The sequence below is a fragment of the Bombus impatiens genome, unplaced genomic scaffold (assembly GCF_000188095.3).
Source record: "Bombus impatiens unplaced genomic scaffold, BIMP_2.2 scf_0019, whole genome shotgun sequence".
Taxonomy (NCBI): domain Eukaryota; kingdom Metazoa; phylum Arthropoda; class Insecta; order Hymenoptera; family Apidae; genus Bombus; species Bombus impatiens.
Genome location: NT_176438.1, coordinates 209,069 through 347,147, shown reverse-complemented (window position 1 = coordinate 347,147; position 138,079 = coordinate 209,069). Strand labels below are relative to the sequence as shown.

The window sequence follows — 138,079 nt, the reverse complement described above, 5'->3', positions numbered from 1 at the left end:
AAATTAATAAAGACATAACCTAAAAATACACTAGTCTAATAAATTTTGTGTAATTATTAATAAATACCTCAACTAAACGACCGATCCATGTTATTTCATAAACTTTAAAAAGGCGAGGACCAAAATTACATTTCCAAAGTGTGCGAATGAAAGACATTTCTCATTTGTTTCAAATATTTCAAACAAATCAACGTTCCAAATCGCCAATGTAAAATACGGGACACAGCAACTTAGCAAATCATGCACATAACATAAGAAAACAAACCGTTACGATTGGTAACGTATTTGTTGGATAGATGCGATCATATGGTCTAAAAAAAAAAAAACACTATTAAATTCGTTTATGATGAATATATTCTGCTCTCTCTCTTATATAACAATAATTTATAATGGTTTAAACATAATTGTATCATCGAATATTATAAAATTTCTACGAACACTTGTTGGTAAATTTCTAAATAAAATTGATTTGATAAAAATATATAGTTTTACCAAATTTTGTCTCTTTAATAATTTATTATTTTGTTACAATTTAAAGGAAATAATGAAAGTTCTATGTTTTACAGAATTAGTAATTACATTTTTATTGTAAATTATTATTAGATTATTGGATGTTTATCTAATTTCATATTTTAATAAAACTGACTATAAAGAAGTGGGGCTTAAATAGAGATTTGTTTCATCTATTAAATATTATAACGAACATTTTAGTTTTGATATTTTATAAATTTTACATACTAGGATTTTGTATAATATTGACTTTAAAAATTTCTCAAATATATAAAAATCCGTGGTCTAGTTTTTACATATTTTCCAATTTATTGTCAATTATCCATATGTATTATAAATGTATAATGATCCATAGTATAATTATTACATATTTTTGAATGTATTGTTAATTATCCGTACTTGTCATAAATGTGTAAATGTGATTCACTGTCTAATTTTTTTGTTACCTGTTGTAAAATTTATTCGACATTTTTGAAAAAACTTTACAAATGATCCCTATCAGATAAACACAAAAATCAATAAAACAAGAAACATTCGCAGAAACTGCTTATACATGAAATCGTTATAATTTTGAATAATATATTTATAGCTATTTAAACACCGCGGTCATTTGATTTATACGCATTTCGTAAATATAGAAAATCAATTGTATCTATGTATAATAGTGCATGATCTTGCATAACAAACGACCTATTGCAAAAATTAATAACTAGTAAATTTTCAGTAAAAATTTATAGTTAAACGAATAAAAAATAAAAATTGTATCATTCGAAGCGTGTGTTTGAAATAGTATGCGAGGAATTGGACAATTTGGTTGTGCATGGGTCGATTCTGGGTCCGTACGTTAAATCGTGCTTTTTGGAACGTATAGAGAAGTTACTGGAAGATTCAGAACAAGTATATACGATAGTGGATGTGGATAGTATTACGTGCGACATTGATAATACAATTTTTCATTTCTATCGGCATATTCAACTTTTTTCAATATGTCAGATTGGAATACCGCTCCTATTACATTACGGAAACGTCCACCAAAAGCTTCAGTACTTAAATCAGAACAGGTAACTTTTTACGGTAGATATTTTCCATCTATTTTGTCTAAGATGATCCCTAGACCAATATCTATTGTTGTGTAATTGTATTTATTTACAGGCAGTGAATGCTGCACGTCGTCAAGGATTTGTGATCGAAACACAAGCAAAATGTATGTAATTCTCAAGATTGTGTATTCTTAAGATTTGTATTATTAAATCTTAGGAATACATATGTATATGTATACATATAATTCTCTAAATTTCGTTTCATTTCAAAACATGTTTCATATGTTTGAATATTATGAGGCTAATATGATGCAATACAAGACATTGAGTTTCATTATATTATTTACATTTTTTTCTTGGCATATTATATATATTTTAATTTATTTGAAAGTTAATAGGTAAATTGTTTTTTCCTTTGAAATATATAAATAAATTGTTCTTTTTTGTTAGGGGGTGGAGGAACAAATAAACAACATGTAGCTACTAAAAACACAGCTAAGTTGGACAGAGAAACAGAAGAGTTAAAACACGACAAAATTCCACTTGATCTCGGTAAATTAATTCAACAGGGAAGACAAAGTAAAGGATTATCTCAGAAAGACCTAGCGACAGTATGTTATTATTTATGTAACTCTTATACATATTTATGTTGTTATGTAAGATATATTTATATATATTTGTTACTTTTTTGTATAGAAAGTAAATGAAAAAGCACAAGTCATCAATGATTATGAAGCAGGTCGTGGAATTCCAAATCAAATGGTGATTGGCAAAATAGAAAAAGTGTTGGGAATCAAATTGCGTGGTAAAGATCGTGGTAAACCATTATCACTTCCTGGGAATAAAAAGTGAATCTTGAGAGGAACAATCTGTATTTCTTACCTTTATATATTGTTCCCTACACAGAACTGCAAGAAATATTGTAGGATTGAGAATGACTCTCACACTCTTTACCTTTAGTTATTTTATTATATACTTTAAAATAAAATATTATTTTATTAAATATATTACTGTCTATTGTAAAGTAGGTTGTTATAGTATGCCTTTGTGTACAGAGTACAAGGAGTGCATTCTTATTTAATTTTTAAAAGTTATATATGTGTTCAATCTTCAAATATGCAAACATTAATTTATGAATTATAATTTGTCTACCGTTTTGTTATATTTTTAAAGTACATCCGACTACTATTATTGTGATATACATCTATGAATAATATTTTACAATTTGGTTAATGTAGGCTAAATAAAATAGTATTAATGCAAATAGAAGTAAAAGGTCTATATGTGTATGCATACAAATCATTGGTTTGATAGCATTTATACACACACATACACACTCATTTCAATGTATAATATGATACAAATCACAATAGTTGTATATAAAGATAAGAAATTATTAAATAAATATTAATTATACTTTTTTAGCGTTAACTTTATTCATATAGAAATTTGATAGTGTATAAATTTTATTTCACTCCATTAATCTTTTCTCAATTCAAAGGTTGAATCCTGTATGCCATCTTTTGTTATAATTTTGATACTTATAGAATCACCAGTGTAAATATCTCTTTCTGCAGCTGATATGAAAACATCTTTTATAATTGCAACAGCTTTTTCTTGAGTTAAAGGGATAGGTTCAACACCTTCTTGATTTTTATATCCAATCTAAAGAAATATATTACTTTGATAGGTAGTTAAAATCCAATTTAATATAATAATAGTACTGCTGTTCACTACCTGATTGTCCAGAAGAGGCTGCAGAAGAGCACCAGCAGAACCACCCGCTCTATATTTTGTTACTTCACAATGTCCTATGGGATCATAACTGTATACGCAACCTTTACCATCCTCATCTAATCCACCAAGAATGTTGCTCACATAATAAGGAAAGAAACGTTTATAATATAACATTGTTGATAGCATCTGTGCAACTGCTAATGTTGGCATTTCTTTTTGGTGTTCATGTTCATACATCTATCATACATAAAAAAGGTTATTAACAATTATTAAGATTATTAAGAAATATTTTAACATTAAATTGTAGTAATTAAAAATGAAACTTCATCAAACTTTACCTGCATTCTTGCAGACAAAAGTCTAGTTAAAGTGAGCGTATCGCACCAGCAGCCTGAACAACCCAAAATAGTTTTAGATGACAAAGGGAAGAGTTTTTGTTGTTCACGTGTATAAATGGAAAATCCTGTACTGAGACGTGTATCTGCTGCTATTACACAGAAATCATCTCCTGCAAGGGCTATGACACTCCTATAATTATAACAAAAGAAATTTCTATATAAAATGAATTTGTAATAGTTTGAATAATTATATTATTACATTATTTAAAATTCACAATTATATTATTTATGATAGAAAAATATAATAAAATATATAAATATATAAATATGATTCATTAATGTTAAGAAGATATAGGTTATGTACAACTTACCCTCCGTTATCAGCGTACGGACTGAAACTTTTCATTTTTGCTGCTTGTGTCTCGTAATCAGGTAACGATCTTCCCGAATTTTCACTTAAAAGAGCCATTTTCTTTAATGTTATTTTGTAAACTAAATCTTAATCACTCCTCAACCTGAATGACAATACACTTTGCAGTGAAAATGGCAAGCAAAACAGCACTTTTCTCACATATAAACATGTATGATTGTCATACTTATGATTGGCTAGTTCATGCTTATCTCTACACGAATACACCAATGGCAATAAAATTACTTTTAAATTTTGCAAGTGTACAACAAATTACAGGTACTTTCAAAAGAACTATAAAACACATATATACATACTTACGCCTTACATATTGTTTAACTTCTAATGCTTTTAGATCACATTATTAGCTTGTTAATTGGCCGCTTTTATCCCCACTATGTATGACAAATGTCTAGGCGCGTAATTCTAGCATTATACGTGTTGAGTTGTTCAAAAGATTCGTAGCTGTTATCATTTTCTATTAAATAATGAAACATTCAAATAAATACTGTTTTTAGTTGGATATTAAAAAGAATTAGGTAGGAACATTGAAAATTCGTTAATAAAATAGATTTTTCTCGCATATAGTATAGTCTCATTATTATTTATAGCATCTGCAAAGTAATATAGTTTAATTTGGAGTAAATGAGGGATATGTAATTGTTAAATCAAATAATACAATTTTATTAATTCTAAATTAAATATTATTCTTTTTCTTCTCTCCACTTGTATAAACTCAAAATTGCGAATAGTATTGAGTTTCTATTGGTTATCGTACCTATTCTATTAACCGTATTGCTGTAGATATCTGTAATGTGAGGTTTATAGCTAGCATTGGAATGTATTGCACATGAATGAACGCAACAAATTATCTTATCAGTATTGATAACGTTCGGACAAGTTGGCAAAATTGAACGATATTGCAGAAGAATAAGACAAGTTTTTAATAGTGCATCGAGATGGCAACTGACGGCAGAAGACGCGTCGCATTAATTACTGGTATTACCGGACAAGTAAGGTTGCCATTTCATACTTTGTTGATATATAGTGGCTCAAGACTGTATTTGGAACTTATCATAGAAAATATTTATGTATCTATTACACGTGTTTCGTAAAACATCTTGAAATTTCATTGTGATAGAACACTATCTTTCATAGATACGTGTTAATTTTTTGTATTCTGTTTGGGAATTATATTATCTCAATTTGTTATATTACTATGTTTTCTTTCTAGGATGGTTCCTATTTAGCTGAATTCTTATTGGAAAAAGGATACGATGTACATGGTATAATTAGGAGAGCTAGTTCTTTTAATACTGCCCGAATTCAACATCTTTATGCAGATCCAAAATGCCACCGCCAAGGCAGAATGAAGCTTCATTATGGTGATATGACAGATTCCAGTAGTTTAGTTAAAGTGATTAGTTCTGTGCAACCAACAGAGATTTATAATCTTGCTGCTCAAAGTCATGTCATGGTACACATCTATTTTTGAAACTGTATTTTATGATTATTTATAAGAGTTTATTTGGCAATGTATTATTATGTTTTCATAGGTAAGTTTTGAAGTAAGTGAATATACTGCTGAAGTAGATGCAGTAGGAACAGTTAGATTATTAGATGCAATACGTACTTGTGGCCTTGAAAAATCTGTAAAATTTTACCATGCGTCAACATCTGAACTTTATGGCAGAGTAACTCAAGTACCACAAAATGAAAAAACTCCATTTTACCCTCGTTCACCGTATGGTGATTACATATAAATATTATCTTATGTTTAATTTTATATATTTTAAAATAACATTAATTTGAATATTAAAAATTTCAGCTTGCGCAAAATTATATAGCTTCTGGATTGTGGTAAACTATAGAGAAGCATATAATATGTTTGCATGTAATGGTATATTATTTAATCATGAAAGTCCTCGTAGAGGAGAGAACTTTGTTACAAGAAAAGTAACTAGATCTATAGCGAAGATACAGTTAGGTTTACAAGATGTTCTTGAACTAGGAAATTTAGATGCTAAACGAGATTGGGGACATGCAAAAGATTATGTTGAAGTAAGAGAAACATATATTATTCTTTATAATACTGGAAATATTTAGAAAGTTTCTTAAAATCTGTATACTTTACAGGCAATGTGGTTGATGTTGCAACAGCCAATTCCGGATGATTATGTTATAGCAACAGGAGAAACGCATAGTGTTAGAGAATTTGTGGAGGCAGCATTTCTATATGTAGGTCGTACTATTAAGTGGGAAGGTGAAGGTATAAACGAAATAGGACAGGATGCACAAACAGGACAAGTATTGGTTAAAGTAAATCCTAAATATTTCCGTCCGACGGAAGTCGTAAGTATTAATTATATGTAACAATAACTACACAGTATTGTAACATTAATTATAAATATTTGCTTGTACAGGATGTACTTTTGGGTGATGCTAATAAAGCGAAGGAAAAAATTGGCTGGAAACCTACTGTTACGTTTGAGGTATTTAATTATTAAAAAACTTGATACTAATATTTATAATAAATATAAATATATCCATAAATATAGTAAATATTTATATTTATATATAATAATATATAGTAATATATAAATATAAATATAGTATTAAGAAGTATTATTTTAGGGTCTTGTAAAGGATATGATGGATTCTGATTTAGAACTAATGAGAAAAAATTCGAATGCCTGAAATCATTGTTTATTGATGATAAGAAGTTGATAAGGGAGAAGCTGAAATTATCAAGATAAAGATATGATAGAAGTTAATGCATTTTTAAAATACATTCTATGTCTCCATGAGACAATAATATTCAAAGTAGGTTTACTATATTATAAGAAATTCTAATATAATATATATTCTTGGGTCAGACATAGATGAGCTTTCTACTATTTAAGATACAAAAAAAAAAATAGCTCTTTTTAGTTTATTGATATGTACTATACACATGTGAATACTAAATATTATTTAATTTTACTAGGTATAATCTCCATATACCATATATTTTGTAAAAGAATCGTCATAGATTTGTTATTACTCGTTTGCTGTTATGCTTTAAAGACTACATTCTAGAAGTTAAAAAATTATTCAACTTAAAAAAACATTTAATTGCTGAAAGATAGCACAATTCTTGTATACAACAAGTCTTCCTTGTACACACACTATAATTTTGTATATAATGTACCATATTTTAGATTAATCGTTAAATAATACTTTTAATCTTTATACGCAACATGGGATATATAATTAGAAAAATAAGCACATTTTTGTAATAAACAGCATTTATTTTATATTGTATTCAAGAATTTTCGATAACCTTAATTCAGTATATCGAATAAGTATACAATAACAATATCAAATCAATTATTTATTTACTTTACAATTAATTATTTTTATATTAAAAATGCATAGTTCCTACACATTTAAATAGGAGATTCGTTTGTGGATTTTCGCAAGATATTCTCGATCGTAAACATCATCGACTTTACACAATGTCCTTGAGCTTGTTCAGCATTTTTCTCAATTGTTTCACATCTCTGTTCATCTTTTTCCTTGCGTGTCAAATTGGATATGATTTCCGGCGAAACCTAAAATAACAAGGTATAAATTTACAAAAAAAATATAATCATCTTCCACATCATCTAAAAATTATTCCAACACTTGGATCAAGTAGACCCAGTTTCTTTTTAAGAAGGCATTGTAAGAAGCTCTGAAACCAAATTCGAAAACTAAAAAAGAAGAAACAAAGAAAAATGGGGAAAAGGAGTGAAAAAGAAAAAAGAAATAGTAAAATAAAATTTTTTAAAGATACAACTCAATTTGATTTTGCATACCGAGACCACCGTGTGATGCTGTTCCTGTTTATCCTGCGTCAATCCTCGTTGCCTCCTCATCCTTCTTCTTCTATAATTACCATGCTCGAACATCTCACTTGCAGAAGGATCTAAAGTCCAGTAGCTTCCTTTACCAGCTTGATCTTCCCCATTATCGTTTCCAATCACTTTATCCCTTGGTATCTTCACAAAGCAATCGTTTAAACTCAGATTATGCCTTATACTGTTCTGCCATCCTTGACGATTTTCTCTGTAATAAGGAAACCTATCCATAATGAATCTGTAGATCCCTGAAAGGGTGAGTCTCTGTTTAGGCGAAGAATTGATTGCCATGGCTATTAAAGCGATGTATGAGTATGGTGGTTTCTCATAGCGTGGCTGTGGTTTGTATCTTAGTAGAGGAAGGTCCCACGAAAGAGGCACGCTCCTCGTGGTCAACACATCCGGGACTAAGTTATAGCAGCTTGGTAGAGGACACATAGTTGGAAATGTTTCTTCTGTGCTCCAAAATTCGTAATTTCTGCGTAGATCGCAGTTGTAGATCTTCGACAAGGAGCAGGGGTGGTTTTGGTAGCTGTTTGGCTCCATTAGAAGATGGAATGATCAAAACATTTGATGTTCGTGCACTTTCTTATATTGTTATCGATATTTCTTCAAGTTATAAGGGACCGAAATTAGAATTTTTATTATTATTTGGATTTTTAGGATTGAAACTGAATTCTTTATTATTTGGAGTATTGGATTTTTTTAGAAGCCTATTATAAAATTGAAAACTTTGTAGTTTCATACAATTTCACTATCTCCTTCCTCTCTTCATGTTCTTATGCGTTATCCTCGTCGATCTTCGTTCTCATCGTCATTACCAGTGCCATTGTCCAAATTTTCAAAAGTCGTTTCAAGACTGTGATTCACACAGATACAATTTCACAAGTAAATAGCCTAAATCGCAAGCACTTCGTTCTCTGTGTCCACTTCTTTTGTCTTCAAGGACCAACAAGATCCAAGAAAATCCTCGAGTACCTCTACAGTCGAACCATGCATTCTTTCAGATTGAACAATCACCTAGAGAGCACTTCACAATCATTCACAATTAGTTTTATGATCTAATATCGTAATTCAACACTAGAAATTATAATTCAATTGTTCAACGCCAAGAAGAAAATTTATGAATAATTGAATCGTCCAGGGAGGAAAGTAGTACAATAACAGTACAATGACAATATCTTCAAAAAATTAATGAAGTTAATTCCGTAACGCATTGTGGGTGGTATATAATCGCATGTATGTAATTTCGGTTTCCGCAGAATATCGGAAGGTAAACAAATTGGCCAAACTGAAGACATCCAACGCAAAGTAAACGAAAGAGGTCGATTTACGTCTTCCGTCCACAATATTAATAAACTTAAACTTACGTATGTAAAGAAATAATACTAAATTTTCTTATATCATCTACCTAATTAAAAGAGAGACACACTTGTGTCATTTTTCCACTGATATCCTCAATTGTACTTCTTAATAAAAATAATTACTTTTGCTGATTGCTTAACTTGCTTTGTTAAAATGACACGACTGGTTCTTCTAGGTGTTAAACGTTGTATAATGCTTTTAAGATTGGAAACACTGAACCGCCTCGAACTGGTCCGAGTTCGTATACGTCGATGACTGACTACGATTTGCGGCTGGTTAGACCAATTCTCTAACGAAGGGTGTTTAATTTGACTCGGAGATTCAGAGGATGGACCAGCTCCGCCCATCGTGGCTTCCTGGAGGTACGTCGTTCGCGCGTTTTCAATGCGAGGGAGGCGTCGCGTTACCTATCTGAGACCCGTGGGTACATGTTTTATTGCTATTTACACATATGCTGTCCCAACACCCACGCCGGCAGTAAACGAGCCGATATGTAAACAAAGTTGCGGTAATTATACCGAAACCGTGCCGCTTCTTGGAACCGCTCTTGTCTTCCTCTTCTGTGCTCGCCACCCTCTCTTCCACGTTAGCGGGCCACGGTGACTTTGACTAGGGGGAAAACCGTCAAGTCACCCCTTTTCCAACGAAGTTTCGCGATTCACTTTCTGCTGGATTAGAAAGTAACGTTATAATTAATATTGGAACTATCGTATGTCTGAACTACTAACTGCTAACTACTAATTATTATAAATTTGGAAAATTTGTAAGTGAGTTAGGTATAAATTTTGTATCAATGAAATCCAGATTATACGCATATAATCTTATTAAAATCTATCTTATTAAGAATTTATCTTAGTAAATTCTAGATCTATAAAAGTTGTATGTGAAAGTTAAAATTGTATCATGAATAATTTAGATCTACATGTTTCAGGTTTATCAAATTTTTGTTTAAGATAAAATTTTATTATAAATTTTATTATTTATAATCGTCCTATATAATTATATTACCTATAATCGGTCAAATTAAATATCCTTTAAACAGAAGCTATTTATGTTTTCCTATTCTACTTTTATAGATCTATTTTACAATTGAGACAAAGCGTTATCAATAAAGGTTAACTTTTATCAATGCAGCTGTTAAACGAAGATATGTTCTTCACTTATCTTTGACTTGCTTTTACTAGGTTTGTTTCCACATTCTTCTTAATGCTTTTATTATCTCATTCTTAGCGATCATTAGTTGTCAGTATGCTGTTGTTACTAAAACAAATCAATATCAAGATCTTCTATTATAAATACTCCTACTTTTATTATATTCAAATATTTCTCTAAATTTTATGAAACCTTGATTCCTGAAGATTATCTAAAAAACTATCATCACATGAAATAACATTCTGCCGGTAATTTTTAACGATCCAGTAACTTAAAAATATTTCTTTCAATCGTGTTTTTGAAGAGGCCAAGCTACAGCTACGGCCGTAACCGAAGATGAAGAGATTGAGGGAAGAAACGTCGTTATTTGTTTGTTCGCCGTTTCTGGTGCCGTCCTTCGAGCTTCGTTCCATCTTGAAATATTAAGAAACAAATCACCGTGGATCTGACGGCGGAAGGAACCGGCGGATTAGCGTATTCAAAGCTCCAAAGTACCTTGGTCTCGTATCCCGGGCATCCTCGGTATGTTCTTCGAAAACAACCAGAATTGTCTTCGTGGTGTTAATCCTGCGCCCCTGTTTTCCGTTCCTTAAATCATCCCGATGGTATAAGTAAAGAAAAACATTTACAGAAGCTGCGGCAGATGGTAAAAATAATTTTCGTCTGAAAGAAAGTACATTTCTATTTTTTATTCAATACTATTATACTTTTTTATATTTATATTTTCTAGTTTTATCGGAATATTTTTAATTTTTTTTTTTATTATTTTTAAATTGATACAGTAGTATATGAAATATACTACTATAATATATAAAATTCCTGTAAAAGATTTTTAATTAATTTCATTTAAAGTCAAGACTTATTATCTACTCATTCAAATTTTAGATCAAAATATTGAGTAGTTATTTTTCCAGTTATAGCAAATTTTTCTAAACCATATATAATTTAGGTAGGAGTATAGGAATTTCAACTGCCATTAGAAGAAACTTTTAAAGAATTTCTTTATATAATATTTTAAAGAAGAACGTAAAGATATATGAGCGTTTTTCGGTGATTGGGCTGGGAAGAAAGATTTTTTCCTATGTTTTATTTACAGGATCGGGCAACCGCAGAAGCCTTTCCTCTTTATCGGCGATACTGCCCCGCAAGCGCAGGCGGTCTTGTTTGCGGATCGTTTCGTTTTACTGCCCAGTATCCGCTCGAATCTAAACAATCGTTCCTTATTGACAAAATCGGCGGGCGTCTGCGGCTTAGCCAGTTTCGGATTGTTGCTTCTGCGACGTTTTACGAGTGTGGGAAAATTCACAGCGCGAGCCAGAACCACGTCGTTCCGGTAAACCATTTCGCCTCAGGGCCCCGGCTAAATCGCAAAAAATAAACGAACAGTCCCTCGTGGTGGTGAATTTTCTTGGAAATAACGAGCATCGCTATCTTGCTGCGGTTATATCAGACCTTGAAAACGGACAACGCGATCGAAGAATCTGGTAATCGAATTTTCTTTTTGGCCATTAGTAGTTAAGTGGTTTGTTTGTAATTAACATAGCGAATGTCGTGAATTTGAAGTTTAATAAGTATGATACGGTGCAAAACGAATTTCTGTAACTGTCTTAATTTATTTAGTTCGTCCTAATTTTCATTCATTCAATGTTGGGTTCCATTTCATGCAATCAGCCTTTTCAAATGATTTGCTTGTTATTTTGTAAAGTCCTTTAATATCCATGCCATTGCTGCTGGATTATCCTTTGGTACCTGCATGATGAAGTAATTTTTATATAACATCTTTATATGAAATAATTATATTTATATAGAATAATCAGTTATAAAGGATGTTTCATAACATGTGGGACTAACTTCAATGATAAACAGAGGGTACGAATGACAAGTTATAAAACAACCTGAATGGTTAGATTTCTTATTTACCATGTGTCCGGCTCTGTTGACCCAGTACATAGAGAAATTGCCATAAGACTTTACATAGCCTTCGATGATGTTCTCTACTACCAAGGGAGCTCTGTCGGACCTGTGCCAGGAATTAGCGTCTTTCCACTGCATCTTTTCAACCCAGCGTAGAGTGCCTGCATCGTTGTATCAATATTATACTTTACGTAGTTATCGCAAAAATTATAGTTCTTTGAAAATGATGCAAAACGATTGCGCAGAAATGTATATTACATTTTTTATAAATAGTTTTCACATGAAATGTTTTTCATAATTTTGCAGTATTCTTTCTTTTTTCATTATTCTACTATTAAATCAAGGAATTGAAGAGATGTTAAGGTGATTATTTTAGAAATGAAGATACCTGGAGTGTCAACGATGAGGTCCATATGACCACTGATTACCACAACCTTTAGTTTAGTTTCGTTCAACAAACTTTCCACTAGAAAAACAAATTCGATATTAATTGATTAAGATTCTTTATTATTTGTAGAGAATGGTGTTTGTTTGACAGTTGCACATAGCGGCGACATTGTTTTGCTCGGAGTTTATTTATTATTACATTATGTATGTCTTAACGATGTTGATACTCCGAGGCAAAACAACAACATGATTCGAATTGTCCTCTAGCTCATGTGCCGCTACATATTCTTAATGTTCCTATTATCTATTAGACAGTACCTATATGGATAACAGGCTTCATGAAATCTTCTCTTAATTTGCTGAACACCAGACTGGATTGGGTGCTATGATTAGAAGGTAGATTAAGGCTTTTTTTTACAGGGCCGTTCATCAGCTTGCTTAAGGATTCCTGGCTGAAGATGGAATATTCTAAAACGATCAAATAATTCTTCAAAATTATCGTCCTGTATAATCAATTAATATTAATATTATTATATATCGTTATGTATGGATCATTGACAATTATATTAAATAATAAATTATATTTTTACCTTGAGCAAATGTTGGTTCTGACACAAGCCTTTGCATAAGGGAGAGTTGATTGCTATCGGGTTCTATTTTCGTTAGAATGTTATAGAAATCGATATTATTAGTAACTTCACCAATCACTCCTTCGGTATAGCTCCACAGCTTGGTTGCGTTTGTCCATCTTTTGTTATCTACGGCCTCTTTTGTTCGTAGAGCTGCTTTGTTGATCTTCTCATAGCCGTCAGTGTCTACCATACCCTACAAAAATATTTTGCCAATTAATATGAAAAATGGATAGTGTATAGATGATGTAAAAACTGAAAATATAACTGATAACATTAAAGAAGGTTTGTCGTACTGTGGCGAGTAAAAAGGGCGCCCAAGTCATCACGGAATCAATGGGGGAGATCCAGGCGTCACCAAGGGCTACACCCTTCAAGTTACTCTTAATTTTTTCTTCTTGTTGTGCCTGTAATTTTAAAAAGAAAGATGAAGCAATGGCAAAAGGAACATACATGCAAAAGTCGGATATTAAATAAAATAATTTAATTAAAATATATTACCTTACCTTGTACCATGAAAGAGCAAATTCTGCACCCATTTTTCCTCCATAAGACTCAGTGGTGATATATGTGGGCACATTAGCGAATTCCGGTAGCTGTTTCAAGAAACCTTTTATACATTCCAAGAGATCGTGTGCGATCTCTGCATTCGTTGTCGTATATCCTCCTAGCGTAGTGGTATAACTGAAGCCCGTGCCGACTGGGTTGTCGATGAAGAGAACGTTGTAATCTTTCACCTGTGAATGTTTCAATATTTATTTATGATATTTATATCTACTTAATTACTCATAAAGCTTCAAGAAATTATTTCAGAGATATTTTTATCAACGACTTTTTTTAGCTAACTTTCCGTGTACGTAATGAAAATACTAAATGTAATATTAATAATAATCTTCGATAGACTTTTATAAAAAATTCTATGGTTTGTCGGAAATATTGATTTATAAAGAAAGTATATATATACTTATATAACATATCAATCTCTAGTTTTAATGTTACATTAAAACTGTTCATAAGAAGATTAATTTCTTTTTAATCACGACTAGATTATGAAACCGGACATGACTAGATTATGAAATCGGACATCTATTTGCTTTACCAATGATCTAATTTCATTTGACGAATTTCAAGTTAACACCGATATCGGGGCTTGCTTAGATGGAACACGATAAAACAAGAAAGAAAGATCGACCAAATCGATAAGTTTTAACTCATGTTAAAGTCATCTGTTGACTTTCTGTCCTACCCAAGTGAAATTCCTCGGCTTCAAGTTGACGTCCAGAGGTCCAAGTTCCTCAAAGTTACCATAGGATGTGGAGGATGCCCCGGGTCCACCTTGCAACCAGATGATCAACGGTTTCTCATAGTAGGATGACACATTCGCGGTGGTATAATAAAGCCACCAGAACATTTGCGAAGTCGGTCGTACTTTCACGTATCCCCATTCTTGTTCTCCAGGACCAAATCCTTTTTTGGCTGTCGAGTAAAAGCGTTGTTTGATTAGAAGCGTAATCTTTGGCGTATTTGCATAAGAGTTTTAAAGATTTCGTAATTTCTAGTCAAAGTAAACGAAGGATAGATGGTGTTAATATGTTGACGCTACTAAAATTACTAGAAGTGATCATAGTTGAGTTACTTCAAAAAGAAATGCCACATTACAGAATAGCGTGTGGAATATAACGTTAATTCTTTTCTTATTTATTTATTTTTCTTTCTTCTTTGTTGAAGAATATCTGACCTGAATTACAACGACTGAAGAATATGGTGCAAGGAAGTGTAAAGACGAGTAGCTTCAACTATGCAGATTTTAACTTGGATGTCTACGTATATTTGCTGAGCTTTAGAATATGACAGTACAAACAGGAATATTCTTCTGCAGAGTAAACGATTTGGTCACTTTCGCATAACTATTGACAGAACTTTTTCTTTTTTGTGGATAAACGAGTAAATGATATCTCGTAGAACATTAGTGTTTAGTTATTTGAAAAAATATTTGAAATAAAGTATCTCAATTAGACTGGAAAGATCTAGTTTGAAAATGATAATTTCATAAAACAGGAATTTAAAATAGAAAATGGTGTTGTTGTAGAAATCTAATAAATAGGATATACATATTTATACTTAAATATCATATTTTATTAGCACCATATCTTAATACATAACAACATCCTACTATATCTTGAAGCATATTTTCAGTATAGGTACTATTATATATTGCTATTATATGTACATGTTATACATTATTATATATAATATATATAATAATATATATAATAATGTATACATATAGTACTTAAATATAGTACCTATATTATACTTATCCAGATTATACTTACAAAGGACTTCGGAAGCGAAGCACAGTGTTACAAGCAGGAGTGTCAAGAACTTCATCATTGTTGCTTGAATAACAGACAATTAAAGACTGAACGTTTATACCACGAATCTCGACAGGATGGTCTTATCTACCATTAGCGAGCGATTGATTAGATATACAGGGACCGATTAATCCCGCTGTTTAAGGTTTCCACATTTTTCGGTGACCCAATCTGCTGCAATCGAACGGGGTGATTTCCTATTAATGATATCCCATTAATTCCTTCCACTCGAAGGATTTTGTAAATGATTACCATCCTCCTCAGGTGATCGCACTAAGCTCATCAGCAAGTCACAAGCGTATAAATACCTCGCCTTACATGTTGTTATTTTGTTTCCCGTTAGTCGATTCTGTCGAATTGTATGCGACTCTCCAACTGCTATTCGGGACATCGAGCTGGTTTCCAGAAATATTTAAAAATAATGATAATAAAAAAAAGAGGAAAATAGGGACGAGTACCGCTTTCACGAACGAAATGTAAATAACAGTTATTCCGTGTGTACCAGTTCTGTGCAACAGGTTTTACGGTTTTCTGACTTTTTAAGTAATTTTTTAACTCCTGTTTAACATCTATATATTTTTCCTTGACATTTTCTGGAACGTCGTCTTTTTCTATGTTAAACATTTTAATTTTAACTGATTAATTTCTTCATAAAAGAATCGATCAATCTTATTAGTTGAACGAATAATAATTTACTTTTTATTTCTTTTCGATATCTTTAATCAATCAAAACGATAAATTAGCGATTTTCTATTTTGTACGGGCGAGACAATTGATCATTATGATTGGTAGATCAACTATAGCTATATAAATAATTATTGTGAAATCAAGCCATCCCGTCGAAGGTCAAGTTTACGGAGAATTTAAGAAAGAAACCTGAAGAACTCGCTAGTTTCTTGATTTCGATATCATTGATGTAACTCGTAATACTTGTATCTATGTGCTAGAGATGTATGGAACAGGAATTGCGGCTGATTTCTGTGTCAACGCTCCAGAATGTGGACATAGATACGAAATCTCATAAAAACACGCATTTGTTGATTTAAGCTATCGGATGATTTATTACCTATCAGAAATTCTATTATTTATGAAATTTGTTTCTTCCTGGGAAAATGTTTCCGGCATAAATACGATGGAATTCTTAAAATTTCCTCAACTAGCATTTTGGATCCACTTTTATGCGCGTTTATCTACGATGAGCCTTGTTACCTTTATTATTGATTTAGTCATATGATTATTTTATTAAATACATTATGTTATTATTATATTATTATTCAGTCTACTATTCATATCAATATATATTATATTATCATACCACTATTAAGACTTTTCCTAAGAATTTCTTCAAACTCTATTATTGCGAAATGCATGTTTTCACTCTACAATAATCTCAACAATCTTTCTCGTGAGTCGAAATTTCTTAAGGCTACAAGCAAAAGTCACAGTCATCCACACAAACATTAGTTTGTTAACCAATTAACACATTCATCTCTGCCGCACAACGGTGAAATTTCATTTCCGTTTTCCCTCCTTCAAAACATTCTTTTCTTATTCTTTCCGTGCTCGGGTCGCAGGTTTTCATTCGCCTTTGTTGTCGAGACTGATCTCATTTGCATAACGTAGGAAAGATAATACAGAATCCGAAGAAGAATGGAGAAAGACGATGAAGTTGTTAGAAAATTTGAGAATGATGTTTAATTAGTGAATAGTACTTTCAAGTGTAAAACAATACGAGCTGCTCGGAAATGGAAGAATTCTGATCAGTGATGATATTTAGAAATGTCTGAAGATCTCTGGTTCAAATAGCACCAATACAATTTTTTTTCGTAGAAACCAATTTTTTTTCCTCTAATATTTAATTCTTCGGTATATGTGTATATAATCTCTACAATTTTTAATATGTGTATGTATAATATGTACGCTGTATTAAAGTATCTTCAATATCTGCAAAGGATTGAAGAGTGAATAAAAAGGAAAAAGATACTTTAGAGAATATGGACAAGCGGACATAAATCTGTACCTATACGTATCTATAGGTATCTATATGCGTAAGATAGTGAATAGTTTGTAGAATAAACAGAGATTAATGTACACAGTTTGGTTGAACGAACCTTATTTCTAAGAATAAAGAAACAAAATGATAAGATGGGAATAGCTACCGTAAAATATTAAACACACACGTGGTTACTATTTCCTATTGATGATTGTTGCCTTCGGTTATCCTTGATCCCTCTTAAAAAGAGAAATCGCGGTTGACCAGTCGATTCGTAGAAAGAGATCCACAATTGCAGGTTCTATGCAAAATTTCGCAAAATTTCCCGGATACCATTACCATTTTCTGTGTCCTCGATGCACGTGTAACATGGAACATTGTAGTCGAGGATATTGCAAATATACTTGTTTTTCTTATTCATTATAATTGAGATTTTCTTCTGCTTTTTCTTTTTCGTTTCTTGTTATTATTTGATTTATTGTTAGATATTTACTTAGCATCTTGTGGATTCTGTTGGAATGCAAAGGTATACATATATGTAGTTACTATTTTACGACACGGACGACACGTGTGTACGTGTTACGCAATTTGCTGTGTTACGAAGTTGAAGAAGTGAGGCACGTCGGATCGTTTCGTCGTTAGTCGTTATAGAAATTCTAGTCACGAATCGAACGTTGAACCGTTTCGGAATACAATCTTCTTTCGTATTTCGTTAATCGTAGCAGCTTAATCAGATGGGTGTTCATTCTGAAATTTTACGCATCGTCAGTCTTTCTTTGCTCCAATATTTTTGGTAGCTTTCCTTGATTTTTTTAAATTTTACGGTGTTGTAATTATAAATAAATGTTTCTAGATATATACCTAGTATATATAGGTATATGCCTAAAATAGATTTGCCTTATTTCTGACTCTTTGGTTTTCTTTGATAGATAATTACTGAATTTCTTCGTCATGAAGGGTCAATAAGTCTTCCAAGGTCGTTAAAGTATATTAAGAAGTCCAGTGGATAACTAAACATACAAAAAAGGTACATTTCCATTCATTGTGTTTCGTTCGACTATCCTTGAAGCTAGCATTGAGAAATATTTTTTTCTTAATCGCACCTCAACGACGAATGCTCGACTGATGACGTTGCCACTTTCCCCTCGTAACTATTTTTCACTTTCAAAGTGCGTACGCGATCGATAGGGAGCATTTCTCCGGCGTTTTAAACATCAATTTACTCGAATTTGTTCAGGGCAACAGCCAAGCGATCGATTATCGTTAATCTTGCTCGTTATGATCGCTTCTATTAAAGAGAAAATAATCAGCAACACTCTTTATCGCAGCACTCGAACTTCTTGACACTTCGATGGCATTTGATTGAATTGTCAACGAGATAATAATTAATCTCATGATAGTCACAATTGAATTGGATTTCGTAGAGTTCATTGATTTCAGATTTTTAAATACGGGTTGATTGATCGTTAACTTGAAATTTCTTATCACTAGCGTGTTTCTTTTAATTGGAAACATAAGACATATCTTCTAAGATCTAAAAAACTTATGTTTGTGAGAATTGTCTGGTATGGAAAAGATATCTTTATATTAAATTGTTGAGTTGAGTATCTTAAATGAAATAGTATATTGTATCGGTATATTATTAGTCAATAAAAGATTGACTTAATTTATTTAAATAAAATATTACGTTTTTATGAAATACTACTTTTGTGCTCAATCATTGTTGTGGTCGAATAGGAGCTCTCTCATGAATGCAAATGATTAGCTTGTACCTCATCAATACCACTCTATTCTTCAACTCACAGCTATGAGATGACAGGTATGATAAATTGCACTGACGCAGCGCATAGTCTTACTGAAAATATTTATAAATAAGTTCTATGAATTTTCATTTAATGTACATACTATTATCTGAAAATTCTTTGTAATAGTACAAAACAAGCATGGTCATTCTTTCCTCCTACTTTTAAAGCACCAACCTCATACTATTTAATTTTATTAAATCTTTACCCAATTTATCATCTAAAAATCAGAATAAAGAAATAAACTATCAATCAATAATAATACGTGATAAATAATGCACAAACAGTACCTCCAATAAAGAGAATGTACACGTATTATGCAAATTATGGTTGTGGCTTCGCTTCCAAATTGAAAATAATTATCCTTATATAAGTCTCTTCCGGATTCTCTTCAGGAAGAAGCAAACAATTTCGTCCGGGCTCTATGTCGACGTTGAACAAAAAATCGGCAGCTTGCGTAACCACTAGTATTACCCACTATATCGTGAAAGTTCTACCGAGAATTAAGAAAGGAATGAGAAGAAAGTGAAAAAAATGACGTGTTTAACGAAATTTTATTTATAAAAATTTGTCTTGCTTACGTTTTTTCAAGTTAAAGTCATAAAACTATTAAAATAATAATTACAATACCTTTGAAAAACGATACACAGAGAGAAATATTTCCCCCATATCTTGAAGAGGTGCTGGAAGTTTTCTTTCATTGAAGCGTTTGTTTGATCGTTTATAGGTGTTTGTATATTTTCAATTCTACAAAAAAGAGAATTTTTATTTGATTTTTACTTCTGAGTGGTAAAAAAGAATGTAGGAAATTAAGAGTCTAATTTTTATACATCTTGTAGTATCTGTTTTACAACCTTCTTGTTGGCCATTTTGAGTGTCCGATAATACGGAATCAATGATAAGATCAATTACATATCGACGCTGAGTATGCAATTAGAAAGATTAGTCAAACCGTGAATGTTCCGTTTGGATAAGTTCAAGTAATAAAGATAATGGGAATAATAGGCAGGATGTGACGATTGAGATAGCGAAGAAAAAGGCGATAATGAGGGACGAGTGTCGATTGACGAGAATTCTATGTTTTCCTGAACAACGGTCTCGTAGCGTAAATGTCGATTTTTTCAGAAGCGAATTAAGGGTGAGAACAAGGGTAGCTGATGATATTGTATGTATATGCAGAAGAAATATGCAGAAGAAATATTAATTGTATAGTCACACGGTATATGAAGATGTTTATAGTTATTCTATCGATTATAAGAGATCCAGTGCTTTGAATTATTCTCCATTTTCATGTTCAACACATCTTTGGTTCATCCATTTTGGATTCTGAAATTGCATTAAATATTATTTCAGTAATAATATTACAGAAATATATTACTTAATTTAAATATTTACATATACTTATTCTTTAGGCTTTATTTAATTATTAAAAAAAAAATATCTTTATGACTACTGAGGTATTAAAATTGAAAAAATGAAAAAGTTCGTGGTACATTAAGAGAGACATCAGATTTGAGGTCGTACTTCCTGGTCGAACTTTTACTCACGTTCGGAATGCAGTTCGTACATGGATTCTTCATTATACACTTTAAAGAGTATTTCACTTACATATTTGACATAATGGTCGGTAGAAAATCCGCCTTTTTCATTGTAGGCAACTAGATATGTCAAACATTTGTCTTCTCTTTGGTTTTTGAAATAAACCTGCAGAATTTATTTATCTACTTCATGATAAAAGTTTTTCGTAATATATCCTGTAAACATATATTCAGAAGTTACTTCCTTAAACAGAAAAATTCAAACTTGAGTCATTAATTTTAAATAGAAATGTCTAAATTCAAATTCAAATTTTTAAATTTAAATTCAAATTCAAATTTTTAAATTTAAATTTAAATTTAAACTTATATTCAAATTTAAATAAAAATTTTCAAGTCAAGGGTCTGGAAGTCTCGCGCGCGACACTTACTCTAATCACCAATAATAAAGATCGAAATTGAGGAAAACCAGAGTGAAAATGTTAACAGTTTAACGTAATCGTTTTGCAGCTCACGTGGCCGCTTGTGTATTCGAACAAATCTAAAATCACAGTACGTGCTACTTATACATATCGTATTTGTTGCATGCAAAACAGTATCATGAGTTTCTAACGCGTTTTCAGCCACTGAATTCTCAAGGATTTGCAACAATTATATAACATATTACAAACATAACTTTCTAACAATTCTAATAAAATACCTTTCAACATTGATGAAACACTATCGTTATTCTGAATATTAAAATCCAATTAAGATATTGTTACATTTTTATATTTAGACATTTGCGATTCACTGCTTTTGAAATGTAAATCACTTTAAATATTCATTAATAGGATACAGATATCAGCTGATCAAATACAAATATTTCATAATAGGTAAAGAAGACCAAATGAACCAAGAGTTTCTTAATGACTTTTAAACTAATTTTTAATCCTATATCCAGTGCTAAACATGGAATATTAGGAACAGGATTTGTAAACTTTGACAAACTTGTAAAGAGGCTATATCAACAGTTCGATCGAATTCTCGAAAACACGAAACAGCATCAGTCGTGTATTTTCGGCGAATTTTAATGATCTGTTAGTTTATCCTCGCAGACGAATGGCGTGGAACGGATTGGTATCGTATATTTCCACAGACACGCCTCCAAAGGAACAAAAGTTTTCGCTGTCTTCTTCTAATCGTATCGTTTTATGCATGTTAAAAAGTAACGAAAATATTTATGTCAATAGATAACGTAACATAAAATAAGTATAATACAAAAACAATTACCTTTGCAATATGTTACTATAAAAATTCATTGACATAATGATTTTCATAGCAATTACGTTTAAGACTATCATTAGCGGGAAAGAGTGTTATTAGCCTCGTTGAAAATGGTAAACCGGAAGAAGTGCCATCGTGAATATCTTTTCCTCGTTGATGACCACTTAAGAATCTACTTATTTAGCTAAAATAGCTGGTTTGACCACTGTGGCTCGCCTTATCAATATAGAAATCGTGAAATAAAGTCTGATGTGATGCAACTGCTTTGTCGGAAGCCAATTTAGTCTTCTACAAAAGTACTTACAAACTTATATTAGATGAGACATATCTAAATAGGTAGAGGAGAGTATTACTTTCATTCTCACAGACCGTCGTTCTTCACACGTTCTGCAAATTAATCTGTGATCACCGCCGACTCTCTCGTATTCAAGTTATTCATTCCTTCCCATTTTGATTTTGTCATTGTATCTATTAAAAACTAGAAATTTCTCTAACATCTTTCTAGCCTGATCAAGGTTAATTTCCATGTAAATCAACAAATCAATTTAAAGCACTACACTGACAATTGGTTGAAAACTTGTAATAATAGTAAATGCTAAACTTTAATTATTGCTAACCAAAGAAAATTTTGTCGTCGATAATAAATTGTTATGATTTCTGTACGAAGGAATTTTGATGAGGAATATAACCTCTTAAGTAAGTATCAGAATTCTTTTTATAAATGTAATTTAAAAGAATTGGTAGAAGCATAAAATCGTTGGATACAGACAGAAAACAGAGAAGTAAAGTAATCAACGGTGCCCGTACAATAGTTGACGCACAGTGTTACAAATATGACAAACCACTACATGTGAATGCAACTAGTTAGTTGATTGATTGCACAAGCCACCAGCAGAATCGCCCGCAGAAACTGTTAATACACAGGGAACCGAAACCGAGTAATCGTTTTAATTCTACCCGTTGAAGCTTCCTGGTTAGATCAAGAACTTCTTCACCGGAAAAGTAGTTGTTCCTGATGTATTGTTCTGATGCTGTAAATGACGTTTAAAACATTAATTTTCTGCATTATTATGATGGAGGCAGTGGAAGCGCATTTAAATTCAAGAGGTTTATTATTCTAACCTAATTTGCAAGGCGACGTCCTTGTGAATACTAATGAAATTAATCTTCCCTTTCTTCATCGCTTGGATCACATAATTGTTGCTACATAAATACGGAAGGAAAGTCTACAGGAAAGTGTGCTCTGTAGTGGTAACCATTAAGATTTTCCTGCACGATGGTAAATATTAATGCGATTTGTGCATGCGCAATAGATTCATATACGTTTTTTATATAATGTAACTCTGAAATGTTTAAAATTTAATGAATTTCGCAATAAATAAATTTACTTTTTTATAATGTAATCTTAGATGTTTCAAATTCAACGAATATAATAGTTTTAAAGATTCCATGAAATTTTAACAGTCCCACCTGTGGATCTTTCTTTTACAAGAACATCTAATTGTGGGAAGTACGAATTCCTCTCGATTAACTGAAGGGTGCTCGAGATAAAGATCTCCGATACTACATAAACATTCTTTTTTGACACTGAATGACGTTATACGTAGGCATTAAAAATAGGATTAGCTAAAGTTACTTTCTCCGACTCTTTATTTCTCATCTTCTAGCGATATTCGATACTGTCTAGAGGCCACACACAGATTTTGCATGATGCGCATCTGTGCATTATTACGTGCGCATCGAATATGGAGAGAACTTATGACGATTGATCCTTGTCCACAAACATTTTCAAAGATATGAACCACAAACAATATTAAATTTCAATTTTTTTGTTGTAATATACTAAACTCAACAATAATTCATAGTACAAAAGAAGCTTATACTTTAATTTTTTAAATATTTTTTAACATAAGGAGCTTAATTAAATATGAAGTGAAACATGAAGTTTAAAATTGGCGCGTACTCACGTTTCGTAACGTTTCGTTCAACCTTCGTAAAAGCAACAGATAAGGCAGGAAATTCATATTGATTAAACGAAGAAAAACGTAAAAACCTACTTACGTTTTATTGCTCAATTACTTTTTACGACTATATATTTTGGCATGGCTCGAATATTTCTCTTTTACTTATCATATCACCAATGAAAAATGAATTATATACGTGTATGTATTGAATGGTTAGATATTACTATGGCTTATAAAGTATTTGGACACTTTCATAGAAAATATTTATGTTTATATTGTATGTATTACAGTGGCTATAAAAGGTATTTATACACTATTGTATTTATTATAACATTTATATACTAACCAAAGCTCATAATACCATGAAGTTCAAAATATTTGTAAATTGAATAACGTAACGTTAATTAATTAATTCGCAATGAAAGTAGATTTTTAGAAATACTTGTTTTTTAAAAAGTGAAATTTGTTTTACGATAGTCTTCACATATTTAAAGTATGTTTTGATATGTAATCCTTTGAAAAGATTGAAAGGTAGGTATGACATCAATCTTTTTCCCTCCTTACCATATTGTAGGTTATTATACATTTCATAATTGTTATGTCAATTTAATTCGAGCTGCTTCTATAGTAATCATATACAAATCACATACATTTCGAAATAATCCCGAACGTAGAGAAATAAAATAAGACACGATGTAATGATCCCTTTACTTTTAAAACGAACTCTTAAGTAGCGAGGGACGATGATCATGCTTGTTTGTAGAATGATTCGGATCTCCGCTCCAGGCACAGTGAAAGTAACCAAGCACCATTATCCTTTGGAATATAAAGTGCGGAGAAGACAGCTGCAACCCTAAATCGAAAGAAAGTCAAAGTGACCTGATCATGAGCGTAATGACGACTTTCAGTGGCTGGAATCTTTCACACGTGTATCTGAAAATTTTCATCAGGAACTCTATATTTCAAATAGAACCACAAAAACTATACTGTTTGATTTTTAACATTATACATACGTTTCAATCAAATGTTCACGAGAAACGTAACAATAATTATTTAGAAGGAAAAAATATCGGAAATTCTTTGAAAATGGAATAATGAAAGTTGGCAATACATTATTACGTCAAATGGACAATATATTATTTAACACACAACTAGTATTTTTGGATTAGATATAATTACAGTAATTTGAGATGGATTACTTATTTTTGGAGTATTTAATATTATTTTGTACTCAACATTCTGTTTTATTACATTTTATTTATTATTTTATCCCATAGACTGAGAAAAATAAAATTAAATGTTCCAAAATTAAGGAATCAAATTTAAATTATTATATCAGAAATTATTACATAATTATTATATTAAATATGATTCAACAACATGTTCTTTAAATTTTATTTGTAGAGGCAAGAACGATTAGTCAATTCTATATTTTAAAATCTATAAAAACAAAGATTGAAAGAACAAGAAAGTAATAATTGGTCTAATTAGTATTTGTATTTAATTACAACGATATGCACACGAGCGTGATGCATCATACTGTTAGCTGCAATTTATTATTGATGCAGTGACGTGCACTTAAAAAAATTAATGATGCTGTGTTAATTGAAACGTCTAATTTTCCAAGGAAGAATGGCGATTTTCATTTCATGCAGAACGCTTGAACTTTCACTCGAAAATACGAAACACATATACTGGCGCGTGTATCTCACGGTCTACACTCGGTATGAAGATGATAGCAGGGTCAACGGTACTTTTATTGGAAGCGAGAAACTCGCGGTATTCTCTATGCTATTTTCTCTGCTGATGCATCGAGATCAAGAAAGCAATAGTTTACGTTCGGAGCAATTTTTGGTCGCGACCTAGTATTAGAGAACTTTCCTTCAGAAACATTATTTCTTGTAAGGTCAAGAGGATTTACTTTCATTTCCTTCAGAAATTGTACATATGCTTCAAAATTTTATAATTATTATTTGTATTTATTTACTTTAATACATAAATATTTTAAAATTTACTTTTAGTATATTATTCTATCAATATTATTTTTTGGGAAAAGATTTTTAAAATTAGAAAAAAGATTAAGTAGTAAGATAATTTTAGGATGCATTATTTTTTTCCATGATTGTTCTTCTGAAAAATATGAATGCTATTTAAATAACAATATTCACTTTTTTTTTAGAACAAGAGGATCTTCAAAATTAAAGACAATATTGAGAAGAAGTATAATTTGTAAATGCATTTCATCGAATAATAATCACATAATTTCACCAATATACACTTTCTATATAACAAGAAAATTTTCAGAACAAGAAAGAATTCTGAGAAATGGGGCAATTTCAAGAGGTACATTATAATACTTACATTCATTAATGCTCAAATATCGGAAGCTATTATTTTATTAATATTCTACATATGTATGTTCCTTAGTAAGTGTTTCCAGGGGTCACAAAGAGTCTTACTTCCGTGTCGTTCTAACGCTGTTACGGAAATAAAGGATGGTACCGGTGAAAGGTATTAAATCGAATAGCAGGCCACGAGGAGAATCTAAAGAAAGTCAAAGTGACTCTTTAAAAGGTACAATCGAGTTGATGTAGTTTCTTGGCGGTAAAACGTTTATTGTGTGCACTTCGTTTCAAACAAGTCGTTTGTGAGCTTCTTCTCACGTTGTGGCCTCCGATGCGTTTCTCCGATTTGTCGCGTCCTCACCCACATTCTAAGTCAGCTAAATGCACTTCCAGGTTGGAGGTTCCAATATACTTGCTTCCGAATGTACTGTGTGGTTTCTTTCTCTTTTTTACTTTAGAAAATTATAAGTATTTTTCCCCTCTTTCATTAAAAGAAAGTTTGTTAAAATTTTAGGTTGAATCATGTTTCTATTATTGTTAGTTATCGTTATTAAATGAGTAATAATTTATTAGATATAACAAGAGAGATAAGTCGACCATGTGCTAATAGAAGTATGAAATGAATTTATACGAAAGGAAAACAAGGAAATAAATGAAAAGAAAATGAAAGGAGAAACAGTTATAGCTGTTTTAAAGAGGTTTAAAAGGAGAGCTGAAAAATGAGCCAACATTATTAGAATACAAATAGGTTGGCTAGTTTCCATATTACGTTGAGGGAATAAATAAAACCGGATTTAGAATTATTGAGAGATATGAGAAATAGTAGGGCATATCTGTATGTCTAAAAGGAATGTGAGCATTTGCATAAGGAATTGTAAAACGTAGAAAAATTTATGTCATGTTATTATGCATTGTCTATTAAAAGATAATAGATGTTTAAACTCATTAAAAGAAAAGGATAAAAAAGAGTAGTTCTTTCTAGAAAGTTGAGTATTAATTGTCCTTTTAAAGATTCATTTTTGAAATTCCAAGAGGATGTTGTGGAATAATTATTCAAAGAGAAAGAACCATAAACTATTGGCGATGTATTAGTAGGAGCACGCTTGTAAATTAGTCGATTGTTCTCGTCAAATCCAGTCGGACATTCCGCAGATTTTTCAAATTTAAGCACTAATTAAACAACGAATGATACCAATTTCTTACAAACTGTTACTATAGATATGATTATGATATAGATATGATAGTCTGATTTCCATAAATTTCAGTAATTATCTTTTAATTAAATAGTTACTTGTAATTTAATGATTTGATCATAATTCCAGTATTTCAAGATTTATTAAAATATCAGTCTTAACGATGAAACTGTAAGAGGATCCAGAATTTTCGTAAGTCAAAGTTGAAATGCTGAAAGCTAAGAAATACTACAAAAGTTAAGGGGATGAAAAATATAGGTAAGATTAAAAATATTAAGAACACCATCCAAGGCAGAAAAGTTCAGAAGATTAAAGATAAAAAGAAAGGCAAAATCAACAAAGTTCAAAAGATTAGAAATAGTAGAAAGGGCTGAAAAGCTGGAAAAGTGAAATATGTGGGGAAAATGAACAAATTTTGAAGATTAAAAATAACATAAAGATGAAAAGTCGATTATGTCAATTTCTCTCCATATTCGACAAGAGCTCTGCATGCTTCCTCTTAATACCTGCGTCCTTTCTCTCGTTTTTAGACGTGTTCTTGTCTTCTTCACTCTCTTGAGTCAATCGAAACAAAAGTTTCGTTACGAGTCGATGATCAAAGCACGTTTCCATGACAAGTAAGTGAATTTCGCGTGCTCCCCGAGGGTCATTAATATTTTATACGGAGTACGACCGATGATGTTCCCATTCCTTGTTCACAACTCTCACATCGTATCTAATCTTTACCGACAGTTTGTGTAATCGAGACAGTGGTCCCTGCTGCGTGGTCGACGGTTGGGCAACGAAATCTCTAACAGAAGACAGGTGGATCCAAATTTCTCCCCGTTCTCGGAAGGAGAAAGAAAAATTAATCGACGATCACACATGTTACCAAACTACTTGATCCCTAAAATGAGATTGGAAATCGTCATTAATTCAATATTTGGAGATAAACGAATCTGTATGACGATAAGTAACCAATTAAGATTGGTAAAGTGAATGAAATTTGAGAAAACTTCTAGAAATTTAGAATTAAAGATTATTAGGAAATTGTATTTACCTAAGAAGAGAGCATGTTGGGATGAAAAATATTAGATGTTTCAAATGTCTGACTTAGTCAAATTAGATGTTCCTTATGGAAATGAGAGGAGTAATGGAAGAGGTGGTATCGTAATAATTCGTCAATTATCTATATTGGATTGTTCGTAAACTTTCTAACAAAATATTAAGAAAATTTTATAACAGACAATATGTTTTTATAAAATCAATATTTTGTTAAATGTAGATCTTTCTTATCGATGTATTTTAATGGCACAGTTTTATAATTGCTTTCTTGACTAATTTCTTGTCTTTTTTTTTACTAATTCTCCGAAATAATTTTTACAAGCTATTTTATTATTTGTCAAAGATTCATAATAAAAAGTTCTTTTTCGGATTGTTATTCCAGTCAAATATACAACACGACATAATATAAATTTCCAGAAGCTTTACGAACTTTCAAAACAACCCAACATTAAATAATTCATTCCATTGTAATCAATTATACTTAAAATTATATTACATGCATATTAAGTATGGTATATCTGACTTTCAAGGAGGCTACAATCGAATGATTAATAGAAATTATGACATTGGAAAATGCCAATTGGTTGCCGTTTTGTAACGTTCAGCGCTTTCCTGGGATTACATGCGAGTCGGAGATCCAGCGGGTATAGACGATTGCATAAAACGCTTTAACTGTTTTAGCAGTGAAAGCAAACAAATACTCAACCGTACAATGTTCTTTCTTGTATATACTCGGATACCAGGAATCAAGAGACTGGTTTATCTTTAATGAGTCAATTCTACAATGTTAATTGATCTTCTATGCGTAGAGTGTAGACAGATGTAGATTTTTCATGCTGCTGCATCATTTCCTTAATTTACATCTACAAGATGAGTTCTAATAAGAATGAATTCGAAGTTTGCCAAAATTTTTTTCTGGGAAGATATACCAAGGTTTTATTTTCTTATTTTTGAAAATGAGAACTTGGCAAAAAAAAGAAAGCTATATTATGTACAATGTACACTACAATTTTGTTGCAGTTTCAATTTCTTTTTAAAGTATGTATTTGCAAGGGATTCGAATTTCCTTGATCAAGATTTGATTAGACATGAAAATGTTACATAATCTTGAAGTACTTGAAAAGGTGTGAATCTACTTAAAAATAGGACTTATTATCTTCTCTCTGTATATGCTAATAAGATGTTCCAATCTTTATAGTTAAGTTTTTACTTAAAATCCTACTAACATGTTTTAAAATATCTGAAAAGAATTCTGCAAAAGAATCTTTAAACTGTAAGTATGCACAATAGATTCTATCTATCTTATTATATTTGATCCCACCATTATTAAGTATACTATATCTGAATCCAATGCTAGTTATGAAGATTCAATCTCTCCTGGACAATACACTTTACTTGCATCTTTTGAAAAAGGATTTGTTAATATTTTCATATAAAAAGACGAACTGTCTGCCTTCACTAAAAACAATCAGGCAATGGAAAGAGCTTTCAGCCAGCAACCTGACTCGAAAGTGTTCACCTGTTTAAACGAGTAGGACGAGTAGCACAACGTTCTGAAAAAAATCCACGTTTCGCGTCTGGTACGGTGATGGCACCCAAATGCCCCTTTTACCTTCGACGATGATCATAACGCGTTGTAGATCCCCTCCAGAGGTGAGTTGAGGATGTAAGCGCCACAGAGACCCCCGTATAGCGTTGCGGATGCACTCATGGATATACCCCTCCTCGAAATATCTCTATGCTTAGGGCGACTAGCCGTCTAGGCGGAGGAAACATTCGCTATAAAAGGCACCGTAGCCACGAGGAATTCGTCAGAGGAGTGACGAACCGTAACCAAAAAAAAAAAAAAATATAATAATAATAAAGGCGGCAGCCTTTGCCGTTTTTTCCTCGTCATCGCGCGGTGAACAACACCCCTCAAACTTGTGAAGATGCGGTCTAGCCTGGTCAGTGTCCAATTTTTGTCATCATCTTTGTCACTATTGTTTCGTGGCACGGATTCGTGTAGTACAAGTGTATCTGTGGAACAAAAGAAATGTGATATCTTTTAACGATACTCGCGGAGGAGTGATGAGAGAGTTATTGGAACCGAGCTTTGGTGAATTAACACGTTCACTGCGAACTATGCGAACCATTGGATCGTACGGATAGGATACCGAATTAAACGTGGAACGCAAGAAATCACAAAATTGTGGAAAAAGATAAATAATAATTGTTATAAAGAATAGTAATTCACGCAAAGTTTTGTAAAATACAGACAAGTGTTATATGGGAACTGTTCGAGTAGTTCAAGAAAAAAGTGGTACAAGTGACAAAATCTTTAATTCGAGAAATTGGTAAAGTTAATAATTTCTTTAGTAGAGAAATTTCTATGATTTTAAATATTAGGTTATCCGAAATGTTTCTTTCATTTTATAAGGAAATAATAGAAGCACAATGCTTTTTGTTTTATATTAGTTTATTGAATTATGCACGAACATAATAATAGAAATATAATGAAATTTATCATACCTAATTCAATAAAATAATATAAAACAGAAATTGTTGTTCATCTATTATCACCTTATGAAACGAAAGAAACTTTTCGGACAACCTAATATTAATATACTATTTCGTTATATGTATTCTATGCTTATATGTATGCTTCTTGTATTTGTCTTGTTGGAAGAAGAAACACTTGTATCATTTTTCACTGGTAGTATATAACATTGTAGTTAATGAAATTCAATCATTGCGATCCACAGTGGGCGTGTTAATAGAGTTTTGTTCCTCGAGATATCAAGTAGAATAGTAGGTTGGTTTTATAAGTCAGGGTGACAGTGAATCTTGATATCACGTGTCTCAATGTATCATAGTATTATAACGGTTGGTCTTCGTGGTTATATAGTGATTCTTGGTTCTTTGAAGATAAGGTTGAATTATCTTGTTAGGAATATTGAACTTGTCTATACTAAAACATGGAAATTTTGCGCATCAAAAATTTCTAAATTCCTTGATTTTTGAATCTGAAAAGTCCAGAAATCATGAATTGTAGATCAGTAGGTATCATTTTGATGTCACACTACTAGATCGAAGAACTTCTCGAAAAGTTCAAATTGCAATTCTGAATGAATATTTTATTAGCAGGTTCCATTTCCTTCTTCGTGTCATACTACTGACCTGAGGAATTTCTCGAAAGTCTCCCTCGTTTATCTTCTCTGCGAATAAGGTTACAGTTTGAAATGTTGATGAAAACCAAACTATGTAGTTTCGTTCACGAATAGTTGGTGAAGTTAACATTCCGTTCGAGTCACCGAATTCAGTACGTCGATGCTATTTTCTAGGAGCTATCCTAAGTAAGTATTCTCGTCGCTTCACGTTGTGCAGAATGGAAAGTCGACCGTTGTGCTCGTGCCTCGAATGATCATCTTTCGTAAAATTGTACCAAAGATATCAGAAACTCGTTTACCTTCCACATTTAACCCAGTTACGGGAATCTATTTCCGTAAAAAAATTCCAATTCCATTAAATTATTCATTTCTACAACATTTCTTTTCTCAAACGTCATTCCTTGAAATTTGTAAGCTCTTCACATCAATTCTTAGCGATTGTTCAGCGGTTTATCTTTAATGTATCTATATGTGAAAGAATATGCCGAGATGTCACACTTTTGCCTTTCTATCGTTAGGTTAATGTCATTTTCAACAACTTTCCCAATACTTTCATAAATTTGGATTATCGACATTATCATTTATTCAATCAATTAACAGACCATCAACCTTGATACAAGTTAATATGATTAAAATTTGTCTCTAAAATTGTTAGTTTATTCTGAAACTATTACCTATAATAGCATAGTGATAATCTTTTTTAAACACTCTTGACAATAGCTTATTTGCTAATCTCTGATTTTAAATTCTAGTGTCGTGGTAATGTTCTCAGAATATTTTCTTATTAAAAGATATCGTCTCTAATAGCATATTTTTTAATCTGAGACTTAAAAGCCTGTAACAATATCATAATTCTTTAAAAGACTTTTAATCTTAAGATGTCATTGACAACGGTGTATTTTTTAATCAAAGACTGAAAATTTCATTCCCTAAAAAAATTAAAAATTGAAAAATTGTATTAATCGAATAATCTTCGGGTTATTACTCTCTTGGATCGGTCCGGGTATTGATCTTGACAAAGCAACTGTGGCTTACGGTAATCAACGTAACAGGAAGGCCAGTGGTAAGCCGGTTCACCAAAATGGCTGCCGACCAAAATAAAAAGCAAACACGTTTCGGAGAGCGAGAAACGAAACTGAGAGGCCCACTTTCCCGTCGGTCTTCCTGGCGTTAATGAACAGCTACGAGTTTCACGATCAAGCTCCTGTTTCCACGTTGGTAAAGGGGAAAAAGAAGAGGAAAAAGGGGGCCACCGTTGACCCCATTCCTGGTCTTGTTTATGTCCGTTCGTTAGTTTGCACACGGTCACTTTCATTTTTGAGAGAGACGATTGTAAACCGTCCTACAAGATATATCATTCGTAACTTTTTAAGGACGTTTGCAGAAAAAGTGGTTATCGATCTTCTCCATGAACTGTTTTTCTTGTTGAAAATTACTCTTCTCTTTTGGTCTTTGAGTTTTGTTTTTTATCGTTATTTTTAATCTAAAAAGAAAAGAGAAGCATATTATTGGGATGAAGTTGCAAGTGTTGGAAAATTTTTGTTATTAAAGGTGAAGCTTTTGAATGTAACTTCTATTGATCTGGGAGAAATATGAAAGACAAATTATTTTGCAATTGCAATTAGCTTTGTCAGAGGTTGATACTATACAGACACAGTTCACATTAAAAAAAATTGTAACTTTGATAACTGTATGTGATACCGAACAATGAAAATTTTAAATTTTGTTCTTCTTTTTATGTTTAAATTTACGTCATATTTAATTCACATTTGTTGGAATCAATATCGATTTGACTAGAATTAATTACTACTTCATCAATTGTTAATTCTGAATGGATTCATAATCAAGAAACAGTTCAATTAATTTCACTAAGAACGAGCACTACATCTCTACAAAGATATCTCTATTAAAAAATTCTTCTCCTCTTTTCAAATTTCAATTTTAGCGTATGGAATAAAGTATAAGAGGTACTTGAACGCTCGCGTGATCGATGGTCAAGATGTAAAGAGAGATAGCGCGTGAAGGTCGAGCGGAATATAGATTGAAATCAGCCTGTAATTATAAGTATAATGCTCGTGTACGAGGTACTGTTTCAGTTAAAACACAGTAGATTGTATCTGCAGTTGCTTGAATATTTAGAGGTTGTTACTGTGTTACTAGGTATATACCTAGTATAATTATGTATTATACAGTCACTAGAGTCACCTAGATGACTAACGTACCATGATTGGTTCATTTGCATCTTTGTTTAGACGATGAGTGTATTTTCTTTCGATAGATGATACCGACTCGATTTCATTTACATTTCCGTAAATATTATATATTTTACTCCTTCTTTATTGTTTGTATACTTGCCTATCTCGTATGCCTGATAATAAATAAAGATGTGAAATAAAAGAATAAATTATAGATGTGAAAGGAAGTAATAATTCTTAAATAATTGGTAATTAAAAAATAATCTTTGCAGTTATTCCTGTGTTGCTTCCTTTTCGTCTCTGCTCTTGGGGACCCGATAAGGACCAAGAAAGAGTGAGTAGATGACTTTGTGATTAATTGGCGAAATAAATAGCTGTGAAATTTGTAACAATAGATGTATGAAGTAAAAAATCGTATTTAATTAATGGTGAATAGTTAGCGGATATTTATACATTTATGGGAAATTAAAATACGTAAAAATATATAAAAAACCAAAAGTATTCGTTATAATATTTAGAGGATAAAATAGATTTTTGCTTAGATCTTATTTTTTTAACTACGTTCATAAAAATATGAATTTGTATAAACACATGCGATTAAGTATTTTGTATTATATTGTATATAGTAATAATAATAATATTATACAAAATAAATATTTTAATATAGAAAAAAATAATTACAAATTTCAGAGCACCTCTAAGCCCACCTCCAAGCCAATATGGCCCACCTGCGACTTCTTATGGAGTTCCAAATGTAGGAAGCTCCTACAACGCACCATCTGATTCTTACGGTGCTCCACCACCACCATCTTCCTCCTATGGTGCACCTTCCTCTTCTTACGGTGCTCCATCAGGACCATCCTCTTCCTACAACGCACCATCATCCAGTTATGGTGCTCCATCAGGTCCATCCTCTTCTTACGGTGCACCATCGTCCAGTTATGGTGTTCCATCAGGTCCATCCTCTTCTTACGGTGCACCATCGTCCAGTTATGGCGTTCCAGCAGGCCCATCCTCTTCTTATGGTGCACCATCATCCAGTTATGGCGCTCCAGCAGGCCCATCCCCTTCCTATGGTGCTCCATCCGATCACGGTGTTGATCACGGTTCTTTTGGAGGCGATCAAGGATATAGCAGCGGTGGATCCTTTGGTGATGATCATGGAAATGGAGGTGGTCATGGATCTTTTGGAGGTGACCATGGATCCTTTGGAGGTGGTCATGGATCTTTTGGAGGCGACCATGGATCCTTCGGAGGCGGTCATGGATCCTTTGGAGGCGACCAAGGTTCATTTGGAGGAGATCACCATGGAGGAGGAGGAGGAGGAGGAGGAGGAGACCACCATGGAGGAGGAGGAGACCACCATGGAGGAGGAGGAGGAGACCACCATGGCGGTGGTGGTAGTGGGGGATTATCAACTTCCTATGGTGCTCCAGCACAATCTTATGGCCCACCAGCACAATCTTATGGACCACCAGCGCAATCTTATGGACCACCAGCGCCATCCTATGGACCACCAGCGCAATCCTATGGGCCACCAGCTCAACCTCAAGGAAAATGGGAGAAGAAATTAACGTGGAAAGCAGAATGGAAGCAGATCTGGAAAACAGAACAGAAATTAATCTGGAAACAAGAATGGAAAAAAGTTCAAGTACCTGTTTGGAAGGAAGTTCAGGTTCCAGCGTGGAAAGAAGTTAAGGTACCAGTTTGGAAGAAAGTCCAGAAACCTATTTGGAAGGAGATCCAAGTGCCAGCGTGGAAAGAGGTCCAAGTACCAGCCTGGAAAAAAGTTTGGAAGCCAGTTTGGAAAGAAGTACAGGTACCTATATGGAAAGAGGTTCAGGTACCTGACTGGAAGAAGGTCTGGGTTCCTGAGTGGATTAAAATAGGTATTCCTGGTGAGCAATATGTTGGTAAGGATCATCATGGTTGGCAGTATACCAGTCATGATCTTTGGAAGAAGAAACTGATTTGGAAACCTATATGGAAAAAGATCTGGAGGACAGAGAAGAAGCAAGTCTGGGTTAGTGAGAAGAAACTAGAGTGGAAAGCTGAATGGAAACAGATCTGGAAAACTGAAAAGAAACAGGTTTGGGTTAGCGACAAGAAATTGGTTTGGAAAGAGGAATCGGTTCAGGTCTGGGTACCTGAGAAGAAGCAAATTTGGGTAACACAGAAGAAACAGGTATGGAAGGATGAGTGGAAGAGCAAATGGGTGCCAGTGTGGAAGGACGTACAGGTACCAGCGTGGAAAAAGATATGGAAGCCCGTTTGGGAGAAAGTTTGGGTACAGACTGAACCTCACCACGACGAACACCATGGATACAAGTAAAACTTCTGCCATGAGATTCTTCGTTCGATCTTTACTCATCTGGACGATAAAATCGTTCATCGTTGTTCACATTTTTTGCTAGTATAGCTGTAGCCTGAGAGCGGGGGTCAAAGGTTCGCGAATCGCGAAAGTCGCCATCCTTGCGTTCTTTTTGTTCTCTTTCGCCTTTCGGAGAAAAAACGAGGACTCCGCTGTTGTTTGCGATTACGGTAACGGAGTCCAGATTTTCTTATTTTATGTCTGTAGGAAGCCATGTAAACCATGTAAAATCGCGTGAAAGTACCGTGGAAAATAGGAGACTTTATTCTTGGCAGCGAAAGAATGTCACGTTAATGAATAATTTTATAATAGAAAATTTTGAAGTTATTGATGTCTAATGATTTTAGAATAGAAGAACAACAATATCTTTCTCTTTTTTGGAGAAATATCGAGAAATTATTTTGCTGCGAGATTATTGCTCGTATTCTACCTTTTTTTCTAGGTGAAATGTTTAATTAATTATTTTTTTCTTTTGAATATTTGTTTCGGGAGATTATTATCAAGAGATCTTATCATTTGTATTCTGTTTGTTGTTCTGATTGAGATTTTCTGTTCAATTATGTTTCTGATTAAATCTTAAATTAGGGACATTAGTATTGGGAAATTAACATTAATATTCATGTACAACAGAACCTACTGTCGATTAGCAAAAATGTAAAGTCTTTAAAATAAATTCTGCCATGCATCTTAAAGGAACCGGTAGTCAAAATAGGAAATTTTATACGATTCCGCGTTACATAGTAGAGTAAGAATCGTCATACGTGCTTGAACAAGCCATGTACGACAAATCGAATATAATTATTTTCTTTGTTTACTTGTAAATAACGATTCCTCGCGGAAGTATATGTAGATATAGATATTTTTGTACAATGTTTGTGTATGTTACCGTAATAAAGTACATTTTTTTTAATTTACGAATTCTTTTAGTTTCACGTAAAATATAATATGTGAATATTCCAATTAGAATATTTATAAATTTTATGTTATATTTTAATATGAATAAATGGAGAAATATTCGAATCCTAAAGGAACTAGTAATTGAAAATATTAGAAATGTAGAATTAACTTGTAGTATCCAGTTTTATGAGTAAGGTGTATTTTATTAGTTTGTTTAATGGATTTTCGCCTTTAAACAAGCGTTTCTACGCAAAGGAATTATTTGTTTACGAGTAATTAATGACTCGAAGCTTCTCAATTCCTGGTAGAACAATGTGCGGCTCCCAACGAATGGACGTAACACGAAATAAATTTCTCTGTTTGACAAGAGAAGCTACAGAAAATTCATACTGGATGAAAGTGAGTTAAAACTGACTAAAATCGTAACTGCCACATCTATAGAAACATTTAACTCCAACTGCAATTGCAAACAACTACAAATTTCGATAGTCATATGAAGTTTATCGTAATCATTTCTATTTATCATTGTTAAACACAGATAATGTTTGTTTAAAAATACTTTTACAGTATATAGCTTTTACTCATGCGATAAATCGGAATACATAAATCTTTTTTATAAATTTAAGGCGATAATAGCAGCAGTCGGTGTATGATTTATCTAATCTACTACACTTGTCCACTTTTTATTTTAATTAATTATTTTATTCGTTTGAGATAATCTAAATTGTTATTCGATTAGATACACGTATAAGATATAATATACAAGATTTTCGTTTTAACGATATTTCAGATACTTGTAAAGTTATATGATTTCATTTAAAACACTCGAGATAAATTTGTTTGATTACAACTTCTCATAAACAGAAAAACTTTGCAAATAAACATGATTTAGCGTCTTCTACAAACAGAGATTATTAATGCAATATGAAAGCTCTTCTCCTCCTATTCTAACAAAACATTATTATTTTATCATCCAAGTTTGTAGAAATTTTATTAAAATAATTATTCTATTTAATAATTCTATTTAATAATTCTATTTAATAATCATTCTATTATTCGAGAAAATACTTCTTATTTCTTATTTATACTACGATTATGGAGATAGTAATTTTTATTGGCCCACCCTGTAAGTAAAAGTGCGAAGATCTTCTCGATTCCCAAGCGCAGGCATTAGGTCGCAAACACAGAAGAACCGTGTCCACACAGTTAGAGATTAATTCCCGGCAGATGAAAGCGCTTAGTTTCTACGAAACAAGAGGAAGATCCGACAAGAAGAGAGATGAAAGATGCTTTCTAAGGATAAGATGAGATTCAAGGGAACCGGCACATCTCAGGGTCCTCAGGGTCGCGATTCATCGCTCACGACCTTTACTTTCTCCAGTTCCCGTGCGCGTGACAACTCTTGTAGGATGAGAAGAGTGAAAAAGACGAGGAAGACAGCGGAGAAGATGAGAAGACGCCGGAAATGGTATGACTGGCCAATCATTCCCGAAACTTTAAGATGAAAATATAAAGGGAAACGACTTTCGAAACTGAAGAACAAGTTTTATCGGTCATGTTGTCACTAAGAAAACATATTAGAATGTTAAAACAGATTTAATACGATACGATCGCTCACGAAGCATTATTGTGAAGATTTCATTGGAACATCATCGTTGTAGACAATGACTATGCAGATATTTATGCAAGATCTGACACATCACGTTAGAATTTAAGATTCTTACATTATACTAGACATTGAAAAGTAGAATATACTTTTTATACCCAATTTAAGTATTATAAGATTATTCACTTTCTTGAGTTAATAGGGTTAATATAAGAGTTAGATAGTTCACCCCATATAAATGCCTATATGTTTATGATTGAAAGCATAGTATAAATCAGATCTTACCCATTGATGAAGAAAACGATTGATCGAGGAAGGCGAGACGTTCCACGACATTTGAGATATATCAACGCTTAATCGGTCAGTCGTGGGACATAGCGTAATGAGAAGAAAGTTTCAGCAAGAAAATGAACAAGGATTAATTGTAAGAGCTGCTCATTATGAAAAACGCTTTTTTCGATGGATCAGTTGACTCAATTTGATCTAATGATGATCAAAAAGTGGTGAGCAACAATTTACACAGTTCGTTTATCAATATTCACTTTCATATGATTTTTCTACATTTAATATGATTTTTTAATATAACATGATTAATAGCACTTTAATATGATCTTTTAATACCATTTTTTCTATATATCAAAGATAATCTATGATATATTCCCCCTCATCCTTAATTTCTTTTAATTATGAACTCTTATATACAAAACATCGTTTTCTTCTTCTTGTATTATGTATCCTTTATACCAGTAAAGAAAATATCTTCTTAGTACAATAGCAAATAAACAAAAGAAGATTTAAAAATAGATACAGCAGCAACATCATAAATAGGAATTGTATTATTGAAAGACTTATCTTTATATTTTCTCTTATGAGAAAGATAAAAGATATTTCAGGTTTTCCTTTGTAGATTTTACTTTCTTAAGATTACATTCCTGGTACTTTTGAAGCGCTATAAATACATAATAGCTTTCAACTTTTCATTTCGAATAATAATTACAAGCCAAATTAAGTCCAATTTGGTATGAAAACTTTCTCCATTTATATGTTCGTTACTGTATGTAGGATACATAACTTATAAATTACGTCATTCTATAGAGGGTTGAAAAATGCCGGAAATCAATCATGAAAAGCACAACCTTCTGTTTTCCTCATTACGTCTTGACCTTAATAGCGAACGTCGCTCCTTTACTTTCTTCATCGCAGTCTCACGGTAATTTTAATTCACGATACATACTTTTTCTCGCGCACGCTTGCAGGTCTCTTGTGTGAAGATATAGGAAACCGCTTTCAAACACTCTACAGGTGGAAGCATCCCAACGTGAGGCAGATGCGAGTAAACGCAATTATCATATAATGACCGCAAGACGAGTTGGAAGAAGAGCTTCGATCAATGTGTCGTTGGTTTCCACGAACGGTGAAAGTGCCGGATCCGGTAGTGGGTGCTGTGTATATATCCTGACAGCATACTCGAAAAGCTTCAGAAATCTCGCGTTTACGAAGAAGTCTGGATCGGGCATAAAATAGAAAGAATAAAATAGAAAGTTAGAGAATGATAAATAAAAAATGGGATTAATAGATGAGATAATAAGTGAGTTTGGAGAACATTTGGGAAGAAATGGATTTTGGAAAAATTTAAGAATAGGCAGATTTGGAGTAGGTTTAGGAGAAAATCAATTTTGAAAACTTTTCAGGAAAGCAGACTAAGGAAAATGTAAAAGAAATATAAGGCCTTGATCAATACAGGGAGATTATATAAATATATAATATCCCAGAAAATATGATGTGGATTTTTACTATATTTTAATTAGAATTTGATTTAGAACGTATAATTAAAATTTTATATACTTTACGATCAGTATAACAAATCTTATCTTTTTTTTACACTTGTTGTGTCAGATACATTATTATATGATTTACAAATAGCAAAGTAATTGCTAGCTTGCCTGTAAAATTAATATGAAGTTGTTTGCATACTTTACTTTCTATATTTCTAAAAAAAAAGCAAGTGTTAATAAATCCAAATTCTCTTAAATGTAATATTTCAATTATTTATACTGGAATATGTAGTTTTCTCAGTGAATCTGAGAAAGTGACGCTAGATAGAGTTACCTGCAGGTTTGTAGGAATTTCTCTCATGTTTTATGATGTCACTTTATCAGCATAATTGTTGTTTCCGCCGTAAAATCAGAGGAAACCGCTTTCTATAAAAACAAACCAAATTTAGAAAATAATATTATGCATCTTGTAAAATAATTTAAACGTTTTAAAACAATTTTTAAATTAAGAATGAAATATTATTATGTTCGATTTAGCTTACTCAAATTGATCGTATATTAATTATTAAATAAAATCAAACAATTTTCTCTTCGTTCATATGTATAAATGTATCCATGACCATTGCTGTAAATAAATAAATAAATATTAGTGACGTTGACCAAATAATCGAATTTTTAGAAATTAAAGCTTTTGATATTTTTGCATGATGAATCAATCAAGTGTCCTTGCGCTCATAATCTATTTGTAGCAAACCGAAACATCGAAAGTTGTTCATGCTTTATGTATGGCGCGGTACGAAGACATATACGATCACACGTATTACCCAATAGAAAGCGAATCGTTCATACGTTGGATTTGTGGCAATTGCGATCTATCAACATTTCTATCATAGGATTAATGACCGGTTTGAAAAAATGGCAAGCATCTTATCAATAACTTAACATATAAATCTTGCGATACTGGTTTCTTCGTCAAGTCTAAAAAGAATGTTATTATGAGATGAATATGATAATGTGATAAATAATACTGATAACCAATGAAAAATAACTACAATACCTAATTTATAAACTTTTTACCTTATCTTAATTTCATTTCATATTTTTCTTGCAATAAATTGTATTTCAATAAAGCTGACATAATTTCATTCACGTACCATTCAAAACTTTCTGTCATAATTATAACAATATAATTGCTTGTGTATGCATCGAATTACAATTACATGCGGTTCTTTTGAATCTTTTCTTCGATGAAAAGAGTTCAAGTGTTTCTTTCGAAAGCTGAGCATCGGTGCCTTTTAATCATTGATCAATTTTTCGTTCGCTACGCAGAATGCGAAAAGGCGAAAAGTACGGTGTCATGATCATCGTTTACTCGGCAAGGCCACTTTCACATGGTTTGCCGCGATGAGAACGAGCAGGTATATATCCTTCCTTTGTTCATCCTCGGATTTTTTATTCAGAGCTCTTTTTAAATTTGCTTATTCCTGTGGCGAAAGTAGGGTCTATAGATTATCGCGTTTAATACGTATCTATTGAAGATTTAAGTACAACTATAAATGTCTTCTTCTTGAATTTCTTCAATTACATAACATGAAAACTGAAAGACTATAAAACTTCGCTTGAAAAGTCAAGTATCATAGAACTTAAGTACTTCAATATTTAGGCCTTATAAATAGATATTCCAGAACTCAGCCACAGTTAATGATTGGAAAGTTCAGGTATCTCGTCATTCGGGTATCCTAGAACTTAGATATTTTATAATTTAAATATCTGAGGTGTCTTCATATGTAGATAGAGAATTTGAGTACCTGTGGATTTAATGATTCGAAGATTCATTATATATCTTGTCATATAAGTATCCCGGAAATCAGGCATTTCAATATTTTTAAATTCAAATATGAATTGCGACGAATTTTATTCTATAAAAATTTCGCAGTTGGTGTTTGAGACTTCAGGTACCTTGAAATACCTGGAAATTTTAAATTTTTAGTTGAGCTGTTGTAATAGTACACAAATATTTCATTTATAAAATGATTTGTACCCAAACGTTCAGTCCCACAGTAGAATAGACACGAAAGGACTATCGATAGGATAGTTACGTGAGCTGTACCGTAAGCGGATAACTAGTTTATTTGGTTTCGTATTGTATGTAACGTGGAATCATTTTGTAATGTGCATGAAACATACAGGTCAATGGTAATGATAGCTTACTTCGTTGCCCATTAGAAACGTAATTTCACCCAGATAACGCGCATCGCTGACCGCGAATGGAAGCAAATTTCACTTTCGAATTGGGATCAAACGCATTCTACCGCACAACCGTGTATCGTAATATAGTCGTCTTATTTACTATTTCAAGAATTATTCACTCTGGATTGTTACTTGAATAATTACATGTCCGTAAATACTAACTAAACAATAATTACGTCAATACTTGAGCTGTTGAACTACATACAATTTTTTAATAAATAGTGGCAATATGTTTAAATCGTATTGTCTGCAACCAAGATCAGTATATATATATGTATAGTCTACTATATAATTCAAACTTTATTTAAAATAGACTTTGGTTTGCTAAATTTATAAACTAAACATTATCCCACACATATTCTGCATTTATCTTTCCTACTTATGCATGCCCTATCTTCATTTACTATGTATAAACTACTTTACTAATATTGCATGTTTCCATTCGTATATCTTATTTTCCGTTTCTATTTCTATAACTATTTTTATTCTTTCTTCTAGTACTTTTCTAATCTCCTTTTTTTCTTCATCTGTTCTACCTTTCTCAATCACTTTACCAAGAGCAATATTTGTTCGAACGTTTCATTATTTAATAGAAAATAATGACAGCCCAACAGTATAATTTATTTTCTTATTCTAATGCTAATAAATCCTTTAAAAAGGTTTTTTTGTTTGTTTTTCTATTAACATAGTACATCAACGTAATGTAAATCACATATAATTTAATTTCGACGATCAAACAGAATTTCTAGATCAGAACCGTTCTGTGACATTCAACTGAACACCCAATTAAACATCCAGATTTCACCTGCTCAGGGCACATCATTGATTACAGGAGTTGAATTTAACTTTCGAACTGAAATCGTCTCGAACGCATCGAGACACTGTGGGTCTATACGATGCAACCGCAGCTCTCTACCCGTATACGTGAATATCCCGGAAGTTTGACTCTGACAACTCGAAACATGACTGAAGACAGACGTTATAAAAAAGTTACAAGAATATTCGTAGAAGTTCCGGAAGATATCCGGATAATATCTCCGTCGGGGTTATACATGATTATATAAGCAATCTGGTGGATTTACAATCTACGTAAATATGGGAAAAAGTTTACGTCTGCTTGCATACAAATCATGCGCTGTTATGCATTATTAATAAGTTCCTTTCAGAGAAAGCGATCTTCATTTCTTCCTCGAACACATTTTTTTAAACATTACTTATTATTCATGCAAGTTGTAAGTTGGTTCTAGTTTAAGAAGATTTTGTTCAATGCTATCGGAGCGATGAAATCCAATAACTATAAATAACAAAAAGAACCTGTATGAAACATATTGAATATTGCCTCAAACTTGAAAAGTTCTATTCTATTTTCTATTCTTTCCAGATTAAATGAAGGCTCAATTATTTAGTTCTACATCAATGTTTATATTATTTAATTTAATATATGAGATTGATTAAATACCTAATATATTTTTTTAGTGGCGAAAAAAGCCGCCAAAGCTAAACAATTATCAAAAAATAAATTGTTCTTATATGTGATTGAAATATCTAACAAATATTTCCCAATATTTTTTAATATTTTCCAAATATTTATGAGATATTTTCCAATACTTTCTATGGATAATTCGATCCATTTGTATTGTACGAAAGTGCCATTAATTTCTTAAGGTGCCGGATGCATCCATGCGTACACCAGATCGAAAGCTCATGACTCCAGGCGATTGTTAATTGGTTCGATCACATTGCCGCGTTGAGACGTAAGTTTCACTTTCAACCCAGCACAGCCTGCACCGTCTTCAGATGCATCTTCAGCTCTCTACTCATTCGTTATAGCGGAAGCATGCACTCACTCGTTTACAAGTCGAAAACCGAAGGCAGGCACGCGTTGCTTTTTTCCTTGCCTGTTTCATGCTAAAAGGATGTACCACCATTGTGACTTTCCCATCGTGGAAATTGCCTGTTCGGTTGGGAAGCAGGAAAGAAGAGGCCGAGTCACATGAGAAAGGGATAACTATCTGAACTTGGTGACCTGCAGGATACATGGAACACATTTCCTTCTTACTCAGCTGTTTCTATTTTCAGTGGCGTCGAATATTCGTAGAATTTTCTATTCTTATTCTGCAATAAGATAGAATATAATATTTGATGTTTCTTTCCTACATGTTTACTCATGTGTTCTTCTTTATTTCTGATATAGTAAGTCATGAAATATATACAATTCTCGTAATATATTATTTTCTACATAGTAAGGCGTGTATTGATTACAATCACTTACAGTCACATTTTGCTATCACGAAGTAAAATAATGGTAGATTGGAAAGCAGATATTATTCAAGAGTTTAATGACTGCGCCAATGCCTCTTATTCTTTCACATAGCTTTACTTCCACCGCATGAAATGTCAAGGAGCAACATAGAAATTCGCTAATCGTGAACGGGAAGATTTATATCTGTCACTGGTCAATGTCTCCTATAAAACTATCCTCCGGACAATTTCAGGTTCTTCGTGATTAACGATATTAACACGAAAAACTTAAAAGTACATGGAAGAAAAAAGAAAAAAGATGCAGTAAACTTTACCTTGAATCTCGAACCATGAAGTGAAATCCTTGTTACTTAATTTCGACGCGTTCAACATATAGCACATTATTTGGCATTTTTTTCATTTCACTTGCGCTCTTAATGTATGAAGATACATGAGCGATTTAGTCGAACGTTAAGTACAAAATATTTTAATACTACTCGTGAAGGTTAATGACAGGAGAAAATTCCATGGAATCAAAGCTTATTCAAGCGTGCTTGGGTAACCGGCCGTGATCTTAATAACTCTTCCTGCTCTCTGAGAACATTCCAACGTTCATATAGCTGTTACAATATGTGAAAGTTAATCTCGACGATTAGCGCATTCTGACACTCTCCACTGTCTGACAGTTCTGACAATTACGTTTTACACCTTCCAACGCTCCTTTGTTCATCCTCGTTTTCCGATGTCATTCAGGATCTCACCAGACAAGAGAAAAATCTTCAACGCTAGTTTCCTAAAATGTCGCTGGATTTCTGTAGAGAGTGGAACATCCGGTTTCTAATTTACGCTGCACGAGGATAAAGATATCTATCGAAGTGTACGCAACTGCGTGCCAGGAAATCGAAGAGGATGAATACGTAACCCGTGGCCCGAAGAAAATCCATGCAATTCACTTTCAAACAAGGATGTGACAATGCCTAACGCTTTCTAATGAGTAGAACAGATGCTTGTATTAGACGTTTATTGTCTACAAGTGCTAACTACACGATAGCAACTCAAGTACTTATTTCAGAATTCAACTAATCGAACATTCGGAAGAGAATACATACATGAGAACTTGTATATTGAAAATTCAGGCACGCTTAGATTTAGATGTATTTGAAAGCTCAAGTACCTACTTCAGCTACCTCTGACTTCAGACATTACAAAAATTATGTACTCGGGATTATCGATGTTGATTCAAGTATTCTTGGATTCAGATATACGTAAACTCAAGTATTTTTCGTACCAGATACATAAAAATTGATACGTCGGGAACTGAGATACTTTGGAAATTCAGATGTAGTACTAGCAACATTCATACCATATATTAATACACAAAAGTAGCGGAAAAATACATATCAAGCTTAAGAACCCTTTGTAATCAATCAATGAGAAGTTACGACGCTGTAAATTTTAAATAGTTCCTTTCATAATTTTCTTAAGTATGTATCTTAATTCCAGGATATGGACTACGAATGATGGAACACCTTTCACTGACTTACCCACTTATTAACAGGGGCGACCCATCGTATTTCTAGAAGGCATTACGATTCGTAATGGAATGACGAGATTGATAGAAGACCAGAGTAAGGCTGTTACATCAATTGCCCGGCGGTATTTGTTACTTTCACTAAACTTCCACACGCCGGAACTGGCAGATATTCAAAGGATCTAACATTAACCGAACTATATAACGAACGACAGCATATACCAAACGTCCTAATTGAACATCAAACACAGTTTTAGTTAAGTAACACTTGTTGAACGTTCGGTGAAAAAAGAATACTATGAAGTTCATCAACCGATAAAACCCTACAAAATGATTCTAAAGTTTTCCATGCAATGAGAAATAAATTTTCGCAAATAAGTAAATAATATTAGTTCTGATTGAAATAAAATCTTAACAGGGATACTCCACATTGAGTTGCTTTCTAACACATTCTGGTGTCTTCACGCACAATTTTTCTTTCAAATCACGTATGCCACCGATAGTGCACGCTACTATTATACTTATCTGACAAGCGTTGAAAATGTCAGAAACATGAATGGAAAGTTCAGTGTGTATTAAAGACAATACACGTGACACGAGACCTGTCAAAGATCATATTGAGCACTACATAAGATTTGGAACTTAAAACGTGATAGAACTTTTGAGTTAAACATAAATTTCTTTGTTTACTGCTAGCTCAAGATCGCAAAATATCGTTACAAATAGACTGCGGGTTTTTACGTAAATTCATATTTTAGAGAGTATAGTAATCACAAAAGTGCAAAGAAAAAATAGGAAAATGGAAAGTTGTTTTACCTATCGAATATTATAAAAGGCACTATATTTTATATATGTTCATATATTTATATATTTTATATATTTTTTCATATTATGTAATGTGCAATTATGTACTGTACAGTTTTGTATTTTCTAATTCCCTATATTATTCGCGTGGACACTTTAATTGGTGAAAATCATGGCGAAGCATTAATTGTTAATGGATGGCGGGTAACAAGGATTAGGTAACGCGATAATGTTTGTTTATATGGACATGCGAACGTGCGTAAACGAGCGTACGTGTATATGACCATGTAGTATGAAATCACCACGGACACCTTTCACTCCCGAGAAATTACATGGACAAAAAATCAAAGACAAATGAAAGATTTTCGAAGTAAAGAGACATAATTATATCTTGAAGACTGACGATACTGTAATCATTTAATTTTACCGACAGAAAAAAGTTAGAATGGTGTACGAAATATTAGAACGTGTTCTTAGACGACTACACGTGTTCTTGTAGGTAGAGTAACATTCTGATAGAGCAAGTTTTATATCTCTGCTCTTTAGAGACGAATTATTTCTTTAGAATTATTTCTTCACTTTCTTAAAAACTAAACATTTTTAAGAATTCTTTGAATAATTAGTAATGAAATTCACTATAATTTTTATTTTTTAAGAGAATTCATATGTCCTTTTCCACCACTAATAGAAGGCAAATACATTGTGGAATCAGAAGAGACTATAAGCTCGAAAGATATCGTGCATAAAATAGGAAGGATAAACATTTATCTTGTATATCTGCTTGCTCGTTTCCTCGATTATTGCCAACTATTTGATATAGAGATGCAGTAAATAACATGAAGAAATCATCAGCGAAGAAATTTGTGTAAAGATTTAAATTTATTACCTATTACTTCAACGAAAGTGGCGGGAACATCTTTTCGAGTAAACTGTTGTACAGACAAAGTAGGATAAAGTATCACGCAATGCAAAACGTATTCTGTTCTAAATGAAACGAATATCATAAATACTTACATTGCTCCTTATCATAAAGAGCAATTTTCTAACAATGTGAGTTTTAAAAGAAGAAGACGGGTATTTACATCTTTTTTCTTTCATAAAGTTTATATCACTTCTCCATACTGAAAATAAGTAACGTAAATATTAATATTATTCTTAATTGCAGATTAATCTGTTAATCATATGGTACCAATTCTTTTATCTTTCGTGAATAAAACTTTTCTTTCTAACTCTCAAAGAAGAAAATAAGAGGAAGACCTAGTTCTACTTCTGATAAGAACTAAACTAAGACACCGTTTCCGGGAACGTGAAGCAATCGTTTGTTTTTCGTAAACCTTTTTACCGGAGCACGTAACCCAAATATCGAAGAAGAGACATTTCGAGGAGCGAGACTACCTCGAGGGACGAGACGTTTAGAAAGCAAGCCGTAGGTATTTGCCCATAAGTCGACCATCTGGAGTGCAAATACAAATTTCTAAAATATTTCGATCCTCTATTTACCGTCGCGCCTTAGGAAACGTCTCAAACGTCCTTTTTTTACTTCCACCCACGCGCCAAATGATGGATGACAGATTTCATATCTTCTTCTCCGTTTCGCACTCCTATATATCCTTGCTATGATATATATGTGCATACATCAATATTTGCCATTGCTAACTCTCCTTCTAAAAAATAGGAAATTAATTAGCGAAACTTTACCAGATAACAGCCAATGAGTATTTATTCCGCGCCGGGCTCTTAAGTTGTGACACGCAATGATAAACATATGAAGAACTGAAAGTTAGAACTTAATAAGAAATTCTAAGAATGACGGCGTTTAGCTTTGAACGTTTCAGGTTGGGCCTTTTTCTCAGGGTCAAAAGAAAATGTTAGTATCAAGCGGAAACTAATATCGCAGACGCGGAGGAATGGTGAAACGTCGGTCTGGATTGTTCTCGCGTACAGGTTTGAAAATCTGGAGCAACCGCGCGACCAAATGATTTACGAACCGGAATAGTTGGAACATATCCTAGCAGTTTCGTTTGCTTTCAAGTGTTTGGCTTCGTAGAATAAAGAATTCACTTTCATCCTGCGAATACGTATACCTGTCGTTGCGTATTTCGCGCGAAATTAGACAGTTATCACTTCCAGCTTGGCTCGCAAACCCAGTGGTGTAGTACAACATATTAACACACGAAATAACTTTGGAATACGTTGGATGGAATCGATATCCACTTCAAGTCACTAATACCTAGGTTAAGTAAAATAAAGACTTCATTGTCTAATTAGAGATATCTACTTTATGACATTTCTTATTATTTATTATCATTTACTTATTCTTACCATATTTCAGATTTTGCATCAAAGTGATGATCAAAGTGCATCACCTGAAAATGGAACCAAAGTAAAAGAAATTATCATTAAAGTGAAAGAAATATTTTTATATCATTTTTATTGAGTATGCTTTCTCATAACTTATTTCGTTTCCTACCTTCATCGTCCACTATTGTTTCTCTGACAGCCTCATTTGTGCCATTATTCTTTTAAATTACATATATTCCATTAAATTTGGAATGTTGACATATATTTCGTGATTACTAATGGTTAAAATCTCAAAGAGGTAACAGGAGTCGTATCTTTTGCATTGTAATATTTTTTCCCACTTTAGCGTGAACTTTCACTGATGCAGGCGTCTGTGATTATGAGCTTTTCAAATAAAACGCAACGCCACCATAATCCGTGTCCGTTGTTTCGTTTCAGACAATTAAATCTTGCGAAAGTATGTAACATATAGGAATGTGAGTCCCTCTTCCAAGGAGCAAAATTGTGTTGTACATAAAATTGTATATCTTGGACATATTTCAATCAATGATCTTGAGACGAGATATTAGATTAAATAAGTAATTACTATATTTCTGTTTGTCTCGTGACTGTTGAATAACTGAACGGGTAGCAAAATTGCGTAAACGGAATCTCATTCGGAAGTTGATCTACCCAAACCGTCTGCGTAATTAATGAAACAGAACGCATTAGAAATCATTAATGAATAAGGACGCATCAGGAAATTTATTTTCACTCGATGTAAAGACGAAACCATGATTGTGCCTAGCAGCAACAATTAGTTCCGCGATTTTCTATACGACACTTTTATGAATACGTACTTTTCCTTATTAAAAGAAATTACGGATTAAGGAATATAACTGGAGATTCTATAATTTATGATACAAATTTCTATTTCTATATTTCTATTATTCGCAACACCTTTTTCTTCAGCTCTTAAACATCCAATTCCTTTTAGTCTTTTACAGATGGAGAAACTTTTTCTTACTTTAATATATGCTCCTCAATCAAGTGGCAAAATTTGATGTGACATCGATCGTACGCCTTCCGGCGCTTATCAACGATGACAGGATATGTGAAAGGAAAAACGATGCTGGTCCAGCCGTGGGGCCTTCCAGAAGAGAAACCAGCAGTGGATGTGAAACGGTTGGATGTCCCGAAATCGGTCCGATCATACAAAGGGAAAAAATTTACATGAAACACGAAGTGGCGCCGATCGATCTCTTTTTGCCACCACTTTTCCCTTCTCAGGTAATCTGGAACACCAGGTATAACCTTGCTACATAACCTTGCTTACCCGTGAACTTCGCCTTCGCTGGACAGAGCCGCGTAAATACCAAGAGAACGAAACCGTCAGGCTCGCCCGACCGGATCGCGTTCCCGATCACTTTCTCCGGAACGATAGCCCATCGTGGTATAGTATAAAGTAAGATCGCCAGTCTGCTCGTGGGAGGTGGACTCCGGCAAGGAAGAAGGAGAGCGAACGTAGCGATGGGATTAAGTCCCTTCTGAGCTCTACAAATTATTTTATGGATGTTTTTTGTTAGCGTTACTATGGAATATGGAATAGGATACTAATTATAGAATATACAATATCAATTATGAGGAGCAGAGGATAGGTAGAACAGATTTTGTAGTGAAATCAATTGTGGAGATTCCTTTTGAATTCTGTAAATAGTTATATGAGTAAAATACATATCATGTACAGTATAGTATCAATATTCTAGTAATATTATACTTAGGCTAAAAATGTTGTATAACATGTATAACGACATTTTCTGTCATATTAATTTTCCTAAATAATATAGCCAGTATCTTTATATTAAATGAAATATATTTAATTAAATTAAATTATATTAAATTATAAATACATAATATAATATATAAATTATATTATAGTTTTCTATTATACTGCCCTGATTATCTCCAAAAACGACTACTTAGTTTAAGAACTTTCCTTAAGAAAGGAAATAGCATTGAAATTTGAAATATTGTAAATATAGATCCACAAAAAAGGAAAACCTTACAAGAACATGATAGTACCTTCATGTAACAAACTGTGGTCAGCCAACAGAAAAGAATAAAATCGGTTCCATCGCTAGGTAGTCAAGTTACGGGCTTTCCGTAACGTCGTCCCCTCGGAGCCCACCACCATCGTGTCTCGATTTCCTCTGACTATGTGGACTGCCTCCTCCACCAGGACGATTTTACCACCACCTTCAGCACCTGGCCCAGGCGCACCACGTCCACAAGTCACCTTCCGACGATAGCACTGGGGGAGAATACGCGCCTATATAACAACGGCGTTCCGCTGATTGGACGAAGTAACTTACGTTTTCCTGCACTTAGGGAACAAGAGTACGCGGCCCGAGCCCGACGGGCGGCATTGCGAAAAATATGAGGATTCGCCCGGGATGCGTGGTTAGTTTTTCTTTTAAAACATTTGTTTCGATTAAGTTTCTCGACCTTATCCACAAATCGTGATTCTTTTAACTATCGCATCTGAGTAAGGTGGATGTTCTCGAACGATTTCATCGTAGCAAGGGTGCAAGCGAAATAATCGGTGATGTCTTTGAGATTCGTCATATCTGGAGTAAGTAGCGAGTGTCATGATTGAAGAATGGTGATCGACTTGACTATTAAGATCATCGTACTTGAAGTTTCTGGTAAAGTAATGTTGATTACCATTTAACGATTGGGCCAACGTTAGACGCTCCAGGTTATTTATCTGAAAAATAGAATCTATGGTTAATTTATATGGTACTATGTAGATCGTTTTTAATCATTTTGTTGTCCAGACATAATATAATAAAATATAGGTAAAATGTGAATACCTTTCATGAATAATCATAAATCTAGAAAATAATATCTGATAATATAATTTAAGTTTTAAAATATTTAATATTGCAGAAACATTGAACTAGATATTTCTCTTATTTATTATAATTTTAAACGATCCTGTTTTCTTCGATGCTCATAGTATTTCTCCTCAACCATGTATAACAATTCGAGAACAACGATGGACAGAACCGGAACTGTAGGGCGACAGTCACTATTTGTCTACAAACGTGTTACTTGATTATCGATTGGCAACGAGTTTCGAAAGTGATGTACCATAAACGAACAGCGGTTAAAAGTCATGACTAGAATATTACCATAAAAAAATCAAAATTTCTCCGTGTCTTGTATTGTATGTTTCAGTTTTCTCATCAAGATTTAAACGTAATTATATCTGGAACTCAAAAATAGTTAAGGCAGACGGCGTTAAATAGTGACATTTGCTAGCATGTTACTTATAGAGAAATTCTGTAATAGCTGCAATTACGTTGTTCACAGGCTGCACTAGTAGTGCTACTGCAAGCCGCACTTGTGGCGAGCAAGGCAGTGGATCAGAATCAACTGCAGGAACAGAGGTCTCAGCAACAAATTCCGTAAGTGTACATTTTATTATTTTTACTAAAAACATAAATAGAACTTTTAATGTAATTAAAATCATTCTTACTATATACTATTTCTATGATCTTTCAGGATTAAAATATTTTTCTTTTAAACAATTCAAATACTGTAGTAAATGTCATAGCAATACTATAGCAAGTTTACTAGTAAATTATTATAGTTTTTTAAATAACTTTCGAACATAGATATGGCACAGCGGCACAGAAGAGATGGGGTGATGATTTGGGAGGCCATGGTGGCGGTTTAGCTACCGGTTACGGTGGAGATCTAGGTGGTCACGGTGGAGATCTAAGTGGTCACGGTGGAGATCTAGGTGGTCACGGTGGAGACTTTAGCGCTCACGGTGGTGATACAGGAGGTGGTTTCGGCCATTCTGGAGGAGGTGGCTTTGGTCACTCTGGCGGTGGTGACATCGGCGGTGGTTTTGGTCATTCTGGAGGTGACATTGGCGGTACTTTTGGCCATTCCAGTGGAGGTGACATTGGTGGTGGTTTTGGTCATTCTGGAGGAGGTGGTGGCGATGGAGGCAATGGAGCGCTCGAAGAACACCATGACGATCATCACCATCATCACCACGATCATGGCTATTGGAAGAAGAAACTGATTTGGAAGCCAGGATGGAAGAAAATCTGGAAACCAGCAAAGAAACAAATTTGGAAGCCCGCGTGGAAGAAAATTTGGAAACCCGTGTGGGTACCAACACAGAAGGCAGTATGGAAAGACATTCAGGTGCCAGCTTGGAAAAAAATTTGGAAGCCCGTGTGGAAGGAGATACAGGTCCCAGTGTGGAAGGACATTCAGGTACCAGCCTGGAAAAAGATTTGGAAACCCGTTTGGAAACCTATAAAGGTGCCAGCCTGGAAGGAAATTCAGGTGCCCGCGTGGAAGAAGATCTGGAAACCGGTTTGGAAGGAAATTCAAGTACCAGCGTGGAAGGAGATTCAGGTACCAGCCTGGAAAAAAATCTGGATCCCTGAATGGGTGAAAATCGGCATTCCTGGTGAGCACTTCCACGGCACCGATAACCATGGATGGCAGTACACTAGTCACGATCTGTGGAAGAAGAAACTGATATGGAAACCACTATGGAAAAAGTATTGGAAACCAGCGAAAAAACAGATCTGGGTACCGGACAAGAAGCTGGAGTGGGTGGAAGCCTGGAAGCAAATCTGGAAGCCGGCCAAAAAGCAAATTTGGGTAGATGACAAGAAGCTTATCTGGAAGGAAGAATGGAAGCAGATTTGGAAACCATCTAAGAAACTTATTTGGGTGCCTGATAAGAAGCTCGAATGGAAAGAGGCTTGGAAACAGATTTGGAAGACTGACAAGAAACTTGAGTGGATACCTGATAAGAAATTAGCCTGGAAAGAAGCTTGGAAACAGATTTGGGTACCAGCTTGGAAGGAAATTTGGGTTCCAGCATGGAAGAAGATTTGGAAACCAGTTTGGATATCAGAATGGTTCCCCGCAGACGACCACCATCCCCATCACCATGGTTGGGAAGACCGAAAAGATACAGAAACTCAAAGTTCTCAGATAGTTCCGTACAGTTCTGATGCTGCTTCAAAGCAGAACGCTCAGGCTCAGCAACAGCAACATCGAATCGACGAGAACAAGGTTAGATGGGATAGATCTTCGAAGACTGAAACTCCATCGATCAGTCAGGACCTGGTGCCACCACCAGCATCGAAAAATCAAAGCGGTCAGACAGCCAACTTTGGGTTTACCAATCACTGATCGAGCAGTATAAAAATCTATAGCTTGTATAAAAACCTATTCAAGAGTATTGTAACATAAGCCGCTGTATATATTATCTTAGTCGTATAATAAGTTGTAGAGAGTTAAGTTTTCGAAGGATTAATCGACTGACACGGCCCTGACCCTAACGCGTTTTATCTTTATGTATGTATATTTTCTACTCCCCCTTTTTATACAATGTTGTTGTTACTTTTGTTAACCGATGCCGTTACAAATAAAGTTGATTAATATTTTGTTAAAACAATTTTGTTATTATTTCACCTGATTATCACACATATTTTTTAGAGGTATTACGAATGAAGATTATAGAAAATTACAGTAAATCTACATAGCAAAGAAAGAAAAGCCTAATAAAGAAAAACTTCCTATTATTACAAATTTTCACATGGCATTGCTCCACGTTAACTAAGTAATATATAAATTCCAGAACCTACTCAAGATTAGAACATTCCGCAAAAGCAAGAACTAAGTAAATATTTGCTACACGAATCATCGACAAACATAACTTCAATATTTTCTTATAGTATTTCTTCTCGCTTCTTTTTCATATATTCTACATCCAAATCGCAATCTACACTAATACGCCGGTATTACCGGTACAGTTTGTTAATACATATTTCATTAACACTATCGCATTTCGCTTCGTCATCCGAGGATCCACTCGACATGACGCAACATGGCCACGCGGTTGTAGCCGCCGCTGCTACTGAAAAACCGGAGAAAGTTCGAATCTGTATGGAAGGAAGTCGTGTCGGGTTGTATATGGGAGACCTCGACCGTAGAGAAAGTATCCGTGCACCCACACATATGAGAGTGGTGCGGCTCACATGCATTCAGCGACATAAATTAATTCTTGCCGCTATACTGTATTCTCTTTGAGTTATCCAACTGCTTTATAAAGCCGGGTCTGCACCTGACAAATGAACGCAAACCTTTACAGTAGCTCCACATTAATTGGCTGATTGGATTTTCCTTCTTTAACAAGACATCGCTATGCCCACCAGTTCTTCAAGCCAACTTTGAGAAGTAATCCAATATCGTTACAATAAACAAACATAGATCAGGTATTTGTATTTAATGCGGAAAAGCTACAGTCTCAAAAAGCTAAAAGTCTCATGAAAGTATTTGAACATCAATTATAAAAAACTTTTATGTAGGTATACATGTTATGCCAATTTAATATATTGTACCTATTAACCAATTTAAAATTTCATAGGCAATACGAGACCCGACTATTCTGATTATATTTGATAAAATATGAAATCAATCTAAAAATGCATATAAAAGTTACAAGTCCTTTATTGCAAACATATATTTAGTAAAAAGTTAGTACATACACATGAATAACCATCTTATACATGTAATAGGTGTTAAACATGCTGCCATTAGACATTGAAGATTATTAATATAATAGATAATTCATTGTTTAAACACTTTTATGATCTCTACGAAATATATAAGTGCCTGCAAGACAATGTCTTGCAACTTCTATGTATTAGTTTCAGATTTGTTTGAAATGTATCGGTATAATCATAATAGTCGCGTTTCATCACTTTCATCAATTTCAGAATCGTTTCGCATAACAAAAGAAGGTTTCTATAAATATTCAAATACTTTCGTAAGCAACTGTATACTCCAGGTTTTTTAGAACTTCCTTGTTAATTGATAAAGTTCAGAGCCTAACCTAACCTATGACTAGTGGAAGCTTCATTGCAATTTAAATCACACTTGGTGTGTCATCTACTAAGCAATCATGTTTGTTGATGCTTATCACGTTGATTCATTGATGTCGTTTATGTTTGTTCGTATCTGTTCATCAAGTATAAACTCGGCTTAATAGGTTGTATGTATGTGTACATTGCGCAGTGGAATCGGCCTCAATGCACGACGAGAGAAACTTTTGCTTTAATCCAACTATACCGCAGGGTCAGACTTTTCATCCAATGTGTTTCGCTCGGGGAAGAAAATAGAATTGGAGAAATGTCGTACACGTATATTTTCTAATCGATCTCTTCAGCCGGCCAATGATTTCCACTTTTCTCCGGACCTCTTTCTCTCGTTCGTTTCGTTACAAATTGTGACAACGTTTTATCTCCTTGACGTTCATAGGTTCGACGAACTAGGTGAGATTTCGTTAGGAAATAATATATATTTGATTAGAAACATTTACCGAAGAATTTCTGTGAACCTAAAATATTTCGTATTATTTACTTCAACTTTTTAATGCTGTTTGGTTTGGAATGATTAAGAGTTAGGAAAGATTTAACTAGAATTAGATTTTTCACCGTTTGTAGTTTCACGAGCTTTTCTTAAAAAACTGTTGGCCTTTTTAACAATGAATTCTTTTAAATAGCTTCTATAGGCTCTCATAGAGTATTTCATCTCTGGCTTATGTATTTGGAATAAGTTTTGTAAAGATTATGATAAATACATAATAATGGGACTATGTTATACTTGGTGAATGAGACAGATAGAGGTATGTATATATCTTGGTATGTATATATGAGATTTAATATTATTTTACTGAAAAAATGAACCTGTTTTATTAATGAATTTTTTTACGTTTCCCCTTAATTTTCTTTAGTATCCAACTAACAGCAATAATATTATTTGCTAGGAATTTATAATAAAAACGAAACGAACCTTTCGGAAGAAGCCAATACATACATATTTAGAATATCTTTCAGATGAAACGATTAAGTGTCCAAGGTTATTTCCTTAAGAATATATTCTTTTCTACGTTTCTGAAGGTGATTTTATGGTTAAATGGAAATCTTGCGAGTTCAATACCAACCAATTACCACAATAGTAAGCAATTTTACGAGTTTACGAGAGCAATGAGGAATTAGGACGTATTAAGTAAGTTTCACGCGCATAAACAATGATCCATTAGCGCCGCCTTCGAGTAATTTCTAACATAAATTACGATTGGTTAGGATTGGCGTGAATTTAATGGCGGCGAAACCAAAAGTGGCTGTATGTGATTTTTTCCTAGCAACTGTACAACATTTTACTCTATTAGAAAGTGGTAATAAGGAAAGTATTTCTATATATAAAGATTAAGTCTACATTCGTAAATACATAAAACTTATTATATTATTTTTTTTTCCAAAAAAAAGAAAGCGAATGAATGAAGATTGAAAACATTTATGGAAAAGTTAAAAAAAATGTTTATTGCTACTACTTCATCGACGTGTATCTGCAAACATTGCTCATAAAACATACGTGTCCAAGCGCACGACGTCGACTTATGTTTGTTTTAAAATACATACTCAAACACGTGTAGGTATATCAATGTGTAAACGATTGTCTAGAAAGAAAATTACGATATAACATCTTGCATGATCATAAAATCTAATTAAGCGCCATATTAAATAATCACATGTGAAGCAATGAATATATTCCTATAATATAATATATTTTTATGAGTAGTAATATATCAAATGATTAAATATAAGAGAAACATCATTGATCATTTTATATAACACTATTTTTGATTTCAATATTTATAATGATCGGATTTTGATCTTTGATTTAGAAAAAAGTTGTAGGTCAGAGTTACTTTCCAAAACTTTCCAACAGAATTATTCGAGATCGTGGGTGTATCGGAAAGTTTCGTGTTACTGCCACTTCATGTTACGGAAGGTCAACAACAACACGACATTACAAATGCAGCGGATATGATATAATTAGTAGGTAACCATAAATTGCAACTGACAGAAATGCAAAACCTGTTGGATCGGTTAACTTCAATTAGTTTATTTAACCAGGAAATAATTCAGCAGCAACTTCGAAAGTACAGTTTCTATGGCGCCTCTTTTTTTGTAAGCTATAATGAAAATAAACAGGTAGTCGGTTCTTGTTATTTCAGTATGTTTCATTGACCTTAGTGAGCTGAATATAAGCTAATGGAACAATTATTATTTTAATTATCCATCATTTTTTTCAGAAATCGTATTTGAAAAGTAAAAGGAGAAATAATATCTTTTTTATTTGTGGGTTAGGTTGGGGTTAGGTTGGGGTTAGGTTATTCTCTTCTCTTTAGGTTGGGGTTATTCTCTTTCATTTCAAGAAGAATTTAACCTCGTGTATTCAGTATTTCAAGCATTCTTCATAAGTAAACTGCTTATAAATAGACAAGTAGAAACCACAGACCATTAACAACCACCAAATTCACAGAATTTTTATTCTTCTTCAATCTTTTCAAAAATAGCGTTTCAAATTTGAAATCGTTGCTCCTCTTAAATAAACAATTCACAGTACTTTTCTTATGATCGAAAGCGTGGAGACTTTCGCCGAAGAATTTCTTCTACGATATTACATAAACGACAATGATTGTTAAGTTCAACTAAGCGATTTATCTCACGTTGAGTTTTTGTTGTATCATAGTCTTAAAAAAAGAAGAAAAGAAACAGATAACATTTTTTCAAACGGAGCACAGAGTGAGAAGAGCACCATGAAAAGGATGTGTCAGACAAAAAGATATTTTTGTCAGAGGCCATGGGTGTCACACCGATAATATCACAGAGTGCCACTAGAATCGTTTTTGTTACAATACGTATATATGCTTGGTATAGTAGCTGCATTTGAAGTCCCGAGCTGAAGTATCAGTGCATTTCAAGATGCTCTACGCGACCATCTCTCTTCTCCTTATACTCCTTTTTATGTTTGGCGTTTATGATTGCATCAAACCGCACAACTTTCCTCCTGGTCGGTGAACAATCAATGTGTAATTAATAGCAAATATATTAATTCCTAACTTTAACCTTTTTTATAAAATCTAAGACAAATTTTATGAGAGTAATAACAATTGCTTCAACTTATTTAGTTAGTCTAATAAATTAATATATTTCATCAGTTTCTTTAATATTCGCATTTTATTCAATATTCGAATAGGTCCAAAATGGTTGCCAGTGATCGGTTGCTTCTTCACGTTTCGACGATTGAAACTGAAACACAAATACACTTATTTGGCTCTTCAAGACCTGAGGAAAACCTACGGGCCGATTCTGGGCCTGAAATTAGGGAATCAGAAAGCCGTTGTGATTTCGACGTACGATCTGGTAAAAAAAGTTCTTCTTCAGGAAGAATTCAATGGAAGACCGGATGGATTCTTTTTCAGAGTCCGTGCGTTTGGAAAAAGGAAGGGTAGGTAATGTTAGTCTTTTTTTTAATTCACAATAAAATTACTTAAAACATATTCTTATTAATAAATTTTGATAGGAATTTTATTCACGGAAGGACCAATGTGGTCTCAGTGTCGTCGTTTCACGATGCGCCACCTTAGAACCTTTGGCCTAGGTCAAGCAATTATGGAGCAACAGCTGATTGTCGAAGCTGATAATCTTGTGAATTACCTTCTTCGTGCCAGTGTCAAAGGTCCAGTACCAATGCATACAGCTTTCGATATTGCAGTTTTGAATTCTCTTTGGTTTATGTTCGCTGGACACAGATTTGACTATGCAAACGAGAAATTAGTAGAAATTCTCGAGACCGTCCACGATGCCTTCAGGTAATTTGAAACAAATTTTTTTTTAATATCATCACATCGTAGTTAAGAGTGCATAAGGTGTATGTTATACAAATGTAAATATAAATTTGCATACTTACACGAGTATATTCTTCTCATAGATTGATGGACACAATGGGTGGCATTGTTTCGCAAATGCCATTTCTACGCTTCATGATACCAGAATTATCTGGTTACAATGATTTAATGAGAATACTTCAGAAGCTTTGGAATTTCTTAGACGAGGAGATTAATATCCACGAAAAACGACTCTCTGGAAATCAACCGCAGGATTTAATTGATGCTTTCCTTTTAGAGATTTCTTCAAAAAATACTGAGCAAGGTGATTCCATTTTTGATCGTGAGTATCTCCTTTTATTTATACGATTAAAATATGATAACCTATTTGTTACTAAAGAATAATTTAATTGTTTAAAAGGGGAAAATTTATTGGTCCTATGCCTGGACCTCTTTTTAGCCGGTTCAAAGACTACGACAGATACCTTAGCGACCACTTTCCTATTTTTATCTTTACACTCTGAATGGATTAAGATACTCCAGGAAGAACTAGATATCGTCGTAGGTAGATTAAGATCGCCTACTTTAGAAGATTATTCATCGCTACCTTTGATGGAATCGTTTCTTGCGGAAGTAATTGATAGTTGGAATTAATTATACTATAACCATAAGATTCCGCGCTTTTTATTATCGTAACTACTGATCCATTGCACTTTTTTCTTTTGAATTATATAAACAGATCATTATTACGATAGGTACAGAGATATTTGATCTTGGCTCCACTTGGAGTACCTCACAAGACCATGAAGGACGTAACTTTCAACGGATATAGTATACCCAAAGTAAGTATTACAAATATAAATGTCCCGAATAAAAACATCAGTCTATGTATTCTTTATTATGTTATTTTAGAATACTATAATTCTCCTGGATTTCCATAGTGTGCTAAATGATCCAACTTATTGGGACCATCCAGAAGAGTTTCGACCACAGCGATTTCTCGACGCAAATGGCCGATTCTGTCAAAATAATGCTAGCATACCATTCGGTTTAGGTCAGTCTCCATACACAAATCATTCTCACTATAAAATTTGTATAAAATATTCTGTAAGAACTGGAAATTCATCTTGACAAATTTAATTCGTTTCTTTTCACTTGAAACATTTTCGAATCTCATATATGTATACACACGCATATATACACACAGCTCATTAATCCGGAAATAATTCACCAGATAAAATCATATTTTTTAAGTTTATGTAGTTCTTATTGCCAAATAGACGTCATTTAAATAGAAATTCAATGGATAATGTTGTAGATGTAAATATTTGAAGTCTTTGCATATTCTGAGGTAAAATGTTCTAGAATTAATGATGTCGTTCTGCCTTTTAGGTAAAAGACGTTGTCCGGGTGAAATGCTAGCCCGGACATCCTTATTCTTATTCTTCGCCTACGTTATACATTACTTCGACATTGAAATTTCACCAGAACACGGCAAACCCGATCTAAATGGATACGATGGTTTCACTATATCACCGAAATCTTATTACCTCAAGCTTACGGCGAGATCTGACGTTATAAACTGCACTACAATGTAAATATTATAGATAATTAGACTAAAATATTAAGTGTAATATGTCCTATATGTTTTAATAATTTTATTGAATACAAATATGAAAGCTGGAAATTATATAACTGAAGATTGTGAGTAGTCTTCTAAGAATAAATTGCTATTCTGTACATAATAATTGGGATACCATATGCTTACACGATGGCGATTCAATATAATTCATTAAACACCAGAGTCGAGGAATGTGCTTTATATTATTTAATAGAGAAATGTTTTTATTCTATTTATTAAGTAATATCTCCGAGTGTATGATTTCCTAATTACTTCAAATATATAATAAAAAAATTTTGAGAAGAAAAAGAATCATCTTCAATATTTAAATACAAACTACATAATTTTTATTAGCTTTACAGAATCTATTTTCCAGTGACAAGGAAATATTTGACAGGCATGTTGAAACCTAATATAAAAGGACTGAATCGCCACGTGGCGTGCGAGCGAAGGTACATTTGGACTTCTGCGAAACGAACTGATTTCGTCGAACACGTAAAACGACCCGTAAAGCGACTTTCACGCGGTAGAAACAATAAACAATATTCAAGAGAAAAATTTGTTGAAGTCAAACAAACCGAGCTTCTATCCACGGGTGGAGCTACTTCAAAACAGAGAAACGTCACATTTAACGTGCATCGGCAACATCTTTATCATTGAAACAATAAATCGAACAAATAAAAATAGGTATATCCAGCCTGGATACTAAAACAAATGTACAGAACAATATATTTTACCTTGTCTTTATTGTTTTATTCTTCATACTGATCAATTAGCATTTTTTTTCATTTACCATAAACATTCTATTGAAATTTTCTGTAGGAATAACTTCCTGTTAATTACGTGATACATGGAAGTTATAAGTGTAAGAAATTTAGCAAGAAATTATACATATATCAAGAACGAGGATTGCAGGTATTAATATCGTGACGTCACGAGTGCCTCATAAGGCTTTGGGGACGATGTCAAGCCGTATATAATTTCTACAGAATTTGGTCCTTTGCCGGGAACTGGACGTAAATTATACTTCTGCATTATGCCTGTAAACAAAATGAATAGTGCGGACTTCGCCAGTACTTCGCCTGGACATCGTCTTCTTCCTGGAGACAAACACATAAAACTATAGAAAGTATCGATAAATAAAATCATCTTTTTAATGATCATAATGTACCCAGTATTTTGCGTCACTGTTTCGTTTAGCTCATAATGACTGCATTAATTAACTTCATGAAAGGTATTTCTAACTTTCATAGAGATATCCGGAAACATAAATGAACAGCGCTATTATCTTATTTACGTTGTTATGTACTTTGATAAAATGACATTGACGTGGACTGCATATTTTAAGAAATTTTTACAATTCTACAATGCTAGAAGATTTTTGGGTATTTGTAAAATACATTTTACAAGTTCTAATCTATTTTATACCTTTCCCAAATTGCAGAGAATATGTATCTGGCTCGAAGACGTCATTTTTAATAAATCTTTCAGGCATGAACTTGTGTGGCTCTGGATAGATACTAGGATCCTTATTGATGGAGTACATATTGACTAAAATGGTGGTATCTCTTGGTACCGCGTACTTGTCAAGAATCGTATTGTGAAGAACTCGTCGCGGCCCAATTATAGGGAATACTGGCCACATTCGTTGCACTTCGCTTATTACAGCCTCCACATATGGGAGCCTATAACAGTGAAAAATTTCATTTTTCTCGCATACTACATTATTCTAATCTCTTCATCGAACATACAATTTTTGCTCTTCTACACAGGAATTACAACAAAAATTGTACAAGAAACATAAGATAGAAGATTCAACGAAAAATTAAAGGAATTAGTAATTTCAGCTAAATCCACATTTTTACATAGATAAGTTCGAATATTTAACAGGAAATTTGATTACTTTGCTTTATCCTCCACTTCAGGAAGTCTGTCACGCGGTATCACCGAGTCGATTTCCTTTTGTACTTTATGCTGCACATCCTGATACACCGTCATAGTTAATAACAGAAAGTCCAAGGTTAAACTCGTGGTCGTAAAACCAGCAAGGAAAAGATCAATCAACAGTATCACCAATTGGTCATCTGAAAAATATGTTATGTAAGAAAACGAACTTATACGATTGGTAGGATTGTACGCGACAATTTCTAATGAGAATACTTTCTCTTTCGTGAATATTTCTATGAGTATATAACATCAGTATTCTTAGAACCAAAGGGAAATTAAAAATTATCTATTTTTCAGTTCTATGAAAAATACTAATATTTTTTTCAGTAGATAAAATTCTGATAGAATTAAAAGATATGAATGTGTTTACGAATATAAATAAAATAACTTATAAACTTGATCGCACCAGTGAAGATAGGGCTAGATTCCCCATGGTTTTTCATTTCATGAAGGAACATGTCAATTACATCTGCTTCACTTCCCGGCTTGTATTTCTTCTTATGCTCAATGATAGTTTCCTGTACAAAAAAGACGTTCATGTATAACAAGTTCATTGTTAAACAGCGTATTTAATAAATGTAAAGTCATAATTGATTTACATCATGGGCATACCATTAAGAAGTCCTTGAGTTCTTTGTTCAGCGTACACAAAAGATTGTATCCTGAGAACTCAGGTGCAATGTAACGAATCCAAGGGAAAGCAGAGATAAGTCCGCCCATCATGTCAAAGACTTGTGCTCGAGTTTCCATCAACTTGATAAAAGACTCTATTCTGCATTGGAAAGAACAATCAATCAGGATTGAATGTATTTCAAGAACGTGACCTACTTTATGTTTCGCTTCGAAATTCTTGTGGATCATTACTTTCGTTTCTATAATGATTTATTCCGTGATTTTTGTTCTTTCTTTCAAAAAAGAAATATAAAGGAATAATAATTCTTCTTAAATGAAGCGAATTTTACAAAGCAATAATAAAATAAAATCATTTCTTTCCTTTCTTCTGTTCTATTTCTGTTTTTCGAAATTCTTCAAAAGATTTTGTAACAATTCTAAATGAAGAAAGTAAAACATGTTTTCATGAATAATATAATTAACTTACATTACATAGAAAAAAAGGAATTTAAGCAAACGTGTAAACGATTCCAACAAGTCGTTTATACGCATGGGAGACCGAATACGTGAAAACGGTGATACACAAAGTAGAGAAATCCAATAGAACACGTGTATTTATGTACCTTTCGCCCCTGCTGAATGATTCTCCCGTCGTCAAAAACCAGAGGACGTTTATCACAGTCGGTGTAATCAACGGTCTTAGTTTGTGCGGACCCTCTGTATTCATCTCATTCAAAAGTAAGGTCAGTTCCTTTCTAATCATTTGCGCCATCTCGCGTTTTCCAAAACCGAAAACCCTCATGGTCCGCAACATCCAGCTCCGTAATTCCTTCCATTCTCCTCCGTCGTTCATTGTGATGCCTATCGATAATAACAGGAAACGATAATATCGCTAATATTCGAATCAAGTTGCATCTATTTCGCACATCTGCTATATTGCGAAATATTATAATACGTAGTTACAGCAGGACGTTGATTATCCAAATTAATAAAAATAAAGTTTCAACAACCCATTTTTCATATATGATAAGACAATTGGAAATAAAATAATTTTTAAAGATAAATGTTTATGGAAAATTAATTGTTGTTAGTATAATTGTTGTAGCTAAATTTCGCATTCCATTTGAAATAGATATTTGTATGAGTACATATCTATTTGATGATGCAAATGAATAAAAATCATCAAAATATGCTCTTTTTTTATTCGAATGATCTTTCAAAACATCTTGTACCAAACAATTACTGTTTACAATTTTTTCAATTCAACTGATCTATTAAAAATAGTCTTGAACTCTAGTACCTTGCTTTTTGCCCATATTTCGAAGTTTGATAAATTCGTTCCAAGGTCGTCCATCGAATTCCTCATTCTTCAGTACCGTTTCACACAGTTTGCTTCCAGAAATGACCAGTACCTTTTCATTACCCATAGTTACGCTTATCACATCGCTAGCATACCGTTTCGAAAGTTCCAGGAACGCTTCGTGCTGTCCCCCAAATTCACGAATCAAACGCTTCATTAAAAACTGGTTGCCGAAAATCGGCCACGAGAATGGCCCTAAAAAATAATAAAGCTTTAAAAAAAGGAGAAAAAAGAATACGTTTCATGGTCTTACATAATAAGCAATATATATACTATATGCTATTATATATACGATATACTATTATCTATAGTATTAAATTTATAAATTTCAAGAACGGAGATTAGAGCATTAAAAAATAATTATTTAAGTTTTAAGTAGAATAGGAAGGGATCAAAAAATTCAAAGAGCTTTATTTTATAAATATTATAGTAATTGAAAATAAATAATACTAATTTATTTATATAATAAAATATGTACTAAATAATAATAATAAATTATATTATAGATATCGATATTATGATAATAATATTTCGAAGATTTTATAATCAGTGTCGAAAACGTATTATAGATCATTCTATTACTCTAAATTCGAATATGTATGCGAATATTAGTACAACATGTATTACTCTTTATATTTTGTATAGAGAATAAAAATTTCTCGGACGAAAAAAAAAAAATTAATTCGGACGAAATAGATAAGCCTCAAGAAGAATTAGTTTCATTAGAGGAACAATAAAGACGCTAATTTAAACCAGCTCAGTGACCCAATCAACCCGAGTAGTGTATACATCCGCATGATTTACATTCACCGCTAACGGCTTCATTGGTAGATTAACTCCTTTAGTTCATTCATCTTGATGAAATATTAAATTAATGATTCTATACCTCAATAAAAAATTATAAAAACTTATCATGACTAATAATGATCTAATATTTTTAATCTTCGTAACATAACACATTATTATTGTCAATTTTATTTTACTGTAAAAACCAAAAATTATAAATATTAGCAAGATAAAACTCTTAACTATATTGTATATCCGAAATAAAGGTTACGTAGAAATTATTAAAAAAGAATACTGATTTGGTGTATAATGATCCATACACTAATTTTGTAAGATGTCGACTAACGTGACTCAATATTATTGATAAGAAATAACTTTGATTACCTGGTGGGGTTTTTCTCGTATGTTGTCCGACTACTAAATAAATAATTAATAATATCAGCGTTACTATTGCTAGCAACACGGTGGCAAACATCCTGCAACGTCCCACACGAACTTACGATTCTATACTCGAGCGATCAATGAAAGCGTTCGAACTAAAATTGGTTCTCCCGAAGAACGACTGGACGATAGATCGATAGGTTGAAATTTTTCGTCCACAACTAATATGTCAATTCTTACGTTTCAATTCCGGTTTCAGCTTTTTATACCGACCTACTGCCGATAACATGGATTACCCGATAAGCACGAATACTTCTAAACCGTAGTTAAGCTCTTGCTTATAAACATGTCAAAATTCGAAAAATGAAAAGATCCCAGTTGCCGATACTTCAATACTATATAATTAGACAAAACTTTGCACTTACGTGTATTGTTTTTAATGTATTCATGTGATCATGGTCACTTGATAATAAGAAGCTTTTTAATTATATGTATCCTTTGAGGAAGTTGTTAAGAGCGGATAAGTCCCTTATTACAATACATAAATAAACTGGATTTATGTATTGTAAAATTAAATAGGTTTTACTATGTCCAACAATATTCAAAGATTATTAAAACTGTAAACAGCCTTTCGAAATTTTTAATTCAAATCATTGATCGATGTGATCCGACATTTATAAAATAAATTACAGCAATTAAATTTTGAATATCTGTGTATAAGGGTAGTTATATGTATTGTAAAAAGATCTGATTTTAATTATATTGAGTTGAGTAGTAAATTCGCTCATCCTTCATCTTCACCAAGGTATGGATGTGAAAAAATTTTATAAAAATTATTTGAAGAATATAAAAATATGCCCCTCTGAATTTTTTTATAAAAGATATGATATTTATAGAAATTATATTTATAGAATATTTAGGAACAAAATAAGTTAGTTTTTCATGAAATAGATTTTATCACATCTATATAGCAAAATGAACTTATAACTCAACCTAATATTTTTTAATATAATATAAATTAATGTATTCTCTTATTATACAATAAACGTTCATTTAGTATTATTGAAAAATAATTAAAGACATACATACATATGTACATGTTTATGTATAAAATCTACATATTATCTATTTTTAAAAAGATATAGTATGACGTAAATTGCATATGTATATACATTAGATTTGCAATTATTCTAAAAATACCATCAACCTGACAAATAAATATTTTCTTGACAAAATGTTTTATGGTAACAATTATTTTTAAAATATTTATATGATATCCAAATCGACTTCTTTTCTTGCGCGTTTTTTCATTCTTTTCTTCCCTGTCACTCTGTCAGATCTCCTTTTTTTAGCTTCTTTTTTCTTCTGTTGTCTTGCAATTTTACGTTTGGCAGCTAATTCTGGATCCGTTACAAACTGTAATAAAAAAATTTTTAGTACTCTTAATCATTTTTTACCACTTATTTCACAGACAAGGTAAAAATGTAACAAATTTACCTGCTGCGTACGCATCATCTTTCTTTCTGCTTTTTTAATATCCAAATTCTGTTGTATTCGATTCAATAATCTAGTATATTCTTCGCTATCTAATCGTTTCTTAATCATCACACTCGCTTCTTTAGCTAATCGTCTTAAAATGGTATTTTTTTCTTCTGTAGTAGATATTTCACGCACAATTGGTGACATAATATTAAAAAGTACCACATTTAAATATTCCATGGGTATTGTAGCCACAACACCGCCAACCCACTTAAAGAAAGCAGTCCGCTGAAAAAAGAAATATCACTTATATTCTAATTATTTATTTAACATTATAAGGAAGTATACATAAGGATAATAATGGGTACTGTACCACTGTTATTGACTTAGGAGCTTGGGTTATTTCTATATTTACAGCCTTTCTCAGCCTTCGAACAAGCCAAGGAAGTGATAACTGGTTCTTATCTTTATCTTTCATTTCATTGACTTGATCTGTAGCAGTATTAATCTGTTTTACAGACTTTAATATTCTCGCGATAAAAATTAAATTTTTAACAGTCTGATCGGCTAATTCTTCTAACGTCATATCAGGCTGTAGTTGCGCAATTAGGTCTAAACTTAAACTTTTTATAACGGTAGTAGGATCGGAATACATGTAACTGGTTTCTGCTTCACATTTTTCAGGGTTTTCTAAAAGGTCTATAATTTTATCAACGTCATGAACAGCTAAAATAAATCCGATCAGTTGAGACGCTGCTAAACGCACCCATGTATGAGGATGTGCCAATAAGGACTGACTATATTCTGAAATACGCAAAATTCTGTTAATACTAAACACTCACGAATTAGGTAATATAGTAATACATTAAACATACCAGCAAACGAACGAATAGCATTTTTATATTCTTCACTTTTGAGAAATGCCGTACAATTTGCCGATATTTTTAGTAACAATTGCAACACTTGAAACATATGATGATCTTTCATTCTCTCTGGATCTTTGATATAATGCTCTTTCTTTAATTGCATTTCCTTTTCTGTATGTAACTTCACGAAACGACCAGGTTCATTGCTATCATTAAAATCTGCATGAAATTGTTTCAAAAGAAGCGGTAATATTTCATCTAAACGAGACTTAAAAGTGTCCTTTTCTACTGTTACAAATATACCGCATAACTGAGCACCCAACGTTCGATGCATTACCTAAAATAACACGTAATCAAGTAATTTTATAACGTTAAATGTGTACTCTTAAGATTTAATTTCAACTAATTTACCTTAAGATCTTTTAACCACGCTACAAGTATATCAAAAAGTTTGCTTCTGTTATTATAAGGTATACGTGTAATCATTTCCTTAATACATTTAGCGCACAACTTGCGACATATTGGATTATCATCATTTATCAATCTTACACCCACCATTATAAAAATGATATCCGACTTCAAGACCAAAGTTTTCTGAAATTATGATTGATATATAAGTTATGAGTTTGATTTTTTTCTTTTAATCAACAGAAAAAGAGGAAGAATGAAAAAACTAAATGTACTTACTACTGGAAATCCTGTAACAATACTGTAAATCATCTCTAAAGCACTAAGACGACCTGGTTGCATTTCATAGCTAACTTGCGTCAAATAAAATGCTATATGTTTCTGTAAATGTTTACCAAGAGGATATTCCATCAGATAAGAATAAAAAACGGAGCGAGATTGTACTCTAACGTGTTCTAGTTCAGAAGTAATGCTTAAAGCAGCAACTTTTTCCATAACGATATGCATTTCAGGAAGAATCATTTTTCGAGCAATTATCGCTTTGATTAAACCAAATGCTGTTGCTTGCTTATCAGTGTTGTGCATATCTTGTTCAGCATACATAATTAAGGCTTTCAACTGATCTATACTAATTACATACTGTTTCACATCACGAACAATTACAGACATACATTTAAAACCAGCCATCACTAAATCAAAATTATCTCCTTTACTTAGGCCAGCTGCAGCATATTTATGCAAGATAATAAAGATAGATGAACAAATATCAGAAATTGTTTCTTGTATTGAAAGCAAATCCATTTTAAGCAACCAGTTTAAACACTGTAAAGCTAACGTGCTTAGCTGAAAAAATATATCAACATATCAAACAATTGATCACGATTATTATTTACAATAAGAATATAATAAATTTACCTTCACATGTTGAGATTTTATGCATTCACTGATGTGTGGTACAAATGGATCTATCAGGGACTTAAATTCTGTATTAGATATTTTGTCTCTTTTTAACAGAATATGGAAAAGTTTTAAACCAAATTCTATGATAATGTGAACATTGGTGTTCTTTGAAGTTTTTGAAGTAGCCTTTATGCCCATTTTATTTTTTGGTTCTGGAGGTATAATAAAGCAATCTGGTTTCTGTCTACTGAGTATTTCTACTTCCTTTTCTGTTAATTCTTTATCATTCTTCTCAGACTTAAACTCAGGAATACTTTCAGAAATTACACCATAAAGGAATATTAACATTTGTTCCAATGGTATAAAGATATTATCAGCTAAACCTAGTACTATGTTTCTGAAACATTCCACAACCTTCTGCAAAGTTTTATGCGAATGACTTCTTATAAGCACTTCTTTTAATGGTAAGATTAAATCCACCAAACATGATTCAGTAATATATTGTGCTAATATATGAAATATGTCATAACTTTTTGTAGATTTTGCTTCTGATACGTTTTTCACAATTCCTATTACTTCTTTCTCTTCCGCTGTTAATCCAAATAGATCTACTTTACATACCTAGTTAAAATACAAGAATATATGAATATTAGATATATCACAAAATTTAGATTTTAATATGTATTTACAATATTACTTACAGATAAAATACTTTGAAGATTTTCATTGATATCAAATTTCTGAAAATATGGTTTCAGAGCTACTAATACTGATTGTACTGTAAACGCGAGAACATGAACTTGAAAACCTTTTGTTAATAAAGTATTCATTTCTCTTAAAAGATAATGAAGATACTTCGGGCCAAGAGTTATCATAATTTTTTGTAATATTTCTCGAGTAACACGTCGTACAGATTCTAAACGAGATTTCAAGAATGTACATAACTTCATAAAGATTCTGAAACAATTTATTATAATATTTTAATAATCTTTTAATTTTATATGGAGGTGTATATATTATATACTTACCCTGGTAAATTAGCATCTAAAATATGTCCAGGTAATTTCTGTAGTAATTTAACAAAAGCAAGAGCAATTGGAACTCGCATTAGTTCTTCTTCCTCGTTATCTATTGCAATTCTTTTCTTGTTAATCTTGTGACTACTTTCGCGACTCGTTCTCGCTATAATGGAACAATGGAGTTGAGGTAGCAATTCCTTGGATATACTAAATACGACTCGTCGTGCTCCATTCTGTGAAAGAATGATCTGTTTTTCCATTACAGGTACTTCTTTCTGTGTTTCATTTCGTACTTTTCCTACAGTTTCTTCCACAGTATCTATATTTTCAGAATTTAAAGATTCATCTAATTTCTCTTCTACTTGTTTTTCATTATTTTTATCATCACCTTTTGCAACACTTTCTCCTTCTTTCTTTTCATCAGAAATTATTTCTTTTTCATGATCCCTTTCAATTTCTTTGTTATATTTTAGTACTGAAGATTCTTCTACAAATTTATATTTTGACAAATCAAAATGGAAAGAATCTAAAATGCTAACAATGACTCTAACAAGTTGTTTCTGAAATTCAATAGAATGTCTTAGCTTTTCTAAGTAATGTTTCAGAATAATCTCATATTGATGCCATGGTAAAAGTTTGCATATAGTACCAACTGTTCCTATTGCAGCATCGATAAGACTATTTTTATGAATAAAAGCTTCATTGCATAGATATGAAGAAGCAAAAGGAAGGACAAACTGTGTTAATGTTCTCGGATTGAACGGCTTCTTCAACGTTTTTGCTATATTACAAAATTTAAGAAATGCTCGAGCTCTCCTGTGCAGTTGCAAATGTTGCATGTTTTCAAAGAAATCTACTTCGGGATCCGCCTTATCAGTTAATACAGATAAATCCCGTAAGACGGGATGGACGTCTGAACATTCCATAGCCAAATGTCCCAAAAAAGCTATTGATTGAAGCCTTACGATTTCAATTTTGCTAGTTATCCCTTTTCTTATAAGTGGTAAAATTGTATTGTCCATTAAATAACGTCTATCTGCTACATTTTCTTTATGTTTCTGTGCCAATTTACAACCAAGTAGCTTAAGATACTGTCCTGCATTATCTCTTAATGCTAGATCTGCTTCATTTTTAAGAATGTAATAACAATTATAAATAATAGCTATGCCAAACTCTAACGTAATCTCATCCTTTTCTATTGCATTATTAATTTCAGAAAATGCATCCAATCTTTTTTGAAAATCTGGTTGATCAAGCCACCTGCGATCCCATGCATTAAGTGCACTTACTAATTCATAATTTTTTATTAATATCCCATGACAATCGTTTGTAGACTTTTCCACAATTGTTTTATAGAGTTCCAACAGGAGTTTACGAGCAGGAATTGCAGATATTGCACCTAATAAAGGTAGAATTGCACGCATGTGCGTTGTTGGTTCCTTCACTTGCTTTACAAGGTTTATTGTGGTTGTAATCAATTCAATAATCGTTTCTTCTCCCTCTCCAGCTCCAGCTTTTTTAGTCAATATTGGTAAAGTAAGAGTAAGAAGTATATCACATGCATGTGCATCTTTCACGAATTCTGAAATACGTGATAAAATCACAAGTTCTGATTTATTTATTCCCTTGGTTGATTTTTCAAGTTTACTTTTAATATATTGTAAAATACTGAACACGTGTGGGAGAAGAATAGTAGATCCATAATTAACTCCATTAGATAATGCTTCTTCATTTATTTCAGATAAATTATTAAGTATAGGTGTTAAAGGAACAAAAGGTGTATCAACTTCCATATCATTTTCATTTGTCTTTCCGTAGTCTTGTAGTGTTACCATTTTCTCAATCATTTCAACAATAGCACTGATAACAGGTGTTTCAGTTTTTGAACCCACTAAAAGTTTCATTATGTAAGGAAGAGAACTAACAGATTTATTATCTTCGCGATATTTTATAAATAACGGATAAAAACGTGAGTTCTGGCTCCATGCCATAAACAACCTCAATAATGGAGTAGGACTGTGAATACCTTCTATAGGTAATTTCTCTAACCATGGAAATACAGCTACATTAAACAAGGCATCTATTTCATATTTATTCCATTCATAATCTTCAAAGTGACCAAAGAACCTTGCTAATATTGAGATGGAAGTGGATCTTACATTTTTAATAGATTGTAACAATCCAACATGAACTTGATCTGATTTCTGTAAAATTCCAGTTACTTCTGCCAGAATGCATATTACCAAACCAAGTAAGTAGGGTAACAATTTCTTTCCCATCTTACTACCAAATTGTTCTATTAAAATTGCAAGTAAATTCGTGGCACTCTGCAAACGTTTAGGTGGAATAATGTTACTCAAATCTACAGTATCAATAATAGTTTGTGTAAGTTGTTTCAAGTTAATTTGTTGATCATTCATCTTATCTAATTCAAGCATATATTTCTTGAAAGGCTTAAATGCCATGTTGGTAAATATGATCATTTCATTCTCTTGAATTCCAGATAGAAAACGTAAGATCATTTTTCGTTTTAAAGTACCTCCAGCTTTACCACCAGTTCTCATTCCTGTTTTTGCAATCATTTTAGCATAAATTATACGCATTAATATAGGTATAAATTCATTGCGATGTTCTTCCAGTATAATATTACTTTCTTTATCGACTTTAAAATGTGTCAATTCATTTTTCATGTTTTTTTCATTAATTATACTAAGCAAATTTTCCTTATAAGGTATTAAATATTTCTGTTTATAAGTGAGAAGACAATTTAAAGCACCCTTTTGAATGTCAGGAACTTTTGATGACAGCAAGTCTAAATAAATGTTCTGCATCTCTGATTCCCTATATAATGTTCTTGGATTTGTTATCTTTTCAAATACTTCAAGTTGAGCAAGTAAAAGCTTCACTTTATAATTCTTACTTATTACAATCTTATTTATCTGTCTAGACTCCATATCTATTTGTTTCATTTTTGTATCTGTAGAAATAGTAGCTTCCTTTTTTTCTTTTTCCTCTTTCTCATTTTCTTGATTTTCTGCAGATTCGTTATCACTTTCATTTTCTTCATCAATTTCCATGTTGTTATTAGAAACAATTGATTCTTGACCTTTTAAGATACTGCAACATCTTGCATCTTCAGAATTTGACTTAAAAAAGTTGTGATTTACAAAATCAATGAATAGTCCTGTTATATCTCTATTCTTCATCTCACAGAAATGTGAAAAATTTGTCATACATTTCCATAAAAGAATTTTATGATTTTCATAGTCTGGTTTGTCACTGCATTTTTGCACAGCATTTTCTATTGCAGAAATAACTGTACATTCAAATAATGGTTTATAGTCTACAGTTACTTCATGATTACATTTTAATTCAGTTAAAAATATAGGCCAAAACTGTTCATATTCCCTGATTGCAAAAGTAGCTATGATCTTACTTATAGGTTCCCAAAGTAAAGAAAAATTTATATACAGATTTCCTAGTAAATATCGTAATGGAAGTTCATAATACTTCAGATCTAAATTTATCATTGCTTCATTTTCATATGACAATGCTTGTAAATGCAGCAATTTACTTCGATAACTATGTACTGATATAGGTTCACATTCTGCTAAATACATATGTTCCATAACACCTGTTTCCTTCTTCTCATTCGTAATAGACAATTTTACTTCACTAATATTGGAGAATAAAAGATATAAATGAGTTACTATTAAGCGAATTTCACTAAAGGGTGAACTCAATTTTTCTGCAATACTACTGTTTAAGTTTTCAAACACAGTTCGATTTATATACATTTCTCGGTATTGTGATGTGCTAAAATATGTTACACATAAATCTACAGCATTTAAAATGAATTTATTATCAGGATATTTGATAATAAGATCTAATACTTTTATATCATTCTCTTCCATAAACTGATGCAAAGTTTCTGATTCCAATATGTGAATTGCGGATTCTAAAGATATTAAGAATGTCAAACATAATTTGATCATTTCAGTTTCTGTATTGGTATCGTTTAATATCCGTTTATATAAAGATAATATTCCCCTTTTTAAAATATCCTTAAATTCTGCTGGTATAGGCTTCAGATGTGGCAAAATAATTAACATTTTTAATGCATTTGTTGATATACTATTATCCAATAAAACTTCTAACTCCTTCTGGAAGTAGTTAATACTATCAGATTTTACACCTCTTATATCTAAGATGTATTTTGTCCATTTGTTTAAATTGATACCATTGAGACATAAAGGAACTTTTGCATTAACTATCTTTGTAAACAGTTGTAAAGTATCATCATTAAAACCAATGAAAATGCTATGTCGTATTATATGTGGCAATACCAAAGTTTCGAATGATGAATAATGGATTAAACTTTCAACAGCACCATATAATAGTTGAATATTTTTCACCGACATAACTTTAAGTAATATTTGGCTAGATGTTTCCTGCATCAATCTAACATTGGCTGCCAAAAGAATAGTAACTGATACATTTATAACTTCTCGTAACACATTGTCTTCATTTTCAAAAGTATCTAAAATATGTGACAATTTTTTAATCAGAGGTACAGGATCTATAACCATTTTTCCATTTCTATGATTAACAATTATATTTATCAATTGCATCAAAAGAATCAGACTTTTCTCTTTTCCAATTTTTGATTGAAACTGTTTAGTTTCTTCAATTGATTTGTCCATGACATTTAAAAGTACAGACCAAAGTACCTGGCATTTCTGTGAGTGTATACTTTGTAGCATACAGTTAATAATTTCCTTCAATAATTTAAACATTAAACTTTGATTGAGAGAATCATTATTCAATCCATTGAAGTATAATAAAAGCATTTGTTCTGCACATGAATGAAATTGTCCTGGTATACCAGATATTACTTCAAACAATAATTTACCACATCCTGGTATTATATTTGGATTACCTATCAATATATGCAATACTGTCTTTAAGAAAGAATCTTTATCTTTTATCTTACGTACCACAAATGCAAAACTTTCAGCTGCAAAGTTGTTTATATAAGTTGGCTGTGTATCTGCCAACAATGGTAGCAACAGATCAAGTACAGTTTTTACATTTTTAACCAGATATTTCCATAAAAATTTAAATAAATAAGCTAATGATGTGAATGTGTATTCTATTTGTTCTATGTCTTTTGTTTTTAATAACTCAATGATAACAGTTAAAAATCTAGGGAAATATTCATAAAAATCCTTTTGTAGGTCTTTAGACATAGCAACAACTAATCTGCAATGAAAAATTTATATGATAATGCTTGTTAAAAGCTATTTTAATCCATATTTTCCTTTAAGTTGATGATAGGTAGAACTTTTAATTTAATACTTACTCTAAGATCGGTTGTAGAAACAAAACATCTTTCTTTGCTAAATATTCTATCAATGTATCTACTACAAACTGCTTTTGATTAACCAATTGTGGAAGCGTTACGATATCACGAACTTTCTTTTTAAAGCTGCAGTAACCTTCAGTAAGGTTAAGATAATTCCATTTCTGAAGTGTTTGATGAAAATACGTTTCGATTTCTTCATCGTTCTCCTCGTTTCGATGTGCAACACGGTGAAATACATCGACGTCGATTTCATTTACTCTTTCGGTAAATGTTTTAAACTAAAATAGAAGAATAGAAGGATAAAAAATATTTGATGAAAAACAAGTGATTATTTACGCTACATACTTGAAATGTATTTGTTTCTTTATGACGAATTGGCTTATTCTTCATGTTGATAAAACATATGAAAACTTCTAAGTTTATATTTAGTTTCTCATATATAATGAATTCTTTAAAGTAATTTTAATTGACAACAATCTACTTTCACGTGTATTTCTCACGTGTAACTAAGTAGCACAAACAACCGAATAGCTACATCTTAGATAGGAAATTTTTCTGTTAGGAAAGAACTAGGACTTCTAAAAAAGAACTAGAATTCTTAAAAAGGAACTATAGAATATTTTCTAGTAACATTCGTATCTGATATCTTTATAACCTATGGAATACAAATGTTAAGTGCTTTTACAAACTGCCTAAAAGTCTATAAGATAAAAAGTGTCACTTTACAGTGTACGATAATCTGTTAATCTTTATCTTTTTCTGAATGCATTCATCATTAATTTACAAATTTACTATTATGATATAAATAGTTGTTTACATATGTAGTGTAAGACATAAATCATTAGTTTAAAATCATATTTAGAAAAAGTAATAAAATATGAAGTATATACATTTTTTATTTACGGATTTGTTTTAAAATAGATGACTAGTACAGAAGGAAAGAAAATAGAATTCAAAAAGAAATCAAGGAAACCGATAAGGAAACGACAGGTTTCATCAGATGAAGATGACAATGAAAATGAAGAAGCCTCTGTTAGGTAAATGACAAATCCAAACACATTAAATGTAGTAGATTATACACTTTAGTAATAAATATAATATCTATTTAGGGAAAAAGTTGAAGAGATGAAAACTATACAAAAACTTCGTGAAAGACCAAAAGGTATAAATGTTGTTGGATTAGCCCTTGGAGAAAATGTAACACCTGATGTAATGACGGTAAACAATAATGAAATTAATAAATAAAATATAATAACTTCTTTCCTTCTGAAAGATTCTTCTTTCTTCAGTCTGACCCTTTTAATGTAAAAACTGGAGGAATGGTAAATATGACTGTATTAAAGAATACAAAATTGAAACAAAATGATGCATATGAAACTGGAATTGGCACACAATTTAATGCAGAGACTAATAAACGCGATGAAGATGAAGAAATGTAAATATTGCATTTATGATGTTAATATAATTCAATAAATACATAATTAATGACTTCTAATTTTTTTAGGGTAAAATATATTGAAGAAGAATTATCAAAGAGAAAAAGCAAAACTGAAGGTACAACTGAAAATGGATCAAATAACGACAAAGGTTCTTATTGTTCACCAGAAGAAGCAGCTTTGCAAGCAGTACCTGAACATTTAAGACAAAGCTCTGCACACAGAAGTGAAGAAATGCTTTCAAATCAAATGTTATCTGGTATTCCAGAAGTGGATCTTGGAATAGAGTATATGATTTTATAATATACACTTGATTCTTTTTAACACATTCCACATAAAAGAATGTTTTTCTCATTTATAAATTATACACCTTTTCAGAGCAAAGATTCGTAATATCGAAGCTACGGAAGAAGCTAAGTTAAAACTGCTTTGGGATAGGCACAGAAAGAAAGATGGACCCTCGCAATTTGTCCCAACAAATATGGCTGTGAATTTTGTACAACACAACAGATGTACACTATCTACTTCATTTTTTATTTTATCTAATTTATAAGTCAACTTCTATAGCATATAATAACTTTTATTTCTTTCTTATTCTTTTTAGTTAACATAGAAGATACAGATTTCCAGAAATCAAAACAAGATTCTGATGAGAGAAAAAAAGTTGCAGCACCCAGAGATGATTACAAGAGTAAAAGGAAAGATAATGGAGAAAAAGCAACTGATGATTATCATTATGAAAGATTCAAAAAACAATTTAGACGATTTTGAAATTATTTGTAAATAGAAATAAAGGATATAAGTTATATGTAATGAAAAATTTATTATTTACACATAATATGTATCGTTAAATTTATTGCTGTAAATTTTTTTATCTATATTATAAAAATTATCGAATTATCAACTCATTTGCATCATGACTCTACTTAAGTTAGTGTGTTCAGACAGCCGTCACCCAATTGACAGTTGGCCCATATCACGCGCAGCCGTATATCAGCAGTTTTATTATTTTCGTTAATTTCAACTTCTTGTGTATTTACAGTTACACCGCTCACGCTTGAAAAATTATGTACAATCGGCGTATGATTTTGGGGTTTCCATACAAATCTCTATCTACAAAACTACTGCGTTGACCAACTTCGCTGTGATCGCTTGACGAAATATGACGGATACGTCTTTGAGTATATCCTATTTCTATACTTGAATTCAAATCGTCAAAATAATCAGAATCCATTCGGGCAACTAAATTTTATTTTAAATTATAAAATTAGGTTTTTTTTAAATTTGGATTTAGATTGACACTATTTACTCTTAACGGCAGTTAAAAAGATCTACACAATAATAACAAAAGTAAAATTTGTTAAGAACGCAACGAAAATAGCTCAAATGCTCGTACATTAACAGCAAGATGCGAACGGTGTCATACGCGGAATATTTCGGGACCGGTGATAAAAGAAAGTCGCGGCTTGCAGAATAGTCCGTGCTCAGTGATAGGAGACGATCGTCATGCGCGGAATATTCTGCTTACGGATGTAAATGGATTAATACTTTAAAATACAATACAGAACTTTATTAGGTATAAAAGCTTAATAGCGAGCGTGTAGCTGTGACGTGTATTGTAAACTCGGCATAAGCTCCAATACGATCTCACAGAATGACGACATCGTAGCGACGTCAATTGACTGTAGAGGGATTATACCGAAATTCAATCCCTTTAAACTTGCTGTAACTATTGTTTTTCTTTATACCCGCGACTATGAGTTGTGGATTCGTTACTTGTGGCCCAAACGAGGCTCTCGTAGTATCAGGTAATTATATCAACCGATTTCTATTGCAAATTATTCGGTTTCAGTACGTCTTATTAAGCCGACATAGGAGGAGCACTTTGTCAATTAACTGATTTGGAAAATTTAGTTCGTAATAAAGTAGAAAAATTAATTAAGTGGTATATAGATTCATTATTTTCCATTAATTCTGCCTGGTTGATTCTAAGTTATTTTACTATATGATTTAATTGTATATTTTCTCTTTAAATGTATTTTATTTTATACTATAATATAATAATACCAATATAAAAAGAAGATCATATAATACATTAAAATTTGTCTTCACTAATTTATTTTTAAGGATGTTGCTACAGCAAGCCTCTACTAGTACCTGGTGGTCGAGTATTTGTTTGGCCTATTGTCCAACAAGTACAAAAGTAAGTTGTTACACTTATTGAATAACGAAATCAAAGCTCAAAATTATATATAGTTGAATTTTGGTTTTTGTATTGTATATAAAGAAATGATGTAATAAATATTTGATAACAGTTCTATTGTAATTGAAATTTGTATTTTTTAGAATTTCATTGAATACTATGACTTTACAAGTAGAAAGTCCAACTGTGTATACATGTCAAGGTGTACCAATATCTGTAACAGGAATTGCACAGGTATTAATTTCTAATATAATTGAAATATTTACATATAAATGTCATAAATAAATGACTATTTATTTACCAAATGTTTATGTATTTGTTCAAAGGTCAAGATACAAGGCCAAAATGAGGAAATGTTATCCACAGCATGTGAACAGTTTCTTGGGAAAACTGAAGAAGAAATTCATAATATTGCACTTGTAACATTAGAAGGACATCAACGGGCCATAATGGGAAGCATGACTGTAGAGGTATAATACATACCATTACATTAAAATTTTTTAGTTAAGTTGTTAAATAAAAATAAATATTAATTCCATTTAATTTCTTTTATTCCTACGAAATAGGAAATATACAAGGATCGTAAAAAATTCAGCAAGGAGGTTTTTGAAGTAGCAAGCAGTGATCTAGTCAATATGGGCATTACTGTTGTGTCCTATACTTTAAAAGATATTCGAGATGAAGAAGTAAGTTAATTTTTTCTTCCTACTAAACAACATTTGATTCTTATTAACGAATTCAGGAACAACTTTTATGCAAAAATTACAAAACAATTGAATATTATAAAATGTATAAAGTCTTTTTGATATGAAAAGTCCCCCTTTAAGTGCAATTGTGCAATATTTATAAGTAATTTCTTATTAATATGAGTTAATGTAGTCCAATTCTTGTACATTGTAAATTGAATACATTTTTGTTTTGCTACTTGCAGGGGGCAAAGGTACGTTCAAATTTTGTTTTATCACTACATATAATGCTACTGCACTGCTGTTCAAAGAATATTAGTACAGATCATTAATATTCAAATAAGAGGGAACTAGAGCATATCTCAAGTGCTTGCTTCAGTGGTAGCACATATATTCTATACACATTTGCAAATTTCTGTGTTTCAAATATGTGTGATATTCTTATTGTATGCTGCCTTTAATTCAGGTTGAATTCAAAGTAATTGCTAAAATGAATGTTATTACATAAAATTCGTAATGAAAATACAATGTTATTAATCATATCATATTAAATATTTATCGATCATTTATAGGGATACCTGAAAGCTCTTGGTATGGCAAGAACAGCTGAGGTGAAACGTGATGCGAGAATCGGTGAAGCAGAAGCTCGTAGAGATGCTCAAATTCGCGAAGCCATCGCTGAAGAACAAAGAATGGCTGCTCGTTTTCTTAATGATACCGAGATTGCTAAAGCTCAGCGTGATTTTGAATTAAAGAAAGCCGCATATGACGTTGAAGTGCAAACCAAAGTAGGTTTTCTTATCTTCGTTTTTCTTTTGTTCTTTCTTTTTATCTTTGTCATTGTTTCTATGAATAGCACATTGATTTATATCTTAATTATAGAAAGCAGAAGCAGAGATGGCATTTGAATTGCAAGCTGCAAAAACTAAGCAAAGGATTATGGAAGAACAAATGCAAATAAAAGTGGTTGAACGTGGACAAGAAATTGCAGTACAAGAACAAGAAATGATGAGACGCGAACGAGAATTGGATGCAACTGTACGACGCCCAGCTGATGCAGAAAAATATAGGTAAGTTGAGTGACTTTAGAAAATTGATAAATAAGTGTTAATAAATATTATATATTCACAGATTAGAAAAAATGGCTGAAGCTAATAAACTGCGTTTAGTAATGGAAGCTGAAGCCGAAGCAGAAGCCATCAAAATTCGTGGCGAAGCAGAAGCCTTTGCCATTGAAGCAAAGGCTAAAGCAGAAGCGGAACAAATGGCAAAGAAAGCAGCTGCATGGAATGAATACAAGAGTGCTGCTATGATAGACATGATGTTAGATACTCTTCCAAAGGTGATTGAAAAAGAATTTGTATCTTAATTTCAAAGATTTTTTTAACTGAGTAAAGTAAACGCCTCTTACACCTTATATTTCATAGGTTGCCGCTGAAGTTGCAGCACCTTTGTCACAAGCCAAAAAGATAACAATGGTTTCTAGTGGAAGTGGAACTATTGGAGCAGAAAAGCTAACTGAAGAAGTATTTAATATAGTAACGCGTGTACCGGATTTGGTTAAAAATTTAACAGGCGTGGATATTGCAAAGGTATGCCTAATCATGGAAAATAATCGTATTTGAAATATACTGATAAAAGAAATCATAATTATAATTCTTTTTCAGTCTGTTCATGCGGCTTAATCGAATGGTATAAGAGTTTTTAATACTTCCTGACCACATTCATACTCCTATTATTAAGTATTAAACGAGTCTTTGATATACACGTTTATTTTAATATGCTGTTGCATATTAGAGCCAAATTATAAGTTTTAACTTTAGTGACATTTCGTTGGATAAAACGTTCGGTACTTTCACTGCCAGTTAATTGAAGATAACAAATCACTTTCTATTAATACCAATTGTGAATGAATATTTTACAAGGAAATATATTCAAAATGGTATACATTTTTAAAAATAGATTATAAATTGTGAATATATTCGCACAACATCCGTATCTCATTACTTGAACGATATACAATAGATAGCAATAAATGCCTAAGTTATACAGGCAGTGAATGTGTGTTTTATTTAATGGATATTGGAAACTCATAGTACAATTTTTATTTTTATTTGACGAAATAAGTTAAAGTTGTACCAAATTTTTATGTTTATTATATTTCTAATTAGTCTTTTATGCACTTAGGAGAGAAAAGAAGCAAATACAAATATATCTTTTCGAATTTCATATTGACCAAAGATGGTCCAGTTTTGTCCATACATATATAACTTTGCCACTATGTGCCAGAACATTCCTCTAAATATGCTATACATACCTTTCAGTAGTATTAATGTAATTAATGGGTATGAGCATTTTAGAACTGGAAGTGCTAATATTTAACACTTGTTCAATGTGGTTTGATGTTAAGTAACTATATCTAGTCCCTGAAATTTAAATATCTTTACTTAATGTTTAGTTACACTTCTTATTTTCCTTTAAAGATGCATTAATATATTTTGCGCCAATTTTAGCTAGAATTTACTGTGATCTAAAACTCTTTGTACGAAGAAGAATGATAGTCATATATAGTTCTTGAAACGTGTTTGAGAGCTTTGATGATAAAATTTGTATGACCAATTTAACGCCTTAAATTAATGAGAAGAAGATTCAATTTTATGTAAAGCGATTAAACGTTAAAACCAAATTTCCTGTGTATTAATTTGCCCATCCCATTGCTATAAGTCAAAAACAAAAACAAAAAACAATAGAAGTTACAAACTAAACCATTGTAAAAAAGCTCATGACATATGTGGGTTAATATTTATTTATAATAGTTTCAATATAATGAAGATATGTTTTATGTCGAAATAAACATAAAATTATTTAATCTATGAAATTGTGTTACCATTATGATCCCTAATTTCAACTAATTTTATCTTTGTAAACTGAAATTTATCTCTAAAGACATGTCTTAAAAAATTTATAATATGGATGCATACAAGTCATTTATAATAGATTTTTTAGCTGGTGGGATATCTGCAGCTGTATCAAAAACTGCAGTAGCACCATTAGAAAGGGTAAAATTATTACTCCAAGTTCAACATACTTCAAAACAAATAAGACCAGAAGATCGGTACAAAGGTATGTTTCTCAATACAAAATAAAATAATATTTTTATGGTTTACCATAATTTTCATTTTATTAGGAATGATGGATGCATTTATACGTATACCGAAAGAAACTGGATTTCTTAGTTTTTGGAGAGGAAATTTAGCTAATGTAATTAGATATTTCCCAACTCAAGCTTTAAATTTTGCATTTAAAGACAAATTCAAAGCTATATTCTTGGAAGGTGTTCCAAAAGATGCATTTTGGAGACAGTTTGCTGGAAATTTGGCTTCTGGTGGAGCTGCTGGAGCAACATCTCTTTTATTTGTGTATCCACTTGATTTTGCACGTACAAGGTAATACATTTATCTTTATGTAGCTCTCGATAATGTAATAATAATATACTTTGCAGATTGGCTGCAGATATTGGACAAGGAGATAAAAGGGAATTCAAAGGTCTGGGTGACTGTATAGTAAAAATTTTCAAGACAGATGGCCTTATTGGTTTATATCGAGGGTTTAATGTAAGCGTTCAAGGAATTATTATTTATAGAGCTACTTATTTCGGTCTTTATGATACGACAAAAAACATGCTTCCTGATCCAAAAAATACTCCCCTACATATTACCTTTTTAATTGCGCAAGTAAGTCATTTTTTATTACTTTAAGATTATTTTCGAACTTTCAAATGTAATATTATTTACAGGTAGTAACAACAGTGGCTGGAGTTATGTCATACCCTTTTGATACAGTTAGAAGACGTATGATGATGCAATCAGGACGTAGTAAAAGAGAAATCATGTATAAAAATACATTAGATTGTTGGATCAAAACAGCCAAGGCAGAAGGTGTTGGTGCTTTTTTTAAAGGTTCACTGTCAAATATTCTCAGAGGTACTGGTGGAGCATTAGTTTTAACATTGTATGATACACTCAAAAACATTTTTGAAGATGTATTACGTGATAAAGACTCGTCTGCAGTGTCCAAATAATGTTAAATAATTTCATATTCAAATTTTGAATGATTGTGAATTGATCTAAACAAGTAAAATTGTATTGATTTTCTACAAATTGAGTATTACTCATGCTATGGAAAGTAATGTACTAAAATTATTTATGTAACAATTCATGAATATCAGGCTGTAAAATAGTTCAATTTATTTTTAAATAAATATTTCATAAAAATATATATACACTTACCAATAGAAATAATACACTTTAATACTTTACTGTTTGATACACTACTCAAAGAATTTAGAAATCACTAGTTATGTATTTGATGTAATATCAATATAGCATCCATAATCAGATTTGTTAGCATTTACAAATATCTCAATTGTTTACTTTTATCATTTCATATAAGGAATTAAACATATTTATATGTAAGATACTCTGAAAAAATTACATATACAGAACTGTAAATGCCATCAAATAAATGTCACAGCCTTTGTATTGTTATTTATTATATTTAATTCCTTCTATAAACAGAATTGTACACTTTAATTAAGCATAGTATGCCGATCGTAAATGTTACGTCTCTGTTCACGAACTTGACGTTTCCATTTATCTTGTTGATGACCGACACGATTTAAAACATTACCTCTTTCGCCCATGGCATGAAATGTTCCAGGAGCTGTTGAGGAATCATCCTATTAAAACAAAGATGGTTTAAATAACCATAACATATCAAACTAAACATCTGATATTTTAGACTTTAATGTATATAATAAACCATATTAACTTACATCTTCATTATTGTGTTCATGATAGCCAATATTTGTTGAAGCTTTATGAATTCTTTTATTTAACAATGGATCCAGGCAAATCAAAAATAACATATAAATTACTAACAGAGATATAACCCAAATAACAAGTATCACTACTATCTGAAAAGACAAATTACTTTATAAACTTTCTACTAAATGAGAAATAGTAAAAAGACTTACTTTGATAATGGTAGTATTCCTGTTTTCATATTTACAATCACATCGTGAACAAAAAATTTCTTCTTTACCTTTCAACTGATCTCCCACTTTTGATAATACAACATTTTCACATTTACTGCAGATTAAAATTTATATGAAGTTACATAAAAATAACATTGATAACTTATGCATGTTACATATATGGGATTAAGCTTCTTAATTAAGTATTAGGAATTTCAATTACCATTCAGAAGGTGGAACATTTATAATATATGTTTTTCGTTCTGACGACGATTGTGTTGTATTTATAACGGATGGAAGACTAGGACAAATGCATTTGCACCGTTTATCATCATATTGCGCCTGTAATTCGTTTGTAGGGATTATGTATCATGACAATTAGATTTTGCTATTTTCTATGTTAATAACCTAACCTCAGATCCTGACAAACATATTAATACAATCGTAGTTACACCAAAAATGTGCTTCAACATTATATTTTTAAAACTTCTGTCTGGTACGCGTTCTTTTTTATTATTTCGATATATTTAATTTAGAAGCGCAAATGTCAAACAAAACAATTAATGCACTTCCATATTGCGTGAACATAGACGTAAACCGTCGAACGACACGGATATAACTGGTGAATACTTACATAGATAGCATGTACATATACATGTATATGTAAGTAGTAAAGTAAGTATTAAGTACATATGTACACACAATCGATGAGTCGCATCACATTTCGATATGAAACGATATGACACGCATTTTATTTCAATTAATATTTTTTACATAGAGGCGTCCTGCCGCTGGCGCCAACTCCCAGAACTCACCAGTACCGTGACATGGCAGGCACAAGCAGACGCTTGAACGGTGCCAAGAATAAACGCTTTTTCACAAAAGCATTGCGCCTATCAACGACGTCCTTTGTTCTTCCTTCTTCTGCCTCGAAACTTGATATTCGCAACACATGCTTTTCCTTTTGTTATGAATAATCATTAAACAGCATAATTAATGTTATGATTTCTTTCGACATTATAAATTATTCTTTTGTACAAGACTAACTACTATAGTACTCGCGTACTATTTGCGAACTTCTATCACTAATCTTATTGGCATTTAATGAACTCGTTATAACAGCATTATCTGTGCAGCGCGAAGCCCTGTTTGGTATTCCTATCAGCACGCGGAAATCATCGTAAATCCTACACATGTATTGTAATATGTATAAAATGATAGACTGAAGATTAAAGTAAATTTTTTAATACATAAGATGATTTAATATATACTTTTAATATTACATTAATCAAATATAAAACAAAGTAAAAATTTGTCTTAAAATAATTTAATGATTGTTAAATTCAGTAATAATAAATCATTTTGTTCAAATTTGATATATGTACTTCATTTTACATGATTTATTACATTTTGGCTAAAATAAATCAACATTCTTAAATATAATACAATTAACTTACATTGATTTTTCATTCATATACTCTGCTGTTTCATAATATCCGCATTGATTTTTTTTTTATCTTAATGTTTACTTAATGTTTTGTTAATCTTAATGAAATAAGAACAATCTCTGTTGTATGTTCGCAATTTGCATACTATATGATGATTATACCGATACATTCACTCTTTACCGATTCACACAATTCACGCGAGATTCAGTTTTCAAAATGCAGGCTGGCATCGTTCAAAATGAATCTCTATATTCACATATTATAATCCATAAAATAATGTGAAATTATTGATCACAACTATATCATGAATAGACCTATATACGTATATACGTATATATTTATATATTTTTCTTTTTTATATATATATTTATGCACTAATATTACACATTGAGTAATGAAACGTACAAATGGACTGGGCAGTCTTAGACTTGCCGTTGCACATCTTATTCGTAAAATAGATCTTGCACCATTTATTATCACAATTATAAGAATGTTATTAGTAAGATATAGTACGATGCAAGTTTTTTCCATTACGTTCACTTCCATTGATTGATAGTACTACTCTTCCCTCATATTCGTAAAGCGACTTTAATTAAATTAGGAGATTTTTCAGAAAATACACCAAGTATGGTACCTTGCAATTAAGATGCAGTGCAGCTACGTCTTTTACCGTCATTTTGTACCATCAAATACTTTAAGAGCTTTGCCAAGCAATGATTCCAATTAATATAGACAGCACGACTGCTCCAATAAGAACGAGTATGCATTTTTTCTTGCGTAGTTTATTTTTATACATAGTTGCTTGTCTTACATGTGAAGAAGCTTCGTGGACAGATACTTCTGTTCTTTCAACAGAAGCCTCTATAGAATCAATGACTTCTCTTTGATCATATACTAAAGCACCAAGATCTTTGAAAATTTGATTGATGTCACTAATATTATCCTGCAAAATAAATAAATCATTATAGTATCGGCTCAGAAAATTCATAACATATCATTAAAGTAAAGAAATGTACCTCCAACTGTTTTATACTTGCTTCTTGTTCTTCCAACATTCGTAAGTTTTGTTCCTCTTTTAACTGCTGTTGCTGTATTTGCTTCTGAGTTCTGCTATCTTGTAACTCTATTAATGTCTCTTGTTTCTTCTCTCCGAATGGAGCAATACCTGCACTTGCTTTTGCTTTTCTAACCATTTCCTTCTCTTTAGAGGCTGCAAGCCTTTGCACTGCCTAAAAGAGTTAATTTATATATACTTATTCCCCGCGGTTGATCTTTGTGAGTCGTTCGGACTTTATTGAATTTTGCGTGTGATATGCCGACTAATATAAAACGATTCGAAAGAACACTCCATGTTGAAGACTAAAAATCATGTATTTCAACAAACAACTATAACTGCTAATTAACTAAAGTAACTATGAATGATAATGAAGACTAACTAACGAAAGATTATGACTATGAGTATGAGTTGCTATGAGTGATAGATAAATGACCATTCGTCGTGTGTGGTCCGTGACCCTCCGTAGTGTGATCTGTCTTGAAGCAGGGGTGAAGGAGTTGGTGACCATTACATAGTGGCTTGCCAACAGGGTAATAGCACTACGAAGTACCAAGAACCGTTATGCTCGGTAACGAGCATCTAAATCCTAGAAGACCCTTTGGGATATAATTGTATAATACTTTGCTATCTATCATGAAAACTATCATGAAAACGAACAATGACCGATTTCTAACAAACAAATTTTCACGAACGTGTGCCACTGCCACATATGGTATGTGGGCTACAGGCCACCCTGCTAAGGAAATTTGCTGAATAAAACAAATTAGAAATACATGATGCTTCGCTATATCATAATGTTCCTCTATTGTGTTTCCTAATAATGTAAATAAATATACACGGTAAAATAACAAAGTAAACATACTTGGAAAGAATTTAATGCACTTGTAAATTCATCTTGCAAACGTTCCCTTTGCATTTTACGCTGTCTCTGTTCACCAGGACTGGTAGATCCTGAATTATTAGCCAATATAGCCAAGTCTCTAAGATGCACACTAGTATCTTTTGCCAGCTGTTGTGTATAATGTTGTATTTGATGCCTAAAAAATACATTATATTAAATATGCATTCATAGAATACAATTGATTAACACTTCTTGATAACAACTTACAATTGATTCCGTAGCTCTTGAGAGTCTGTAGAGCTACCCAATTGATTAACCATCTTTTGCATGGAAGATACTGTCAAACAGAAATCAAAATGAATATTGAATATATCTTTCAACAAAGAAAGTTCATATATTTACCATTTTGAGATATCTTCAAAATTGACGTTCCAATTGTCTGCGATAATCTGCCAAAATCTTGTTCCCTTGCGGGTCCACCATTGTGGTATGACGAAAAGCCAATATCCATGTTGACTTTTATATTACTTAAACAAGATTAGAAATATATTAAAATGCGATTGAACAGTACTTGTAGAAAACACTGTAGGTGCCAAGATTGAATAATTTTAATTTTGAATACTGTAATATAGAATTCAAGTGTACTTTTCCTTTCTAAATAGTTACTAATAATGCTAGAGGATGATATCATAGTGCCGCCACTATAGAAGAAAATATAAGCGTCAATAAACATTAATTAATTGTTTTTTGGCTTTTGTTCATGCCACCTATGTAAGTGAATGGAACATTGAGTTTTCTTTACAATTAAGAGGTGGCACATACAGGGTTTTCTATGGATATACTTTTCTCTTTCATGAATTTGGACTACATTAATGCATAACTTATTTTTCTCTCTTGAAAAACTTGTTTCTTGGCACTTACAACGTTTTCTACAAGCAATCTTTAATTATTCTTTATGTGTGACAGTAACCTCCTTCTTAGAGGTTATATCCTCATTGATTAACGCATTAAGATAATCATTCGCAATAAAAAATCACTTTCGTAATTTACTCTAGAGGCACACAGGATTCGATTTGAAGGTAATATCCTTCGGGATAAAAAAGATTATGATTACTTATTCTCCTGTCCAGTTTTTCGGCGCGTGAATCAGAGAACTCCAGGTTTTGTAGAAAATCACAGATGATACGATGACAGTTCAAACGTAAAAAATGGTAAAGAATTGTTATCTGTCTATCTTATTCCACTGTTGTCAACAAAATGACCAGCAAGTATGATCTGTTTTCAAGATGACTCATACGGTTACCGTCGAAAAATTAACGATTTCTCTAATGAAAAGACTTCGCACGCATCGACCTTTTTGTTGTTGCTCGAAATAAACCAAGTTCACTATGCGAAGCTCTAAAACTTCGAGTAAATCGATAAACCCTAAGCCAAGTCTGAATGAATATAGTCGTCAGTGTCACCATCTGTCACGGTGTATACGTAATCCTGCACACGAATTGTATCGAGATAAATAAACGTCACTCCCGATCGAAAAAACAAGGCCATTACGTATGTGAAACCACCGTAGCCATTTGCTGAAAAATTGGCGAATTATTTTAATATATATAAAGGAAAAATTCATAAAACATGCATGCATGTAATTAATGAATCGTATAAAACGTATGTTATTACTACTATGCTTTTTAACCCTTTTATGGATGGAGGAATTAGTTTTTCTACTAATTAGAACTTATTAATAATTACTAAAAAATATTGTTACTATAAGTTAATTAAAATTTAATTTTATAAATATCTATAGTCCGATCCTACTGTGGAAAACTGTCCTCGTAGATTTTAAAAATGAAAAGTCGAACGCGATAACCGTAAGAAAATCTTAAAAACTGCTATATAAAAATGTAAGAATATTAAGGGTTGGTATCAAAGAAATTGATTTAATAAAATAGATGCATGACCTCTTTAATATTCTTTGTATTGAAATGAAAAACTTCTTATACAGTTGATAATTAGTAATTTCCGTTTTAATAAAAATATCTCCTAATTATACTGTTGCTATGGGTAATATTCTTTATCTCAAGATCTCGTTCCGACAGAAATAGAAAACTATAGTGCTAAAAAACTAAGAATATGTATGACTATAAAAAAATAATAAACGAAGAAAAAAGAACAATAGAACGGGGTAAGATATCACGAGATTAAAAACTTATATAAGGGAAAACTATAATACAATAGAGATATAAAGAGTTCAATATTAAGAGTTTTATTGGATTGTATATATAGATATCTGTTATAATGCTCTTTTACGTTTGTTTGTTTATAAATTACGTTTGCACCTTGTGTATGTAGTAATAAATACTTTATTTCAATCACATTGGTCGTTATTTTTAATATTTAAAAAATATATACAAAAATATTTACAAAGAAAGAAAGCAGCGTTTGTCACGCTAATAATATAGTCGATAGAAAAATAAATTCATAGTTCTACTTATAACCAGGATGGGGAGCTCAGTTTATAAAATGTGTGGTTCATAAATTAAGGAAGAAATGATATATTTAAAAAATTGCCGTATCTGTTCTACTGGAACGATTCGTAAAGCGAACATAATGATTTGGGCATAGTTCGTAGGCATTATTGTAAAAATCCATTGATATTACGTGACAAGAATTATTTTTACTTATTCATTAAACACGAATCTCTTATGTGTTTAGATTCGCGATTTGCGGGGCGACTTTATATTTCTATTAACCATTTTGCTTAGTCGCTAAAAAGCAATAACCTTTATATAATGAAAATTCCACCCCGATTTGTTTAATTACTTATTAAGAATTTTCACAAAATATTTAAGCTATGCCTGGAAACAAATTAATAATGAGGTTGTGATATCATCGCATGATCGTATTTAAACGAAAATTTAGTGTTCGACATAAATGAAATAGAACTTAAAGCTGTCCAGGTATTTCAAGGCTGAGTTTTGAAACTTATGAACATCTTTGATATTATGAAATGTTTTTAGCTTTACAGTGAACATCGTGAAAATACGTTTATAAGTACATCAATTTTCAAAACATTCGCCCATTGTCATGACCCTGGAAAAACCTATGTCAATAAATATTTCAAACTAGCTACCTTTTTGTTAATCAGATGCGGAGCATTGTATGTACATTTAACATACAGCTAAAGAACATCATTATCATTCGCATGCATCAATATAAATAAAATGTTATATTCTTGTCCTTTTGATTATCTTTCGAATTGTCATTTGCAAAGAGTCACTCTTGAAAATATTTTTATCATCAATTACAAGACCTTCATACTTTCAATGGGTTGTGCATTGTTTAGGATAGCGTTTTCCAAGATCACCATTTGGAAATTATTTTACTTATTTACAATATGAATATTCAAATGGCCGAATGAAATAAAGTATAGCGTTAATAGATTTTCACGTAAAACATCTTTCACGTAAATGAATTTGTTTACAAATTGGAAAACGCTAATAGAAGATATTTCAAATGTATACTACTATGTATAAAGCTGTTTTTACATATATAATGATCATGTAAAATCATTTTCAATTTCTCTATGTAAAAAAATGCTATTAAAATTATCATCTTCGATTTGTAATAATGATGCATATATCATTTTGTCGATAATCGGCCTTATGGCATATAATTGTAAACATACTTCACACGTGTAATCGATTGAATAATTTGAGGTATTCCACATAGTGACGCAGTCATTGATTGCGTTCTTTTCCCTCGATTCTTTGGTCTTTTAAATTTTCTTTGGTTTTTCTCTTGTGTCTCTATATGTTCACTTAGATACCTAATATCTCACTTTTCACATTATGACCACAATAATTGATCAGAGCGTTTCGATCACAGACTAGTCTCCTCGATAGAATCCGCTCTTTGAAGTTGTCGGTTATCGTCGATACCAACAAAGTATGTTGTAACGAATCCTTTCGGTTTGACATACGTTTCTCCTCGAAGGTGACACTTAACATCTTGCTGTTCAAGAACAGCTGCAGTCTCTGCCGTAACCTATGTAAATGATCGTTATCCAAATCGAATAAAAAAATATACTTCTTTAAGCTAAAATTTAGTTTTAATCGAACCTGTATTTTTCCTGGAACACCTGTCGTATCCATTCTCGATGCCATGTTCACAGCATCACCCCAGATATCATACAATGGCTTTTGAGCGCCTACTACTCCTGCTGTTACTTCGCCATGTGATATTCCAATTCTTAGTCTGAAAAAATATTTTATTTTCATAAACAATTCAGATAAATGAATACAGATTTATACAGACATAAATATGTACCTATAAGGTTTCGACGTGTAAAAAGATTTCCTCTTCAATTTATCTAGTACTGCCATCATCTCGGCTGCGAACTGAGCCATAACTTTTACCACATTGTCATTGAAATTTTCCTCGCTTACTGTGCTACGCATCGAATCTCGTCGACCGGCTTCTAATCCACAAGCTGCCATATAGGTGGTACCTAAGACAATCGTAACGTTCTTCCATTATGTCTTTACAACGCGTTTTAAAAATTCTTATTTTCGTTCTATTCATTTACCAGCAATTTTGATTTTCTCAATTCGACAAACGTAGCATGGCTCAAATAATAATTTGTCAAATTCACATATGATCTCATTTAGATCTGCCAGAGTATTACTTCCATCAATGGATACATCCGTTAATGAAGCAAACATGACGGCCACGTTATTATGAGCTTCGTGATAGGGCTCGTTTTCTTCTGTTCTGTTCATGTTCAAATAGAACTCCGCTACATAAAATTTATACGTGATATAATTACGATCGTAATTGATTGCATTTTCATATTACTTAAAAATTAACATACCAACATGTTCTGGTAAAATATTACGGAGTAGAAGTTTATTAGCGTTCCTCGTATGAAATGCTTCATCTTGTTCCTTGGTCAATTGACGTTTCCATAAGTAGTCCAATCTGCTCAGATATTCTGCCTGAATAAATTTTTACTCGAGTTAATATATACGAGCAGTGTATTATTGAAGAAATAATGCTCTTGTCAATTTAAATACGCTCACCTGACGATCTATGAGATGCAACGAAAAGGCAAGGAAAACTATGCTTAAAATGTGAGCCAGTCTTGGTTCTAAATATGGATTCCATCTTTCGCCTGACTGTGAAAAAAATTGCAAATAAAAAAGACCTGCCACTAATTCACTTACAAATACCTTAACAAATTAAAAAAACTCTGATTAGAATTACCTGGAACAAATTTGAACGATACACCCAAACATTCCACGAATAAAATATCACTATTACGATGCCTATTACTAACTTTAGGATATAGTGGAGTCTCAAAAACAGAAAGCTTGTCAGAATTGCCAAGGAGCAAGTTTGCGTCATTTGCTAGAAATAGTCGTTGAATGAAATTAAAAACATTGTTTGATGTTCTGGAAAGTTAAGCTAATAGAGAATCTACAGCATACAAGTACCTACTAAACAATCTTACCCAAGGTGTAGCCACACAATCAAGTTTCGTACCATCAGGATCCAACACGCTGGATGTTATATTATTACTTGCAAGCTCATTCACATTTTTGCATTCAAACTAAAATTATATAACAATTGAATACTTTAATTAATAATCTAATGTTTAACATAGTATATATGTATACTGTCAACCTACAATCATGTCAAACATGGCGCACGTTGCTAGCATTATCGTTATTACCAAGTATAGCACTGTCCTGAGGAATGCACTCCAAACAACCTACAGTATAGTGTAAAAAATATAATATAATACTCAATACTATAAAAATCACATGAGAGATGAGATATACAAGAATATTAACCTTTATGCTAGTTTGATATAGAAAACATAATAATTTATTGCGAGGATGCGGTATATGTCCTTCATGTTCATCATGTGGGTCCTTATATCGGTTCCACGCGAAGTGCATCCAAGCTATCGGCAGTAAAGCAATCAAAAATAATATCGCTGTCGCGTAACTAATCGTTGTGCTCAAATGCCACCTATAAATTAGAGTGTTGAAAACGTTCTCAATCTTATTCGTATAAATAATAAATATTCTTGCAAGGAAAACGTACTTAGAAAGAGAAAATGTAGGCACCAGGTAAATGAGTCCCATAAAAATCAGAACGAAAACAGCGGAACCGATATAAAATTTGAACAGTGGGTCTGGTTCTTTCAGAAACGGTATCTCCCAATTCCATTGTTGAAATGTTAAAAATATTGGATTCATCTCTTCCCACTTGCACCATTGCCTAGAAAATCATCAAAAAAATTCATCTTCAACTTTATATAGAACGCGTCAGAGTTGCTGAATGAATCAGAAATCGAGTACTTACTTCCACTTGGTGAGAGGCATTTTCTTAATAGCATTCTCCATCTCCGCATCTGCGGCTTTGAGCATCAGATGATAATCTCGCAAACAGGAGTCCATAAAGTGTGTACGTCGTCTGCAAGAGCCGGCGAACATATCAACGTGATTATTTATAGTAGCAGTAAGCCGTCTACTGCTTCTTGAGGCAGCGTTAGTAACGCTGCTTCGTACGTAGAATCTCACGTAATGCTTGTTGGACACCGGAGGGGTGCTTGGAGGCATGACTGTCAAGGTGTTCTCGCTGTTCTGCAACATGGTTCGCCTGTCAACGATGCGAAACCCTCGACGGAAGTTCGTTCAACGATTAAGAAGATATTGTCAGTGGCGTAGGAATTTGTTCGAACGTTGTTAAGTGTAAACAAATTTTTCATTCACATTCGCTTACCACGGGCTTCCTACGCCACTGGGAAATACGCACCTGCGTAGACGGAGGGTCTGGAGTCGAAGGTGTTATCAAGTAACTTCGAATTCCGTATTTCTTGAGAACCTCGTCATTCAAGGACTCCACAGGAACACAATCATATTCGTTAGCGTTCACGAGGTCTAATGTTTGCTGTGTGACATGAACCTTTCCGGGTTTTCCTGTTTGCTCCATTTTGTTAGCTATAACGACGTCGCGTGACCAGACATCATACTGCCACTTGTTGTTACCCAGGATTCCCGATATTATGTTGCCCGAGTGAACTCCTATTCTCATATTTACATCCACACCGCTCTCGCGACGTACTTTTGCTCTCACATCTTTGATGATCTTTATCATATCAAGGCCTAATTAATTAAGCTTTATTAAATTTCTAAGAAGTGAAAGTGGTAAGAATGGATAAGAATATACATATTTTAAAATAAATAATTTACCTAAATCTACGCAGTTTTTTGCATGCTGAGAATTCGGAGTTGGTACTCCGCTTACGCAATAGTAACAGTCACCTAAGAATTTGATACGTAGAACATTATGCCTTTCGGAAGCCTCATCAAAACTACCGAACAAATCGTTCAATGTCTCTACTAATTTTCGTACGGGCAATGTCACGGTTAGTCCAGAAAAATTCACCACGTCGGCATATAAAATGCTTACGTTGTTGTGCGTTTCGACGCATAAATCACTAAAAACCAATGAATAATACTTGTTGCAAGTTTGAAGTCTTTGCGATAAAAGATATTTACTTATTATGGAATAAACATACTTGTGAGGACGTCCTTTGGGAGGAGGTTTTTTATGTTCTTCTATAAATCTAAAAATGTCCCTAAAATCTTTCTTTATCTTTGCAGCAATATGTTGAGGCAATATACTCCGCGTAAGTTGCTCCTGAAAATTGTTATTCGTTTTTATGAGAAAATACTTAATCACGTTCTAAGAAACTCGTTTATAGAAACATACTTCCTGATCTTTCTCATAATTCAACCGCAGTGTCGATTCCACACACTTGCGGTGATCTAGGAACGATCGTCTGATAACAATTTCATTCATAAATCTGAAGTACAATCCAAGACCATTTACGCAAGCAAAGTATATAGTGTCTGTAACGATCTGAAATATTTATAAATCAAATTAAAATATTGCAATAGAAAATTTTTCGATAACTCAAGAGAATAAAATAATTTTAAAAAATGTAGCTCTTTATACTTTGATTTTAACTGTTGTTCTGTGAAAGATACCAAGACCTATCTTTCAAAATGACAAATTCATTCTGTCAGCTCATTATTTAATCATTCCGAACAGTCTGCTATTTGAAGATACATTTATACAGTTTTTAACGATCCGACGTCAATAAGCAGCAAACGTATGATATTTTTACCTTTGTGCTATAATCGAATGTGTTTCTGTAAGTGATTAACAAGAGAGTGGCTAGGTAACATATGGTAGCCGTGATCCCGAGTACGAAAGCGTGTAGATTCTCCGTAAGAGGCAGGAAAACGTAACACGCCAGGAGCGCGTGAGTCGCGTACGCAGGTCTGCAAAAAAAACAAACACAATCACATGTATATAGACGAAACGCATATAAAAGTTCATGGTTGTGCATTCATTAGCAGCAAAGGTAAAACGCAATTAACTGATCGCTAAATGGAATCTGCTAATGAGAATTGCACATTAGCTTAATCCTGGTATCGATTACTAATTATATTCATTCTCAAATCCTCAAACGGATACGTACAACAATAAAAGAAACAAATTAGAACTAAAAAAAAAAAACGGAGGGCAAGAAATAAACGATGCAAGGTATCAAGATATAACGCCAGCGACTTCATTAACTCGATCTGGGTGGAATAATGAAAAGATAACAATTTATGATACTAGCCAAGCTTTCTTATCTGTTCTGGAACATCTATTTTTAACACAAAAAATCATTACGATTTACCGATAATTTAAAGATAAACGAGGATACGACCGCCTAGGGAATTATCTCATGGAACCTCTTACAAAATGTTTCGCGCAACGAGATTAACATCAATTTTGTCGATCTTTCGCAATTATTATACATACTAACAGTTTTGAGGAAGTAAATCCAAAGTACGAGTTACAGAAAGCCGACTGTACCAATGAGAAAACCGAAGGTTGTGAATAATAATTAAACGGTGGCCTTGTCATGATTAGCCGGGAACTTCCCCGTTTTCTTATCGGCGTTACCTTATCGGTGGTATGTCGTCGTTATAGAGGAGGGTGTAGTACAAGGGAACGGCCAAGTCACCGACTACCAGTAGCACTACGATCAAGCAGGACAACATGACCGGTAAATAGGTGTTCCTAGCGATAATTTTCGACCTGAACGAGATCGCGATTAGCGGGCATAGTAGCGCGCTCACCAGATTGCAGATCACCACATCCGGCACACAATTCTCTATGCTGACCTACGAAAAAGTAGAGTAAATTTAGTGTCTCTTCTTTTGTCTCTCTCGCTTTCTAAATACTTAAAGCCCAACTGTACTTTTAGCTTTACCGATTAATTTCTACGTAATTTGAATGTATCCCGTGCGTGACTATTATTAGGAATAAAACTGGCCACTCCTTACCAATGAAGATTATCGATTCACTAAGAACTACAATTGTGACCCGAGTATACAGAAGTAATTGTAATTGCACGATATTTGCAATGCTATTGATGGAATTTAGAGGAAAATCTAAATCGGATAAGTTGCAGTTTTTAGTACGCCTTCTTTTTTTAGTGTGAAAAATGAGTAATATATGGAAAATTAAGTATCGTTGTTTTTCTATCAACATTATGTTTTAATAAGTAAGATATTTTACAGATACTAGAATCAATTGTTTGTAGAAGATTTTAATCATTATTTGAAATAATTTGTATTGCGATAATCTAATTAAAGACGAAAGGGGAAGTTTTAATTAATAGGATATATTCTTCATAGTGTAGAGCGGTTCCTCGATAACAACTGGATACGTAGCTTCGAAACGGAGCGCCCTATTGTTTCATATTCTGTTTCTCACTTACCATTGTAACCAGAATCAAACAATACGTGATTCCGAGGGCCAATTGCAAGAGTACGAAGAGCGACAGATAACCATACTGAATCCTCCTTTGGTAAACCGTGAATAGCTTCTCTAGGCCCTTGTATTTGAACTGTTTCTGAAAGTGAAAGCTCACATCAGATTATGTATTCGGTGTGTGGCCGAACGATTGTTTGAGCTTTCTAAATAAGCTAACCATTATCACCGTCAACGCAACGATATTTTATCAATAATTATCTAATTAATTTTCTAACGTTTTTATAATAAAAATTGATGATAAAACTATGCATCGTCGAAATTTAAAAAACAAGGTACATCATTATTGATAAGACGATATTTTATCGATAGCGATCTGATTAATTTTCTAACATTATTATAGAAATAAGACTTGATAGCAAAAATTATGATTTGTCCAAAAGAAAACATGACTGTTTCTTTAAAAAGCATCGTTTGCAAAAGAGAGTATATTACATTTAAGTTAAAAATAATGATTAATAACTGAAATAGCTGCAAGTACGCGATATACATTTTGCAATGCATTCCATCGACTTTCACCCGCGATCATTTAAATTTAACGCCTGATATAGTACATGATTGCCTCGTTAGCTTCCCAATGACTCAGAAATTGAAGTTCCTTAGAATTCGACTAATTAAAGTTATTAACAATAACGATCAAGAAACCAAAGTAAATGTGCAGAGATAGAAGAAGCGGGAACGATAATTAGTAAGTATTCGAACGGTTGCAAATGTTCCATTCCTGTCAAGTGTTTGTATAAAATGAGACTCGTCTGTGTATTTACAATGAATGAGCAAATACACGGCAAAAGAAAGAAAAATACTTAAGATCGAGGAGATTATCGATTTTAAGGAAAACTCGTTTTATGTTGTTCTAATATAAAACCAGTTAAAGTACATTAGTAGCAGCGACACTTTTTACGCAGATGAGTATAGCATTCAACGCATAAATCTTACAATTAGAATCACACGTGTTTGCCACATAGATCTTTCGAAGAACGTGACTTTTATATATGTACCTATACGCAATTACATATCATTTAGTGAAGACCAGTAATGGAAATCTCACACGATTCTTATTCTCTTAGTAAACATACATTGAGACACAAATGAAGAGAGACCACAGTAAAATTCCAGTCCTGGAAAAATACAAGAAAGATCCTTCGATGTTACCTACGCTCGGACCGATATGGAATCACATGTAACTGCGTCACAGAAGAAACACAGCATCGCGAGATACTAACTTAAAAAGGTGTTTAAAAATCTATAGCAAACACAAGTAACGATATTACAAACTAAAGATACTAAAGATAAATAATAAACTATCGGAATTTGATTAACCATCTTTAAAATAAGTCACTATATAAAATCACACCTTTCTGTCAAAATGGTACTTCCTCTTCCTTTCGTTTTATCAAACAGGACAGTATCTTAAATCAATTCTAAACTTTCTCAACTTGTAATTTTATATTCCAAGAACTTGCTATATATAAATAGTGGTTTCACGCGACACGATTAAATAGTATATATCCTTTTATGAAGAAAGAAACTATTATTCGATATCGAACGGAAACCACAATAGCCACAGTAGCCACAATTTCATTGATGGAAGAGTCAAAAAACTCGGCGTTACCAACGTGCGCGTATCTCCGACAGTCACCGGCTGTCTGATGTAAAATCACGGTAGCTGACGTGAATTATGCGGCTCGTAAAGCACGATAAAAATCGTAGCGGGTATCGCGGAGCGCAGCCGCGCCTCCGCACGATACGGCGTGGGTCTCCTTTTCACGGTTTCCTGCCGCAGGAAAGCGACGATGCCAGGCGAAACTCTCGAGGCTCTCTCCACCGGGAAACGAACGAGTTCCCGTCTACATTTCGCGCGTGCGTTTTCGTATCCCGCGAACCTTTCGTCCGGTCCGGCGAATATTGATCTTCAATCTCTCGGGCCCGACCACCTTTTTCTCTGTCCCTATTCTCCTTGTGTGTAATCGTCATAACATTGCTGTCTCCGTTTCTCGATCACAGTATCTAAATTGATTGTGAGTTAGCAGTATATATATAGTCGATATAGGCAATATGTTTGTGAGGATTTTAGCGAATATACCTATTGCTATCTTTAATCACAATGTGCTGTTTATTATTTTGACACATCTGAGAAAACTGAAGTTTTGCTATTCTTTTGTAGTATTTTTGTTTTGTGTTTTCTTTGTTCAATTAAATTTTTAGCGGCTTATATAATATATCTTTGCTTAATAGAAAAGTTAAATTAAAAGTGAAGTTAAAAAGTAAATAATCGTTTCTAGGATTATCATAAATTAACAAAGATTCAGTATATCGTTAGTTGTTCTTAGAATTATTTCAATAGTATCTTAAGAGAACATTTCAGTCTGTAAATCAATTGAAGTTTCTGTAATTGGTATTTCGCGTAAGTTAACAGGAAGTACTAAGTGAATTAAGAATCATTTTTGAAAAAATTTCCAAATAAAAACAGTGTTCCAGTATGGGAGTCGTTGTGATTCCAAGTTTCATTTTTGGGCACAAAATATAATATACTAGACAAGGACGACATAAATCTTAGATATAATCGATATTGCGTGAAGGGATTGGAGAGATCAGAAAATATTTAGCATTCCAGTGGCAGCGAGATTAGAACTTTCGATAACGTTGCTCGTCGATAACGCGACCATCGTAAACTGTTTTGGAAGTTAGCAAGAATATAAGACCGCTTAGAAAAGATAATCGTGTACTTGTTTATGAACTAAATTCCTTAATATATGATAGATGTATGTACTTACATATATCTTCTAGATTGACGGGAAATGAAATAGTTTTTCTATTTGAAGGATACGAAGACGAAGATAGATAACGAAAAATGATATCATCTTTGATATTCCTATATCATTCAACGAGGAAATGTTTTAATGATTGCCAGGAAAATGGCGTCAGTTTGGAAACTCGCAACACTTCGATATCAAACGCTTCCTCGCATCATTGAATTACCACGAAGGACGTGATCCAGATTGAATAAATTTTTCTCTATTGCGATTATCAAAGGCAGTTGTTGATATAAGCTCGATGATATTGTAACAAATAAACTGTTCGAACGATCGTTCGCCATGAAAAAATCCAACTTTTTCTTGTAATCAATAGAATGAGAAAAAACATGATATAACATCGGACTACTCTTTAATTTTTAGCGTTAGCGATTGCATGCAGTTGAAAAGTTATCGAGACCCGTCTTCAATAGATAAAGCCAACGATAGTCAGTCGCAATTTCACGGAAATCTTGGCGACATTACTAGATAGTGATTTTTCGCGTTCACTAATGCTTCCGTGGCCTTCTCCTTTCATCCTAATGTCATCCTTATAATTCAATTATCGTACGCGTCGGAAATGTTTTGCAAAATGTATGAAACACGGCTAAGCAGGCGGAAATGTTTACTTATGACTAGAATGATACGGAAATAAGACGAATTATCTTTTGGTCGAAGTACATATATCGACTTCGAGCCGAATGCTATTACGTGAAAATACATTAGATTAAATTCGTTGCTCTCTAATTATCTCGTTTATATCGCGAATATAATCATCAGCGACTACGAAACAATATTTCACAAACATTTTTCAGACGCGAATGAAATTAATAGAATTTTCTAGAAATGTCCTTCCACGGGACTTTAATATCCATCCGTTGAATTCTAATGAAGCTCACGAGTAACTCTACTCGGTTTAATTCATGCGCGTATCAGCTTCACACACTGATATATATGATACTACCGTCGTAATTGAAATATATGATTGAAACGTATGATTAAATACGTGTATGTATTCCTTTTCTGATAAAAAAGAATTCATTTATAATTCTAATTAGGATCGCTCGCTTATTATGCAGTGAAATGTTTAATCGCAGAGTAAACAACGCGTTTAACCCTTTCGTTCCAAGTGGTAGACATAAATATTTTAAATTACTAGAAAACTAGGAGGAATATTATGTTACTCCACGATTTTGTGCTATCGTCTTCAAGCTAATTACCAATATACAGACAATGCACATTTGCACATGTTACGACTAAATAGATAACCGTTTCAAAACAGCTGATTTTTGTCTTATCTTCGATTTGGGAGAAAATATTTGTATTCGGAGATGAAAGAGTTAGACGGAGTTGTTTTCGTTCTAGGATATTCGATATTTCTTGCGACGTTTGAACGTTACCGGTCACGATCACGATCAGCAAACAATTGTTGCACTCACTCGCAAACTGGAGCAGGTCCACTCGTCGAGGCTATTCGGGGAGACGATTCGGCCATCGCCCATGTGCAGAGAATTCAAGGATGCACGAGTGACCAGACCCACGTCCATTTTCCTCGAGAGATTGTTCTCGAGTCCTGTTCCTTCTTTTCTGCCAATCAAAGAGACACAATCGACGACGATGACCAGGACGACGGCGACGACAAGGGCAACGACAACGACGACAACGACAACGACAACAACGACCACACAGTTGTTCGATCCATCGCGGCTACAATCCACGATCCGACTGATCGTATGTGAAAATGACTCACCCTGAATCGACTCTCGGCTCACTGGCCGTGTGCTTCGTGTTCTATCGTGCTATTCGTGTCGCCTCTAAAGTACTACCGCGTTATACGGTTATGTCGTTTTATCGTGATAAGGGAAATGGGCCACTCTAAACGCTGGCTTCCCTTCTCTGTCTATAACATTTCCCTCTTCGACTCCGTGGACGTTTAACGAACGCGTGGTCACGCTTTTCCGAGCTTTCAGCCTTTCAGAGGCGCATACGAGCACGTGATGCCTCGCTGCCAAAGCGATAAAGCCACTTGCCCGTTGTCCGAGATCACGCTCGTGATTTCATTCCGCCGGTTTGTCCTTTTAAGCCGCACGACCGATGTTCGTCGGATTCGTTAGTCGGGTTCCTTTCGATTCCGCGAAACCTCCTACGTTCGTCGTTTATAATTCACATGTGCTTGTCCGGCGATCGTTCACCACTGAAAATAAAATGATAGATTCGTGTGAGTGTCTCTGTAAGAATGTAAGGTCGTTTAACAAAGAGATCGTTAGTGAAATATCATGGATCATACAGTGCTATTTTAAATAAGCGTAAACGTAGAGTGCACGTGAATTAAATGCAAGAAAGATTGAGAAGAGTAACATAGACATGTGTTTGCTTTAATGGTATCCATTATCGTGATAGGCAACTTTCTCTGTCAGATTCACGCTCGATGCATCTTCATTAGAAGCGACTCGTGATTAGGAAGAATGAAAGATCCTTTCGAAATTTTATCGAGCTCGTTTCATCGAGACTCGTTCCATATTATCATTTATCCTTGATTGATCTCGATCCTCGGTCGATAATCAGGTAGTCTCCTGGTATACATATATACTGAGAACTTGATCACCTGATTGTGACGCAGGTTTTGTACAGAGGTACGCAACTGATGCGAAGTTTTATGTTTATTTTCTTCTATCGTGTAATACATAATTTCCCTACTCCAACGACATTTTAAAACTACTCTTCAACAGCTTCACTGATAATCTTAAATCTATTGTAATATTCGTCAATCTGCAGAAAGAAAAGAAAAAATTATTTAACAGTAAATGTATAGATAGAATCGATTCATCTCGTATTAGTATATACTTATTGGCGCGAAAATGATATTTGCGAGCAACAGTTCGGTCATTGCGTTTGTTACCTCACGCTTGAGTATTCCTTGCCGCCGGAAATAATACATGCATCTATGAGTTAAATTTCTACCGAGAACTGTGAATACGCATATTTTAATTTGCATCGAGTCATTTAAGAAATGACACAGTCTTATTTTAAACTACTTGCAAAGGTAAATACAGAATATGTATATATAACCTTGACTAACAAATTTGTGATTTTCGAAGCTGCAAAGAGATGAATGAAGACACTAAAAATACCAGCCATAAGAATATTTAAAATATCATAATGCTTTGAAATATATTAAAACTTTCAACTACAATTGAAAATATTCAGCCTCTAAATCTCTAATAAAAATTTACACTTGGGAATATTGATTAATTATTAATTGTTAATTGATTAATACAAACTATGTAGCATACTTGATAGAAACAGCAGTTATGGAGCGTCAAACGATAATTAAAGTATTAAAACGATAATAATTAATGTCCAGACTCGTACAAAAGTCTCCAAGTGCAGATACAACAGATCTACTCATATACGTGCGAAGAATTGCAAATCATGCATGCTGATTCAAAAACTCGACGACCTCCCACCGCGTCTACAACAAGTCAGACCGTCAGACGTCTTTTAATCGTCGTGTCTTAATTACATCCTGCTCTCGTTCCTTCGCATGTGAGCGAAGCCGTGGACGCTTCACGTAGCCCTTCGAGTCGTTTCAACGACCAAATCCAATCGATTCATTAAATAAATGACGGTAGAAGAAAGGATACAATTAGCTTGTTAGTCAAGCAGGATGTTTTCCGCACTAACAAATAAACCACGAAGGAACGAATCGATTATTATACCGTTCAAGACAGCTAGGAAATTATTTGCTCAAATGACTTCATCAGTGGGTAAGAATTCGATGCTTAAAGAGCTCCAGTATTCTATACAGGTAATCACCAAATACATATAATCTAACATAAAATATTGTGTACAAATATATTTTTTACAATGATTTATAAACATAGCTACCTAATCCTCCTTTTCGAATGGAATCTGCATAATAATTGCGAAAAAGCGAAGTTAGTGATCGTGTAGACTGTGATCTTTCATCGATCATACTTTTGTCAGAAACATCGACTATTGTTAGATTATTAGTCGGATAATCGAGCAATCGACTGAGTCATGCTATTGATTTCAGTTTGTAATTACAGCGTTAAAAAAAGAACGGTGTCTTTGTAATTTTATGACAGGATAAAAAGCTGTTACGACACCATCCGTGAAGATAATCAGTTCGTTTGTTCATCCTGCAATCCAAGAGGATCGAGCATCGATAACCGGTGAAACTGCATTGTTGAAGATCCTTTATTCATGTGTAAATATTTACACCAATATGATGTGCAAAATAGAATATAAAGCTCCGTACATAAGATGCATAATGAAAGAAAGAAGTGTGCACGATGATCAAGTATGGCAGCAATATATCCAACGAAATATTCTACACCCCTAATAAATTAGATAAAAATAGATAAATAATTTGAACATGCACGGACCTTCAGAATAACTACTAGAGTATTATGACAGCTTTTTTTTATATTTAAGTAACAAGTAATAAAATTAATATGATCGATGATCACTTACCAATGTCATTAGAACGATATCTCCCTATGATTCTAATTTCCGCCAAACTATCCAGTATAGTAGCAGACGATGTACACGTTTCCACTATTTAGACACGTTGCTCGGACAATTCATCGATGGATCACACGATTTAACCGCGTTGAGCCGCCGCGCGCAATAAACCACTTTCGTCTGACGAAACTTTCCACTAGCGATATCTCCATGAAGCATGGTAAGCTCGGCAGGTACACAGTCGGGCCACGGACATGGGTCGTACACCTACGACTCCTTTTCGATTCGAGTCATGGTGGAGAACCCAAGGACACAAACCAGCATCAAGCACTCGATATGCGTGCACGTATAAGGTGTCCAAGAATTTCAGTACTCTCCGGATTTATGTATCTACTTCGATGCCTTGTTGTTAATTACTCCTTACAATACGTTCCTTTATGATCTATTTCTTATATGAGTTGCCTAAAAGTCATATTAATTAACTCCATAAATTGATAAGTACAAAGATAAGAATTTATGCTTATTTGCGCCACTTTCCTACGGCAAACAAGCTTATGGAAATACATAATTTGTTCCTTCGAGTCGTTTAATATTAATCATGTATCTAGGTAGTCAAATTGAGAAACTTAGAAAAGATGAAGTTGGTTAGTTCGACTTCTGCAAAGCTTGTATATTTATTATATATAAATCTATTATATATTATATATGTATGGTAATCATTGTAAGAATGAGAATATTGATTCATTACAAGATTTCTCATGAAATCATTGAGATTTAAAAATTCCAGTTTAAAAGATTGCATTTTGTATGAAGTATGAATTTGTCTGTTTTCGATCAATAAGTCAGGATTTGAGTACAGATCGAATATTTTAGCGTACATATAAATAGATGATGATATCGGAGTGTAGTTATTTGTAGACCAATCGATATTTCAATTTTGAATATCCACTTCTGAAAATTCTTCCCGCCCGTTCATCGATGCATTGTATCGCGAACGAAATCTACGCTTACGCAACTGGCAGAGCAGGCATTCTTATGCTTTCTAAACACGAGAAACATTGTTACAATTAGTCTGAATTCAAGGAATACTACATTCAAGAAAAGGATAACATTTATGGAAAGTTTAAGTTACACGTAGTAACGTAGTAACATGTATGCTCATTTTGCCAAACAGGTTGACACCACAAAACAAAAAATATAAAAATTGATGAAATTATATGAGATAAGTATCAATCTAGTGCTTTGGTATTAAAACTTCAAAAATTTCAGAAAGTGAAGTTAACCACTTTGGCTTATGATGTACATATACAAGTCAACAAAAGCATATTAGAATTTTAATACACCGTGTACGTAGGTGCGTATACCTGTGGGTACGCACACAGTTAATTCATCGATGACTAACACACTCGGCTCAATGGCATGAAAAGAACCTCGATAACACTTTATGACTTCCGTCGTCTCACTACACGAAGGTCGTCGTTCGACAAGTTTGTGTGTCAAACCGATATATAAAAACGAGACATCATCTGATTGTGAAAATCGTTATGACAATATATGAAACACTTTCTTAAAACGAGTTGCACCCTTTATAGGAAATACAGTCGGAGACAAAAATTAATGCACAGATGGTGAAAGTAAGTATCAATGAAGTTTAATGAAACTAGTGCTATTGTTATACATACTTAAGGCTTATCTATTATATGCCGTTATAGTACGTAGATTATTTAGTAAATAACTTAAATTAATATTTACATTTTTGTGTAAACAAGCAAAACATTTAACAACACATCATTGATACATATTTCCACTATTTGTTCACTTATTTTTGTTTTCGATTATATGTTTTATATTTCAATTTCGATTCTCGTTTTAGGGATCGTTTCGATTCTCGTTTTATGGATCGTTTTGATTTTCTTTTTAGGGATCGTTTCGATTCTCGTTTTAGCGATCATTTCGATCACATACAAATCGATTTGATCGATAATGATATATTTTTGCTTCTTGGGATAAGTACGTATATTTAATCATTATTGAAATTATTTTGTTATACATATACTGAGTTTTTTATATATAAAATATCTACTAATAAAAACAGAATGTAATAGATAGATAAAAATTAAAAGAATAAATAAATAATAAGTAAATAATAAAAAATACGATACCTGTATTATGATCCAACTCATGTAATGTTTGTCTATGCAATCGTATACGTATCATTAAACATAGATATATATATCTATGTACGTACGTAAAAGTAATATTTTTGTTTAACGAATATGCAAAAAATTGTATATTCTAGTTTCTCCAACAGACTATTTTTCAAGAAGATGGGCGTCATCGTAGAATATTTTAATTTTGAAGCACATGTATATAACTGTGGATCGTAATCCAATATTTCTATCAATTTCTATCTGTGTTATTAATCCATAGGTGAACAATAATTTCCTACTTCGATTTCTGGCAATCTATTTTATCAATAACAACGATCTCTATTAGATTCCCAAACCTTCGATTTGTAATTGTGTACTTTTTATATTAAAAAACTTGAGTAATAACACTAACGATTTAGAGAACTTTTTAAACGGAAAAGAAAGATTATAATTTAAAAAATTCAATTATAGTTCATGTTGTTAAGAATCATCAATTTTTATCCAATTAAAAATTGCCATTCATTTCTTTCGCGGTTACAATTCCGTTTAGGATTTCGTACTCATATTTCCCACACAAGTATTAATTTAATGTATATATCATAATGTACATATGTATAATACTTCATCAATATAATATACAAACAAACATATACATACAAACTTTTTTCCACTTAACACTATACAGTGGTGAACATTGAAATGCTAATAATTCGCCATTAACATGATTCTCTCCCTAATCTTTGCACAAATATACCATAATTATATCTTATACTTTTTATACATTGAAATAGTATGTGATAAATTAACAAGACGAATATTTGATAATTTTATGAGGATACAACGGCCCGTTAAGTTATCTCGTACTCTTAAATAAAGTATTAATAATGTGATAAATTTAACGTCTACTATAATTTTGACAATATATGTTACTGACTGCAACGTTCATTCGCTATATTTATATATTTTTAATTAATTTAAATGAATATAAAGTTATTCACAATAGTAAAACATTTCGACCAATTGTAGTAGTACAAACATAATAAGCATGTATAATCACATGTTTGCCTCAATAAACAACGCAATAAATCTTCTGTCTTCTGTTAATGACTCATAATAGCAATATCGAAGAAATTTTTAACTCTTTAATAAATATGAACTTCGATAAAATTAAATGGAAATTTATATAGTTTAATAATTATATAATTAAAAAAATAAAAAACCTGTTTGTAAAATCAATGTAGTGCAACGGTTTTATTTTTCAAATGATACATTTGTGTTCAATGTATACACATAATGCTTCATGCTATATGCACCACTCTTGATTAGAAACAAACAGAACGCAATAACAAATGGTTCGGTTCTAGGTATATATAACAGCTCTAAAACTTAGTTTCCAACAAGTAGATGTGCAATAAATTAATTCTTTTAATTATTCTGATTATATTTTTATATCAAGTTAATTTGTGGAATTCAATACTTATTATTCAATAAGTCTGCTTGTATTTATAAAAAAGAAATTAAGAAAGAAAAAAATTGTGTAGACTAGAATTTAATATATGTTGTCTAGAAAAAGGAAGAAGTATTTCCATACTAGGTGTATTTCTCTGTAAAATCATACAGTATTACAAAATATGAGCACCAAAAGCTTTAATAGTATACTGTTACTATTGATGTGATTAATTGCACTTATTGACTGTTTGATATTATATAAAAAGAAATATAATTTCCATAATTATGATGTTTATAAATAATAGACACTGTATGGATGTATATAAAATTGTTAACTAGTATAACTAGTATTGAAATCTTCAATTCATTAGATATAACTTAAAAACATGAGATATATGGCGCATATCACTTCCGTTGATATGCAAATGTCTTCATCTATCAGTCTGAATGTTTGTTGCAATCCGGAACAACCAAAAACAATAGTTTTCGAATCCATGTTGGAACCTAAGAAAATATGTACTGAATGTTCGTGACAATTTCCGCTGAAAGATCGACAAGCACGGAATTCCATTCATCTGGAAAGTCCCGCTGGGCAGATTTAACGAACTCCACAACAATACTTTTCGCTTCTGCATAAAAAACAAATATAACATAATTTAATATATATTACGATAATTTCATAATATTTTACTGCGTAGAATAATAAAAAAACATAGCATAGCATACCATCATCTGTAGTTCTGTTTTCATGTAATACGCTGACTGCAACTCTGAGTAATATGTTCATGTATGACCGTAAAATGGGATGACCAGCTTGATATAATGTTAATATACTTCTAAAAACCGCCTTATTCTCTTCAAAATCTTCTTTTAGTGGCAACTGCTTAACAAAAATTGGAAATACTTGATCAAGTGGCACGTTCATATAATTAACGATGATAAGCCGTGCAATTGCTCCAACTATATTATCACGTGCTCCTGCATGTGATTCTTTATAAATCGCATTTGACAAAACTGTTAAAATATCGGGAAAATGCCTATTAAATTGTTGTTAAGAAAAAAAGAAAATTGTATAAAATATTATAATAATGATATATTAGATAATTAGATAAGATATATTAGAAGGATACATATAAGCATTGCTATGCAATGCAAGTTCGCCAATTCCATATATTGCGTTATTTCGAACTTCAGCGTTTGGATCATCTACAAGTTTCAAAAATGTAGGAAGCAGGATATGTATGAAATTAGACGTTTGTTGTTTAAGGGCTGTAAAACATTCTGAGATTGTACCAACTGCAAAAGATCTTTGAGCTTCTGATTTGTTTTTTTTCTGAAAAGATTGTTTAATTTTTAAATTATGATATAACAATTTATATTAATAAGTGCATATCTGAAAATAGAAAGAGTCATGTACCAATCTTTCTAAGAGCATTGGCAACACAGCTTGAAAATAATGCCCAAAGTCTTCTGGTGGGACTACTTTTCCAAAATTACAAAATACATCACCCGCACATTCAACTAATAATTCATCCTGTTCAGCTTCAATATCTAAGTCTTCTGCTTCTTCTTGATCTTGACATTCCGTTTTTCCTGTCAAAAACAATTTTCTTTGTATAGTTGAAATAACAAAAATATAATCTACATTGAGTCTTTACCTAACATGACATCAGTGACACAATTCATAATAGCCTCTTTATGACCTTCTCCGATAAGAACATCTGATTTTATTTCTTTCAGAAGTTCTGCATAAGCATCTAAGCCACTAATAGCTACTGTTCGTTCATCACCCAATCTTATCAATTCAGACAATTTTGGAATAAATACAGAAAGAGCTTTTAATAATGCTTGTTTTCCTTCGTTAGTATTAATATCTGAAAAACTAAAACAAAACTGTAGAATGGCATCAATGACAGCTTTACGAATATCTTCTTGTGGATAATTGATTAATTTGAATGTTTCCTCAAAAGATTTTTCGAGATATGGCAGAAACGCTTCTCTAAAACAAAAAATATGAAACTATTAGAAAAAAATATAAGATCAAATATGAGAAAATATTAAATATTTTACCCTGTATTTTCCGCAATTTCTTTTAAGGCTAGAATTGCTTCTTCTTTTTCTTCAATGTATGCATTCTCAACACTATAACCCGCCACATCATCGTCATCATTATCTTCTTCATTATCTGTATTTTCAATATCTTCTTCATCATTTTCATTTTCATTTTCACTAAGGTCATCATAAACCGGAAAGGCAGAAGTTTCGTCCTCCTTAAAATGAGGCTGTCAAAAATAGAACGGTATAAGCATGAATATAATTAATTTGTTTTTCCTCATATATACATATTTCACAATTTGCTTGCATACCACTATGCCTTCTGAACTTTGTATGCTTGTAATCATATACTCAATGATTTCTGGTAAAGCACTTGCTATTTCTTTTTTCATTATCGTACTAATTGATGCAAACAATCCATAAATTGACTTTTTCAAATCCGGATCTTCTGTTTCTTTCAATAACTTCATTCCGAAGTTAAGAGACCTACCAGCCAAAGGTGCAAAATTTTTATCACCTATTGTTCTTGCGATTACTCCAAGGGTATCTGCAATATCAATTAAATATTAATGTCATTGATAAAAATTACATGAAGTTTAAATGTTCTTATTCATACCAACTGCTTGCACTTGAAGACACATAGTTTCTTCTATTTGTTTTTCTGAAAGATAACCATCGAGAATAGTAATGATTTTTTCAAAATATGGTAGCATGTGCTCTTTACTCGCCATAGCAGCTGAACCTATGGCGCTCAGGGCAAGTTCTGTAACATGGACTGGAGTATCCGTACTCAAAATTTCAAAGAGTCTTTCCATTAAAGTTGGTAAATATGGTAAAAGACTTTCATTCAAATTTTCACAAAACATTTCCAATGCATAAAACATACGATCAACCGATGGTGGTTCTTTCTTTTCTTGCTTAATATGCGTGCATATTTGACCAAGATATTCGAATAATACTGGTAATAATTCGGATGAGTATTGAGAAATATTTGGCTGTAAGTGTTCAGAAAACTGCCCAAGAGCAAAGAGTGCAGCATTACGCACTACCGGAATGGGATCACTAATTCCTTGACAAGTGCAACGTAAGAAGGATTCGAGATATTTAGTGCGGATATATTCTGAACAACCTTCTGCTAATACCGCCATTGCTAAGTATGATGCTTTCTTTGCATATATATCTGTACCTTGCAGGCTAGGTTCTATGTATTGCAACTATAAAAATAATAAAAGAATAAAATATTAGATATATTTTACAAAACAAAAAATTGTTACAAATATTTTAAGTCATACCAGTTGTGGAATTAGCTTCTCTGGGGGTAAATGAAGTGCAAGTAAATCTAAAGTTTGAGTAGCACATGTTATAGGAGTATTGTCTTCATTATCACCACTGAAGTAAACCTCATCATTGTCATCCTCAGCTTGTGTGGACATAAGATTAAATAACATATCTATAAAATTGAATTCATAAAATATATATTATCATACAAGCAAAAATGTTTGTTTACAATGTAAACACATTTTACCTAAAATTGGTTCAACAAGTTTATGTTTGATTATGGCTTTCTTTTTTGTTTTAACTAACCAACCAATAAAACTAACTGCTTTAACTCTGAGGGCATCATCTAATGCTTTGTTACCACCAATAGCAAGGCACATAGTAACAAGAGCTTTGACATGTGGTGCTATCACAGCAATTGCATTTTCACATAATTCATCTAATAATTCAAAACATTGAATAGCTTTATCTTCATGAGAAGTAGTAAGAGATTGAATTGTGGTCATTATTTGTGGCATCATTTGATGATAAGCATTTACCATCTATAGAAATTGTTTGTCATTAGATATAATTTTCTGTACTTTCAATCAATATTTAATTATTATATATACAACTCACCGTTTGATTGCCTTCAACTAAGGGAACAAGACTCTGCATTATTTTTAAAATATAATATGCTACAGGATTTCCCAAATCTTGTAAACTATTTAATGTTTGTCCCAAAAGAATTGCAAGTGATGCAGCATGTGTAAGATAGGCATCAGGTGCAATTTCAGTCATAATAGACAAGGTATATGTTCCCAACTATAACAAAATTATATATTACGATCTTACAATATATAAAGTAATTATTATCATTTCATACCTCTTTATTTATTAAATTTTCACTAGTAATCAGTTGCTGTACAAATTGCAAAACTTCTGGCCATTCATTATTAGGCAATTCATGTTTTACAATTGTGCCTATCAACTGTGCAATCGCATTCTTTACCATTTTTTCTGGTTCATTAACTAATGCCTAAAAAATAAAAAAATTATATTTGTTTTCATTAAAATAATATATGTTCCAAAATAATAGTTTCTTACCTGCAAAATTACTGTCTTAAATTCATTGCGTATATGTTGTGGTAATTTCAACCAATGTTTCCCTTTAGCGTAACGCTTCCTTAGCAATATAGCTGCATATTGCCTTACCTAAACATAGATAATTCTTTGTTATGAAACATGGCAGAAATAAAACATTTGTAGGAATCAAAAATAAAAACCTGTGAATTTGTTGACGATACAATAAGTTGACATAATGCTGGTGTACTTTCTGGCTTCTTGAAAGCTTCTCTAAGTTCTGCAGTTCCCTGCAAATATTGTATCAATATATTATCTTATATATCTACTTATGTGATGTAGATATTAATGACTTTGAAAGATATACTAATTAGCAAAGTGTATGCTCATCCTTATTTAATAAAGAAACTGAAGAAGTACATGACATGCATATTAAAACACTAATGATAGCAAGAAAAATGAAGACATAAGAAATAAAATGCATGGTCACTTGTGTAAAACAATTTATAAGACAGAAGTAGTTATTTTTGTTAAAATATTAAATATAGATCAAGTAAAATATTTCGATCTTCTGCTTTAAATGGTTAGCAATAGAAGCAAACACGTGTTTCGAACATTACAAAGTTTCCTTTTTTTATTACACGTCATTTCACTAAATATACCTGCTGAATAGATGTGTTATCTGCTACAAGTAACTTTAGTAATATCTCCTCCATTATTAGTTTAAAATTAGTAAACAAAATATAGATTTGGCAGTATTTCCGAACAAAGTAGCCGGCTGTCTATTACCGCTTTTCTGACCTGTTGGTGACGTAGTGACGTCTTTATAATACTCTAATGCGCATGTGCGACATTCTGCTGTATAAAATACCTAACAAAGATTTCTCAGTATCAATTATTTCTATCGCATATTAGCTTAAAATAATTGTAAAATATTTCATATTCCATAACACCAATTCTTATTACAGAACTATTTCGACACTTTAAAGAATGTTCATTTTCTACACTAAAATATCATGGCTGCAATTCAAGAAATTTTTAAAATGACTGTACGAGATCCGAGTTCTGTAGATGGCACTTAAAACGTTACGCATCACCGTGCGAATACAAATTTGTTGTTTTAGAAGTTTCAAGGTTTTAGTTTAAAACAATTTATTATTTTGTATATTTAATTACAATATTAAAATAATTAATAAAGGAATTAATTTAATTATCAAGGTAACTAGGAGGTAAGAGAGCAAACGAATTAAGCGTTAAAAAAGAAACAAATTTAAATTTCAATGTAACCTCAATTAATAATTATTAGGATTTTTGGCTATTAATGCTTTTCATATGATATACAGATATTTATCATATATTTAAAAATGGACAAAAATTAAACGCATTTATAGAAAATAACAAAATGTATAATATTAATGTAAAACACAAGAAAATGCAAATATTTTTATTTTTATATTATAGGACAAAATATTACCAATATTCCCCTAGTCTATTTATGCTCACCAAAATGAACATACAAAATATCCCACCAGTCTGAAATATCCTCGTTATTTCAAGTAATAAATAAAATTTTGTTATTTATTATTATTTATACTAAACATATATGTTTAGTATTATTTATAAAAGCTGTAAGGTTTAAAGTAATACATAATATGATAGCAATGGTTTCTTTACAAGTTAAGAAGTTGAGAGAATTTAAAACAGAGAAAATTCAACCTTGTTCTTTTAAATAGAATGATTTTTATGCTCAAATTCAATAAAAAGCGAATTCTAAGTGTAAACGTACTATGGTTTAAATTTGTCCTAAATGTTATTGTTCCTTGGATATTTGATTTTATTCATTTTATTACTTAAGTAATATTTTATTATTTGATTGTTTGATAATTAATATTTTATTTTTTATTATCTGAAATTTATATAGTCTGCATATATATGTCCATAGAAACAATTATTGCATAAATTTACAAAAATCATTGAAAAGGAAGAATTGAGAATTACAAAAGAAATAAATCTAAGAAGCAATGGTATTGGCGAAGATAATTTATTGTAAACAATAAGGTTCCTTTTTATTATCGACAATTTATGGTTGAACCTTTTGTTTCCTAATCTATGTAGTGTAAGTTGCGGAACGTTTGTTCCGACTTCGTCTAGCCTCGGATCGCATCGAGCAGTTTATTATTTTAGAGCGAACCCCTTCCTCTTGTATTCCTTGTCTTTCTTTATTCTTCACTCACCCTTCTTTAAATTCGTACCCTCTCTCTGTTGCTTCTTCTCTTTTTATGAACGCTTCGATAGCAAGGAGCTTTGAGATAATGCAGTCTCTCGAATTCTTTGGATCGCAGTTTTAAAAATCCACGTACATACGGCATTTCGTAGAAAAATCCGACTATCCTTGGACTTACACTGAAAGTCATTACCCTTTATTGTTCCCATTACTTTTGAACTTAGTAACAAGCTTTTTTATTTTACTCCACTACGCAGGATTTTCATCAGAATCATCACCCACTATGGACATACATGTATATGCGCTAGAAATAGACTCTTTAATTATTATGATTATGATATATTAATCTAAATATATAAGTTCGTGTGAAAGAAGTCTATGATATGATAGGTAGGTATAGTTACTATAAAAGGAAGTTATTATGATAGATAGATAATATTTGAATTTAACATTAAAATTACTGAATAAAAATCTCTTCGTTTACCAGATAACACTAACAAAAAATAGAGGGATAAGCTTTTTCCTTAGACAAAAATGTATTGCAGAAATGAGAACACCATGAACCACGGGCCAAAGATGGCCTGTCAACGGCGTCATTGAGTGACTTCGTTTACACCTCGTGCATATTCGTCGTCTGGTTTACGTGCAATCCGGATGACGCAGTGAGAAGTGGTTCTTTTCGTACCACTTTAGTATCTGGACCAGGCGTTATTGATTAAGGAAAAAATCGGTCGATAAACCCGCCAACGAAACGGGACAGGATACCATAAACCTTACTTCATAAAAAATGTGATAAGTAATATATAATTACAGTAATATGTAATTAATCCATTATATCGTTAAGAAATAATCATTTACTTAATAAAAGATTTAAAATTCATTATAGAGAATGGGAGAAAATTTTGATTGTAAAATAGTATGACAATGAGATTTGAATACACTACTAAAGGAAATCAGAGTAATTTTCATTCCTTCACGAGCAGAACCCGATCTGCGGATCGAAGAAGAGAAAAATCTTAATGCGAAATTAATGTCGGTTATGAATCTGTTTCGTGTAAGCCGACACCACATGCGATCCGCCATCTCGCATAACGTTCTCTAATTTATTACATAAGCAATCCCGCGCCTCTTGATTCTCTAAGCCGATTCAAGGAAATCATCGATAGATAGCGAGGCTCGACTCGTCAAAACAAAGGTCCATCTATCTGTAAGTGACGACGGAGCAATGAAACTCGTGGTTGCAATTATATTCAAGTATACCAGCACAATATATTTTACCCTAATCGTAAGTACATTGTAAACATATTTACCATATACTTGTATATAAATACAAATTGGAAAAAAGTAACAGGAAAGAAATGAAGGAAACAGTATACTCGAATTTAACATTCTGATTCATCTGCAAGTTTCCCATGCTTCTTTGTATCTCCTCCCTGACCGCGATAATAAAACCTGGATCAAGTGTCATCGTATTATTTTTGGACGTGACATCGAGATCGATAATCAAACCAAATTTTCGCGGAAAAGTGTGGCACGTGATTTATAGGAAAGCTGATAAAAGGAACCGGCAATATTTAAACACGTGATGAGAAAAAACTTTCCGAAGAAACTCCATATTACTCAAATAAGTGCATCCTGGCTAGCCGAAAGGAGCCTCTGACTTGTTCTTGTCATTTTTATGGCAGGGACCGGCAACAAGCTGTTCCAATAGAACTCTGTCGCGTTACTACTGCATAGAGCACGTAACTATCGTTCACGACCATATTATCTCTTTTTATAACCTTCCTAAGAAAGATCCAGGACTACTGGTTCGTTTCTGAGTCCTCGAAAGTAACAGTAGAATCTTTGCTGTTCGGTCCTTTTTACATCGCTTTTTTACAACGAAAAAAAAAAAGGATAAAAAGACGAAGCAAGTTTCTGAGATCGTAAAACTCGCTCTCTTCTTCGAGTCTTCTTTTCCTTTTTAAGTAAAAAATTATGGAAATTACCAAGGATTCAAATGAGTTTTATTTTAAATAAGGAATGATCGAAGCTATGGAAATGAAAATCGTAAAAACTTTAATAACAATTTGTCATACGGGCTAACAAAAAGCATAATGTTGTTACGCAAGATGACGCTAACAAGAACCGGAATTCATGGACGAGAAGTAGGGACTAGGAAAGAGAGTTTGCTGCTATCAACAAATCCTTTATCGTCACCGCAAAACCATTGTTTGACGTGATTAATATTTAACTCACTCTGATACATCATCGGCAGTTATAGATTGTCTTAATTCGTAGAAATATCTATTTCAAAATCACAATGTATCATCGTCGATCCACTAAGCAAGATGAAAAAGCGGCAAAATGTGATTCAAGCAACATAGAACTTTCTCCTACTGTTTTCTCCTTCTTATAGCAAAGGATGCTTTAATTCTACATCTTTGATTCGCGGCGAACGGCTTAAATTAGTAACATTTATTCGTAATTATAAATATAAATAGGATCTCAATCTACACTGTTATCGAAGCGATCGTTTGAAAAACAGATTTCTTCTTTTCTTTACAAACTTGTACATCTGCACTCGAATAGATTTCATTCGCAATAGAGTTTCAATAGTGAATATTGTTAAATATTCGTTTTACCGCACTGTTTCGAAATTTCGTCGACACTAACGTTACATCGTTAATAAAAAGTACGTTGTTCCTCTTTGTTTCAGATAGTCACACGTTTCACATACTGTATTTGATCTGATCGTAGTACGTTGGCGGTGTTGTGGCTGTATGATGAATGTTCGACGAAACTGTGCCAGGTATATTTGATATACTCAAGCCACTACTCAAGCTGCCGATATTGCTCAAGTTAAGCGAGCTTAGAGAGCTTAACGAGCTCAAAGTAACTGATCCGGCCGGATGACCAAAGTAGGATGGTTTGCGATCAATGAGTCCACCTCCAGAACTGTTTGAATTGGAGTTCGAGCATTGCATCTTTATACCTGAAACAAAAGTAAAAGAAAAACAATTTTGTAAATAATCTTTTCAATATTTTTTAATATTTGGAACTTTGTGACATTTCTAAATTTTACGATATTTCAGTGGAGAGTGGAGGTGGACCACACATGAAGGGACAAGAGGAAATGAAGAGGAGAAGTGAAAGACCTCATGATACGAAATCAGTCCTTGTATAGGTATGATAAATCCGAAGCTCCGGCAGCTCTCAAGTAGTTCTTCAAGTACGCACTTCACTCGTGTCTCGACTCCTATCTTTCTCTCTTTATTTCCCTCTCGTACTTGTTCATCTTTTCTTTTTTAGAAACTTTCCTGCATACTTATATTTTACATCTTTACGAAAACTATCAAATTCTGCCTTCATCAAGAAGATAAAGAAAAAAATGATACAAAAACGACATTAGATATTATCTAATCTGAATGACCTATAAGAAACGTAGCAATGCATACAGAAATCGTTATAGTTAAAAGTAAAATTATGCACGAGTTGATAATACCGAAGTAAAATCGCTGATAGATCGGTTTTGAAGGTAGCACGATTAAAAGCGAACGATGGCATCTCGATGGCAATTGGAATTTGGTTTAATTCCAGATCGAAGGCAAGTGTAACGAACGTCTTAAAACAGCGTCGTGTGTGGTCTCAATGGCAGTGCCGTCAGTCAAAATCTCTCTCGACCTCTCTACCTCCGTCGAATCCAAAGTTTTCTGGCTGCTTGAGCGATCTGTTTCTGCGCTCGTGCGCGCGAATTTCTCTGTCCTTTTCCTTTTCTTTCGAACACGGGACACGTACCGTGAATCGAAATACGATGGCAGTAAAAGAAGAGCACAGAAGCGGTTGCCTGAGCGAATATCAGCGCCCGTCGTTGCCAACAACGATGCCATAGTCGCGGAGTAGAGAGATCGGCTCCAGAAATACATCCCGAGACCGGGGTAGAAGAAAAAGAGAAAGAGGAAAACTGGGGCCTACCGAGGCGTCTGCAGATTGATCTCGTTTACACTTTACTGACTGAACGAGAAAAGAGAAGGAGGAGCAGGAGGAAGGGTGCGTGGGTGGTACGTTTATCCCTTGTCGATGCCATGGTGTATCGAGGTAGAGAGAAGGAATAGATTGTACTTATAAACGGGAGTGCGCGGATGAGAACGATCTGTTGATCTAGATAGCAAATATCGATTCTAGAGTAACCTCATCATAGATATCAGAGTTTTTAACCCTACACACAAATATTCATTATTCATAAATATCAAAACTATAATGAAGAATTGTATATCTCAATCACGAAAACACGTAAAAGTTAAAGTTTCCATGACAGAGGATTATCGGGAATTATGAATAAGCAACAAAAAGCTACTATTTTTAAAAAATAAAATTAAAATATAAAATATACGGGGAGTACAGTATTCTATAGAGTTAAAATTGATCTGCGTGAGTTTGATTTAGAAGAAATATTATTTAATTTTTTAAATGAAGAGTTGGATAAAATACTATTAGAGTCGTATAAATTTCGCAGAAGCTTACTATTAATTCATCATCATAGATAATATGTCTACATTGAGACCGCGGAACCACAGATCGAAGTCAGTTCCGTGGAAAGGTTTAATAAACGAACCAGCTAATGTTTGAGGTAGCTACATTCGATGTACTTAGATTAAAGAACATCTTGTTTACCCCACTTGTAAATGTTTACACGATAAGCGATTTGAGACCTCACTTACCAGCACGCGACTACCGGTAACTGATACAAAAAAACCGTGTATTTTCGTTCACTACGATCATTTGTTTACCACGCGATCGAACGTAGTAACTGTAGTAAACTTTTGCATTCACGAAATCGTTTCATTCATAAACGTAATGAATAGAACCAATGACTCTAGAACATTATTCTTAATACGTCTATCGTAGTATGTAAATCTTTGTAGCTCATAATACAACACGCTTAACGATACACAGAGTATTACAAGGTTGAACACATATATAGAATACATAGAATATTACAAGATTGGTAGAATATATAGAATACATGGAATGTTACAAGATTGTATAGCACCACGCTCGTAGTGAAACATTAGACATTAGCCATATTACGACATAGTTAAAGACTCGATGAATTTCTCTGAGCCTTTTACTGCCGAAAAAAGTGGATGTTTAACGAATGTGTAATTGCCGCCTCTGTGTTAACCGATTCGAGTTTCTACGCTAAATTAATCTAAACGGACGACAAGCTGAGATTTCGTGTCATGCCCCGTTACACGTATAATGTTACGAGTTACGAATTACGACTTCTCGCATGGGCGTGACAGAAATGTCACCCTGGCTAATAGGTGCTGTCAGCTACGGTGATTTCATGTCTGTCGGCTCCGCGCGAAGAGTACTTTCGACGGTGTTATTAAACGGAACTTGACTTTCAAATTTATTGACTTCTGAATTTTGACTTTGACTTTTAAATTTACGCTCTCAGGAAGTTGTTCCTTTTCTAATGTTATTTTTCATATTGCCTTACGGTGTATAATTAACAGTACTTATAATTAATATATAATATTTAACTATTAATGATGATAAAAATAATTTTCAGGTAAGTTTTCGGTGCATTAATCTCAAGTGGATCTTTTATTGGATTTCAAGCTTGGAAAATGTTCAAGACGGACCACAGTTGTTCTTGTGAAACTCGTCGAAGAACTTTTTAAACGACTAGACTATGGTTCTAAGGAAACTGGCGCCTGTATGGTCGTAAACAGTCTGCGATTTTCCATATGGCCCCCCGACTGTCGTGAATTGTCATTGTTGCCTTCGACTTAAGAAAATCTCCTGCTAGTCTTGCAACTCTTAATTACAAGATCAATATCTACACTTTCAGGAACGTATAAGCAGGGCCTTTAATTATACTCATTATTTATACTCAATCATACATTTCTCCAACTGTCTTTCTGATCTGAAAATTATGTACCTATTTTCTTATTTTGTTTAGTATTTTATAGCGAATCAATCATTGTATTAACAAGAAGAATTGAACTTATAATGAATCAACCATCCTATTACCTAGGAGAATTGTGAAAGGAACAAAGAACGTAGTTGGTATTAAAAGAACTGGAATTAAAATTACCAATGCAATGCATTCAATTCACCATGTTATTTTCTGTGCCCTTTTTCCAGAAATCTCCTCAATTATTGAAGTCTATTATTTAATTTCGACTTAAGTAAGTATACTCCTGACAGAGAAACCCAAACTAAAAACAGTTTCTTAATATTTCAATATCGTCTGATCCTCCAAATAAAATATACAATTTCAGTTATTTTCTTCTTTCGTATTCTCTTCATTATACCCATATGCGTATGTACTTACAACAGCTAAAAATTATCAAATAATATTAAATAACAACTTACCATTATCCGTTACAGGTGTCTGGCACCCACTGTGCGGCGAACTGACGTTTCCTACGGGACTGTTGTTGCCTGTCTGTTCTGGGATTCCCTGCATAGCGACGTTCACGTTGCTTCCAGTATTGTTGACCCCGGCGAGTCCGTAACCAACGTAATAATCTTGTCCAGGTGCTTGAGTAGTTGGTGCGGGATTAGACGGGCACTTATAGGTCATCATAGTTTCATTCTCCTTATAAACCGTCTCTGGATGATGCTGTTGATGATCTTTCACGGAGAACCCGTCCGTAGCTCTGTACGTCAACTGCTCCTGACTCCTCGCCGCATATCCAGGCTCGCTCTTAAATGCTACTATTTCTCCGTTTCTGTATACAGACGGTTCTCCAGTTTTGTATGTGACTTCCGTCGTCTTGTATGTTACTTCCGATATGGGCGGTGTCTTGTATGTGGCCTCAGGATAGGACCAATCAGCGGAGACCGCGGCACCAGGTGCTGCGTACATCGCATATTCTTGATAATTTTGATACTGATTTTGATATCCATTCGCGTATTCCATGGCTCCAGGTGTTAAATTTTCGTATCCGGGAGTCTGGACGCCTACTGGACCACTCGCAGAAAAGTATTGAGGATACTGAGGCTTCAAGGCTTGGCACTTGCGACGGAAACCTCGTGGTCGTCGACGAAAGCTTCCTTCTTCAAACATATACTCTGTCGAAGGATCAATCGTCCAGTAGTGACCTTTACCTGGTCTTCCTAAACCCTTTGGAAGCTTGATAAAACACTCGTTCAAGCTCAAATTATGGCGCACTGAGTTCTTCCAGCCTTGATAAGCGCCACGGAAAAAGGGAAAGTGTTGCTGAAGAAACGAGTAGATCTCTGAAAGGGTTAATCTCTTTCCTGGACTCGCCTGAATCGCCATTACGATCAGTGCTATGTAAGAGTACGGAGGTTTCTCTTGGCGCCGAGCTCCAGGCTTCCTAGGTAACTCTGTACTGGCAGGGTTACACATCAACGGATCTAAACTCTGATCTTGGTTCAGACTGTTGGACATCGACAAATTGGTTCGAGGTACCACCGATGTGGAATTGGAATGAGCTACGGTAGACTGGTCTTGGATATGTAGATTCGAGTCACTTTCGTTCTTCATCGTGACTCTCGCGTTGTCCACGTTGCTTCCGCGAGGAGTCGACGGAACGATTACCGTTTGATCCATGAAGTCCGTCGAGACCAGTCGTCACGCTGTAGCGAACATTCTAAAACTCACAACTATAGTCCATTCACCTCACTGTAAATATCCTTAGAAATCTAAGGTGTATGTCTAGTTGTATATCTATGCTATTCTAACCACAATAATTTCACGAATTCCAATTCCAACGTATCTCGTACCACGGTAAATATGATTTGAAAAATGATCCGTAAAATTTTTAATGTCTTCCAGCAGTAATTTCGTACGTATACTGTCCTTGTCACTCTCACTATCAATCGCAACTGCGAACACGATCGAGTTTCGCTGTATTTACCGTTTATGTTTGCTGCATCGGCCGTTCCCACACGTCGTGGACGAATTCGTGTGGCGGCCAAGCGTAATCACAATAAGGAGGAAAGAGGCCGTTATTTACGTGTGCCCGATGTAAATTGTTTGCACGAACGGTGGGGTCAATTATTTAGACTTGCCACTTGGCAGACGTTGCACTGATGCGCCACTAAGTGTTTTCGGATGACTGGGCCTCGGGATCAACTCCGGACCTGGTGGAAGCTTGGTACGTCGCGATGACGCGAACCACGCCGTCACGAACCAACCTCGTCCCCGGTAGGCGTGATGAACCGAGGGGACGTGGCTTGACTTTTCATTGGTCGATCAACAGTGTACGATACTAAAGCTCGCGTTCACGACCAATAGCGACTGGTTTCTACTACGATGTCACGCCTGATAGAAATAAGCTCCGGATACTGAGAACAACAATCGGGCACGCTGTGATTGCTCGACGAGAGATTGAAACGAAGAAGATTGCATAACTTTCCTCATTCTCGTTGTTGCAGTGAGATCTCGACGGTGTTTTGTTAAATTAGAGCTGATTTAATTAGAGAAAGAACATGGAGATTTGTGCAAAATGTTTGGTGTTAATTCTTTGCATACCAGTGTTATATGAACGATATTCTTTTATCAAGAGGAGTCTTTAAAGTCCTACATGGTTTCTCTTCATTATTGCATTAGTTCCTGTTATTGTATTTTTGTTGTGGCTGCAAACCTGCAAGTTCTATTAGTATTATAGATTCTGTATTCTGTTATGGTTTTTGAGTGATTCTACTTTACTTGGTATGTTAAGGATTAACATTGGATGGAACTTTGATGGCCTAGAAAGGATCCCATCTTTGTTATTAGTTTTAATTAGTTATACACATTATGGACATAAAAAAAAGAATATTTCAAGAGAAGTTGCTCGTCAGTGTGATATATTATTTTCACGTAATGAAAATGGGATTGGATTTATCGATCTTTCAATCTCTATAAAAAGATTATAATTAATTTCCGAATAATTTTACTCATAATATGGTACTCGTGAGTTAAATAAGACGTTCCATTTTATTCTCTTGTATTTTCTGATAACTGTTTTCGTTAATCCTAAGAAAATGTAGGTACTCAGAAAAGTGGAAAAGATATTGCATATATATATCTTAGTTAACAGAAACAATGCATAATTACCGATATTCATTTTTCGGTGAAAAACTACAATTTCCTTATTTTAATGGTATCTACAGAAGCGACTAACTCGCGAGCAATGAGTTTTACAATTTCAGGATACGCGCTTGCAGACGGTACGAAAAAGCTCGAAGAAACGATTGGTTCACCTGTTGACCAACGAGAAGTTAGAGCTATGCTCCGCCCGATCATAGAACCGCCCTCCATTTTCTGTTTTAAGTTCCTCTCGGAATTCGTACATCATCGATTATCCTGAAATTAGGGCTGATTATCTGGAAATTTTACTCGTGATGTCAGTTCCCGACAGATCTTAAGCGTCATCACGCACTTCCGTTCGTGGAACACAAAATGTCGGACTTCCATTATACCTTCTCATTTCACTTGAATCACATTTCGATGAAAAAGCAAAATTGTTGTTAACACGTTCGCGATTTCAAGAACTAATTGTGCTTTTCACCTGAAAATTGTGTGAAATTTTCTGGCGAAAGGCATAATTAATTCCCGAAATCGCGTAGAGCTCCACATTTTGAAGATCAATGTGAATAGGTGGAAAATCTTCTTACAAATTTTTTAAGTACTGTATGCTACATAAAAAAAGATGTACATACGTACTTGTTAGTATTAATTTTATACTTCGAAAGAAAAGAAGTGCAATTCATAAAACATGTACGAATGGAAGACACAAATGATCTTCGAGAGCTTCAATGTGTCGACTTTATGTTACAAACCGCGGATATTGCGTTGGTACTGATTCTTGAATGAGAATGGAATAAAAATGATCCGTACTTTATCTTTTCAATGGCGTTATGTCAGCTTATTATGATTGTTTACAATTACGCCAATGAATTGAAGTGTCTTATCGCATCTGGTGAAAGTATCATTGTCTATCACAGGAGAAAAAGTATTATTTTCTTTTATTAAATTAGATTGTTAGATTATTGCGTAGATATGCGCGAAATCTAAAATTATACAACCTTGTGTTATTAATAATATAGATGATATATAAAATACGTATCTATATATAAGTACTTACATATAATTCATTATGAATTTCGTAGTCGATAACGTAAGACGTCGCTTTGTAATATTTACGAAGGAAGTCTCTAAACTTTCTTATCATAGTGTTCTCGATCCAATGACCCGCTGCGCATTAACTCGTTGATCGCAGTCAATCGAACCAAAGTGTTTACATATCGATACACGTGACGAGGTATCGGGTAACTGGTCCTGAAAGAATTGAGATCGACGTTTATCAACGATCACGATTCTAAGTACGTGCCTCGTTTCATTAGAATCTCCTGATGGTTTTGATCCATATAGGCTCTTCTATTTAGGCCTTTTTATTTAAAATCTCCTAATTAATCTAACAAAATTGCAATAAACTCTATACGAAATTAATCTTAAATGATTCCAAAACCACTGTATAGAATAATAATATCCAATAATAGTAACAATATTACAATATAATAATTACAATCCAAAGATAAATATATAACAATGCAAACATCGCTAAAAATCTCTCTCTTGAATTTTTATCGTTATCATGTAAGTTATGCAATATTTAGAATTGAAATTATAATTCAGTGAAAATTGAAAACGAAATAGCAGATTAAATTACGAAGAACGAGTCTGAATATTTCCTAGCAATTGTTCTCTATTTATAATAATGAAATTCCAAGAAACATATGGAAACCTGGAAGTGGAGCATCGAGAGGGCAATTATTTAATGTCATCCAACGTCTATCCGGTGATATCGTACGCCCTGAGCTCTCTAGACCACGAATTCTCAAGAAGTTTGTTTGCCTTACAGCGAACGAACCGACGAAAGAGAAGCGTCACGGCCATCTTGTCTTTGCCTACTTGAAATCGTGCAACGTGTGTTTCGTGGTTCTGTTAACTCTTTGCCACACTGCTCTGAATGTCTCTCGCTACATACTTCTTCTATAAATCCAATAAAAATTAAAAATTAACGGAAACGTACTTCCAAAACGTATATAGCTTCTGACTGTAAAAAATACTGTAAAACAAAGTAGCTACATTTTTTTCAATTAAATTAATTTAGAAATTATTCTGACAAATTTAAACGTTAGCCTGATTTAGAATAACGTAGCTTTTAAAACATCTTTACACTTATAAAGAAATTAAAACTGAGTATTTTAGTATACTCTTTCAGATTTATAGAATATTTAATAGTGGACCTCGTGACTTAAGGGTTGAAAGTGAAGTACTCGCCCTTCCTTGTTGAGAGCACCCTCCGAAGAACATTTAGAAGTGTTTACCATTTTACTGCTTCCAAGATTTCCCCGTGTCGTTTTCTGCGACAGTCTCAAGTGCCACTTGAAAAAAAACTTAATTCAGTTCTTCGAGATATCTAGGAAAAAAGGAAAGAACACGTTAAAGCGCAGAGACCAGAGTCTATCAGTGTCTCTATATGTAGCTACATTACAAGAAAGAAGATTATTATCTATGGAAGGATTTAATAATTATCGTTCACCGTAAGAAAATAAGCGTCTTAAGTCTACGTAGCGTCCTTTGAAGGCCTCGAAACGACCATTTCTTTCTTTCTCAATAAACAACGCCACTCTTGGGGCAAATTGCGACAGTTCCGGATCAGTTTTTTTAAGATAAAACGGGGTACAAGGCGCCGACGACCAAGACCACCCGAAGAAAGCCAGTTTCGGTCGCACGTGTTCCCGTAGGAAAACCGCAGACCGGAACCAGACATTACAGGCTGTCTGTCTCACGTGCACGTTACGAACTTTCTCGTCTGTTTACATCCGGCGTCGCGGCCATTTTGATTCCTCCGGAGATTCGCTTTCTAAGCAAAAAAGCTTCAAGTTTCAAGATCTAGCAAATTTTGTCCTGGTCATATAGATCTCTTAATAATTGTAGACTACAGCAGAATAGGATTGTGCGACTTCTTTCGTATAGCAGAATTTCCATTTAGATTATGGGAACATAGATTCCATATGTGTAAGTTAAAGATTATCGTCAAAATTTTCATTAAGTCGAACAATACATAAAGATAGAAATATTTAAGATTGGATACTTTACATAATAAGATTCCAAACGTGAATTCCTGCGAGGCAAGTTCAATTTGAAAAGAGATATTCTTGTTTCTTCCTAATCTCGGAGAGATCTTAATAGATAGCGAGTAGAAGAATCGTTTTTGGTCAGTGATGTTGGCTAATTCGTTCGCGTGCTTCCGTTTCGTCGATTCTTCAGGGATTTACGCGATCCGGCTACACGACGAGACCGAAGTTAGAGTCTCACTGCTTGTGGAGAACACGTGAGGCCCTGACGGCCACCCAAGCGGCCATCAGACGCGCCGACGATATTCTCTGTTTACACAATACCGTAATTTTATACCGCCGATCGTGGGTGCACGTTACGAGCCTTACGTTCCTGTCGCATCTTCAACCCTATGCTCACCACCAGATCTGTTCGCGTACCTGTTCAATCCAACAATCGTTCTTTTTACACTGTAGATTGAAGATTACAAAATTTATCGAAAATAGTTTACATAATTCAATCATATATAGTATAAATTAAAAATATTACACTTGTTCCCAATTTTTGAACGTTTGTTTGTTGATCAAGTGTGAGGAATGATGATACTTTGCTCGAAAAGTATACATTAAGTATGATGTATGGTTGAATACATTAGTTGCACCTCGAAGTGAAAACAATTCGGCTTCTTTTAAGGAAACGGATATCTTTTTTCTGGTAACGTGTCCCTGTTTTGATTGGGTCTTAAACTGTATTCAAGGCAAACAATTTTGTCTCTTCTCTCTTTTGTTGTGCCTCATCCCGGCCGCGAGGGAACGTGACGCCCGGTAAGTGGAAGGGGTAAAATGGAGCAGCACGTGGTTGCCATACCCGACGCCTTGCGTTCGTACAGTACACCAATCTTCGAATCCTGTTAGTTAACCAGAACGAATAGAATTTCCTTAATTACGATAGTTACAGTTTATATTATATCATAACTTTCTTCGATTAGATCTGAATTCTGAAAAGAATGGAATATTATTTAGTATAGGGTTTTCCAAACTTTTATGGCCCGAGAGCCACTCTTAAAAACGATAATTTCACGCGTCTCACTGGAAGATCATAGGAAGCGTAATTGTCATCGAGAATTGATTGATAAGCAATTCGAAATTGGTTTGATACAAATCAACGAGTGGAGAAGAACTAGGCAGAAATAGTAATTCACGTATGATGCTTAAGTGAAATGACTTTGAATTGATGAGTAAAATTCATAAATCTTCTAATATCAAATGATATGAAATTATATAAAATTTTCATTAACTCTTAACTAGTAGATATCGTTAGGCTATTGGGGACTGTAGCAATTTAGGGATAAATTATTTAGCTTTTGCAATGTTTAATTCAATTTAATTTTATTACTAATCTCTACTACGGAGAATGTAAAATAAATAAAAAAATCAAATATTCTAAATTTTACTAATCTATCGTGAATTATTTATAGTGGTCTATAACCCAACGATACCATTTAATACGAAATTATTCTGGTTTCAATATTTATGAATAAAAATGCTTCTCTTTGTTCTTATCTCTTTAACAAAATCCTTCCAGATGATACGACGTTACGGCGTTTAAGATACTTTAAATTTCATCTATATATTGTCATCTACATGCTAGCCAGCAACGTGAGTGTCACCACCCAGGTCGTAGGTACTCGATGGCGATACGCTTTTTCCCACGAGAATTCTTGAAACGTTTCGTAGACAGTAGATGGACTGTTTTTACCACTTCAGAAGATCGATTAGCATTCAAGAGGCACAGAGACATTGGGTGAAAAGGTACTACGTCTGAGTTGGAGGTCGCGTGCAAATCATCCACGGATCGATCTATCCAGAAGCTCGTAAATTTCCGTTGAACCGTTGGTTCGTCCTGGTTTCTTCGGGCGCCGTATAACTCCCTTAGATTTCTGCAGTCCATCCTTGGCGTACAGTGTCTGGATAGTGTTTCTTTTGCGTAAGATCAGGCTCGTCGGTGGAACAGGCCGAAGAGGAACGGAGAGAGAAGACCAGCTCTCAAAATAAGACATGTTTATCCGCTGATGCTGCTATTTTGGAAAGCGCGCAAGTCCCTCTCCTGTACGCGTAAGTTTCTATCGGAAGCTCCCCTTGGTTTCCTGCGGATACTCCACGAAAGCTCGGATTTCACGGTGTTCGTACGATCAAACGGCACTTTTCTGAAAATTTTCATATTTCTTTTCATTTAGATTGTTCCTATAAATGTGTAATTTTTCTTATATTAGCAATTCATTTGATTTTCTCATAAATACGTTTAATCCTTTTTAGTTTGCGAAGGAATTGCAGTAATATTTTTGTTGATTATTTTTATACCAAAGTTCGTTGGAGGTGAGTAGTAATAGCGTTTGTCTACGAATGAACGCCTTCCTGCTGCGTAGAAATTTTTCACTAACCGGGCCGCACCCCCGTGGAGACTGGTTGTTTATGCAACGTGTGTACCCCACTTAATCCACTGTTTTAGTGTTTAGATCTCGACTACCGTAGGGGGTTGTTCTGACACGACCTCTCCGAGATTCCGTCGTCTTGGGTCTTCGGACTCTTTTTTCCCCTCCTGTTTTTTCCTTTCCCGCGAAAAAGAAGAAAGGCAGAAAGAAATGGATACTTGTGTACACGATTTAATTTTCTAAGTACCGGCAACGGTATTACATACAACCAGCCAAGCATTGGGGTTGTAAATCATAATGAGTTTGGGAAGATATAAACAGAGATAGCAATACCAAACATCTTACTAACCTTGTTTGAAGATTTTAACAAAATAAGGAACTTTTTTATAATATCCTTTCCTTTCAAAATTTTGTTTAATATTTGATCATGTTTTGTTCATCTGTTAAACTCTATATTCCCTATAAAATGAAGTAGGTGCATAAGTATATCATTTAATGCGTTGAAAGAATGTTGTTCAACGCTTGATTACGATGATATACGTCATAATATACATACATTCTTTATAGAAACTTTCTCATGATATAATTCGAACGATTTACTGTTCGCGCTACCACAATGTTTAGGCAATTACCATTGGAATCTGTAGCCGGACGCTTTATTTCATATCATTCACAAGGCTACGATTAATATTCCCTCATAACCTGGAAATAACATCTTGACGCGATAATAGAAAACGAATAACAGGTAATCGCGAAATCTACGGAACATAAATTACGCTCGCCCTGATATACCCCTCTCTTCGTGCTCGTTCGAGTTAGAACGAAGAGCGTTACAGCTGCAGCCATCTTGCCGGACCGACGTTTAACGGCATCGTTAAAAATTAACGACCGTTTGTTAAAAGACTCGGTCTACCGGAATAGAAACTGAGCACCGTGAACATACTGCGGCCTGCGTTACGAGTCGATGGTAACTACGCGCGATTTTTCAATTTATCAATTAGCCAACTGAAAATCATATTGGTATAAGATACATGTTGAGAGTTTGGACATAATCATATATTTTAACTTGCGACCTTGGGATACCTGGTAGAATTATACAGGCGTATAAAGGATCCTTTGTAATTTTTCTGTTTGGCAAATCATACATATATTGCAATATCCCCTACTTTTTATTTTAATTTTTCTTCTCTCACAATTGATTATTTTATACTTGGTCGTCTAAAAATCATAGATAATATCAGATATGGTTTAGCTTTTAAATGTATTATGCTTTTAATATTATAATAAATTAAATTATAACTTTATTCTGTGTTACGACACATTTTCATGGTCTGTAAAGGTATAATCAATTTTTTACTATAATAAATACAGAACGATATTTTATGAAAGCTAGTGGTAAATTGGCTTACATCACTATGTTTCTTAACCCTCCAATTTTTAAACACCACTTCGGACGAAATATCTTTAAGCACTGAAAAATTATTTATTTATTGATAATTATTAAACAATACAGATTTTGATATCGATAGTAAATAAAAATATGGTAGGCTACATAAATAGTAATTAAGTAATAATTACTATCAATATATGTAATATTATAGACATGTATATACTTACTTATTTAAAGATGATCTAAAGGGGCGTAAATATTATATAGGTTAGAAAACACTATGAGTTAAGCATTTAAATCGAGCGATGTTCTCTTCATAGTAATGCTTTGAATCGATCTTAAATCGATGGTTTTCAGCAACCGCAATCTTTGCGAACCGAACGCCATCTTCTAAGAATCTTCTTCGATGAACCGGAAGTTATAAATCTTAACTCTTTCTTCCACCATTCGCCCTTCCTATCGATGAAAATCTTTAAGACAGATCTTCTTAAAGACGCTGGTTGTAAAGTAACTAAGAAACTGACAATACTTTCTCCGCCACCTTATGTTTACAAGACAGAGTATCGTTACGAGCTTTCGGACGTGAACCATCTGTTTGGACTGTCCAGCGGGAAGATGATACCAAAAAAGTATCTTTCTTTCCTGCATCTTAGTTTTTGCGTTATTCTCGTACGATTCTTCAAGGAAATAAGAATAAAAATAATTTTTAGCTTTTTTACAATTCTATTAAATTGTAATATTAGTAATAAGAGTCGTTTCCTTTCTGAGTTTATATGCGTAAATGTCTCAATCAGAACCATATAAAATGCTTCACAGCAATATAAATACGAAATAAATTACTATTAACTGAATGACAAGAAGAAGCTTCTTTTTAGATAATCTAGATTTAAAGTGGTTAATTTCATACAATCTGTTATCGATATAGCAGTTCACACATTTTGAAAGTGAGTTACAGTCGACAAAGTAGAAACAAATAATGATAGCACTTGAACGTTGGTAAAGTAACTTTCATTTTTCTTTACTCCATCATGCTGTCTAGGGAAATCTACTTTATCGACATTATAAGATGCGTTTCCACCTTTAGATGTCACCGAATACCTGTATTGATAATTAATCTAATCAATATATAATAATATTTCAATATAAATCATGAAGGTGAAAATATACACATATCATAATAACAATTATACTATTTGAATCTTATACAACTTAAAGAATAAAAAGATATGAATTTCAGGAATCTGTCAAGAAAACATTCAATTTCTCACAAAGACTGAACTCATTCTTACTCTGGGTATTGAAAAATTAAAAGATTACATGTCGTAAAAATTCATAAAATTATGTGATACTTGGCATAATACGCAAAGTTGAGTTCTTAAATACTTTATCCCAGACTAAATAAAAACATCGTTCGAACCCCCTGTTTCAACCTGTTCACCGACTGATTTCGTATATTTTCTGAATCAATATTGAACCTTCCGCGTGACCTTGGCACAACAGGTAGGTTAGTTAGATCGAAACAGGTCTTGCTCATCGCTTCTTTTTCTCTTTATATTTTTACTGAACGAATTATAGTCATTTGTTCTCGATATCAAATTTATGTCCGTCAAAATCTTTCGTCTTAATGATCGATGGGCCAGTTTTCAATACCCAACCAACTATAATGCGCGATGCAATTTACATATGAATAGAAACACAGTGAGTCGACGAAAATATTTTTTCAGTTGCTGAGTTGCAAGTTCGCTGAAATAACCCTTTGCTTAATTCTACTCGTTCTCTTTTTTCTACCGATTATCAGGTGCAATTAAGAACTCTTTTTTTGCGTCAACGTTTTGCAATATTTTGATAATGATGCTATAACTCGTTACGCAATCTTTTTTTTTGGGAATGAAAAAATTTTAGCCCATTAAAAACCAACATTACGTTAACACAACATTTTACTTTCAAATCTTTAAATTTTCAAATTTTTAAATTTTCAAGTTCTCAGATTTTCAGTTATTCAAATTTGCTATTTTATAGTTACCTATTTTTTACATATTACCTCATTCCATGTTCCTTAATGGTTTAATACTTATATTTAATGATTTAACAATATTTTATTAATCAAAAAGAAGATAAGATAACTATATACTTTACTTTCCAGCAATTGTGGCTTCTATCATTTTCCATCTGTAATTCTCGATACAGAGAGATCGTTATCAATATATTACGATCTTTCAGAGAGACTTGTAAAATAATGAAAAGCGGAGCCATTGAGAATGAAAACAGTCACTTCACGGCTTAAGGACAATTTCGAGGAAAGCGTCTCAAGAGTTTCAGTTGAGATGTGAAGAATAAGGTAATTCTGTAGGTAAGGTTGCCAAGAAGGTCGTGGTAAAAAAAATAATCGAAACGTCCTGGAAGCCATCACAATTAACATAGCTGGCAATAAAATAGAAAACGTATGAGTACACATGTCACGCCAAGTCTAAATATTCGATTTCGTTTCTGCCACTTACGAATCCTTCGAGTGTTCTCACTCTTGAGCTAAACGTTGCCACTTAAGGAATCAACTTGCGCCACTTTCTGCTCCAAAATGAAAGCACTTTTCTTTTATCGAATATTTTCGCTTAATGGCGTAAACGACGCATATATAAGCACAGAATAATTTCGACAATAATCGAATTTATAATTCAGTTTTCACCAGTTGCTATTCTTATTTTTAAATTCTGTAGTTTCTTCATAATTCAGTCAGTCACATTAAATTTTTATTTGTAGATATAGAATTCGTAATTCCAACAATACTTGGAATTTATTATGCAACTTACCTTTTGTCACCCGATATGGTTATGTTTCTAACCTCTCTACCATCCAGTATTTTGGAACGCACCGCAACTACACCTATATGCTTGTTAGCGAGTATGAACGTCATCCGTGAATTATATCGTACTTTTTGTTATCGAACAAGAGAGAGAACTAATTTGGACATCTAAATTTGCTTTCAGTAAAACATGCTACGAAGAACATTTGTTTCTGTTCAGAAGGGAGTCTACACCGTGTAGGTAGGTGGTTGGCACGAGAAAACCTCTACTCCAGCCATCTGGAACGACTTAAAACACCAAAAAGCACGAGAGAAAAGAACGAACTAACCATCCATGGTCCTTCTCGATGTCCTTTTCTTTGGCCTCGTGCCCTTTCCCTATCTGCGTTCGGAGATGTACGTGCACAGAAAGCGACGAGTCGGATCTAAAAGAACGGTCAATATTTCCATTGACAATGTGGCTAGATTAACTTGTAAATGGGTGTAGATTAACGTCTGGATTATGGATTTGATGTGAAACAGTGCCACCAGTCGCTGAATGAGAGAAAAGGACAATTTGAAAGTTGTCATTTAGCATAACCTACATCAATCTTTGGATTAGACGGATTTAGTCGAATAACGCCACCAGTCGACTTGACGAATAATCCTTTCTTATCCACAACTGCCAGCCTAATTTAGGAATTATTACTCAAATTTTTACTCATGCTATTTTCTAACGGGATTTTTGTTAAAGATAAGTAAAATGAATGAGGTAATTCACGTATAGTTTATTTACATATATATAATAAATACAAATATGAAATAGGTTACAAACACAATTATATGAAGTATTTCCTTAAAGGAACCAAGAGCCAAAACTGGAGATGAAAATAAGTATAGATGCAAAATGAATGGAAATAGATAGATTAGTAGGCCTCATTGATTCCGACAACGAGCCCCAATTTCCAAGACAGATTCATACTATTCATACAGAAAAGATTCATACTAGCATATTTGGGTGAGTACAAAAATGACCTGAACAACCGTCAATATTTATAAACGCAATAAGATCTGCGAAAATCCCAAACGGTTGTTAACAAGAAAATTGTTTATAAAATTCAATAGCACAGATAAAACAAATAAAAAGACGTAATAATTTACATCATATAAATTATAGTGTCCTTCAAGGAAGAGGAAGGAACAGAGGAAGTCTAGAAGATTCGTGAAGAAGACGGAAGGAGAGAGAGGCCGGAAAGAAGGTAGAGAAGGAAGAGAAGAACATCAAAGAGAAGCGACAACGGATACGCGTAAACCTTGAGCTGCGAATGCCGAAAAACCGACAGAGGTTCGAAGTAACTGACGCGTTCTCGGGAAAACTCATCAAAGAGCCGTGGATGGATAAATGTAACCGCCCGTTTAGCGTGAAACCCCTCGCTAATTTTAATTGCTGCCTGATTTACGTCTCGATACGTTCCTTTTCGCTCTTCTATTTTTTTCTTCTCTCTCCACTTCGTGCTACGAAGATCCCCTACTCCCCAGTGCTTTTCGCACATATGGGTAGACGTGGACGTCGCAGCAAGGAACTCGTTCTGTGGCCGCGAACGCGACGGCTCCCGTGAAAAAATGATAAATGCCTCGAAGACAAGCGGATACGGATTACTGTGATTTGTCGGTACTACAGGGCGACGATTTGTCACGGAATTTAATTACAGATGCCGCGAGGAGTGGTCTATGTGTTTACCTGACATACGACCTCATGTAACTGTGGTTATATGGTACAAGACATAAATCACATGCTAT

At 33.1% G+C, this 138,079-nt stretch overlaps 19 protein-coding genes and 10 long non-coding RNA genes across 46 annotated transcripts in view; 13 read left to right on the top strand and 16 right to left on the bottom strand.

Annotated features, from left to right (window-relative positions):
• LOC100746998 (phosphatidylserine lipase ABHD16A) overlaps positions 1-266 on the bottom strand; it is a 3,664-nt gene extending 3,398 nt beyond the window's left edge. Inside the window, exon 1 of the mRNA XM_003484645.4 lies at positions 68-266. Within this exon, the coding sequence (XP_003484693.1) occupies positions 68-157 (90 nt within the window). The 5' untranslated portion in view covers positions 158-266. The remainder of the gene's footprint in view (positions 1-67) is intronic.
• Positions 267-1,176: 910 nt separating this feature from the next.
• LOC100742003 (endothelial differentiation-related factor 1 homolog) lies at positions 1,177-2,966 on the top strand. Its single transcript, XM_003484685.4, has 4 exons — positions 1,177-1,571; positions 1,663-1,714; positions 2,001-2,161; positions 2,247-2,966. The coding sequence occupies exons 1-4, from the start codon at positions 1,497-1,499 to the stop codon at positions 2,400-2,402; spliced, it is 444 nt and encodes a 147-aa protein (XP_003484733.1). The 5' UTR covers positions 1,177-1,496; the 3' UTR covers positions 2,403-2,966.
• On the bottom strand, positions 2,952-4,296 carry LOC100741884 (proteasome subunit beta type-1). The gene is made up of 4 exons (XM_003484684.4): positions 3,997-4,296; positions 3,626-3,815; positions 3,288-3,524; positions 2,952-3,215 (listed from the first exon to the last, which is right to left on the bottom strand). Exons 1-4 carry the CDS (start codon positions 4,092-4,094, stop codon positions 3,030-3,032), a joined length of 711 nt encoding a protein of 236 aa, XP_003484732.1. The 5' UTR covers positions 4,095-4,296; the 3' UTR covers positions 2,952-3,029.
• Positions 4,297-4,435: 139 nt separating this feature from the next.
• Positions 4,436-11,970, top strand: LOC100741767 (GDP-mannose 4,6 dehydratase). Of its 5 annotated transcripts, XR_004461261.1 has the most exons (10): positions 4,436-4,573; positions 4,935-5,047; positions 5,269-5,511; positions 5,591-5,783; positions 5,863-6,095; positions 6,171-6,386; positions 6,458-6,526; positions 9,484-9,642; positions 10,737-10,954; positions 11,529-11,970. XR_004461261.1 is itself a non-coding variant. In XM_033319571.1 (7 exons), exons 1-7 carry the CDS (start codon positions 4,994-4,996, stop codon positions 9,471-9,473), a joined length of 1,026 nt encoding a protein of 341 aa, XP_033175462.1. In that variant the 5' UTR covers positions 4,847-4,993; the 3' UTR covers positions 9,474-9,488. The 5 variants fall into 5 exon arrangements, 2 of the variants coding, with proteins under 2 accessions (XP_033175462.1, XP_003484731.1); XR_004461259.1 differs by lacking the exon at positions 4,436-4,573 and having other exon boundaries at positions 4,847-5,047; XR_002946199.2 differs by lacking the exons at positions 4,436-4,573; positions 10,737-10,954 and having other exon boundaries at positions 4,847-5,047.
• On the bottom strand, positions 7,332-8,943 carry LOC100741648 (forkhead box protein I1). The gene is made up of 2 exons (XM_024365927.2): positions 7,874-8,943; positions 7,332-7,627 (listed from the first exon to the last, which is right to left on the bottom strand). The coding sequence occupies exons 1-2, from the start codon at positions 8,459-8,461 to the stop codon at positions 7,463-7,465; spliced, it is 753 nt and encodes a 250-aa protein (XP_024221695.1). The 5' UTR covers positions 8,462-8,943; the 3' UTR covers positions 7,332-7,462.
• Positions 11,971-12,025: 55 nt separating the features above from the next.
• Positions 12,026-16,031, bottom strand: LOC100741527 (retinoid-inducible serine carboxypeptidase-like). The gene is made up of 9 exons (XM_003484681.4): positions 15,699-16,031; positions 14,609-14,838; positions 13,869-14,099; positions 13,659-13,769; positions 13,324-13,558; positions 13,052-13,201; positions 12,735-12,812; positions 12,353-12,507; positions 12,026-12,181 (listed from the first exon to the last, which is right to left on the bottom strand). Exons 1-9 carry the CDS (start codon positions 15,754-15,756, stop codon positions 12,125-12,127), a joined length of 1,305 nt encoding a protein of 434 aa, XP_003484729.1. The 5' UTR covers positions 15,757-16,031; the 3' UTR covers positions 12,026-12,124.
• Positions 16,032-30,612: 14,581 nt separating this feature from the next.
• LOC100746878 (translation initiation factor IF-2-like) lies at positions 30,613-37,504 on the top strand. The gene is made up of 3 exons (XM_024365785.2): positions 30,613-30,825; positions 34,496-34,557; positions 34,914-37,504. Exons 1-3 carry the CDS (start codon positions 30,811-30,813, stop codon positions 36,553-36,555), a joined length of 1,719 nt encoding a protein of 572 aa, XP_024221553.1. The 5' UTR covers positions 30,613-30,810; the 3' UTR covers positions 36,556-37,504.
• LOC117151417 lies at positions 35,645-38,243 on the bottom strand. Its single transcript, XR_004461325.1, has 3 exons — positions 37,762-38,243; positions 35,879-36,002; positions 35,645-35,770 (listed from the first exon to the last, which is right to left on the bottom strand). It is a non-coding gene; the product is annotated as an uncharacterized LOC117151417 (long non-coding RNA).
• A 12,537-nt stretch (positions 38,244-50,780) lies between these two features.
• LOC117151415 lies at positions 50,781-52,840 on the bottom strand. 2 transcript variants are annotated; one of them, XR_004461323.1, is made up of 5 exons: positions 52,703-52,840; positions 52,351-52,605; positions 52,061-52,289; positions 51,315-51,532; positions 50,781-51,128 (listed from the first exon to the last, which is right to left on the bottom strand). It is a non-coding gene; the product is annotated as an uncharacterized LOC117151415 (long non-coding RNA). The 2 variants fall into 2 exon arrangements; XR_004461322.1 differs by having other exon boundaries at positions 52,351-52,838.
• A 172-nt stretch (positions 52,841-53,012) lies between these two features.
• LOC100746761 lies at positions 53,013-56,494 on the top strand. Its single transcript, XM_033318935.1, has 3 exons — positions 53,013-53,054; positions 53,333-53,448; positions 53,659-56,494. The coding sequence occupies exons 1-3, from the start codon at positions 53,013-53,015 to the stop codon at positions 55,208-55,210; spliced, it is 1,710 nt and encodes a 569-aa protein (XP_033174826.1). The 3' UTR covers positions 55,211-56,494.
• Positions 56,495-56,510: 16 nt separating this feature from the next.
• LOC117151410 lies at positions 56,511-58,513 on the top strand. 4 transcript variants are annotated; one of them, XR_004461313.1, is made up of 4 exons: positions 56,512-57,354; positions 57,585-57,707; positions 57,849-58,090; positions 58,168-58,513. It is a non-coding gene; the product is annotated as an uncharacterized LOC117151410 (long non-coding RNA). The 4 variants fall into 4 exon arrangements; XR_004461308.1 differs by having other exon boundaries at positions 56,511-57,354; positions 57,585-58,090; XR_004461312.1 differs by having other exon boundaries at positions 56,513-57,707.
• Positions 58,514-58,834: 321 nt separating this feature from the next.
• Positions 58,835-59,097, top strand: LOC117151424. Its single transcript, XR_004461335.1, has 2 exons — positions 58,835-58,923; positions 59,002-59,097. It is a non-coding gene; the product is annotated as an uncharacterized LOC117151424 (long non-coding RNA).
• Positions 59,098-59,291: 194 nt separating this feature from the next.
• Positions 59,292-62,396, top strand: LOC100741407 (methyl farnesoate epoxidase). The gene is made up of 8 exons (XM_003484680.4): positions 59,292-59,941; positions 60,128-60,379; positions 60,455-60,743; positions 60,863-61,101; positions 61,180-61,391; positions 61,514-61,600; positions 61,671-61,812; positions 62,151-62,396. Exons 1-8 carry the CDS (start codon positions 59,854-59,856, stop codon positions 62,354-62,356), a joined length of 1,515 nt encoding a protein of 504 aa, XP_003484728.1. The 5' UTR covers positions 59,292-59,853; the 3' UTR covers positions 62,357-62,396.
• A 709-nt stretch (positions 62,397-63,105) lies between these two features.
• Positions 63,106-67,811, bottom strand: LOC100741283 (probable cytochrome P450 305a1). Its single transcript, XM_003484679.3, has 8 exons — positions 67,469-67,811; positions 66,239-66,493; positions 65,562-65,799; positions 64,939-65,098; positions 64,733-64,844; positions 64,283-64,463; positions 63,808-64,064; positions 63,106-63,479 (listed from the first exon to the last, which is right to left on the bottom strand). The coding sequence occupies exons 1-8, from the start codon at positions 67,557-67,559 to the stop codon at positions 63,298-63,300; spliced, it is 1,476 nt and encodes a 491-aa protein (XP_003484727.1). The 5' UTR covers positions 67,560-67,811; the 3' UTR covers positions 63,106-63,297.
• A 753-nt stretch (positions 67,812-68,564) lies between these two features.
• Positions 68,565-78,032, bottom strand: LOC100741169 (small subunit processome component 20 homolog). The gene is made up of 11 exons (XM_003484678.4): positions 77,848-78,032; positions 77,500-77,780; positions 72,147-77,399; positions 71,820-72,075; positions 71,134-71,739; positions 70,498-71,061; positions 70,222-70,404; positions 69,820-70,147; positions 69,318-69,748; positions 68,963-69,232; positions 68,565-68,881 (listed from the first exon to the last, which is right to left on the bottom strand). The coding sequence occupies exons 1-11, from the start codon at positions 77,890-77,892 to the stop codon at positions 68,732-68,734; spliced, it is 8,367 nt and encodes a 2,788-aa protein (XP_003484726.1). The 5' UTR covers positions 77,893-78,032; the 3' UTR covers positions 68,565-68,731.
• Positions 78,033-78,128: 96 nt separating this feature from the next.
• On the top strand, positions 78,129-79,747 carry LOC100741046 (telomere length and silencing protein 1 homolog). Of its 2 annotated transcripts, none has more exons than XM_003484677.4 (7): positions 78,129-78,231; positions 78,424-78,539; positions 78,612-78,720; positions 78,792-78,937; positions 79,007-79,225; positions 79,317-79,450; positions 79,543-79,747. In XM_003484677.4, the coding sequence occupies exons 2-7, from the start codon at positions 78,424-78,426 to the stop codon at positions 79,707-79,709; spliced, it is 891 nt and encodes a 296-aa protein (XP_003484725.1). In that variant the 5' UTR covers positions 78,129-78,231; the 3' UTR covers positions 79,710-79,747. The 2 variants fall into 2 exon arrangements, with proteins under 2 accessions (XP_003484725.1, XP_012237541.1); XM_012382118.3 differs by having other exon boundaries at positions 78,135-78,328.
• A 15-nt stretch (positions 79,748-79,762) lies between these two features.
• On the bottom strand, positions 79,763-80,379 carry LOC117151421. The gene is made up of 2 exons (XR_004461331.1): positions 80,248-80,379; positions 79,763-80,180 (listed from the first exon to the last, which is right to left on the bottom strand). It is a non-coding gene; the product is annotated as an uncharacterized LOC117151421 (long non-coding RNA).
• A 17-nt stretch (positions 80,380-80,396) lies between these two features.
• Positions 80,397-84,513, top strand: LOC100740847 (flotillin-1). Of its 3 annotated transcripts, none has more exons than XM_003484676.4 (11): positions 80,397-80,746; positions 81,066-81,141; positions 81,285-81,375; positions 81,468-81,611; positions 81,708-81,827; positions 82,073-82,081; positions 82,400-82,615; positions 82,710-82,897; positions 82,959-83,169; positions 83,255-83,419; positions 83,495-84,513. In XM_003484676.4, the coding sequence occupies exons 1-11, from the start codon at positions 80,695-80,697 to the stop codon at positions 83,510-83,512; spliced, it is 1,290 nt and encodes a 429-aa protein (XP_003484724.1). In that variant the 5' UTR covers positions 80,397-80,694; the 3' UTR covers positions 83,513-84,513. The 3 variants fall into 3 exon arrangements, with proteins under 3 accessions (XP_003484724.1, XP_003484723.1, XP_012237529.1); XM_012382106.3 differs by having other exon boundaries at positions 80,731-80,746; positions 81,066-81,145; XM_003484675.4 differs by lacking the exon at positions 82,073-82,081.
• A 111-nt stretch (positions 84,514-84,624) lies between these two features.
• On the top strand, positions 84,625-86,051 carry LOC100746523 (ADP,ATP carrier protein-like). The gene is made up of 4 exons (XM_003484641.3): positions 84,625-84,950; positions 85,015-85,273; positions 85,330-85,561; positions 85,624-86,051. Exons 1-4 carry the CDS (start codon positions 84,797-84,799, stop codon positions 85,906-85,908), a joined length of 930 nt encoding a protein of 309 aa, XP_003484689.1. The 5' UTR covers positions 84,625-84,796; the 3' UTR covers positions 85,909-86,051.
• A 61-nt stretch (positions 86,052-86,112) lies between these two features.
• On the bottom strand, positions 86,113-87,500 carry LOC100740726 (uncharacterized protein CG1161). The gene is made up of 5 exons (XM_003484674.4): positions 87,276-87,500; positions 87,086-87,204; positions 86,863-86,977; positions 86,662-86,802; positions 86,113-86,565 (listed from the first exon to the last, which is right to left on the bottom strand). Exons 1-5 carry the CDS (start codon positions 87,333-87,335, stop codon positions 86,416-86,418), a joined length of 585 nt encoding a protein of 194 aa, XP_003484722.1. The 5' UTR covers positions 87,336-87,500; the 3' UTR covers positions 86,113-86,415.
• A 902-nt stretch (positions 87,501-88,402) lies between these two features.
• LOC100740603 (syntaxin-7) lies at positions 88,403-91,785 on the bottom strand. Of its 4 annotated transcripts, none has more exons than XM_012383041.3 (6): positions 91,130-91,785; positions 90,611-90,735; positions 90,476-90,545; positions 90,230-90,404; positions 89,327-89,539; positions 89,005-89,253 (listed from the first exon to the last, which is right to left on the bottom strand). In XM_012383041.3, exons 2-6 carry the CDS (start codon positions 90,717-90,719, stop codon positions 89,005-89,007), a joined length of 816 nt encoding a protein of 271 aa, XP_012238464.1. In that variant the 5' UTR covers positions 90,720-90,735; positions 91,130-91,785. The 4 variants fall into 4 exon arrangements, with proteins under 4 accessions (XP_024221168.1, XP_012238464.1, XP_012238479.1 ...); XM_012383056.3 differs by having other exon boundaries at positions 91,317-91,785; XM_003484673.4 differs by having other exon boundaries at positions 91,323-91,785.
• Positions 91,786-92,455: 670 nt separating this feature from the next.
• Positions 92,456-104,447, bottom strand: LOC100740483 (adenylate cyclase type 2). Of its 4 annotated transcripts, none has more exons than XM_003484672.3 (20): positions 104,340-104,447; positions 100,056-100,190; positions 99,236-99,456; positions 98,406-98,562; positions 97,988-98,137; positions 97,794-97,915; positions 97,465-97,712; positions 97,028-97,377; positions 96,575-96,855; positions 96,314-96,490; positions 96,058-96,238; positions 95,892-95,975; positions 95,715-95,813; positions 95,468-95,611; positions 95,284-95,379; positions 95,076-95,199; positions 94,791-95,000; positions 94,532-94,712; positions 94,324-94,459; positions 92,456-94,249 (listed from the first exon to the last, which is right to left on the bottom strand). In XM_003484672.3, exons 1-20 carry the CDS (start codon positions 104,445-104,447, stop codon positions 94,085-94,087), a joined length of 3,369 nt encoding a protein of 1,122 aa, XP_003484720.1. In that variant the 3' UTR covers positions 92,456-94,084. The 4 variants fall into 4 exon arrangements, with proteins under 4 accessions (XP_003484720.1, XP_024220655.1, XP_012238001.1 ...); XM_024364887.2 differs by lacking the exon at positions 104,340-104,447 and adding an exon at positions 101,721-101,857 and having other exon boundaries at positions 94,085-94,249; XM_012382578.3 differs by lacking the exon at positions 104,340-104,447 and adding an exon at positions 101,463-101,603 and having other exon boundaries at positions 94,085-94,249.
• On the top strand, positions 98,435-101,806 carry LOC117151214. Its single transcript, XR_004460972.1, has 2 exons — positions 98,435-98,560; positions 101,176-101,806. It is a non-coding gene; the product is annotated as an uncharacterized LOC117151214 (long non-coding RNA).
• LOC112212138 lies at positions 102,034-103,266 on the top strand. Its single transcript, XR_002945928.2, has 2 exons — positions 102,034-102,126; positions 102,931-103,266. It is a non-coding gene; the product is annotated as an uncharacterized LOC112212138 (long non-coding RNA).
• Positions 104,448-110,013: 5,566 nt separating the features above from the next.
• LOC100740364 (importin-4) lies at positions 110,014-116,210 on the bottom strand. The gene is made up of 15 exons (XM_003484671.4): positions 116,045-116,210; positions 115,586-115,672; positions 115,407-115,514; positions 115,186-115,338; positions 114,939-115,124; positions 114,568-114,862; positions 114,335-114,492; positions 113,659-114,256; positions 113,354-113,589; positions 113,058-113,269; positions 112,646-112,986; positions 112,405-112,580; positions 112,118-112,320; positions 111,714-112,024; positions 110,014-111,616 (listed from the first exon to the last, which is right to left on the bottom strand). Exons 1-15 carry the CDS (start codon positions 116,096-116,098, stop codon positions 111,492-111,494), a joined length of 3,243 nt encoding a protein of 1,080 aa, XP_003484719.1. The 5' UTR covers positions 116,099-116,210; the 3' UTR covers positions 110,014-111,491.
• A 3,431-nt stretch (positions 116,211-119,641) lies between these two features.
• Positions 119,642-126,290, bottom strand: LOC100740244 (forkhead box protein A4-A-like). Its single transcript, XM_003484670.4, has 2 exons — positions 123,973-126,290; positions 119,642-120,580 (listed from the first exon to the last, which is right to left on the bottom strand). The coding sequence occupies exons 1-2, from the start codon at positions 125,177-125,179 to the stop codon at positions 120,318-120,320; spliced, it is 1,470 nt and encodes a 489-aa protein (XP_003484718.1). The 5' UTR covers positions 125,180-126,290; the 3' UTR covers positions 119,642-120,317.
• A 271-nt stretch (positions 126,291-126,561) lies between these two features.
• On the bottom strand, positions 126,562-128,739 carry LOC117151312. Its single transcript, XR_004461128.1, has 3 exons — positions 128,361-128,739; positions 127,701-127,894; positions 126,562-127,626 (listed from the first exon to the last, which is right to left on the bottom strand). It is a non-coding gene; the product is annotated as an uncharacterized LOC117151312 (long non-coding RNA).
• A 4,773-nt stretch (positions 128,740-133,512) lies between these two features.
• Positions 133,513-134,164, bottom strand: LOC117151432. Its single transcript, XR_004461348.1, has 3 exons — positions 134,025-134,164; positions 133,728-133,956; positions 133,513-133,581 (listed from the first exon to the last, which is right to left on the bottom strand). It is a non-coding gene; the product is annotated as an uncharacterized LOC117151432 (long non-coding RNA).
• A 2,103-nt stretch (positions 134,165-136,267) lies between these two features.
• Positions 136,268-138,079, top strand: part of LOC105680264 — a 2,128-nt gene continuing 316 nt past the window's right edge. Inside the window, exons 1-3 of the long non-coding RNA XR_004461040.1 lie at positions 136,268-136,398; positions 136,485-137,297; positions 137,457-138,079. The exon at positions 137,457-138,079 is cut by the window's right edge and continues 316 nt beyond it. This is a non-coding gene — a long non-coding RNA (uncharacterized LOC105680264). The remainder of the gene's footprint in view (positions 136,399-136,484; positions 137,298-137,456) is intronic.

What these genes read in the sequence shown, in the direction of transcription:
- LOC100742003 (XM_003484685.4), top strand. Translation starts at nt 1,497, where the DNA reads ATGTCAGATTGGAATACCGCTCCTATTACATTACGGAAACGTCCACCA. An exon ending in CAGTACTTAAATCAGAACAG is followed by an intron (nt 1,572 to 1,662) that starts GTAACTTTTTAC and finishes ATTTATTTACAG; the next exon opens with GCAGTGAATGCTGCACGTCG. An exon ending in CTCAGAAAGACCTAGCGACA is followed by an intron (nt 2,162 to 2,246) that starts GTATGTTATTAT and finishes TTTTTTGTATAG; the next exon opens with AAAGTAAATGAAAAAGCACA.
- LOC100741884 (XM_003484684.4), bottom strand. Translation starts at nt 4,094, where the DNA reads ATGGCTCTTTTAAGTGAAAATTCGGGAAGATCGTTACCTGATTACGAG. An exon ending in CCGTACGCTGATAACGGAGG is followed by an intron (nt 3,816 to 3,996) that starts GTAAGTTGTACA and finishes TTATAATTATAG; the next exon opens with GAGTGTCATAGCCCTTGCAG. An exon ending in AGCCTCTTCTGGACAATCAG is followed by an intron (nt 3,216 to 3,287) that starts GTAGTGAACAGC and finishes ATATTTCTTTAG; the next exon opens with ATTGGATATAAAAATCAAGA.
- LOC100741767 (XM_003484683.4), top strand. Translation starts at nt 4,994, where the DNA reads ATGGCAACTGACGGCAGAAGACGCGTCGCATTAATTACTGGTATTACC. An exon ending in CTGCTCAAAGTCATGTCATG is followed by an intron (nt 5,512 to 5,590) that starts GTACACATCTAT and finishes ATGTTTTCATAG; the next exon opens with GTAAGTTTTGAAGTAAGTGA. An exon ending in ATGCAAAAGATTATGTTGAA is followed by an intron (nt 6,096 to 6,170) that starts GTAAGAGAAACA and finishes TATACTTTACAG; the next exon opens with GCAATGTGGTTGATGTTGCA.
- LOC100741648 (XM_024365927.2), bottom strand. Translation starts at nt 8,461, where the DNA reads ATGGAGCCAAACAGCTACCAAAACCACCCCTGCTCCTTGTCGAAGATC. An exon ending in AGCATCACACGGTGGTCTCG is followed by an intron (nt 7,628 to 7,873) that starts GTATGCAAAATC and finishes TTGTTATTTTAG; the next exon opens with GTTTCGCCGGAAATCATATC.
- LOC100741527 (XM_003484681.4), bottom strand. Translation starts at nt 15,756, where the DNA reads ATGATGAAGTTCTTGACACTCCTGCTTGTAACACTGTGCTTCGCTTCC. An exon ending in AGCCGAGGAATTTCACTTGG is followed by an intron (nt 14,100 to 14,608) that starts GTAGGACAGAAA and finishes AAACATTCACAG; the next exon opens with GTGAAAGATTACAACGTTCT. An exon ending in TTGCTCTTTCATGGTACAAG is followed by an intron (nt 13,770 to 13,868) that starts GTAAGGTAATAT and finishes TTAAAATTACAG; the next exon opens with GCACAACAAGAAGAAAAAAT.
- LOC100746878 (XM_024365785.2), top strand. An exon ending in CCGATAAGGACCAAGAAAGA is followed by an intron (nt 34,558 to 34,913) that starts GTGAGTAGATGA and finishes TACAAATTTCAG; the next exon opens with AGCACCTCTAAGCCCACCTC.
- LOC100746761 (XM_033318935.1), top strand. Translation starts at nt 53,013, where the DNA reads ATGTATAACAATTCGAGAACAACGATGGACAGAACCGGAACT. An exon ending in CGATGGACAGAACCGGAACT is followed by an intron (nt 53,055 to 53,332) that starts GTAGGGCGACAG and finishes ATTCTGTAATAG; the next exon opens with CTGCAATTACGTTGTTCACA. An exon ending in AGGTCTCAGCAACAAATTCC is followed by an intron (nt 53,449 to 53,658) that starts GTAAGTGTACAT and finishes TTTCGAACATAG; the next exon opens with ATATGGCACAGCGGCACAGA.
- LOC100741407 (XM_003484680.4), top strand. Translation starts at nt 59,854, where the DNA reads ATGCTCTACGCGACCATCTCTCTTCTCCTTATACTCCTTTTTATGTTT. An exon ending in ACCGCACAACTTTCCTCCTG is followed by an intron (nt 59,942 to 60,127) that starts GTCGGTGAACAA and finishes ATATTCGAATAG; the next exon opens with GTCCAAAATGGTTGCCAGTG. An exon ending in AGGTGATTCCATTTTTGATC is followed by an intron (nt 61,102 to 61,179) that starts GTGAGTATCTCC and finishes ATTGTTTAAAAG; the next exon opens with GGGAAAATTTATTGGTCCTA.
- LOC100741283 (XM_003484679.3), bottom strand. Translation starts at nt 67,559, where the DNA reads ATGTTTGCCACCGTGTTGCTAGCAATAGTAACGCTGATATTATTAATT. An exon ending in AAATATGGGCAAAAAGCAAG is followed by an intron (nt 65,800 to 66,238) that starts GTACTAGAGTTC and finishes TATTATCGATAG; the next exon opens with GCATCACAATGAACGACGGA. An exon ending in TTCTCTGCAATTTGGGAAAG is followed by an intron (nt 63,480 to 63,807) that starts GTATAAAATAGA and finishes GTTTGTCTCCAG; the next exon opens with GAAGAAGACGATGTCCAGGC.
- LOC100741169 (XM_003484678.4), bottom strand. Translation starts at nt 77,892, where the DNA reads ATGAAGAATAAGCCAATTCGTCATAAAGAAACAAATACATTTCAA. An exon ending in AAGAAACAAATACATTTCAA is followed by an intron (nt 77,781 to 77,847) that starts GTATGTAGCGTA and finishes CTTCTATTTTAG; the next exon opens with TTTAAAACATTTACCGAAAG. An exon ending in TTAGATGCTAATTTACCAGG is followed by an intron (nt 72,076 to 72,146) that starts GTAAGTATATAA and finishes AAATTGTTTCAG; the next exon opens with AATCTTTATGAAGTTATGTA.
- LOC100741046 (XM_003484677.4), top strand. Translation starts at nt 78,424, where the DNA reads ATGACTAGTACAGAAGGAAAGAAAATAGAATTCAAAAAGAAATCAAGG. An exon ending in GAAGTGGATCTTGGAATAGA is followed by an intron (nt 79,226 to 79,316) that starts GTATATGATTTT and finishes ACACCTTTTCAG; the next exon opens with AGCAAAGATTCGTAATATCG. An exon ending in TTTTGTACAACACAACAGAT is followed by an intron (nt 79,451 to 79,542) that starts GTACACTATCTA and finishes TATTCTTTTTAG; the next exon opens with TTAACATAGAAGATACAGAT.
- LOC100740847 (XM_003484676.4), top strand. Translation starts at nt 80,695, where the DNA reads ATGAGTTGTGGATTCGTTACTTGTGGCCCAAACGAGGCTCTCGTAGTA. An exon ending in ACGTTGAAGTGCAAACCAAA is followed by an intron (nt 82,616 to 82,709) that starts GTAGGTTTTCTT and finishes TCTTAATTATAG; the next exon opens with AAAGCAGAAGCAGAGATGGC. An exon ending in TGTTAGATACTCTTCCAAAG is followed by an intron (nt 83,170 to 83,254) that starts GTGATTGAAAAA and finishes TATATTTCATAG; the next exon opens with GTTGCCGCTGAAGTTGCAGC.
- LOC100746523 (XM_003484641.3), top strand. Translation starts at nt 84,797, where the DNA reads ATGGATGCATACAAGTCATTTATAATAGATTTTTTAGCTGGTGGGATA. An exon ending in ACCAGAAGATCGGTACAAAG is followed by an intron (nt 84,951 to 85,014) that starts GTATGTTTCTCA and finishes TCATTTTATTAG; the next exon opens with GAATGATGGATGCATTTATA. An exon ending in TTACCTTTTTAATTGCGCAA is followed by an intron (nt 85,562 to 85,623) that starts GTAAGTCATTTT and finishes TATTATTTACAG; the next exon opens with GTAGTAACAACAGTGGCTGG.
- LOC100740726 (XM_003484674.4), bottom strand. Translation starts at nt 87,335, where the DNA reads ATGTTGAAGCACATTTTTGGTGTAACTACGATTGTATTAATATGTTTG. An exon ending in AATGTTCCACCTTCTGAATG is followed by an intron (nt 86,978 to 87,085) that starts GTAATTGAAATT and finishes TTTAATCTGCAG; the next exon opens with TAAATGTGAAAATGTTGTAT. An exon ending in ATGAACACAATAATGAAGAT is followed by an intron (nt 86,566 to 86,661) that starts GTAAGTTAATAT and finishes TTGTTTTAATAG; the next exon opens with GATGATTCCTCAACAGCTCC.
- LOC100740603 (XM_012383041.3), bottom strand. Translation starts at nt 90,719, where the DNA reads ATGGATATTGGCTTTTCGTCATACCACAATGGTGGACCCGCAAGGGAA. An exon ending in CAAGAGCTACGGAATCAATT is followed by an intron (nt 90,405 to 90,475) that starts GTAAGTTGTTAT and finishes TGTATTTTTTAG; the next exon opens with GCATCAAATACAACATTATA. An exon ending in GTGCATTAAATTCTTTCCAA is followed by an intron (nt 89,540 to 90,229) that starts GTATGTTTACTT and finishes TAACTCTTTTAG; the next exon opens with GCAGTGCAAAGGCTTGCAGC.
- LOC100740483 (XM_003484672.3), bottom strand. Translation starts at nt 104,447, where the DNA reads ATGGACGTGGGTCTGGTCACTCGTGCATCCTTGAATTCTCTGCACATG. An exon ending in TATTTTACCAGAACATGTTG is followed by an intron (nt 95,001 to 95,075) that starts GTATGTTAATTT and finishes AATTTTATGTAG; the next exon opens with CGGAGTTCTATTTGAACATG. An exon ending in TGAGAAAATCAAAATTGCTG is followed by an intron (nt 94,713 to 94,790) that starts GTAAATGAATAG and finishes CGATTGTCTTAG; the next exon opens with GTACCACCTATATGGCAGCT.
- LOC100740364 (XM_003484671.4), bottom strand. Translation starts at nt 116,098, where the DNA reads ATGGAGGAGATATTACTAAAGTTACTTGTAGCAGATAACACATCTATT. An exon ending in ATAACACATCTATTCAGCAG is followed by an intron (nt 115,673 to 116,044) that starts GTATATTTAGTG and finishes CAATATTTGCAG; the next exon opens with GGAACTGCAGAACTTAGAGA. An exon ending in AAAATTTAATAAATAAAGAG is followed by an intron (nt 115,125 to 115,185) that starts GTATGAAATGAT and finishes ATTTTGTTATAG; the next exon opens with TTGGGAACATATACCTTGTC.
- LOC100740244 (XM_003484670.4), bottom strand. Translation starts at nt 125,179, where the DNA reads ATGGATCAAACGGTAATCGTTCCGTCGACTCCTCGCGGAAGCAACGTG. An exon ending in GACACCTGTAACGGATAATG is followed by an intron (nt 120,581 to 123,972) that starts GTAAGTTGTTAT and finishes CTTTTGTTTCAG; the next exon opens with GTATAAAGATGCAATGCTCG.